Source organism: Hypomesus transpacificus, chromosome 17, assembly GCF_021917145.1.
Source record: "Hypomesus transpacificus isolate Combined female chromosome 17, fHypTra1, whole genome shotgun sequence".
NCBI classification, from domain to species: Eukaryota; Metazoa; Chordata; class Actinopteri; order Osmeriformes; family Osmeridae; genus Hypomesus; species Hypomesus transpacificus.
Window position 1 is genome coordinate 12,543,035 of NC_061076.1, and position 144,179 is coordinate 12,687,213.

The 144,179-nt window shown below is 42.7% G+C and overlaps 2 protein-coding genes across 4 annotated transcripts; both read left to right on the top strand.

The window, feature by feature from the left end:
* Positions 1 to 18,815: 18,815 nt before the first annotated feature.
* taok2a (TAO kinase 2a) lies at positions 18,816 to 103,255 on the top strand. 3 transcript variants are annotated; one of them, XM_047039029.1, is made up of 20 exons: positions 18,816 to 19,242; positions 39,154 to 39,291; positions 39,540 to 39,611; positions 40,071 to 40,172; positions 44,636 to 44,681; positions 44,771 to 44,867; positions 47,298 to 47,411; positions 47,767 to 47,858; positions 48,354 to 48,447; positions 58,774 to 58,855; positions 59,118 to 59,285; positions 61,792 to 61,998; positions 62,296 to 62,418; positions 77,053 to 77,289; positions 77,511 to 77,639; positions 85,370 to 85,573; positions 85,718 to 85,957; positions 86,203 to 86,424; positions 86,761 to 86,943; positions 99,772 to 103,254. In XM_047039029.1, the coding sequence occupies exons 2-20, from the start codon at positions 39,163 to 39,165 to the stop codon at positions 100,669 to 100,671; spliced, it is 3,441 nt and encodes a 1,146-aa protein (XP_046894985.1). In that variant the 5' UTR covers positions 18,816 to 19,242; positions 39,154 to 39,162; the 3' UTR covers positions 100,672 to 103,254. The 3 variants fall into 3 exon arrangements, with proteins under 3 accessions (XP_046894985.1, XP_046894986.1, XP_046894988.1); XM_047039030.1 differs by having other exon boundaries at positions 86,203 to 86,415; XM_047039032.1 differs by lacking the exon at positions 18,816 to 19,242 and having other exon boundaries at positions 39,155 to 39,291; positions 99,772 to 103,255.
* Positions 103,256 to 114,066: 10,811 nt separating this feature from the next.
* On the top strand, positions 114,067 to 116,692 carry LOC124479822 (zinc finger BED domain-containing protein 4-like). The gene is made up of 2 exons (XM_047038736.1): positions 114,067 to 115,648; positions 115,926 to 116,692. Exons 1-2 carry the CDS (start codon positions 115,545 to 115,547, stop codon positions 116,422 to 116,424), a joined length of 603 nt encoding a protein of 200 aa, XP_046894692.1. The 5' UTR covers positions 114,067 to 115,544; the 3' UTR covers positions 116,425 to 116,692.
* The last annotated feature ends 27,487 nt before the right edge of the window (positions 116,693 to 144,179 follow it).

The following is a 144,179-nucleotide window of genomic DNA, read 5'->3' on the forward strand; positions in this document are numbered from 1 at the left end:
TGTTCTTCGGACTGATAAGCAGCCACTGTTTAAGCATGGCAAATGTATCAATTCAATTGTGTAAATATTTTTCTTCCAGAAGACATACCCTTTGTGTTGTAGTGTAGCAACTGTAGCTATACAACCAGCTAACTTATGCAAAATGACGACAAGCCGTAGTGAGCGTTTACTTGCTGTTTACTGTGGCTTCCAACATCACCTTAAATGACAGAGTGAAAACTGTAACAAAGGAATCAAGTTTGACTGTTTAAGCATAAATCTCGTAATGGAATATACCTGTAAATATATCAGAATCAGAATCTGAAAGGGATTTATTCGCCATGAAAGTTTGCACAGACAAGGAATTTGCTTTGGCAGGAAGGTGCATACAATAAACATTTAGGAATCTTAAATTTTGAAATAAGGTCTAACTATACTAAGGATACATAAACTAGCAATGCTAAGTGGAATACAATTAAAATAAAATATACAATAAAATAAAATATAAGTTGCCATAAAATAAAATATATGTTGCCAATTTACAGTATAAAATACAATATAAAATACAAATATTACACGAATTGTGAAGTAGTGCAAATGCAATTGTTTTAAGACATTAAGTCATTAAAGTCAGTGTGAACTCTTGGCCTTGTTGAGGAGGCCAACAGCGGAAGGGAAGAAACTGTTTGTGTGGCGTGAGGTTTTGGTCCTGATGGACCGCAGCCTTCTGCCGGAGGGGAGTGACTGAAACAGGGAGTGTCCAGGGTGGGAGGAGTCGGCCACAATCTTCTTCGCTCGCCTCAGGTTCCTCGAGGTGTGCAGGTCCTCGAGGGGAGGGCAGATTGCAGCCAATCACCTTCTCCACAGAGCGGATGATACGCTGCAGCCTGCACTTGTCCTTGGCAGTGGCAGCAGCGTACCAGATGGTGATGGAGGAGGTGAGGATGGACTCAATGATGGCTGTGTAGAAGTACACCATCATCGACTTTGGCAGGTTGAATTTCTTCAGCTGCCGCAGGAAGTACATCCTCTGTTGTGCTTTCTTGGTGAGGGAGCTGATGTTCAGTTCCCACTTGAGGTCCTGGGAGGTCCTATATGTAAATAAAATGTTGTACCTATGTGTAGTCTTTCCTTTTTAAACACTATTTTAACATTAACTTATTAACATGAAATGACAAAAATAAGTAAAAACATAACTAGACAGCGAAGAATAGAATGGATCGACGCACTCCTAGCGCTAGCAGGTATTTTAAGCGAAAGCAAAAAAAGGAGAAAGAAGTGATAGGAGCAGCTCCTTTACAAAGTGTGCCTTCTATCAACAGCTTGTTTTTAAGGAGCTTCCTAGTTGCTTGCCGGAGGAGGCACCTGTTGCTAGTGCTAGCTTGTCTGCTAATGTTAGCAATGATGCTGATTGTGTGACCACCAGTCACTCGGATCTCCCATCCTCCGCTCGTACCCTGCTAAAAACACCAAGGCAGGTAAATACAACAAAGAAGTCTGGAATGGAATATCTGAATTATCCATTGGGTGATACATTGCTCGATACCCTGAATAAATATCAATTTGAATAGCTGTCCAACTGCTATACAGTTAATCTGTCCTTCAACACTGATGGATTGCCGCTGTTCAAGACCTCAGGGAAAGCTATGTGGCCTGTCCACCTCAAGCCCATCACAGTTTTCCCAACCACACTGACGTGCAGAAACAAGCGGCCAACTGACCTGCATTTTTTAGATGACATGGTGGCAGACCTCAATGATCTACTATCTAGTGGCCTGCAACACAGGGAGAAAACATTTAAATATCCTGTAAAGTGGAATTGAATTGAATTGAGTTTTAAGTTCATCACACCACAGAAGAATGTGTTGTTGACTACCCATCCAAATTCAAATGAAAAAAAAAACAGACAAGTATGTTAAAGGGGTGATTGACTGGGTTTTTTGGGTATTTCACACTGGCTGTTTATCAATCCGAAGAACGCTGAGAACGCAAGTACATTCTTTTGAAGAATGTTCTGGCAAGCCTCCTTGCGAGAATGGTCTTGCAAGGACGGAGAATGAATTGAGATGGTTAGGGTTTTCCTGGACTCGCAGCATTATGATAACACTGACTAACTACAAAAACTAGATAACAAAGCAAAAGAATTGTCCGTCTACCTGTAATTTTACATTTTCTGTAGCCCTTGCTAACTTACAGTACCTGTTAACTAGTGTCTGCACTGCACTGAGATACTACTAGCTAGGTTATCGAAAAGTCGGAGCAAATTTACAAATTAGCACTTTCATCAATAAAATAAGAAAACTTTCAGCGACAGAACTGCCTATATCTCGTCACATCTTAATTCAGATGCTGATTTACACGTACCGTTTAGCTGAAATATGAAAAGTAAAAAATTACGGTTGTGAGGTTTGTCCGCCTCGCTTGACATCTTGCAATGACTTCTGGGAAATCTGAAGCGTTCTCGCTGGTCAAGTCACCATCCGATGCATCCTCGATAAAAGGGGACAATTGCATCAGGAACATTTCTGGGTATTTTTGGCGCTCTTGGTGACTTGTGTTCTTTGGATTGGAACCGTACTTGGGCAATAAAAGATGACGTCAAACGAGTTCGCAAGAACACAAGAACGGAAAAAAACGTGGATTGATAAACAGCCACTGTTCCTTAAGGTCTCAGAATAGGTTATAACATTGGTTGGGTTGAAAATGGCCCGGGTGCTGTTTTATGCCCCCTGATAGATCCTCTGAAATTTTCCCGGGAAAAAACTGTGGCTTTTCTCCTTTTATGGTATGCTCATTAATATTTAGATGAGCTGCACGCTGATTGGTTGGTTTTCAACGAGTGAAGCTGGGGAGCAAAAACGCAACACGGCCAACAGCACTCACTGAAGCACCGAAGTTGAAGACTTAAAATAAAACATTAAACAACACTGTTTTCAACAGATTGAATAGATATCATTTGAAATTATAACGTTAGTTGTTTCCACTTCTGTTGTCGAAGCAAACTGGTTTGACTTAGGTGGGTAGAACATTACAGCTTAGCAACCAAACTATATTGTGATTCAACTCAGCTTCAGTTCCCTTACAAAAAATAAGTATATTAAAGTATACTATAAGTATACTAAAATATGGATAGTACACTTTTAGTTCACTTTTTACATACTTTTAAGAAGTATGCTTAGAAAATAGTTCACTTTTGATATACTTTTAAGTATGCTTTGAAAATAGTTCACTTGTGTAAGAAGTATACTTAGAAAATAGTTCACTTTTGATGTACTTTTAAGTATGCTATAAAAATAGTTAACTTCTGATATACTTTTAAGAAGTATGCTTAGAATCAGAAAAAGGTATACATTTCTTCTGGAGTAGGATGTACGTCTTCTATCATTATACAGCAAAAACAGTCAAAATAATTTTTAAGTACATTACAGGTTACATTTTTTAAATCCATCTTATTCTAATTATTAATGTATATGAAAATCTATTATGCATTGCACATTGAATCTTTTTTGGTATTGAAGCTGTAACCTTAATTACTGCGAAAACATTCTGAAGCCCTATAATCTTATACTAATAATTATCAATTGGAGTATTAATGGAAAAAAACGAAAAAGCTAATTGAGAAACAAGCAGACAGAAGGGTTGCATTATCCATTTGAAGGTTATATTGTCAAACTGACTGAAGAACGAAATAACTACGTGAATTAATGAAGATAGTGTGGCTCATTGGCTAGTCAATTCCCATGATGCAAGGCGGCAAATAGTGTTAAAATTTGATAAGTTTGCCGTTTGCTCGAAATACAAATGTAACTTCACGAATTTCGTTTTTTAAATGTGTCTGCTTAGAATGTAGTGTTTTGTTGCGAGGTAATTGTCATTGTTGTGCTGGTTTACCATTGTAACCATGAATTAAATGACTGTTACATTTGATAAGAACAGCTGGATTCTTTCGGCGTAATGGTGTGGGTAGCTTCTTTCAGCTAAGAAGCCGCAGTGAAATGATGCGAGGGCCCTGTTTTCGCCATGTGATTCAAGATCTGATTAAAGATCTGATGCGTTTGAGGGACCCCTAAACATTTCAATACATTAGTAAGTTATAGTCAAATTAAATTTAGAAGTTAAGTTCTTGAAGTACTTGCTTTAAATGAAAGTCCACTTGTAAGTATTGCGAAGTATACTTTGAAGCTCTTTAGGAAGTATACTTGATGAACTGAAAGTGCACTACACAGGCTACTTTACAGTATTCCAAAGTATACTTTGAAGTACTTGAGGAATTATACTTGATGAACTGAAAGTGCACTACACAGGCTACTTTGAAGTATTCAAAAGTAAACCTTGAAATACACTTAAGTGTACTTTAAAGTGTACTAAATGACCTAAAACGTGTACTTTAAAGTGTACTAAATGACCTAAAAAGTGGGCCAATTCAATTTACTTAGTACAAAAAAAGTATATAAATAAGTACACTGCTAGTATACTTTAAGTAACATGATAATAGTATACTTTTTATACAAAGTATACTTACAAAATAAACTTGAAGTATACTTCTTTTTTGTAAGGGTTACTGTAGCTAGCTCTAGATATCTTGCTGAAAAATAACTTGACAAAGATCTGGACAAACATGCATCGTGAATTGTAGATTTACATAACAACACAGGTTATTTATTTGAATGAAACACAGTCAGGAACATGAAACAACGTTAGCCCCATTGCAAATAAACTAAGCTAGATCATCACACATTATACCTATGCTTTTGTGTTAGCAAGCTAAACTAGTTTACATGCCTACAGTCTAGGTGTTTTCGCTATCTAGCTGTTCTTGCATTCCTTGCAAATCAGCGTTAATAAAAAGCAGATGAGCTAGAGTCTAGCTAACATTGACGGGCATGGCTGATATTTGTCTATACCGTAGCGTAGAAGATCCCTGTGCAGTTCGACCCTCGACACATTTGCGCGAACCATTTCACCAAGGACGGTTTTGAAAACCTGAGACAATGTAAAACAGGATTTGCTATGAAGCTATTGCTGAAAAGAGGTGCGTTTCTGACCTTACGTTCATCACAACCGCAAGCTGTAGTATGATTCGTCGATAACAGTTATTAGCAATGCTAATGTTTCCTGTATCTAGCACCTACCTTTCTCCAGTTCTTTCAAATACATAATCTAGACAGGCGTTAGCAATAGGCCAGACTGCTATTCGTTTTCTGGCTATTTTTTTGTAAGCTTCCCTTCTAATGCCGACTACAGCTAGTCTAGCTAAAGTCATTTGCTAAGTAGTATGTTGATGTGTTTAAAAACGTATTTAGCATTCTATCTATGCTAGATACGGACACGGATATGGACATTTTTACTGCACACTAGTCACTTATACACTGTCACTTTCAGCTACTGGTTGCTCTTTCAGTAACATTGCACTACTGTACCTCACTGTACCTCGCCACAAGGCTCCTGTTTGGTCATTGACATAGTCACTGATCTGCAAATTTGCACTATTGCACTGTACTCCACTTAGGTTAGAATAGGTTATAGGGTTGAAACAGGTTTTTTTGTGCATTAGGGTTAGTATAGCGTACTATTTATTGTTATCTGTAATTTAGGAAGTTTTAGTGTTAGGGTTAGTATAGTCGTTTATTTATTGCTATCTGTATATTTAGGAAGTTCACTTATCTAAGCTCAGCATAGATGTAAATTTGTTCCGTGTACTTATATGTTATGTTATGCCAGGTGCTTGCGTTGTCTTGTCTTCAGAATTTCAGTGCCCAGTCTAACCTTGTGTTGTTCTGTGCATCTGCCAAATAAAAGACTTGAACTTGATACAGGAGACGTAAGCATTGCTAATAACTGTTAGCAACAAAATCATACTGTACTTACAGCTTGCAATGAGCATACGGTCGGAACAGCACCTCTTTTCAGGTTAAGCTTCTTAGCAAATCTTGCTTGAAATTGTCGAAGGTTGTCAAAACTGTCTTGGGTGAAATGTTTAGAGCAAATGAATAATTTAGTGTCGAACTTCGCCGGGACAAACAGCAGCTATGCCTGTCGAATGTTTGGCTCCTTGGGAAGACTATGAGTTTTAGCCTTCCTTGTACAGCCTGGAACACAGCATTTACGACCGTGGTCCATTTTCAATATCCTTGTTATAATTCAAAACATTCTTCTTTGTAATTCTTTAGAAGTAGCCTACACAGACCAGCGCACAGCTAAACTAGTATCGGAGATCTACGCTACCTCGGACTGGGCAAGAACACCAGTGAGTGGGCTGGTCTGGATGTAAATTTGGGGGCATGACTAAGGTACAGACCAGAGCCAAAAAAGGCTCAGTTTTACAGCCACATTTTTTCATTTCGAGATTTGCATAGGAAGGAGGTGTCAATGGACTTTGAGGTTCACTGTATGTTCATTTTACCCAACAAACTGTCGTTATTCAAATATGACAAGGTAGAATTGGTTTTGTAATCAATGACTCCTTTAAATTAGGCTTTGAAATAGTTAGACAATTGGCAGTCTTCTCTGCTTGAGACTGGGGAGGCGTGTCGCCTGAAGGTGCTGAAGCTCCGTCCCCTCGAATTTATTGAATTTAGCAACAACAGCAACACTAGCTAAATCAATTTCAGATATCAGAACAGACCTACCTGCAGTCTCTGAGTGTTTTATGTATGAATGACTTTGTCTTTGCATTGTACCAGTGCACCTGTGTTTCTGCTGAGTGAACATTGTGATCTTCATCTTACTAGTGGGTTAATCGGACCTTGTTTCATTATTTGTGTTAGCTAGACTTATCTAACCAACTGTCAAACTTTCTCTCTCAGAACAACCTGCTTGACCCCAACCAATCGGGCTTCAAAACTGGCCACTCCACAGAAACCGCACTCCTGTCAGTCACCACTGCCCTCCAGTCTGCCAGAGTGGCTTCAAGGTCATTCATCTTCATTCTGCTGGACCTTTCTGCAGCAGTTTTCAGGGTTAACCATCAAATCCTGCTCGCCAGACTCTCTGAGATGGGTATCACTGGCAGTGCACTTCAGTGGATCTCATCCTACCTGTCGGGAAGATCCTACCAAGTCTCCTGGGGTGTCGGGCCCCCGCCAGCTCTCCACTGGTGTCCCACGGGGCTCCGTTCTTGGACCCCTCCTCTTCTCCCTGAACACCACCTCGCTTGGACAGATCATCACCTCCCATGGCTTCTCCTACCACTGCTATGCTGATGACACACAGCTGTACCTGTCGTTCCTCAGCTAGGATCGAGGCCTGCCTCACAGACATCTCTGCCTGGACGACCAAGCACCACCTCCAGCTGAACATAGCCAAAACAGAACTCCTCATTGTCAGAAATATTAATCTATCAAGCATTGCACAGTCAGTCGGTGAACAAGTTTAAGAAAGCCTTATTACTTGCGGCCGGCCCACAAGGAGACAAAAACATCACACGCCATTGTGCTTCAAAGTTTGTCTGCTAGCATGTTGTGCTAGCTAGCTATTTAAGCAGCCCCACTCTTTACAGTCATTGGTTAAGACAAAGGCATGCAAATGTTCCATGGCTCTTCTTCATTGGCTCCTTGCGTAGACCTGGTGTGTGTGCGTGTTTGAGTGTGTGCGTGTGTGTGCCTTTTGACCCCTGTAAGCTTGACCACATGATTCACCCAACACAGATAAGGCCAGACATCTTTTATGGCCTCTCCAGTATGAGAGAGAGTGGTCAGCCCAGGTCACCTTGTTTACATATGCCTCATGTTACCCAAAGTTCACATTTGGGGGTAGGCTTCTCTATACACACAAGGAATGCTGAACACAGACAGGATAAATGTGTTACATCTTCAATTTCTCCAACAATCATCATCCCGGCCAAACCCTCCATCTCCCACGATCTCTCAATCACCCTGGGATCTGCGACGGTGACCCCTTCATCCTCTGCCAGGAACCTTGGGGTTACCATGGATGATCAGCTCTCCCTCACGGCCCACATTAGTGCGGTCTCCCGGTCATATAGGTTCACCCTGTACAACATCCGAAAGATCAGGAGATACCTGTCTGAGCACTCCACCCAGCTGCTTGTCCAAGCACTTTTCCTCTCCAAGTTGGACTGCTGCAACTCGCTGCTCGTCGGTCTCCCAGCATGCGCAACCCGCCCTCTTCAGAGGATTCAGAACGCAGCGGCCTGTCTGGTCTACAATCTACCCAGACACTCCCTTGTTACCCCGCTCCTCATCTCCCTTCTCTGGCTACCCATCACGGCCCGCATCAGATTCAAGACCCTGGCACTGACCTTCCAAGCAGTGAACGGGACTGCACCCGACTACATCAAGTCTCTCCTGCAGCCTTACACCCCCACCCGCCACCTACGGTCTTCTTCAGACAACCGCCTGGTGGTCCCACCGCTCAAGACCGCCCGGTCCCAACACAAGCTCTTCTCCTGTCTGGCCCCCCAATGGTGGAATCAACTCCCCACCTCCATCAGAGACACGGACTGTCTCTGACCCAATGCTAGTTTCCTGAAGGATCACAATGACTGTTGGTTAGAGACCTGTTGGTTAGTGGTAACTGATTTAAACTGTTGTACTCGCTGCAAGTTTTATTTCAGTTAATCTTATTTTTTACTGTTGCTTGCTTTTCTACAGGCGCACTTATAGCGATTTATGTTGTTTAATTGTAACTTGCTTAACTACATGCTCTTATGGTTCTTCCCTTTGACACTTAATTTTGGTTGTTCACAATATGTGCTTCATGTTTTGGCTACCCGCAATGGGACTATCTTGTTGTCATTATCAGTGACCTATGCACTTTGTAAATCTCTCTCTTGGAAATTGCTTTGGATAAAAGCGTCTGCTAAATGAATAAATGTAAAACACTTGCATGGTCGTGACTTCACAATAGGGGATTTTCAAAACCGAGCGTTTGAGCTTTCATTTTCTCAAAGGCGGAGAAGAATACCCTTGGTTGGACTTGGTTTACACCTGTCCAAATTTCTAGCCACTGGGGGACCAAAGGTAGTGTAGGGGAACTCATATTAATGTTAAATAACCTCCTAAAGTGAAGTTTTCATGTCATGTGACCTTTAATGGTTGTTTCTTCATTCTCTGACTACATTTACATTTATTCATTTAGCAGACACTCTTATCCAGAGCGACTTACAGTGTGTACAGAGACATTCCCCCCAAGGCAAGTAGGGTGGGGTGCCTTGCCCAAGGGCACAACGTCATTTGGCACGACCGTGAGTCGAACCAACAACCTTCTGATCAATAGCCAGACTCCCTAACCGCTCAGCCATCTGACTAGGAGGCAATGGAATATTTTGTAAAATGTCAAGCCTTAATTCATAAGCATTGCATATTGAATACCACATTGAGAGGAAATATATATATATATTAGGGCTGTCAAGCAATTAAAATATTTAATTGCTATTTATCGCATTATTTCATATGATTAATTGCGATTGATGGCAATTATTCGCAAAATTATCTATCTAAAAAAATCTATTTGATCTGTTAAATGTACCCCCATAAATGATTTTTTTTGTTAAAATAACTTTAAAAGGGCGTACTTAACTTCAAATAGTCCTAACTGGATGATAATGTGTATATAACAAGTTCAGATGCAACACATTTTAAATTGTGAGGGAGTTTTATTCATTCATTCATTCATTTATACTGATGTATACATCCACAAAATCATCCACATACTTCAGATACCACAGATTGACCTAAATATTGAACAATACAGTTTGTATTTTGTTGAACCCAGTCAGCTGCTTGCTTCTTTTGCGAGTGTTGTCTGCCATATACAGGGCTCTCAAGTGTCACGCATTGAGAGTGACAGTCACTCATTTCAGTCTTTAGTCACGCCCTCCCGCCACACATTGTATTTCTCACGCCGAAAAAAAATATTTATAATATATTTAATATGCCGCAGCACCCAACCAAAATTCCTCTGGCCGCCCCACTCTCACTATGGAACCGGCATTCAAGCACTCCCCTGAAGTTCTTAGTCGAGCCTGCCACTTATCAGCCAATCAAAAAAAAGAAAGGGCCTACAACAGCCAATCGGAAAATAGCACCATTGTATCTGGGTAAGATTTAATGCAACAACCAATGAAAAAAAAGCATATCCTGTCATTTTTCGGGATTCTGCTACGTCTTCCGAAAGTTTTGTTCACCCACAAAGCAAACCGCTGGAGCTCGAGCATCACTTTGAGCACAGTAATGATCTCCTGTTTTAATGTTACAACAAATTCAAATTTTTGTTTGACACAAACAATGACAACTTGACTGCTGTTATAAAATGTTTCCCAGATAATTAGCATCAGTTTTTCACGAGTCTCTTAACCAACAGTTTTACAGCCTGTTCACTGACAACAACTGCTCAGAACAAGTAGTTCATAGATGTAGCCGGTGTGTATCGGTGAAACTCACTCGTCAGGTAAGTAACAGGCCACCCGCATCAATGGTTTTGTAGCTTTTTGTTGGCGTAGTTGGTAGTGGCGGCGCTTGGGATGTGAGAGGTGGCAGGATCGAACCCAGTGCGGGATGTAAATAGGCTCAATTCCTTTGACTTTTTTTTAAATTTAAAATAATGTCATGTTTTATTATTATATCCTGGCCATGGATGCATTAATCATTGCTGCCTTTCAAAGATGTCAGGTAAAAAGCAATTAATTAATTAATTTTGACCCCCTGACGGGGGGGGGGGGGGGGAGAATGTCAACTCTTGCCTGTCTTCAAAACTTGAGAGCCCTGCATATATTACCGGAGGAAACGGTGCTGCTGCTACTGCTAACGCTGCTAACACTGCTGCTAACTGTATGCTTTGCTTGCATGTGATAGTTTAGGCTGGAAGTAGGCTACTCCGGTAATAACTAAACTCAGCCTGACAATCAGTACACACAGCCTTAGTTGTCAACCGATCCGTTTTGCAACTTTTTGAAATTGAACTTCCCATCTAAAAAAGCTCTCTCCATCATTCAGCTACTGTCGGCAGTCGAAGTCATGTGACGACAGGTGATTCCCAGGCTCAAAAAGAAACCTGCGTTAACGGCACTTTTTTTTTTTTTTGTCACGTTAAAGTGACATTGCATTTACGCGCCATTAATGCGTTAACTTTGACAGCCCTAATATATATTGAAATGTAATTTCGGCATGATTCCAATCATTTCGAGCATTGTGTCTCACATGGGCGCATCTAGCATGCAAGAGCCCCCCCAAAAGTTTCATTAGCCCCCCCAAATAAAATAAATAAATAATTATTTATAATTTCCCTCCGTCTAAATGTAATTCGATAAATACACTGACACAAATAATAAAATAAAAAAATATCCATAGTCTGTTCTCTTCATTTCATATTATATCCTCTTGGTTGAGCTGCTGACAGTGTTGTATTTTATGGTAGAGTTTTTATCCAATCATATTTCAGCTAGCTTGTGTTGTCAGGTTGTATGAAATCTGCCTGATGCCTTCAGAATCAACAGAGCAGGCTCCCATGCGCTGTAAGTGAACGGAGACAGTCAGTTGCGATAGACAATCAGATCTCGAGTCTGCGACACCAAGGCCAGCTAGAAGGCCTTACGCTGAACTTGCCATGTACGTGTCCTGTAATTGTATAAACACTCATGAGAGCCTGAAAGAGGGCAATCCATTAGCAAGGCAATCCACCCAGACAGTAAATAAAATGCTTGAAGCCCTTGGAACGGGAATACAAAAAAATAAAAAAATATTTGGATCATCTGAAATTTATAATTTAGAGAGTCAGGTGGCTGAGCGGTTAGGGAATCGGGCTAGTAATCTGAAGGTTGTCAGTTTGATTCCCGGCTGTGCAAAATGACGTTGTGTCCTTGGGCAAGACACTTCACCCTACTTGCCTCGGGGGAATGTCCCGTACTTACTGTAAGTCGCTCTGGATAAGAGCGTCTGCTAAACGTTCGTTCGTTATCTGCCGCTTGTCCGGGGGTCGGGTCGCGGGGAAAGCAACCTAAGCAGGGAGGCTGTGAAGGAATGATAGCATACTGCTAATCAATGCTGCTACACCAATCACTACCTCGTATATGCATGTATACACATGTCACTTAATGCTTAATACTAAAACATGTATCCAATTGCAATCAATAGGGGTTATGCGGAGCGCTCAGCGTTCGAACCGGAAAACAGATGTAATCGTTTCCGCTTCTCACTTCTGTACACATCTGCAGCGCTAGGTGATCCAAATAACTTATATTGACAGGGAAGTTCAAGGATTTTATACGTTGTATTACTCTCTACATTAGGGTAAGTGTGACAGGAATAAAGTGATGAGTTCATATAACGTTATAATAGCCTAACGTTAGACCGTTTCCCAGGAGGTAGCACTAACACTAGCTCTACACATTAACTACAACGTTACAGTAGGCTACATAGCTACACAACTAGAGCTAAGTTATCAATGAAATATATGAATTCAGCAAATTAATTTAAGAAGCTCATTTTTATTTAGTGTCATATCCATATCATTATTCTGGTTTCTACAGCTAGGACCTATCGTTCCTAGAAGGAATTACGTTTACTAACCTACCACTAGGCCAAACAAAATGTTAAAGTTAGCAGGTGTATAAGATTACGCTACCGACAAAATTGACCTGTAAATAAATACTGTCACACTGGTAGTTGTTGCAGTTGATTGCCAAACACTGCATTCTTTGAGTCCACTTGGACTTCTACAGGTACAGTCTTCGTTTGACTGTTTTAATCGTCTGCGAGCAAAAAAAAAGGCTACTCCCCAGGGTACTCGGGGCTCTGGAAGTCCGTTTGGCAATCCTGTGTACATGGGAAATTGTAATTAAGGGTAGCTCCTTTAAACACCGGCTATAGTAGGTGGCCTTTACTACGCTGTGTTTACCTCAAAAGCGGCCGGCCGGAAGTAGTTACATCTGTTTTGTAGGACCAGGAAGAATGTTGCGCATAACCCCTATTGAATTAATAAAGAACATATGAAATCATGCAACAGGATGCCTTCTTTGCAAGTGATCGCTTGTATTCGCGATCTCGTTCTTTCGGTCACTACCCACAGTTTGTGACCATAGGTGAGGGTAGGAACGTAGATCGACTGGTAAATAGAGAGCTTCGCCTTTCAACTCAGCTCCTTCTTCACCACGACGGGCTGATGCAGAGCCCGCATCACTGCGGACGCCGCACCGATCCGCCTGTTGATCTCGCGCTCCATTCTTCCCTCACTCGTGAACAAGACCCCGAGAACAAGACCCCCTTGACCCCGAGAACAAGACCCCCTTGGGTCAAAATCTCCTCCCCAACCCGGAAATTGCACTCCACCCTTTTCCGGTTGATAAACATGGCCTCAGATTTGGAGGTGCTGATTCGCATCCCAGCTGCTTCACATTCGGTTGTGAACCGCTCCAGTGAAAGCTGAAGGTTGCGGCCCGATGAAGCCAACAGGACCACATCATCTGCAAAAAGCAGCAACCCGATCCTAAGGTCACCAAACTGGACCCCCTCGACGCCCTGGCTGCACCAGAAATTCTGTCCATATAAGTAATGAACAGAATCGGTGACAAAGGGCAGCCCTGGCGGAGTCCAACCCTGACTGGGAACAAGTTCGACTTACTACCAGCAGTGCGGACCAATTCTGGCACCGGTCGTACAGGGACCGGACAGCCCCGATCAGGGAATCCGGTACCCTGTACTCTCAGAGCACCCCCCACATGAGCCCCCGAGGGACACGGTCGAACACCTTTTCCAAATCCACAAAACATTTGTAGACTGGTTGGGCGAACTCCAATGTACCCTCCAGGACTCTGCCGAGGGTATAGAACTGGTTCACTGTTCCACGGCCAGGACGAAAAACACATTGCTCATCCTGAATCCGAGATTTGACAATCCGACAGACCCTCCTCTCCAGGACCCCTGAATAGACTTTCCCAGGGAGGCTGAGGAGTGATTCTAGTGATCCTGGAAGCTATGTTGTCGGGGGCTTTATGCCCCTGGTAGGGTCACCCAAGGCAAACAGGTTCCAGGTGAAAGACCAGACAAAGCGTGGCTCAAAAAACCTACCATGAAGAAAAACAACAATGGTTCTCAGTTGCCCCTGCCCGGAAGCGGGTCACCGGGGCCCCCCCCCTGGAGCCAGGCCCAGGGGTGGGGCTCGATGGCGAGCACCTGGTGGCTGGGCCTTTTCCCATGGGGCCCGGTCGGGCACAGCCCGAAGAGACAACGTGGGACCCTCTTCCAGTGGGCTCACCATCCGCAGGAGGGGTCATGGGGGTCGGGCCTTGGCGGTCCGATCCTCGGCTGCAGAAGCTAGCTTTAGGGACGTGGAACGTCACCTCGCTGGCGGGAAAGGAGCCTGAGCTGGTGCGCGAGGTAGAGAGTTTCCGGCTAGATATAGTCGGCTCGACACACAGCGTAGGCTCCGGAACCAGTCTCCTTGAGAGGGGCTGGACTCTCTTCCACTCTGGAGTTGCCCTTGGTGAGAGGCATCGAGCTGGGATGGGAATACTTGTTTCCCTTCGGTTCGGCGCCTGTACATTGGGGTTCACCCCGGTGGACGAGAGGGTAGCCTCCCAGGATAAGGGTGTCCTTATGTGCACCTGGCACCAGGACACCCGAGGTCTCAGTTCGATGATCGACTTTGTAGTCGTGTCGTCGGACTTGGGGCCGCATGTCTTGGACACTCGGGTGAGGAGAGGGGCGGAGCTGTCAACTGATCACCACCTGGTGGTGAGTTGGCTTCGATGGTGGGGGAGGACGCCGGTCAGGCCTGGCAGGCCCAAACGTAATGTGAGGGTCTGCTGGGAACGGCTGGCGGAACCCTCTGTCAGAAGGAGCTTCAATTTCCACCTCCGGGAGAGCTTCGATCATGTCTCGGGGGAGCCGGGGACATTGAGTCCGAATGGGCCATGTTCCGGGCCTCCATTGTTGAAACGGCTGACCGGAGCTGCGGCCGCAAGGCGGTCGGTGCATGTCGCGGCGGTAACCCTCGGACCCGGTGGTGGACTCCGGAGGTGAGGGATGCCGTCAAGCTGAAGAAGGAGGCCTATCGGACTTTATTGGCTGGTAGGACTCCAGAGGCAGCTGATGTGTACCGGCAGGCCAAGCGGAACGCGGCTTTGGCGGTCGCAGAGGCTAAAACCCGGGCATGGGAGGAGTTCGGCGAGGCCATGGAGAATGACTTCCGAACTGCTTCAAAAAGGTTCTGGACCACCATCCGGCGACTCAGGAGGGGGAAGCAGTGCTCTGTCAACACTGTATACGGTGGGGATGGTGCGCTGCTGACCTCGACGGGGGACGTCCTGGATCGGTGGAAGGAATACTTCTAAGACCTCCTTAATTCCACCAACACGCTTTCTGACGTGGAGGCAGAGTCTGGGGACATTGGGGCGGGCCCTTCTATCTCTGGGGCTGAGGTCGCCGAGGTGGTTGAAAAGCTCGGCGGTGGCAGGGCCCCTGGGGTGGATGAGGTCCGCCTGGAGTTCCTTAAGGCTCTGGATGTTGTAGGGCTGTCTTGGTTGACACGACTCTGCAACATCGCGTGGACATCGGGGACAGTGCCTCTGGACTGGCAGACCGGGGTGGTGGTCCCCCTTTTTAAAAAGGGGGACCAGAGGGTGTGCTCCAACTTTAGGGGGATCACACTCCTCAGCCCGTCCGTCCGTCATCTGCCGCTTGTCCGGGGATCGGGTCGCGGGGGCAGCGACCTAAGCAGGGAGGCCTAGACTTCCCTCTCCCCGGCCACTTCCACCAGCTCTTCCTGGGGGACCCCGAGGCGTTCCCAGGCCAGCCGAGAGACATAGTCCCTCCAGCGTGTCCTGGGTCTTCCCCGGGGCCTCTTCCCAGTGGGACGTGCCTGGAACACCTCACCAGGGAGGCGTCCAGGAGGCATCCTAATCAGATGCCCGAGCCACCTCAGCTGGCTCCTCTCGACGTGGAGGAGCAGCGGTTCTACTCTGACTCTGACTACTCTGGCAGGGCCCCTGGGGTGGATGAGGTCCGCCTGGAGTTCCTTAAGGCTCTGGATGTTGTAGGGCTGTCTTGGTTGACACGACTCTGCAACATCACGTCAACATCGGGGACAGTGCCTCTGGACTGGCAGACCGGGGTGGTGGTTCCCCTCTTTAAAAAGGGGGACCGGAGGGTGTGCTCCAACTTTAGGGGATCACACTCCTCAGCCCGTCCGTCCCTCATCTGCCGCTTGTCCGGGGATCGGGTCGCGGGGGCAGCGACCTAAGCAGGGAGGCCTAGACTTCCCTCTCCCCGGCCACTTCCACCAGCTCTTCCTGGGGGACCCCGAGGCGTTCCCAGGCCAGCCGAGAGACATAGTCCCTCCAGCGTGTCCTGGGTCTTCCCCGGGGCCTCTTCCCAGTGGGACGTGCCTGGAACACCTCACCAGGGAGGCGTCCAGGAGGCATCCTAATCAGATGCCCGAGCCACCTCAGCTGGCTCCTCTCGACGTGGAGGAGCAGCGGTTCTACTCTGACTCTGACTACTCTGGCAGGGCCCCTGGGGTGGATGAGGTCCGCCTGGAGTTCCTTAAGGCTCTTGATGTTGTAGGGCTGTCTTGGTTGACACGACTCTGCAACATCGCGTCAACATCGGGGACAGTGCCTCTGGACTGGCAGACCGGGGTGGTGGTTCCCCTCTTTAAAAAGGGGGACCGGAGGGTGTGCTCCAACTTTAGGGGGATCACACTCCGCAGCCTCCCTGGGAAAGTCTATTCAGGGGTCCTGGAGAGGAGGGTCCATCGGATTGTCGAACCTCGGATTCAGGAGGAGCAATGTGGTTTTCGTCCTGGCCGTGGAACAGTGGACCAGCTCTATACCCTCCGCGGAGTCCTGGAGGGTACATGGGAGTTCGCCCAACCAGTCTACACATGTTTTGAGGAAATGAAATTACTCAAATAAAACGTTTGATCTTATTGATGTAATCTAGACCAGACTGAAGCTTGGCTAAGAATCAGAGGTAGCCAGGACAAAGGGGTCATGGACCCGGTATTCCCCACTATGGGTTATTCAATTAAATAAATGAGGAAGGAGACGGCGTACGAAAATAATGCACTTTATTTTCTAATGTCTTGTTTAAAGGTAAAGATATAAATAGATGAACATCAATCATTACTTAATTTAGTGTGGCAACAATTCCCATATAGTGCTCACACAAGCCACTAAGCAGCACCAAACCTGCGTTTCGACTATGCCTGCTACAACCGTACCACCAATTAACACAAACAGCTTTGTCTCCTGTCAATCCTGAACAGGTACAGTAATCTGCAAAAAGTGTGTACTTTATGGACAAGTAACACTGCGCCGTGACAGTGACTGTCTACCAACTCAGATACTATTGTACAAAACAGTATTAGGCTATATCACAACACAGTATCACATCAAAATAAAAAGGCATCTTTACCTGTTGGAGTTTTAGCACTTTTTTTACATTATGAATTTCATTACGCTTCTTTGGTGAGACAGTGAGACAAACGTTAGTGTGAGGAAGATCTCGAAGTGTGTGGTCAACTTTTGTGTGTCCATATCTGCTGCGGTCGGTGAACAGCATTCTGATTGGCTACTCAACAAGTAACGTGCTTATAGGACACCTTTTTGACCCGATTTTGACACGGCAAAAGATTCACAGTCGCAGGAAACGATTGGCAGGAGCAAAACTATTTCTGCTCCTGCAAATCGTTTTCTGCTCCTGCAAATTATTTTATGCTCCTGCTAATCTTTTTCTGCGACTGTGAATCTTTTTCTGCGACTGCTAATTATTATTGACCCTAATTTGACTCCATATACTTTTGGTTGACTTTGGTGGACAAACTTTGTTGACTCATCTCTTAAAATCGCCTTTTATTTTTGAGTTTTGACAGTATCCGTGATCTTAGTTTCCTACTCTTAATTGTGAATGCAAACTTAGTGATTTTAAAGTTGCTCGTGTGACGGGTATGTAACAGCTGTAGCCACGCTCCGTAACGACAAGGCTCGCTCGCCGCTCACTAGGCTCGAACGCACGACCTCCGACTTTCCAAGCGTGACCACTTCCAGCTACGCCTAAGAAAAGCTAGCTCTTCGTTGACGCGGGTGGCCTGCTACATACCTGAGGAGCGAGTTTCACGGTTCTCACTCCGTTACACTGGACTAGCCTAAGGTGATGTAATGTGTAAGTATGATTCTGTATGGATTCTCGAACAGGAGTGTCATATTGATGGTATTATGAGGTGTATTAATTTAGGCAAGACTAAGTATAACGTCACTGAAGGCCAAGGTGTGAAATGCATGGCCCGCCTCTGCTACCCAATCACATAAGACTCGAAATTAAAGTATATGTTTCTAAAACAGAATGATGCATTTACATTTAGTAGACACTCTTATCAAGAGCGACTTACAGTAAGTACAGGGACATACGCCCCGAAGCAAGTATGGTGAAGTGCTTTGCCCAAGGACACAACGTCATTTGGCACGGTGGGGAATCGATCCGGCAACCTTCTGATTACTAGCCCGGCTCCCTCACCGCTCAGCCATCTGACTCCCAATACATTTCATTTTAACTGTTTAAATGTGAGCTATTTTATTTTTTTCCTCTCTCATTTTCAAACCTTAGGCTATAACACTTTTGATTGGGTGGGCCGGCTGTCAATCTGGGCGGCACTGGCCCACCCTGGCCTGTGGCCTCACCCGTTACATGTACAATTAATTAGGCAATTTGTATTCTTTTGAGGGATTTCATAATTCTTCAAACATGTTCATGTTTGATATAAGATATAGCCTACTAAACGATAATGAAAACCTCGAGAACCCGTTAAATCGGAACTTGTACGCCACTGAATTTATGCTCTTATTTTGAAGGTGAATTCTCCAAATCAAAAATTATATTGAGCATTTCTACTTCTGCCATCTTGTTTTCCGGACAGCAAAAAGGTGTGAGGCGGAATCACACGAGTTGAGGGAGAGAGATTTTTGGGTAGTGTGCTATAAGTTTGAGGAATAGACGGATGTTACAATATGAAAGGCAGGGAATCGGGCGCAGATGACCAGCCACAACACCACGGATCACATCAGAAAACAACTAGCAAGAGCTATCGAGCTATTCCAGTAACAATAGTATAATGTCATTGCGGGTATTCTGAGTTGGCTAGCTATTATTTGTAGGATATATTATTTTCGTCGCATCTAGTCTCGTGAACTAAAACTGACAATGGAATTTACTTTGATTTGAACGCAAGAACATAGTCTCATCTCCGTGTTAGCTACGAGACCACTGCAAGGTTTTTTCGTGGCTAGGCAAGGATCACAACGAAGCCGCGGTAAGTTACGCTAACTAGCACTAACGTCAGCTAACTACAAAGTTGATTTAACTATACGTAGCTACATGAACTACATCCCTACCGACCATGTATACAATGTGGCCACCGTGGCTATTCATGAGCTAGGCTACCTTTAGCGAGACAATGTTGGTCACAGAGACATGAAGCTAGCTAGTAGTGTGATGCGGGCGTGCTGTTTTGGCGGCCTTGGCTACTGACTAGCTAGCAAATTACTAACCTAGGCCTTTTCGTGTTGTAACCACTTATGATTTGATTTCATATTTTACAGCTCGCTAGCTCCAAATTAGGTTTAGCAAATAATCCTTTCTTACTCAGTGGTTGTCAGTATACCGTAGACTCTGGGATACTATATGTGCAAATTAGCTAGGCTACCACAACCAGATTAGGCATACTTTGGTTGTCAGCCGTAGGATGGACAGACTAAAAATGTCTTATTATTTTTTTCTTGTTTTCTTTCCAATCCGTATGTACAGTAACCTAACTTAATTTGAACTAATCCGAAGTCAACGGAGTTCCAAGCGTCAACAAATTCAAAACTGAATGTATCGCTCATTTAAAATTGTGATAAATAACACAATTGTGAGATTTAATGTACAATACGATGTACACTTATTATTAGTAAGCTACATTTACTTTCGAAAACAGTGGTCAATTTTCGCTTGTTGACTGAGGCGTTAGCATAATTAGCCTCTGTTGGGCGACATATACGATAGCAGTCAGTGATACATCCGTTTTCAATCGTTAAAATAATAAACATGCCTCACATATCAATGAACGTTTTTCTGATTTATTATGACATAATATTGCTAGTAAACAATTAATGGGTACAATTATCATATACCTGTAGTTTTAAGCCAGTGTAGCTCACTGTAATGATGTACGCGACGCAGTTTAGAAAAAAAAATTCTACTGCTGTTAAGGAAGCCAAACGGCGACAGTAAATTCTCGGCACTCCCCTTACAAAAATCTAAGTTCCCAGATGAGTTTTTCAATTGGTGAATCAACCTATCAATTAGAGCCAATCCTTGTGTGAATACCATACTATTCCGTATGTGGCTCAAAGGTTCTCCCATTTTAAGGGATCTGTAATTGGCCGAGAGTACTTTGAGCCATTGGCTACTAATCTGGGGTGCGTTTCCCGAAAACATCGCAAGCCTAAATTGATCGTAGAGTCCATCGTACTGTAACGATGGCGCTAGGGGTCTATATTGGAGTGGATGCGTAATAATCGGACGCAGAGAAGAAGACCTTTTTATCCTGTGTCCCATACACCGCTCGACTACAGGTTTTATTACTACACCACCAATCACATGTGAATGCCAACAACAAGTCATTAACTCACATACAATTCACAGTTATGGCAACAACGATAACTTATAGTTACTAATATCCATACATCATCCACTGACAAACCTAATTGACAGAACAACAACACTCAACTCAAACATGCATACAACATTAACCAAACATGAAACAAGTATGTGAATTGCGCCACCCACAATCCTTTGCGCCAACAGCGCGAGTTAACACGCGACCAATCCGTGGGTCGCTACATAGCCCCCACCTGAGGGGTCAGTCGTCCCCGACAACCCCATCACCCAACAGGTAGTCTCTTAAGTGTCCTGGCCGTAACCGCCGCCGAGTTGGCCTCCTGGGACTGGTAGAAGGTGCCATAGGGGGGGGGTTACATTGTCCAGTGGGAATGGTGCCGCTGGTGTCGTTCTCTGCTCCACCCGTCTCTGGAGCAAGCGGGCGATATGGTGATAGTCTGTCCTGGTGCAGCACCACCACACGCCCCCGACCAGGCATGCGCACCCGATACACCACCTCAGAAACCCGTTCCATAACCTCACTGGGCCCCTGCCAGTGACTGCATAGCTTGGGTGACACCCCCTTCTTACGAGTAGGGCAATACACCCAGACCTTGTCACTGGGCTTGAAGGTCAGCTTCCGACACCGGGTGTCGTAGGCTCTTTTCTGCCGCACCCCAGAGTTAGCCTGGGCCTGACGAGCGTACTCATGGACTACTTGGAGGCGATCTATCAACCTCCGGTAGTAATCCATCTCCTTTCCTCCAGCAATTTCCGGCTCGGGCGGGGTCCCGAAAACCAAGTCCACCGGTGTCCGTAATTCCCGCCCAAACATGAGGGCAGCTGGTGTGCACTGGCTGGACTCTTGGACGGCCGTCCGGTACGACCACAGGACCAGGGGCAGGTGGCGATCCCAGTCCCGCTGATGTTGGCTGGTCAGGATGGCGAGCTGGGTAGCCAGGGTGCGGTTGAACCGCTCCACCAGCCCATCGCTCTGAGGGTGGAGAGGTGTCGTCCTCGTCTTGGATACTCCCAGCCGTCGGCAGACCTCGCTAAAGACCTGGGACTCGAAGTTCCGCCCCTGGTCACTATGGAGTTCCGCAGGGACCCCGAAGCGGGCAAACATCTCCTCTACCAGCCTTTCCGCAGTTGTGGTGGCACTCTGATCCGGCACCGCGTATGCCTCCGGCCATTTGGTGAAATAATCCATGGCCACGAGGACGTAGCGGTTGCCGGAATCAGTCGCTGGAAAGGGCCCAAGTATGTCCACCGCTACTCGCTCCATCGGAGCCCCCACCAGGTACTGCTGCAATGGGGCATGGGAGCGCTGCGTTGGCCCTTTCTTAGCAGTGCAAAGGTCACAGCAGTGCACATACAGCTCCACGTCCCGTCGACAACCTGGCCAATAGAATCGGCCCCTGAGGCGGCGGAGGGTCTTGGCGATGCCGTAGTGCCCCGCCCCCACCGAGCCATGGACGGTCTGAAGGACCTGTTGGCGGAGTTCACGGGGTACCAGCAGCTGTAGGAGGTCGCTTCCCCGGCCAGGAGCTTTCCACCTCCGGTGCACCAGCCCGTCATGGAGCTCCAAGTTGCCCCACTGTGATTGGTAAGCCTTAACCTCCGGTCCGTGGGCAGACACTTCTGTCCATTCGGGACGCCGCCCCGTCGCCAGCCAGTTGATTACCACCGCCAAGGTTGCATCGGCCTCCTGGCATTGTTGCAGCTGAGCGGAGGTCCATGGAGAACTCCCCTCGCAGTCAGCTGTCTGAATGGCTGCCACCGTCAGTGGTTGGTCCCGCTCCTCTTGTCGTTGGCAATACCGACATTCCAAGACTGCACAGGGGCGGCGGGAGAGGGCATCAGCATTAGCATGCAACCGCCCTGGTCGATGCTGGATCTCGAAGTCATACTCCTGTAGGGCCTCCAGCCAGCGAGCCACCTGGCCCTCCGGGTTCTTAAAGTTCAACAGCCAGGTAAGGGAAGCATGATCGGTGCGCACAAGGAAATGGCTGCCATGCAGGTACGGCCGGAATTGTCGCAGTGCCAGGACCACTGCCAGCAGCTCACGCCGGGTCACACAGTAGTTCCTTTCAGCTCGGTTCAGAGTGCGGCTAAAGTAGGCTACTGCGCGCTCCACCCCTCCAACACTCTGGGACAGTACGGCGCCAACTCCCACGTTGCTGGCATCAGTGTCCACGATGAAGGGCTGTTCCGCATCTGGGTAGGCCAAAATGGGAGCCTCGGTAAGGTCAGTTTTTAGCTGGGTGAAGGCTCCGGCACACACGTCGTCCCAGTCAAAGGGCTGTCCCTTGTCAGTCAGTCGATGGAGGGGTTTGGCAATCGTGGCGAAGCCCCGGACGAAACGCCGGTAATAGGACGCCAGGCCCAAGAAGCTCCGCAGTTCGGTGACGTTGGCAGGGGGTGGCCAATTCTGGACTGCGGCCACCTTAGCGGGGTCGGTAGCTACCCCGTGCGCGCTGACCACATGGCCCAAGAACTGCGTTTCTCTTGTCAGCAGGCGACACTTGGCAGGGTTCAACCGCAACCCAGCCTGACGAATGGCTTCAAAGACCTCTTGCAGGTTACCCAGGGCTCGGTCAAAGTCGCTGGCATGCACCAGCAGGTCATCCAGGTATACCACACAACGACTCCGTGGTATTTCAGCCAGTACCCTCTCCATCAGCCGTTCGAACGTCGCTGGTGCATTAGAGTCCAAACGGCATAACACGAAACTGCCACAGTCCCTGTCCAATGGTAAAGGCAGTCTTTGGTCGTGCGTCAGGGGCCAACTCCACCTGCCAGTAGCCACTACGCAGATCAAGGGAACTGAACCAGCTGGAGCCTGTGATATGGTCGAGGGCGTCATCTATGCGAGGGAGGGGGTAAGAGTCCTTCTTGGTCACCGCGTTGAGACGTCGATAGTCCACGCAGAACCGCCAGCTGTCATTCTTTTTTCGAACCAGGACAGCTGGTGCGGCCCACGGACTGTCAGAGGGCTCAATTACCCCAGCAGCAGCCATCTCCCTAACTTTGTCTTCTGCCACCTGTCGCTTGCCGAGGGCCAGCCGGTGAGGCCGCAGGCGGATGGGTTGGGCGGTACCGGTGTCAATGGAATGCTGAACCAACCCCGTCCGCCTACAGTCCTCATCCTTTGCTGCAAAGATATCTGCATAGTCCTCTAGGAGGTGCCTCAACTGGCCGCACTGCTGTTGGTCAAGGCCATCACTGCTGCGGCGGCAGAGTTCCCTCACCGCCTCAGACGTCTCCGCCGATGTATGGTTGGTAGGCTGACCTGGCATGGAGTCGCTGGTGGCAGCTGTTTGGCAGCTGGCTTGCTGGTCTCTGACCTTTGTGTTCTTGTCCTGGCCGGCCTGGAGCGCCACAGTCTCCCCACCAAGGGTGATGGCTGCCCTCAGGACATCAACATAGGCACCCCAACGGGACAACAGGTCCAGGCCGATAATGCACGAGTCCTGAATATTGGCAAGCCAGAACTCGTGCTCCGCCTCCTGGTTCCCAGCCTGGATCCGCAGATGCTTCTTCCCCTTTGTAGCAGCCTTCTCCCCTGTCACCGTCACCAGGTTCGTGTCTGACTTTGCCCATGCGTCGGAGAGCGTCCCCATGGTTCCTGGAAGGACGCCAGGACGCACCAGTGAGACGGTAGACCCCGTGTCTACTAGAGCTTGGCAGGGTTGGCCATCAAGCCAGCAGTCCAAATACAGTCCCTTAGTGTTGCCTACACGACCAATCAACAGTTCTTGGCTTAAGGGAGGGGCCAACGATTGGGGTGGCGGGCCCCTCACTGCGCCACCCCCCCGTCGTTTCCCGTCTGCTGTGGTGCTCTGGAGACTGGTGCTGGTGCTGGGCAGTCACGGGCAATGTGACCAGGTTCGTCACAACGATAGCACCGAAGAGTGGATCGAGGTCGACGGTTCCCAGCTGGGGCTGGCCGCCGCTGAAACTGCACCTGACAAACTGGCTCGGCCTCCTCACCCTCACAGTCGATGGCCCGGACGTGTGGAAGGGACAGCCGTGGGGCAGCCTGAGTGCAGAGCACCGCCTCTGCCCGTACCGCTTCTTGAAGAGCCCCCTCCAGGGTTCTGGGCATGGTGAGACGCACATGCTGGCGTAGCTGCTCTGGCATAAGCCCCTTGAGGAATGCATGGAGAGCCAGCTCCCCTCTTGCAGCGGCGTCGAACATTGGATAGCCATGGCGGGCGTAGAGCTGGATATCTGCGGCGAAAGCGCCCAAACTCCCTCCCTCCTGGCGGCGACAGCTGGCTAGCCTGTCCCTACTCTGGTCAGGGAATGGTGGCTGCCCGAACCGCCTCTCCAAGGCCCCGGTCAAGGTCTCCAGGTTCCGCTGTTCTCCCGGGGTCAGATCCAGGAGCACCTGCAGCGCATTTCCCTCCAGCGCCAGGGCAAGATGAGTGGCGGCTTCCTCGCTGCTCCAACCACCATGCCACACTGCCAACTGGAACTGGGCAAGATATGGCTCCAGGAGCGTCTCTCCATTGATCTTGGGCACCTTCGCTGGTGTTCTTGGCATGGCAGTGGAACGGGGCAGGATGGCCCCAACATCCACCTGTGGGGACGCCCCAGGTAGGTCAGGTTGGATGTCCACAGCTATGGCTGTGTGTTCTGTGGTTCCACTCCCGGCCTCTAGGGGGCGACAAGGCCGTGGCACACTGGACCCATCAGCGTGGGACGACGTTCTTGCCCTGGAACGCTCCATCTTCAGCCTACGTTTCTCCAGGTGTAGCTGAGTCCTCTTAATGGTCTCTTCAAGATCTGCGATTTCTTCCTCCATCCTGCGTGGTTGCGCCATCCCACTTCTGACACCAATGTAACGATGGCGCTAGGGGTCTATATTGGAGTGGATGCGTAATAATCGGACGCAGAGAAGAAGACCTTTTTATCCTGTGTCCCATACACCGCTCGACTACAGGTTTTATTACTACACCACCAATCACATGTGAATGCCAACAAGTCATTAACTCACATACAATTCACAGTTATGGCAACAACGATAACTTATAGTTACTAATATCCATACATCATCCACTGACAAACCTAATTGACAGAACAACAACACTCAACTCAAACATGCATACAACATTAACCAAACATGAAACAAGTATGTGAATTGCGCCACCCACAATCCTTTGCGCCAACAGCGCGAGTTAACACGCGACCAATCCGTGGGTCGCTACAGTACGATAGATCTTAGTTGTACGGGCCGTTTCCCGAAGCCATCATAGCTAAAGTGGCACTTGAAAATGCTCGTAGATTAACGAGAGCTCCAGAGCAGTCATAGATCCATAAGTGCATCGTAAGCAAAGAGACTCAGTGGAGACACACGTAGGCCGCCCATGAAAACTACATTAGACTAATACTGAAAGTTACTTCAGATGGAAAATAAGATTCTTTTGTTTTTTTACACCAGTTACGCTGGAACTGTGATATTTGTTAGTGAACCATACAAATTTAAGTACATTTAGGTTTCACAAAATAATTTGATTTGGTGGGTTTGGCGCAATAAACAAAGGTAGATTTAACAAACGTCAGTCTCATTCAAAATACTATAAAATTGAAATATGGCTGTTGTAATGTGCAATAGTATAATAACACAACAACAATTGAACATTGAAGATGTTTATTAGAATTATAGGGCTGGTAGCACGCCAAGCCCGGTGGATGAAGAGGCTGGTGGCAGAGCCAAACCTGATGTTGGGAGATGGTAGCACCCAGGAAATGATAGGACTCCACAGTGTTGACTGGGAAGTCACACAGGGTGAAGGGGCTGGGAGGGCGTGAAAACTCATACAAAAATCATTAAGCCATTGAAGATGGCCAAAGTCCTGCACCGCAGACTTGTCCCCTCTGGTTGTGGGGAATTGGATGTGGTCTGGGATGTGGCAAAGTAATGCAGTTGTTACAGCCTGCACAGATCTTGACACTGACGCCTTGGCAGGGCTCTACGCTAATGTTTTCCCCAAGGAGTACATGCGCTCCTAAATGAAAAAATGTAGGAGCACACAAAGAAATTTAGGAGCACTGTTTTTTGATTGTATTTGTTTATTAAAATAGGGCCACAGCTCTTTGGACCATCCCGCTGTGCAACACTAAGGCTGCAACATGAACATGCAAGCATTTTTGCAGTTCTTGTCCCTGACAAATAAACAAATGTCATGCTGCACGTTGCCTAGATGCAAAGTATATCTGTTGTTCAGCTGCTTTTGTAGATTGGCCGTCTGGAACGCTTTGAGGTCAGCCAGCGGTTCACAGAAGGAGTTGGATCAAAGTCCTCAACAGAAGGCCCCTCCAGGTTGATCCTCATTAGGTCCTCAGTGGTGGAAACCCCAAGGCAGCTTCTTGTCGAAGACTTGATTCGATTCTGTGCAGAGAAGCCTCGCTCACACTGGGCAGCTGAAATTGGCAGCACCAGCATGATGTGCACCAACTCTAGTATATTCTAGAGAAAAAAATTATACTTTTCAATTTCATTTAAATGCTTATCATTAACTTATCAAAACTTAACTTCAAGGATACTATACGCAACCACTCAGTACTGTTGGCCTACCTTGTAATCAAGCCTGTAGGGGTCCTTTGTTAACATGGTCTCCCAAAGGCCACTACGACTTGTCCTTAAATTATGGCTGACCAGGATTTTCAGGCCCTGCCACTCGTCCTGAATTGCAGCTAAGTTGCACCCCGATCTGCAAGTTTGAACAGAACAAGTGAGTTTGCAAATATGTAAACAACATTGTCTCTATGGCAAATGCAGTGTCAAATACATTCTTACCTCTCTAGAGGCTCCTTGAAATGCCTCACCAGGTCTGCCACATCATCATCACCAAAGGTGAGAAGGCTAGCCTGGTCTTCTGGCCATGTGTCAGGATTTAGCACTTTGAAAGAGTCCACTGGGGTCTGGGCACTCTCATCCTTCAGCAGACCTCCAAACCTGGCTTTGAGGTCTCCCACGCCGATGTTGATGGCCGCCTCCATGTGCTGCTTCAGCTGGGGATTAGTGAGGTCCGTGAAGCCTTTTAGATTCCCCTTCAGTGTTATTCCCTAAAACAGAAATAACACACACGCACACACAGAGAAAAAGGCAGACGACAGACAGACACACACCAACACACAATGAAATGTCTGGCCATTTATCAGCCTCTTTCTTTAAAGACTTCTCCAATCTTCACTGCATTTCCCTCCTTGTCCTGTAATTGCTTGTATTGTGCAACAAAAACCATGATTCTCACACTGAGAATCTGTCTTAATCATTGATTTCTCTTACATCCTAACAAACGCTCATCCTAACACACCTGGAATCTCCTCTCATCACCCTGCTGCTGAGCAAGCATGGTCTGGATCTTCTCCAGCATGCATCCTGCCTTTGCCCTAAACTTTAGTGCTTCCAGTCTGGTCACTGTCTTCCTCAACACTGATGTAGCATGGGGGAGGATCAGGTCATTCCTTTGCAAGGTGAGGCTAAGTGAGGATAGCTCCTCAAACATGTCAGAGAGAAAATGTCAGAATACACAAGAGTGCATTCTCCATTTCCCGCTTTATCTGTTAAGTAGTGCGTAAACAAGTACAAAGGAAACGTGTTAGTTAATTTAAATTTAATTTTTATGTCTTTAGACATTCTGTCAATGGCTTGATTCTAAAAGGTCATTTGAGTTTTGAACCCTTTTTTGTAAATTAGTGGTATTAAATGTACTGAGTAAAACTGACCTTTTTTGCCCGCCCTTGAACTTTATCTGTTGTTGATGCTACGGCCAGATTCTGCAGAACAACTGAGTACTGACCTTGGTCAGTGGCAAGGTCCTCTTGTCCATGCCGCAAGAACACTTTGAGGGCTCAGTGGACATGAGGGATCCAGCGAATTCCCTTGACGCTAGCTGGTGTACAAATATCCACACCAAGCTCTTGTCCGAGAATATATAGCTCTCGTTTGGATTTGCAGCTGAAGTGATAAGTCTTCCATATTAGATGTAGAAGATCGTATATAACAGACACCTTTGGCTCTTTCTTTTGAACAGTCAGTATTGCCAGCTCTAGCCTCTGAAAGTAAGAACATCATCTTTCAAACAATTCACTGTCTTTCTCTTGTGCCAACAGAAAACAATAATTTTGTGGTATTTTCCGTAACACTTTCTAAGAAGATCATGCTTATAATGAATTAAAGCCCCAGTATAAATGGAGCTATAATACAGTATAAGCATTGTTTAACATTCTCTACAAGCAAATACAAATAAATCATAGAATAGATAATTATTTTTCATTATTTACAAACCTATGTGGCATACAGTGGATTGGTATTCTATGCCTCCCTGCCTCTCTCTGCAGGTGGGCAATCACTCCCCCACGGTGGCCCATGTTCACTGAGGCGCCATCTGCCCCAAAGGAGATGCACTTCTTCATCCATGACCCTCCATCCTCCTCTGGGCAAACAGCACAAAATGCGGCCTTGGTGGCATCCAAAACACCTTGAATTACAACACAAAAAACAATTACGTTATACAAAAGTCTTTCAGACAAACTCAATTATATATGAAGAGAATATATATATTATCATATACATATATATATAATATTACAAGGCTGTAATCATAATACATATTCTCAAAACGTCCCCCCCAATATATTGATATAAAAATATAAATGTGCTACGTTACAACAGGCAATCACGCACGCTGTCCGAAATTATCATTTAAAAAAAAAAATGAGTCCCCCCCAATGTTGACTCCATGGCTACGGCCTTGTAATATTATCAAGAGAAACAACTTACCTATGGCATGGGAGTGCTCAAGGGTCTGTTGTCCGACCAGGAGATTGACTGGCTTCCCATTCTCCAACAAGCGCACATAAACAATCTCGCATTCGGCGTTGGATATATCAGTGTCTCCGTCGATTAAAACGGCTAGATACTTCGCGGCTTTCAGCTTCGCTGACAGGCTCTCTCTCTTTATGTCAGCAATTTGACCGATCATCTCCGCACATCTTACATCATTGTCGTATGTGGGATTAATGTCAACTCCATTTTTGTGGTGGAGTCTGATAAGCGGCCCAAATTTAACGAACGGTTCTTCTTCTTTGACAATGAAGTATGCTATGTTGATCTTTATTTTCAGCTGCCTTCTCTTCTCCTCAGATAACAGCACTTGCCTATTCAAGGCTGCTGACACCGTGCTTGAGGGTTTTTCCTGTCTCAACAGGTACAGATCTCTACACTGGATATGCCGCCGCGAGATGTTATGTTTTGTGACACTATCCTTTTTTAGATGTGGATTTCCTGACACGAACGAGTTGCCAGCCTGCTTCTGCCCTCTACAGTATTGGCAGATCATGAGGTTGTCCTTGAAATCCAGCCATGGGAAAATCTTAAGCCAATTTACATTAAATGTAGGCCTGTATGTTCTCCCTCTGCCGGCTCCAGTGGATGTTGAGGTCTTGGCAGTCGCCGTAGCCAGTTCGCTAAGGTTGTTTTCAGCTTCTGGTAGCTCTAAATCTTGTGATGAAACCTCTTTTACGTTTGTTGAATCTTCCAAATCCCCTTCACCTGATTCATCCCTCTGTTCATCGATCTGTTCATCTTCTTTTCGTGTAAAACAGAATTTGATGTTCATGTTGAACGATGTCTGCAATGTTCAATTCATTTGATTCATTTAGAACCCAGCAGTTCCCGCTCATTCCCATTCAAACAAGTGATCACGTGTCGGCGAGATCAAAGTGTGTCGTAACTCTCTTTTTATATGGCTCTGGCCCATTGGTTGCGAATCGTCGCTCGCGCATCATCATGCTATGTTCACATTGTGCAGTCGCAACTCCGTCACTTGCTTTCCCTTTGAAATCAATTAATAATTTTATCATTTTATCGCGCTGTTATTCACTCGCGCACTGTGCTCGTAAATTACTTTTCAAGTTCGCACATGGCTATTTTTAGGCGCAAATGCGAGTGAAACACTCGCACTGTAGAGCCCTGCTTGGAGAGCCCATGTCCATCTCCAAGAACCTCCAGAAAGCTGCCAGTGGCATAGAACCTTAACACTGCCAATAGTTGGATTGCAGGGATCAGTGCAAAGGACCTCCTTGTTATTCTCCGCAGGTCTGCTTCTATGAGGTTCAGGAGCATCATGATGCACTCATAATGAGTATAATTGATCAACCATCAATTAAAGTAAAGTTGATTATTCATGTCAGAAACAATGATTCCAGGTTGAAGACATGGGGTATTCAATACTTATGTGTTTGTAATTTGTCACTATGTCATTTGTGGCCAATAATAGGATGGGCACCCGGAGGGCCTTGTGAACTTCATGTCTTCAAATAAGAGCTTCCTCTCCTCAATTTGGAGACGAGCCCACTTAATTTCCAAGGACTTCCTCTTGGTATTTAGCGTCCGATGTCGCTGATTGCAGTGTCTTGATACTGATGTAAAACTCAGATGCAGCACAATTTGGACGTTGACCTTATCGTCTTTGCCTTCATGTACGATCATACAATGTACATTGAAAAGTACTAAAATAAGTAGCCTATAGGGCTGGGCGATGAATCGATAAAAATAACAATCGAAGTAATGACTTCCCTCGATAAAGATATCGTAACATTAATTCATTTTCAATATCGATAATGTCTATAGAGAATAATTAGGAACAGCAGTCCATTTAATTTTATGTGATGCAGCAGGAAGTTGCGGAGAAATGGTAGTCTACACTAAAATATACTGAGCACCTCGAGTGGAGTAGCTAATGTTAACCACGGAAGATTAGTCTTATTGCCGAAAACAGTGGCAGCGATAGCCATGGCGAGGGAGCAACTTCCAATGAAGAAATTATTGATAAAAAGGGTTTGTCTTCTTCAGTTATTTGGAATTTGTTTGGCTTTTTGAAATCCAACAAAGACCAGAGCAATGTTCAGTGCAAATTGGTGTAAACAAACAGTTGGCTACCAAGTCTGGTAATACGACAAACTGCAAATGTGGACTTCTTGTTGACCTCGACCTACGGTCTCGGTTAACAAACGTTTAAAAAAATCCTGCTTACAAAGGTGTTGGTAGATCTGTCAAAGTCCATATTAGTATTTTTATATAATATAACAACATGTAGGAAAATCCCAAATCAAACACGACGAATCTGGAGCAGACGCCATGTTGTCAACATCTCCAAGGCAACCGCCTGCTAGGTCCGTAAATCGTTCGCCGATTTCTTAGAACGTCTCTGGACCAATAAGAACAGCGTATTGGTCCAATTATAATGATAATATATAAGAAACCTTTTTTTACCACCTGAAGCAAAATCACTCGTTGGAACATGTAGAAAGTGTGAGTTTGCGCCAAGGTATTGATAGGGTAGGCTATTGATAAAAAGCTTAAGTTACTTGACCCCAGGTACGTTCTCCCTGGCCGCAAACATTTCTCTTACACCGCTCTGCCTAAACTTTATGCCGTATGTAGGGAAAATGTGGAGGAGACTTATTTAGGTACTACTACAGATCTGTGGTTTATCGTTATCGAATGTAAATATAAATATCTATATCGATAAATTTTTACCCATATCGCCCAGCCCTAGTAGCCTAAAATAAATGTAAAACGTTTTCTGGAGCGTCAGAAAATATTTTTGCGTACCATAATTCGTCAATTATTTTGGTTAACGTTTTAATTTTAAGACTTAAAGTTTTGTCAGAAGAATCACATTTCAGTACAATGGACAGCGTCTTGTTAAGTGGAACTTAAGAGACACGTACGATGGTTCTCCTTACGAGCACGTTCGGGAAACACGTAAGAAATAACAATTGATCGTTATTTTGATCGTAGAGAACCCTCGTAACGACGAACCCTCTACGATCCATCGTTATCGGGAAACGCAGCCCTGATCTTCAATGCCACAGCCTAAACTTGATGTCATTCTATTCACGAAGGTTTCCTCTACAGGTCTGTGAAAACCGCCAACATTTCCCAGCTGGGGTTTTTTTTATAATCAAGCAAAAAAGGAGTGCCCCTGTTATAGAGCTAAATTGAGTGCTGACAAACTCCCCATCGCTCTATCCAGCTAGTTAGCTTGCCACAAGCATTCCTCTCCCGGCTTCACTAACAGAATATGGACAGATGTGCCTTTGTTTTCGCTGATTTAATCAATAAGAATCAGAAGGATTTTATTTGTCATGAATGTTTGAACAAACAAGGAATTTACTTTGGCAGGGAGGTGCATACATTAAACATACAGGAATATTGAAACTTAAATATGTGGATTAACTATACAAAAGGAGCAAAGTCTAGCTAATACTAAGGGGAATAAAAAATAAAATATAAGTAGCCCTAATTTACAATCTAACCTAAAAATACAGATGTGCAAACGATACAATAGTGCAAATTGAAATGTGCAGGGTGTCATTGTGCAGATTGTGATTTAAAGTCAGTGTGAGTCCTTGGCCTTGTTAAAGAGGCCAGCAGCGGATGGGAAGAAACTTCTTGTGGCGTGAGGTTTTGGTCTTGATGGACCGCAGCCTTCTGCCGGAGGGGAGTAGCTGGAACAGGGAGTGTCCAGGGTGGGAGGGGTCGGCCACAATCTTCCTCGCTCGCCTCAGGGACCTCGAGGTGTGCAGATCCTCGAGGGAAGGCAGATTGCACCCGATCACCTTCTCAGCAGTGCGGATGATACGCTGCAGTCTGCTCTTGTCCTTGGCAGTGGCAGCAGTGTACCAGATGGTGATAGAAGAAGTGAGGATGGACTCAATGATGGCTGTGTAGAAGTGCACCATCATTGTTTTTGGCAGGTTGAATTTCTTCAGCTGCCGTAAGAAGTACATCCTCTGTTGTGCTTTTTTGGTGAGGGAGCTGATGTTCAGTTCCCACTTGAGGTCCTGGGAGAGGATGGCGCCCAGGAAGCGGAAGGACTCCACAGTGCTGACTGGGGAGTCACTCAGGGTGATGGGGGTGAGTGGGGCTGTGTTCTTCCTGAAGTCCACAACCATCTCCACTGTCTTAAGAGCATTGAACTCTAGATTTTTCTGGCTGCACCAGGTCCCCAGGTTGTCCGCTTCCCACCTGTAGTCAGGATCGTCCCCGTCAGAGATGAGCCCAATAAGGGTGGTGTCGTCCGCAAACTTCAAGAGTTTGACTGACGGATGACTCGAGGTGCAGCTGTTGGTGTACAGGGAGAAGAGCAGAGGAGAAAGGACGCAGCCCTGAGGAGATCCGGTGCTGATGGAACGGAAGTCAGAGACTTGTGTTCCCAGCTTAAAGCACTGCTTCCTATCAGACAGGAAGTCTGTGATCCACCTGCAGATTGAGTCGGGCACGTTCAGCTGGGAGAGCTTGTCCTGGAGGAGGGCGGGGATGATGGTGTTGAAGGCAGAGCTGAAGTCCACAAACAGGATCCTGATAATGATTATGTATTTCCAAACTCCAAGTGTTGAAATTACAGACTAAACTACAGATTTGATGTCCCTAAAGAACAAGAGTATCCAACAGTAGTTCCGCATTACATTAATTAATTTGCACGCAAGTTTTATTTATTTTTATACCGTGTATTCTCCGTGTAATTTCATGCACCCGTACGGTACGAATACATGTACTGTTCCACCCCTAATTGGTAGGAACACATTTTGATAGCATATGGACACAGTTTGCGATTTGTCCGGGGGGTACTTTTATTCCGGGGGGTACTTTCATTTGGGTTCATGTTGTTTTAATTTGTAACTTGTATAACTGCATGCTCTTATGGGTCTTCCCTTTGGCACTTGTTCAGTTTTTCACAATGTATGCTTCATGTTTTGGCTGCTTGCAATGTTTGGGACTACCTCGTTGTTATGATCAGTGACCTATGCTCTTTTGTAAAGCTCTCTCTTGGAAGTTGCTTTGGATAAAAGCGTCTGCTAAATGCATAAATGTAAATAAACGTACTCCTTCTACATCAACCTCTCTCAATCCTAGTTTTCGGGCCGACAATGTAAAAAAAAGAGACTGTCTGGTTACAAATATAGTACTTGTACTTTTCCTCAAACTTGCAACATAACATGAAATCCACTAGCAAACAAAGCATTGCTAGGAAAATACTTCAATGCCTGCAGCTTGCAAATACATAGTTACAAAGCTGTCAAATAACAAACATGCCATGACTACTGGTATACCTCAACAAACTTATAGTAGACACGACTGCGGCGCAGCACAATTGCAGGTGCTGGGATATTTCTAATGACATCATCTCGCAGCACCTTATATTCCGCGTCTTGTGCGGCATACAATCCTGAACTTGCACTGAGAACCTTCAGTTGGTAGCTAACGTCGTTAGCTAATGTAAGCTACTTGCCAGTAGCTAGCTAGCCAAGGTAGCCAACGTTTTCACATCAGAGTTCAAATGTATCTTCCCTTCCGAAAAAAATCTTCTCGATTTCAAATAAATAAATAAACGTACCGTCCAAAATTAGAATGTACCGGGTGGATTTTAAGTGTAAAAACAAATAAATGTACCGGTATGTTTATTTGGGTGAAAAGAGTATTGACAGTGTGGGAAATCTACACAGTACCGTTTACATGTACACAGGGTGAAATGTATTGTGCTATAACATGTATAGTACATTGAGTAATTTTTTTACATTACAAATGTAAATGTATAGTAGGCCTACATAATTATGTAATTAGCATGTGGCTACAAGAAAGTATGTATGTGGTACCAGGGCTCGACAATAACGATGGCCCGGGGCCAGTAAAAAGTAACGTCGGGACAGTTAAACTAGCAACTCACTGGCCCGATCGGGCCACTGCAAATTATTGATTGAAAAAAAAATAAGCATAGTAAAAGTTAACATCCTTCATATGTTTTGCTATTGCTAGATGCATAAATAACTTTGCAGCTCGTGGGGTGCGAGACAATAAAGTGAAGATGGCAGCAAAGTAGAGCTACGAGCTCAAACGGAAGCAACTTTTTTTATGGAACGAATATGCACTGTGTCATCTGTCGTATGTTCCCGTCTAACAGTGCGTTCACACTGCAGCGACGCGATGCGAGCTACAACATGTTTTCCATTCATTTTCTATGGAGCAAGGCGAATCGCTTGCGTGGTGCATTGTGGGTAGCGACGCGACAGAGTTGAGATTTTCTCAACTTGATGCAAATGAGGAGCGATTTTCGCTAGCGATGGCCAAATGGGGTGTTCTCTTGTTTCTCGTAACGTAGCAACCATGGCAAACATTTCTAGCTTTCTAGGTTTCAAGGTGGAGGATAAACTAATCGTTTGTGTGGCTGCTTACCCGGTCCTGTAAGATACATAGCTGTATTTGTACAGAGATGTTAATTAAAAAAAAACAATGCATGGCGCAAGGTTTGCCGAAGTTGTGGGTACTTGTACTTTCAAATTCAGTTTAGTCACATTACGTAACTTCGTTCTGTGGTAACTAGCTAGCTAGCCTGGCTGGAACTCCCTATCGTATCGACAGATTAGCAGAGAATGAGGAATATAGTAAAATGTTTTTTACACATGTCAACGTGTATGTCTATTAAACAGTTTTGTATGTTGTATACAAGTTGTATTTTGATCGATGTTGCAACTACGTAAACCCAAGTCTGCACACTTGGCTATGACAACTACAATAGTGACTTTAGAGAACTACATTCTACATTTATCTGTTTGAAACGCCCCCGAGCGTGGTGAACTGTGGGAAGGCAAGCGATTCGCGTCGCTGCAGTGTGAACGCACTGTAAAGCAGACAAAAGTGGATCTTTTTACACAGGCACCGAAATGTTTTTGAAAAAAATCCCTGACCAGCTAGCAGACAGCACCTGGTTTGCTTGACAGCTAAACGGATGGATGACAATCCATCTTCCAGGCCGTTGACCACTCTGGTCAGGAATTTAAATGTAGATACCCATCGTGTTATTGCACGACTTATAACAACGGCATTTCACCTAATCAAGACGGGCCAGCCCTATAATGTACACCCCTGCAGCCAATCAGAATCGAGTATTCACCCAGACCATGGTATAAAATATTACGTGTGTGTGTGTTTTTTGTTTGTTTGTTAGCTTAGGCCTATTTGTTATTCTTAAGAACATATTTGAGTGTCTGTCTGTGTATTATGTCCCATAATACACTCTAGGAAAAACTAAAGGTGTAAGATGAAAATATCACTTGCTCGTCCTTTTTATTGTTGAGGCTGTTTATGGTCCAAAACTGTATAACGGATGTTGGTTACTTAACCGTTTACAGCAGCTGTATTCTCCTGTTGTGATGATTTCGACACATTCTTACACATTAAATTGAGTGTGAAGATAACTTTATGATCATATCATTTCAATGATCCTTTCAAGTATCACCAACTTACTCACCTGTTAGTTACAGTGGTATCCAGTGGTTAGCTGCTACTGCGCTGTAACGGTGCGTGTCCACTGCAGCGACGCGAATCGCTTTGCCATCGCTCGCCTTCCCACAGTTCACCACGCTCGGGGGCGTTTCAAACAGAATGTAGTTCTCTAAAGTCCTGGTTGTAGTTGTCTTAAATAAAGTTAAGAAAATCTCAACTTCGTCGCGTTGCGTCGCTACCCACAATGCACCACGCAAGCGATTCGCCTGGCTCCATAGAAAATGAATGGAAAACATGTTGTCGCCCGCATCGCTTCGCTGCAGTGGACACGCACTGTAAGACTGCAGGCACGTTGGTTTGTGTCTTGCGCTGTTGATGGGGGCTGCCGCGAGGCAACGGCCCCGGTGGATGTAGGTGGTATTGCATTCTCAAATCTGGCTCATACCACTAGCTTTTTCATTGAATAATTTTTCTAAAACGATTTTTGCTCAATTTGAAACCAATCCCAAATGGGTAAACTAGCACCCCAATTATGTGCTTAGTCAAGAAAAGTTGCCTGGAAACGTGCTCGCCAATACGAACAGGGGACGAGCACAAAAGGGAACATAAGCAAATCGCTGATTTAGCCTACCTGAGCTGAATGAGAACAAGGAGAAAGGGCTTAATAATCTACAGTTGCCTGCTTTATTGTAGCAAGTTTTACAAATCGTTGCACACACACGACGGTTGTTTGTACCGTTTATTTCCGTTATTTTAAACCAGATTTAACCATTTTGTAATGATCGTTATAATATGCTCATGGCATGACAAACGTAATTATAGCCTAATATAATTTGTTATAATATCTGGCGATATTAAAAAGACGAAGATGAGCTAGATGAGAAAGATGATGTGGTTATCATGTTTGATCACAATATTGTTATGGTCATTATATTGTTACAACTTTCGCTTGCCTTACTGCGCTGCCACTGAGCACTTTTCATAGAAATGAATGAGGACGCCATCTTGGAAGTGGCTGTGTCTACTAATATATGTAAGGGATAATGCCCGACGAGGTGTCCAATATCACCTGATAATGGACGATGCGGAGGCGTGAACCGTCCGACGTTAGAACTGTGAAAAGACAGTTTTTCTGCAATGACGCAGTAGGTGTCCGTTATCACCCTATAATGTACACCCCTGCAGCCAATCAGAATCGAGTATTCACCCAGACCATGGTATAAAAGTCTATGTTGTAGCGTGACAAATTACAATATAAGACGACTTGATAAAAAAATACAAATGCATTTATTTAAGTTTTATACCGTTTCTGTTCAGGAGTTTTTTTTCTTAATTTTTTCATTTTTTATATTTTTTTGCTGTGAGGTTGGGGGGCCGGCAGGGTGGACATTCTCTGGCCGCCCCCACGTGGCCACGCCCCTGCATATGTCCTTCAAATAAATTCAATTCAAATACTGGAGACATCATTTAAATAATGGTAGACCAACTTAAAATGAATTCTGCCACACTGAAGGCAACTGACTCAACGGTTGTCAACAGTTGCATGTCTTCGACCACATACCTGGCAATCATTCTCTTTAGTTCTTCCTGGCTTACAGACTGGGAAGACTTTTGTTTGAAATCAAGCCTTGGCTGTTTAGATGTTGTGGCTCCGACTGCTTGACCAGCGGAGCTAGCACTCGATTCTTTGGCAATAAGCTTTATAGATGCGTGCTGTTTTATCAAGTGTTTGTTAAGGTTAGAATTTGTATTCTTTGCAGTGGATAAGGTTCTCGTACCTGCATATAAGCTACACCTAACCACTATGTTTTTATCTTTTATCTCGACAATGGAAAAATAATGACCATATTTCCATGAGGAAAAGCTTGTACTCTAACTGTCGGCCATTGTCTGAGCTAGTCTGAAATTCGGAGTGATTCATTCATTCATTGCCGTAAAGTCGTTGAAGTTAAATCAAAACACAGGAAATTGCGGAAATAGGCTTCCAATTGTCATGCAAGACAAAAGTAACGAGTAACGAGCCCATTTAAATTTCAGTAATTGTAACTGCGTTATTTAATTGAAAAGGTAATTAGTTACGTTTCTTGTTACCGTCAAAAGTAGTGGAGTTACAGTAACGCGTAACGCGTTACTCCCAACACTGGCTCTTAGTAATGGTTACTATAGTATGATTGAACCATTTATATATTAGGGAGTGGCTTAGCAATAGGTCAATTAAATAATGATGGTATTTATTTTCTCCATTAAGTCCATGAAACCTTCTTCTCCTTCTGCCAGGCCCTGGCCATGCCAGCGAGTGCTCGGGGCAATGTCAAGGACCCGGAGGTGGCAGACCTGTTTTATCGAGATGACCCAGAAAAGCTGTTTGCAGACCTCCGTGAGATCGGCCATGGCAGTTTTGGGGCTGTCTACTTTGTAAGGACCGTTTCTGTGCATCTTTTTTCTGCCTGTTTAATATGGATGATGGGTGAGAAGTGAGGTACACTTGAAGTAGCTATGATTGGTTACTAATTGGGTGTATTTGACGGAGGGAAGTATGGAAAAGATAATTATCAACAGTAGAGGACCTTTCCGTTAGGAAAGGACTTCTGGGCTTGTGCGGTCAGACGTAGTCCTACTGTTCATGTAAATGTATCACTGAACCTCTACATGGTGTCAAACAGGCCAGAGATGTGCGTAACAATGAGGTGGTCGCCATCAAAAAGATGTCCTACAATGGCAAGCAATCCAATGAGGTACGTTAATACATCCATACATGCACAGAGCCAAGAGAGACTTACCAAAAATGTCTGTCTGCTTCGGGGGGCTTTCTAGTAATTTCAGGTGAACATTACATTATGCCACACTACAAATGATTGTTGTTAACAAGCAGTTTAAATATGTGTAACTTTAGCAAAACATATATGTATGGCCTATGCTATTGTAAAAGAAACATGTCAGTTTTAAATATCAGTTAAAAGACTGTTTTATTCTAATTTGTAGGACCAGGGAAAAACAAAAATAGTGAATGGTCATTTAGAACTCATCAAAGCCACTGATATTATTTTATATTGTCTGATAATAGTTAAGTGTAACGGAAAGCTAGCTGATGCCAGCTGATGCCATTGCTGCTTTGCCAGGCTGATCTGAAAGCAAATGGGTGCACAAATTAAAATGCTATCGTATTATGAAGTCCATGAGTTTGATCCCCACAGAAATGGCAGGACATCATCAAAGAAGTGAAGTTTCTCCAGAAGCTTCGCCACCCCAACACCATTGAGTACAGAGGATGCTACCTTAGAGAGCACACAGCATGGGTCAGTGTGATACATTACAAGTGTGATACACGTGTCTGCTGGAATGTGAATGCTTTATATTGGGGGCGAAGCTGCATAGGCAACCTACTGTTGTTCTCGTTTTTCTTATTAGGGGCCGAGCAGCCAAGCATTGAAGCCACCTATTGTGTTTCTCCCTTATATAATTATTTATAGTAATTATTTACTAGGCTACAGCTAATACCACTTGTAAGATCTATGTTGTACATCTGCAATATACAGCATTGGTAGCAGTCTTTTGAGAAGGATTTACTAAGTCAATGACATGATGAGTGACTAGGATAGATCAAGGGAGGAGGTTGATTGAGATTTTGGCTCAGTAAAGTCATTATTCGTCCAGACATACAGTAGTTGATAATTTAATCAGTGCAGTAAGGCAAATGCAAGCATCTTATTGACAGTAGGGCTGCCGCGATTTTTCGACGTAATCGACGACGTCGACGCTGAAAATGCGTCAACATCAATATATATTTATTTTTATTTATGATAATAAAAAACAAAAAAACGCTTCTATTAATTTTAACAAATGTTCTTCAATATCACATCGTAATTGGTGCTTGCATGACGTCAGTTGTTATTGGCTCTAGTCATTGGTCGGCTCCAGTCAATGCTCAAATATCATGGCAGCTGCAGTCCGACTTGGTTCCGAAACCCGAGTCCCCAAATACCCGAAGCTTCAAAAGTATGGGAATACTTCGACTTAACGCTATCACCAAACAATAAGGTGGTTTGTGCATTGTGCAAATTTGCAATGGAATACCACAGCAGCACTTGCGCTATGCACGAGCACCTGAAAAGAAAAGAGGCGCTGTACAGTATAGCTGCTATTTAGCTAACTTGTTAACCGTAACAATGACGCGTTGCTAGGACAACGGAGGCATATGAAGTGATTTAAAGACGTTAGCCCTACTGTACTCCGGCTGCAGTCTGTGGTAAATGTAGACTACCTGGTTCTTAGATAATTGACGAGTATCGCTAGAATCATTACCAAACTGGCATCAGAACCAGCACCTTTGAATTTTTGGTTTAAAAGGGGTGTGTGTTCGTGTATGTTGGGATATGTTATGTACCTTATCTGAATATTTTAATTGTTTTAATTAACTTTGGAGTTGATAGTTTAAACCTACAGTTTAGCACTTTAATTTGTAAGCCTTTGTTTGTTTGTCAATGACATATAAAGTTTGTTGTTTTCAAAATAAAATCAACTGAAATGGTCCAAAAAAATGGGGAGGAAAATTAATTGTTTAGATTAATCGACTAATCGATAAAATAGTCTACAGATTAATTGATAGAAAAATAGTCGTTAGTGGCAGCCCTAATTGACAGTGTTCATCCATTAGCCAAGTACAAAAGAACACTAGGCTACTTAATTGTGTTGTGCTTTCCTATCAGTGTCTAGTTCTGATGGACTGTACTTGCTTTAAAAGGATCAAACCCTCCAGTCTGCTTTTTTGTTTGCCATAATTCAGTAAAAGCTGTATTCTAATTAATACAAAATGTTTGTCACCAAGTTCTGATGTAGAAATCCAGCATCAAATCATTACACAACTCCACTGAGGTTGCCAGTAAGTATCTATAGTGACCTGGGTCCTGTTCCATAAAGGCCGCTCAAAAAAGATGGGATTAAAGTCCCAAACCTGACTTGAATTAACAAAACAAGTCAGTTGGGGGCTAAAGCGCTTCCATAAAGGCCAATTCTAGTTCACGCAATCCGACTCATTTGAGTCAAATTCAAGTACTCAAGATATTTACAGGTGCACCATATTCGTAAGCAGCCTGAGAGGTAGAACATGGATCATATCGATCCACCATGACAAAGCGCAATAATCACGTCCACGTACCTTCTCCCCAAAATAATGTTCTCTTTAAGGTACGTACTATGACAGTTCCCTCATCCACCACCTCATCTAAATAAAATGACACACCATTGACATGAACGATACGTAGGTTGATGTCCTTTTTTATAGATCTTTACTTCATTGATTAGAAAATCGTAGGCCCACTAAACACATCTACGTTGACATTTTTGACATTGTTTTAAACAAATAGCCTACAATTAACCATTAATAACTTTTTAACATGGTTTTTGTATTGGCGAAGTGGAGGATAGAGGCATGGATTTAGGTTTGTTTTTGCAGATGTACATGATTTATGTAATTATGATCATTCTGTTGTGGTAATGTAGATCAAGACATTTTATTTAGTATCAGCCTAAACGTTGATTTCACAAACTATCATATATTTAAAACGTAGGCTATAGTTTGTATCATTCTGAAATCATTGTTAATCAGTGTTTAATGCATTAGCCTACTGTATTTTTGGGACCATAAATCGCTCTGGATTATAAATCGCATCATCTTTGCCTATATGATAAGAGTTTCAGGGATTTCCCACCTACTTCATAATATCTTTGTTTTGAAAATAGCAGATGTTTTTGTATTTCTTGTGTACCTATGTCATTTATCTCATTTCTTATTTCTTTCATTTCTTGTTTTATCCTGGTATCTAAAGTGTCAGTGTGATCTCTTTGTAGATGCTTTAACCTAATTTCCAGGTCAACCTTTGCCTTCAAGTTTCTTTTAAGTTTCTTTATAGCAGAAGTAGTGGCGATGATTTTGCCCTTCACCGCTTTAAGCGTATCCCACAGCATAGATGGTGCCACCTCACCGTTATCATTTAGTTCCAGATATGTTCTAATTTCAGTTTTTAAACCCTCCGTAATCTCAGTATTATTCAGAATATTTGAATTCAGGCTCCACAGTGAAGACTTTGGCTTCCTATTAAGGCATACAGATATACAAATAGGACTATGATCTGAAAGAGCAATCGGTCCTATGTCACATTGCCCTATCCTATGCAGGTCTCTATTGTAAATAAAAAAATAGTCTATCCTGGAGTATACCGCATGGGGGGGGGAGGAGTAATGGGTGTAATCTCTCCTGGACGGATTAATTTCTCTCCAAACATCTATGATTCCCAATTCCTTCATTAATGCATTTATCTTCCTGTTTATTGGTTTAAACTCAGGATTTCCACTAGAAGCATCCAGTCTTGGATTTAAACGTACATTAAATTCCCCCCCACAAATTAGAATTCCCTTTGTTTTCGTTGCAATTAAATCAAATATTTGCCTATAAAACGTCCAGTCACACTACCTGGGGGAGCATTGACATTCAGAAGGCTCACTAGAGTTCCCTCTATTTCCTATTGTTATTAGAAATCTGCCTTCTTTGTCCTTAAACTCTGATTTTTGCTCATAATTCACTGCACTTGATATCAATATAACCACCCCCCTCCTACGCCCCAATTTGTAGGAAGATGAATATACGTATTTGAAGCCCATTTTATTCAGTTTGGAATGTTCTATATCATTAAGATGAGATTCTTGCAGGTGCGCTATTTGTACTTTCTTTTATTAGTTTTGATAGGATCTTCCCTCTCTTAATTGGGGTGAGTATCCTATTAACGTTAAAAGGGACTATTCTTATATCTTGCATTAGGTTATATCACATGATATTTCCAACATATATGTGAAAACATTTCACCCGGTCCCTAACGCGATGCTGCAAAGTAGCGTCTTCTGATTGTGAGACAAATGTAGAATATGAAACTAACAAATCTCAAAATGACAGCAGCGGTGTCTGCCTGTCACAGAGTTGAGGAATTTCCCAAGGCTCGATTTTATTCAAAAAGGGAGTTAATAGCAAGAGGGAGGTCTACACCAGACTTAGATTGACTACTGCAGCCTAAGGGACAACATGTTTTCGATTGTTTCAAAAAGACTGGTAAGAAGAAAAGATTGTCTATGTGGCTGTGCTAACATTCAGCGGCTGTAGACTGCTTGTACTGTTTACTTCGTTTACTGTTTTGACATATTAGCCTAACAATAAATGAGGTAATCTGGCTTTATAACTCAGTGCCTTGCCTCTTACTGACATCACCGCACGTCACTGCCGCCGTGTGTTTCAGAACAACGTTTCTCAACAACGTCTCTCCGATGGCCTTTCCTCTACCGCCGCTCCGCGCTCAACTAAACATTTTTTTTTTTATATACTCAAACATCTCCTCGACTTATTGAGTGGCGTAATAATCGCGCAACACAACTAATCGATAATGACATTTGTTGCCATCGCTTTTAATAATCGATTTTAATCGATATAATCGATTTGTTTTTGCAGCCCTAGTGCAAAACACGTTAGAGATATTTTATGTAATGAGAAGTGTACTTTATGAAACTATGGCTGGACAAATTAGACTATGGAGGGCTGCCACAGTCTAGCCAATGAATGGGAAACACTGATTATAATCATAATCTAGTTACCAGTTGAGACTCATTTTTATAATCTAAATGGTTTTACAATGTTTATCTGTGGCAAATTTAGAAAAGAAAGTTTGTGGTCCTCTGGTTGATTATAAACCACCACACCTATTTTTTTCTTTCTTAGCTGGTGATGGAGTACTGCCTAGGCTCAGCCTCCGATCTCCTAGAAGGTCTGGATAAGATTTTAAAACTATTTTGAAATGTTGTCTCACCCTCCCCTTATATATCTTAATTGTAAATCAAATTCTTTCCTTTGAAGTTCACAAGAAGCCACTCCAGGAAGTAGAAATAGCTGCTATAACCCATGGTGCATTGTTGGGTTTGGCATATCTTCATTCCCACAATATGATCCACAGGTAAGCAACAACATCTTGAGTAGACGCGTGTTTTGTTCTCACACGCACTTGACTTGAAGAGCAATTCTATCAAAACATCTCAATCAAATGGCAATATTTGTAGATTCATACGGAACTCCTCAAAAAAAGTGCGGAAACTTTATTTCGGTCGATTATTCCTCCCCTTTAATAACACCAATTGGAATTGTATTTTATATTGTTGGAAAGCCTGATTATTCACCTTTACAACTTGTAAGGATCGTGCATTCGTGGAATGAGCAACACAGCTAACCCTGTGGGTGGCGGCCCACTCAAAACAATCTTCTGTCGGTATTCACTCTCGTTTTGAGTTGCTTGGTGGATTGGATGATTGCACTTTCCTACAGTAATAAGGAGAAAACAACACATATGGACCATTTTTACACTTAGGCCTGTCGCGATAGTCAATATATTGACTTATCGCACGGTATATGGAAATGAGCGCAATCATTTTGTGCCGTGATATATTGCAACTGATAATTTAGATAATAAAAAATTATGATAACATAAATTTTTACATAACGAATGTCACCAACATTTTAGTCGATCCCGCTGCCTCAGTCATCTTGTCTGCTTTCTGTGTCGAAAGCGTAGGCGGGACTACCGTCTCCACACACACAGAGCGGACACCGACAGGTGAAAAGAAGCCGTGAACTCACTGTGTTATAAAGTGTTCTGTTTCGTGACATCTACAGTCAGCTAGTTAGGAAGAACAAGTAAAAATTGACTTGGTTTTAAAGCCGCAATCTTCAGCGCCGGTGTGGGAACATTTTGTCTTAAAGCCGAATGAGATGAGAGCCAATTAACGTGAACGAGCCGGTATGTCGACTTTGTTTAAAAACTGTGGAAATTAAAATAGGCAACTAACCTAACATCTCACCTAGCAATAACTATCCCACCCAGTCTTTCAACCTGTAAACAACAACTGCAGCTGGAGCTGGAAAGGGGTCTTCCATACAGTTCTGCGCGAAATGGCGCACTCTCACGGATAGCGTAACTCGCTATATAGCCAACGAGATGCAGCCATTAAACACGGTCAAAAAACCAGCATTTACAAATATGCTGCAAACTTTTGACAAACACAGGGCTGCCAACTCTCATGCATTGGCCGTGAGACACGCATTTCAACAATTTCGCTTGTATATCTCAAGCTGAAAAGACAACGCCAACCAAGTAGCCCTGTTAATATTGTAAACAATAAGGGATGCAGTGAAGCGACATAGACGCGCGAACAGCCGTGAGATCTGGCCGGGGGGGGGGGGGGGGGGGGGGGGGGGGGGGGGGGGGGGGGGGGCATTACGTAATCAGTGGCATATATGGACTGAAAATTACAATTGACGTGTGTACTATAATATCGTTTATCGCAATATATCGCATAAGAATAAGTACTTATCGTGACAGCCCTATTTACACTGTCAAGGACCTCAGTAGAGTGTGGAAGATCCATACGCAGCCATAACAGCTCGGCATCGCCTCCTAATGCTGGTCACCAGCCTGGTCACACACTGCTGTGGGATGGCATCCCATTCCTCAACCAGGATTTGTCACAAGTCAGCCAACATGTTTGCGTTGGTCACTCTGGCACGTACAGCACGCCCAAGCTGATCCCATGAGGTGGAGGTGCCAAGCTGTTGTGGCTGCGTATGGATCTTCCACATGCTACTGAGGTCCCTGACAGTGTAAAATTAATAAAGTGTAAAAATGGTGAATATGTATAGTTTTTTTCCTTATTACTGTGGGAGAGTGCAATCATCCAATCCACCAAGCAACTCAAAACGAGAGTGAATACCAACTGAAGAATATTGCAGGGGATTTTGACAATTTTGGGGGGGGCCGCTACCCACACGGTTAGCTGTGTTGCTCATTCCACGAATGCACAATCCTTACAAGTTGTACCTCATTGTAAAGGTGACTAATCAGGCTTTCCAACTATATAAAATACAATACCAATTGGTAATATTGAAGGAGAGGAATAATCGACCGAAGTAACGTTTCCGCACTTTTTTTGAGGAGTTTATGTACATTGAGGACTTTGTTACCACTCCTGCTGTGTGTACACTGTAAACAGTTACCTAGTTTTGTGCCATACTGAAGTCACCATTTTAACAAACCATGTGGACAGGTTTGTTTTGTATGTATCTCTGAAAAGTCTGTAATGTAGTTTATTTTTTATTTATGTATGAGTTAACTGCTTTTGTTTGGCCCTAGAAACATTCAGGAAGACATAGGGAGACTGTAGAGTAGCTGTATCAAATCAATTGGCACATCAAGCCAAGCTCTCAGCCCTCTTGGAATCATTTTTTTCTTCACTGTTACCCACCAGAACAGCTGTCTTTAAACAACCCTTTTTTGCCTTGCCTTGGTATTTTCTTCTGTTGAATTTTGAAATGGGTGTACCTTTCTCTCTGTCAGGGATGTAAAAGCAGGGAACATCCTCTTGACAGAACCTGGTCAGGTGAAGCTGGGTGACTTTGGCTCTGCATCCATTGTTGCACCTGCCAACTCGTTTGTGGGGACCCCTTACTGGTTAGACACAAGTATTTAATTGAAAAACCCTTGCAAATAACAATTTTTAGGTGTTAATGTCTAAATATCCTATGTATCTTTATTCTGCTAGTATCCTTACCTGTTGACTATTCGATGGCTGGGTAATCATTATTTGACAGCATACAGTATACCCTTCCCCTGGATTGACTAGGATAAGTAGGTCAAAATAAAATTCTGTTATTAAAACTAGCTGGGACCGTATACTTACATTTTGATACTTGGGTGAGAATAGTTTCATATTGTCATCTACAAGCTTAATATCCTAACATAACAGAACATATTTACTTTAATGGTGTTTAATTTTGATCAAATACATTCCAATCCCCTTTGACAGGATGGCCCCTGAAGTTATCCTGGCCATGGATGAAGGCCAGTATGACGGCAAGGTGGACGTCTGGTCTCTGGGCATTACATGCATAGAGCTGGGTAAGCCATTTCCAGCCATCTCAAAATCGGATGACCCTCTTCTGCCCAGACCAGAAAAAGTGAAGAATGTGTTTTGCCTCCAAGGGGTGATGGGCCTCCTAAAAGCGTTGGGCGACAGCATACTGTCTTGCTCCACTACTGCTCACACTGGAAACTGTTGATTTGATCAATATAAGGACTTTACATTCTGTTGTAAATGTGTGAGGATTGCTGACTTGGTTTGGGATTTTGTTGCGTGAGCAACTATACCAATTATTTGGCATGTGTTTTTTATGCCTTTTGGCTTTATGTACATTTACAAAAGCAAGTTGAACAGACTACAGCATTAGTTTTAACATTGTTAATTATGTAGTATTACTTCTACTTTAATACCCATCTTAATACCCTTTTACTTCCTCACTTTTTCCCATCTTTTTAATCCTTTCTTTATATTCTATTCCAAAATATATTTTTATTTTCTGTATTATCCACATCTTTCAACTTCTGTCTTTCTAGCTGAAAGAAAGCCTCCTCTTTTCAACATGAATGCTATGAGTGCCTTATATCACATCGCCCAGAACGAGAGTCCCATCCTACAGTCCAATCACTGGTGAGAATAATTTCTGATTTCCACCCAAGAAGTCTCACCCATTTACATTTATTCATTTAGCAGACGGCTTTTATCCAAAGCGACTTCCAAGAAAGCGCTTTACAAAGTGCATAGGTCACTGATAATAACAACAAGATAGCCCCAGCATTGCAGGTAGCCAAAACAAGACGCACACATTGTGAACAACCAAAAAGTAAGTGCCAAAGGCAAGAACCATAAGAGCCGTTGTACTCCCGGAACAAGTGCGTCTTGAGCCTTCTCTTGAAGGTGGAGAGACAGTCTGTGTCTCTGATGGAGGTGGGGAGTAGATTCCACCACCGGGGGGCCAGACAGGAGAAGAGCTTGTGTTGGGACCGGGCAGTCTTGAGCAGTGGGACCACCAGACGGTTGTCTGAAGAAGACTGTAGGTGGTGGGTGGGGGTGTAAAGCTGCAGGAGAGACTTGATGTAGTCGGGTGCAGTCCCGTTCACTGCTCGGAAGGTGAGTACCAGGGTCTTGAATCTGATGCAGGCCGTGATGGGTAGCCAGTGGAGGGAGATGAGTCGGGGTAACCTGGAAGCGTCTGGGTAGATTGTAGACCAAGCGGGCCGCTTCGTTCTGAATCCTCTGAAGAGGGCGGGTTGCGCATGCTGAGAGACCGGCGAGCAGCGAGTTGCAGTTGTCCAACTTGGAGAGGACAAGTGCTTGGACAAGCAGCTGGGTGGAGTGCTCAGACAGGTATCTCCTGATCTTCCGGATGTTGTAGAGGGTGAATCTACACGACCGGGAGACCGCAGCAATGTGGGCCGTGAGGGAAAGTACGTCATCCATGGTAACCCCAAGATTCCTGGCAGAGGATGAAGGAGTCACCGTCGCAGATCCCAGGGTGATTGAGAGGTCATGGGAGATGGAGGGTTTGGCCAGGATGATGAGAAGTTCTGTTTTGGCGAGGTTCAGCTGGAGGTGGTGCTTGGTCATCTAGGTGCTTGGTCATCTCGAGATGTCTGCGAGGCAGGCCTCAATCCTAGCTGAGATCCCAGGATCGGTTTGGGGCAACGACAGGTACAGCTGCGTGTCGTCAGCGTAGCAGTGGTAGGAGAAGCCATGGGAGGTGATTGGTCCAAGTGAGGTGGTGTACAGAGAAAAGAGGAAGGGTCCAAGGACGGAGCCCTGTGGGACACCAGTGGAGAGCTGGCGAGGGTCTGACACTTTGACTCCCCAGGACACCTGGTAGGATCTTCCTGATGGGTAGGATGAGATCCACTGGAGTGCAGTGCCAGTGATGCCCATCTCAGAAAGTCTGTAGAGCAGGATCTGGTGGTTAACCGTATCAAACGCTGTAGAAAGTTCCAGCAGAATGATGACGGATGACCTGGAAGCCGCTCTGCCAGACTGGAGGGCAGTGGTGACTGAAAGGAGGGCAGTCTCTGTGGAGTGGCCGGTCTTGAAGTCCAATTGGTTGGGGTCAAGCAGGTTGTTCTGAGAGACACAGTTAGACAGTTGGTTAGATACAGCACCTTAAATTGTTTTAGAAAAGAATGGTAACAGTGATACCGGTCTGTAGTTCTGGAGGACAGCAGGGTTAAGGGAGGTTTTTTTGAGTAGAGGGGTAACTTGGGCCTATTTGAAGGCAGAGGGGAAGGTCCCGGAGGGAAGAGAGGAGTTAAGGACATGGAGAAGAAAAGTTATGATGGAGGGTGAGATAGAAAGAGAGGGGAGGGGACAGGATCAAGGGGACAGGAGGGGGGGCGATGAGAGAGAATGAGGTCAGAGAGCTCGGCCTCGGACAGGGGAGAAAGAGTTTAGACCTTTAGTTGGGTCAGTCGTGAAGGGTGAGAGGGTAGGAAAGGTGGGTTTAGGGAACCGACTGCTTATGTCAGCGACTTTTTTCTCAAAGAAGGAGGAGAAGTCGTCTGCTGTCAGGGTGGAGGGGGGGGGGGGGGGTGGGGAGGTGGGTTAAGAAGGGTGGAGAAGGTAGAGAAACGTTTCTGGGGGTTTGAAGCAGAGTTAATTTTGTTTAGAAAGTAGAGGGTTTTAGCACCAGTTATGTGAGAAGAGAAGGATTTAGGGAGGGAGTGATACTTATCAAGGTCCAGACCTTCTTTGGACTTGTGCCATCTCCTCTCAGCTGCCCGAAGGGTGGACCGTTCTTCATGAATAACATCCGTAAGCCACGGGCAGGAGGGAGAAGATCGTGCCGGCCTGGTTGACGGGACAGAGAAAGTCAAGTGATGTGGTTAACAAGGAGTCTGTGGCAGTGTTAGTGGGGTGGGACGAGAACTTGTCAATGGGAGGGAGGGAGGATGTTACAATAGAGGAGAAATGGGAGGGGGATAAGGAGCAGAGCTTGCGCCCGAATGTTACGAGGGGAGGGGAGGTAGGAGGAGTTGGAGGGAGAGAGACAGAGAATTGAATAAAGTAGTGATCAGAAATGTGCAGTAGGGTTACAGAGTTTAAGTCAGTGACACATTTACGTGTCAGGATGAGGTCTAGCTGTTTGCCTACCTTGTGGGTTGCCGGTGTGCTCAGAAGCGTCAGGTCAAAGGAGGTCAGGAAAGACGAGAAGTCGACGGCCTGCATTCCTTGGAGGTGGATGTTGAAGTCCCCAAGAACTATCAGGGGGGTTCCATCATCCGGGAGGACGCTGAGGAGCATGTCCAGCTCCTCCACAAAGTCGGATAGCGGTCCTGGTGGGCGATAAAGAACAATTAAGCATGCTTTGATAGGATCAATTAGCATCACATAATGGTGTTCAAATGATTTAGCAGTAACAGAGAGTGGTGTGGATATGTATTTAACATGTGGGGAAAGAAGCAAACCTGTCCCACTACCCCGCCCGGTTGAGCGGGGTGAGTGAGTGAAAGAGTGGTTGACGGAGAGAGCATCTAGAATTGCAGTGTTCTCTGGGCGGATCCATGTCTCTGTCAGCGCAAGGGCATGAAGAGAAGGTCTGCCTTGTTCACAACAGATTGACAGTTCCAGAGCCCTACAGAAAGAGAAAGGACAGGTGGAGAAGATCAGGATAGGCAGTGAAGGTTAGAAATTGACTGTATATACTTTGTGACATATCTACGTCTACGGGTAGTGTAAAGAAAAGAAATTCTAAGGAAACACATGCTAGCTATGAATAAGTTCTAGGTAGAATAGAATAGAAATAGGGTGATGCTTATCAGAAGAGGTGATCCGGCTGAGCTGGATCCAGTCCTCGATGGACTCCTGCAAGTAGACTCCCTTGTCTTTGTTCGACCGAGACTTCGTGCGCCGAGGCTGCCAGACGAGGCGCACAAACTCGTTCAGCTAAAACGAGTTTTAGCTGAACGCAATATAAACAACAGCCTTGATTACTTGCAGTCAATGCGGCGGTCTCGAAGTTCACTTTAGCAGGACACTATATGCTGTCGTTCCAACCAATGGAACATCAATACTGGAACGCTGTTCAACCTCTTAACAATCCTGTCGAATTCGTTTCAAGTGCCTAAAGTAGGCATACCAAAAGTAATGTGAAAGCTGTTCTTGAACACTTTGAAGTACATGCATGGTCTCTCTTGAAAGGGGACACACTGAAGTTATTTCCCCTGTTGTCATAATCCCTGTAAGTACTACTGGTTTTGACTAAAAGAAGCTTGAACACAATGAAATTGAACGTTTTTATTTTTGCCTGAATTTTGGTTTGCATACAGATGCCTGCAGATGACTATAGCTGGGAGGTATTAGCTAGAAAACACAATGTGACCACAGCATGAAGTCTTACCTAGTGAATGGCCGAATCCCAATACTCCCCCTTCCCCTTCCCCTTAGTTTTGCGCATTCCCGTGAGAGCTAGTGGTGTCCCAATACTCTTTTTGAGCTAGGGGTAGGGCTAAGACGAAGGGGTATACACCCCTTAAAACCAAGTACGATCGGGGCCTTACTTGAAACGTAGGGCTATGTGAATACTGTGCGACCAGCAACAATGGCTGCATGATTATCCAGAGAGTCCGATAAATGTAATATTTCCGGCTTAATTAATTGATAAAAAATTGACAGTCTTGTTTGTGGTATACTCAGTCCTGTACATATATATTTGCAACCATTTTCCTAATTGAAACGTTTCTAAAAATCGCTAGTTTGGTACGCTAATGTTACAGTGCTGATTTGCACAACAGTACCGCATTTCTCTGACTAGCATTTCTACAGTTTTAAGTAAACTCAATTAGCTGCGAATTTTGTTTGATATCAGTGCATAACATTACTTGCTTTGGAGCTATCGATACGTGCTAGATGACGTACCCGTAACCAAGTGGCGTCCCTTTTCTTAGGGATATGTAGCCCTTACCCCTCAGTTTCGAGGGGCTAGGGGTAAATTAAGGGCTAGGGGTAAGGGGGATTATTGGGATTCGGCCTAAATCCAAAGTAGATTATTATACCACAAAAAAATGAATATTTTACACATGGTTTTCTAAGGGTACATCCAGGCGTTTTCTAAAGATGCCCTTTGGAGACTCCTTGGTTGACCCATGGTCAATTACGTTTCATAATTGTTGGCTCTAATGAAATCCTGTCGAAGGCTATGGACAGGACATGGAAGCTCGTAGTGGGTCAAGTGAGGTGTCAGTCTAAAGGTCAGAGTGTAGGTGCCATTTTGAGACTATAGGAATGTTTACATCTGAACTGAAGTTAGAATGGAGTTTATGTGAATGACTGGAGCGCAATTGGCAATCACTTAAGAATGATGCAATCAGAGTCCATGGGTATTCATTAGTGCTGTCAGTTAAACGCGTTATTAACGGCGTTTACGCAAACCCATTTTAACGGTGTAAAAAAAGAAATTGCACAAGATTAACATTCTTTTTGGCCTAGCAAACTTTTTAGTTTTTCTCACGTGCTGTTGCAACAACTACTGACATTAGAAAAACTATAACACCACACCGGATCTATAATAATAATGATCTAAAATAATCGGACAAAAAGAAATCAAGGGTGTTGGTTAAACACTACACTCCTCCTGTGTTAGATTAACACTTCACAATTAAATGTGCAAAATACAACAAAACATTCTGCTTCACAGATCGTGTTTGCATTTGTACAGTGGTTGCAGTAGAACATTTCTTCTTTTTTATTTTTTTAAGAGCAGTCCATAACTTTGTTACAGCCACCTGTAAATAAGACAAGTCATTACGACTCCAGTCTTTTAGGTGGTGCCCTGGTTCTTTCTGGGTAACGCCTTGGACCCTGTGGTGTCTTCTCTGGAGACTCACTGTCCTTTGCAGGTGTCATAGTCTTTGGTGTGTCCTGAACAGTAATGAGCTGTGTGTTTGGTGTTGGGTCTTGTTGGTCGGATGCAGGCAGCTCAGAGGTACCGTTTGGCTACACGTTCAGTAACTGATTGACATGACGTCTCCATGTCTGCTCTCCAACATCCACCTCGTATCAGTGGACCATTTCTTGTCACAATCCGTCCCGGAGTCCACTTGTTATCTCGATAGTCACATGCCAGAATTTGCTGTCCAACGTCAAAGCTCCTTTTTGCCTTGCTTGACAATGTGTAGAATTGTTTGTTCTGCACTTCCCTCCGCAAGTTGGGTTTTAGGAGGTCAATGCAAGATCTCAAAGGCCTGTTCAGAAACAACATTGCTGGAGTTTGATTTGTTGTTGAATGGACAGAGTTCAGATACACAAAAAGAAAGTGTTCCACTTTATGTTGAAGGGTGAAGTTTTCCTTTTCCATGGCTTTGATTGATTTCTTAAAGGTTTGAACAAACCGTTCTGCCAACGGCATTTGTTGCAAGGTGGTGTGGAGCTGACTTGACATGCTTGATGCCATTCATCTTCATGAAGAGTGTAAACTCGTCTGAAGTAAACTGTGGACCATTATCACTCACAATTTGCTCAGGTAGGCCATTTCTGGAAAAGATGGTCCTCAGTACCGAAATTGTCCTTTCTGAGCTTGTGGATTTCATTTGCACCACCTCTGGCCATTTTGAGTGGGCGTCCACAGCTATTATGAAACATGGAGTTCATGAATGGCCCCGCGAAATCAACATGCACTCTCTGCCAGGGTGCCGACGGCCACTCCCTCGGGTGTAAGGGTGCCGGTGAGGGCGCATTCTTAACAGTGTGGCATCTTGCACAGGCCTTGGTGATATCCTCAATCTGTTTATCAATTCCCAGCCACCATACGTAACTGCGAGCCAGGCTTTTCAATTTGACAGTGCCAAGGTGACCTTCATGTAGATTTTCCATCACTCTACTGCGAAGTTTGGAGGGTACTACTACACGTGAGCCACACATCAGAGTTCGCTGGCAAACAGAGAGCTGGTCACGTCTCACTGAAAATTCAGGAAACATGGCATTTCCATGTGCTGGCCAACCTTGTACTGTTATGTCATACACTTTTGATAGTGTAGGATCTTTTTGTGTTTCTCTCTGAATCTCAGAGTTTGTAACAGGTAGCTGTTCCACCAACGTCGTATGGAACACTTCTGCTGGATCTCCCGATGTAGGCTTTTCCTCCTCAGTTGTCAACAGCGGGAAGCGTGACAAGCCATCAGCATTACAGTGTTGCTTCGTACCCTTGAACTCAATATCATATGAATGAGCTCCCAGGAACACCGCCCATCGTTGCAGTCAGGTGGCTGACATCACTGGGATTCCTTTCCAAGGGTTGAAGATGGATACCAGAGGCTGGTGGTCTGTCACTAGCGTGAACCTTTGGCCGAAAAGGTAGTGGTGAAACTTTTTTATGCCCCACACCAAGCTCAGGGCCTCCCTGTCGATCTGCGCACAATTGCGCTCAGCACTCGTCAGAGACCTTGACGCGTATGCAATTGGACGCTCAGACCCATCAGCCATGGTGTGTGACAGGACGGCACCAATGCCATACGGGGACGCGTCGCAGGCCAGGCGTATGGGCCGTGATGGATCATAATGGGTAAGTAGCTTATCAGAGGTTATTCGTTTTTTCGTTTCCTTGAAAGCTTTTTCAAATTTTTCTGACCACTCCCATTTAGTTCCAAGCTGTAGTAGTGTGTTCAGTGGATGCACTACTGAAGCGAGGTTTGGCAGAAACTTGTGGTAATAGTTGACAAGGCCCCGATATGATCTTAGCTGTGACACATTTTCTGGTCTGGGGGCTTTTAGGACCGCTTCCACTTTGTCTTGTGATTTATGTAAGCCAAATCTGTCAATTATGTGACCACAATATGATATCTCACTCTTGAAAAACTTGCATTTTTCTCTCTTTGCCCTTAGGCCATAGTCACTTAGTCTTTTGAGCACTATGCTGAGGTTTTGGAGATGATCTTCATCATTCCTTCCTGTGATCAAGATGTCATCGAGATAACACTGTGTTCTTGATATATCCTGAAGGACTTACTCTTTGCCAGATGGCTGGAGCTGATGCAACGCCAAATACAAGCCATTATACTGGTACAGTCCCTTATGCGTGTTGATGGTTAGCATCTTCCTACTTGATTCCTCCACTTCCATCTGAAGGTAGGCCTGAGACGGGTACATTTTCGAAAACTTCTCCCCTCCAGCTAGTGATGAGAAGATGTCTTCGATTCGTGGTAGAGGATACTGTACAGTACGCAGCACTGGGACAATAGGTGTAGCCCAGTCGCTCCTGTCAACCTTGGAGAGAATGTTAGATTCCTCCAGGCTCAGAAGTTCTGCATCAACTTTCGGACGCAGTGCATATGGCACTGGACGTGCCTTATGAAATCTTGGTGTCGCATTGTCATCCAAGTCAATCTTTGCTCTAATGTGTTTTAGCTTGCCAATGCCTTTCTCACACACTTTTCCATGCTCTTCTAAGAGCTGAGACTTTGCTTTGAGCTACAGTTGTGGCTCTCGAGGCTTGGAGATACGTTGAGGGCTTTAATGGCATGCCAATCAAGCTGGACTTTTCTTAACCACTCTCGCCCAAAAAGAGCTGGTCCTCCATTTTTCAACACATAGAGCTCCAACGTGTGTTTTGTCACCATACGTCACATCAACTTTAAGTTTTCCTTTAGGAGACACTCTCTCACCAGTGTATATTTTTAACATCACTGGGGTCTTCTCTAGCTGTAGCTTGGAAAATATTCTTTTGTAGTCAGCTTCAAAGATTACAGACAAAGCTGAACCTGTGTCCAGCTCCATTTTCAACTTTACTCCGGACACTTCTGTTGTTAACCATATAATTTTCCTATCTGCTTCTGTGATGTTGTGCAGTTCCAAGCATGAAAGGTCATCTTCATCATTATCGGTATTATCAGATTTGTCATATTCTGTCACTTTATGCATGTGTTTAGCTGTTTGCCTGAAACCTTTGTTTTTGTCAGTTTTCTCTTTTTGGCTGTGCTTTTTGGCTGATTTACACACTCTATGTGACCTTGTTTGTGGCATTTTCTGCAGGTCTTGTCTTTGAACCAACAGTCATTTGCGTCATGAGAGGATTTTCCACATCTGTAACAATTCTGACATTTCATGCATTTCCTTTTCAACGCTTTTCCTTTTTAATTCTGATGCATCCTTAGCAGCTGTTTCCATTGCAATTGCAATAGCCAGTGCTTTTTCTAAGTCCAAGTCTTTATGACAGTAGCCTCTTTTGTGTGCTTGAGCAATGCATGCCACACACTAGTATGTTGCAATTTTTTGAAATCACAATTTTGTGAAAGTTTACGCAGTTCGGCCATGTAGTCAGAAATGCTTTCATCATTTGCTTGATCTTTTCTATGGAATCTAAATCTTTCAGCTATCACTAGAGGTTTAGGCTTTAAATGGTTTTGCAAAATCTTCTGAATATCATCGAATGTCATGCTGGACGGTTTGGCTGGGCTAACTAGGTTGCGTAGGAGATTGTACGTCTTAGGTCCAATTAGACTGAGGAGAACGGAAACTTTCTTCTCTTGTTCCATGTCATTGGGAGCATAATACAATTCCACTCTTTCCATATACGCTTCCCAGTCTTCATTAGCACTATCGAACTCATCTACCTTTCCAATGTAAGCCATCTTCAGACTGATATTTACCGTTTAAGTGAATTTATGCGTCGTTTACTGTGAGCTATTCACCTGTACTCACGCATCCACCATTAGCCTAGCTACTCCACCAGTGCCTTTGTTGGTGTTCAACCTCCTTCGACTTCTCAGTCCATATACTTATTATCTCCATGTTCTTGTCAGGTTCATAGCCTTCTCGTCGCGACTACTTATTAATAAAATAATCAGGCTCACTCGGAGGTCAAGTTCACACGTGAATACATCACTCGGTTTACTTTAGGTTCTGCACTCAATGTATCCATGCGCATGGCGAATAACTAATATGAAAACAATACACAGGGGTGTGCTTACACAAAGAAATAGATTCTTATTAAACACTACATCTCGCACTATGAAATGACCAAATATTCTTAACTCGCAACCTCTCCCATTGTGAATGAACTAGTGGTAGGCAGAGATTAATTAAAAAAAACAGATTAATCTCACTGTAATCTTGGCGTTAATTTAGATTAATCTACATGAAAATGGCTCATTTGAATTCCGCTGAAGGCATTCAGAATATGTGTGCTACCCAAATAATGACTAGAAGTAAGTCTTTGAGAACGGGTTTCTCAGGCCAGGTGGCTTATTAGATCATGGGTTCATCTCCTGTTTCCAAAATGCATCACAAACTGCTTGAGAAAGCTGTTCTACAATGATCATTGGTGATGAAAATAAATGATGTTCAATAAGATGTACTTTTGTTTATTAACTGTTTATTAGATTAGTTAGCTTGGCTTATAGAGCTGTGCTGACGGACTTGCCTCGGGTTGCACTCAAACATAGTAGTTTGACGACGACTCTTCCCCTTCGCTACATCAGTGCTTGGCCCGGCATCTTCTGCATTAGCTAAGGGATGCTTTGCGTTTACGTGGTATTTGAGACTGGACGAACTTCTACAGTAAACTAATTCCGCATAGCACAAGGTGCAAACAACCTTAGTTTTGTCGAGGTTTCCATTGGGAAGCTTCCTAAACACATTTTCCCTGAAGCAAACCAGGCGGCTTCATTGCAACATCCATGTAGCACGTCACGTTTGATGTGATAATTTCATACACAAGGCATACACACAGGTTCGAAGACTAGTTCTCGCCCCCTACAATGCAATTTGGCTAGGTATACATCCGCTCTAAAATATCAATGTGAAAGTCATCATAGCTTGCGTAGTGTAGACCCAGCTCCCAACCCTACTTTGAGAATAGATTAACGGCGATGTTTTTATTTATTGCCTGATAAGTCTCATGTTGTCGCATCACGTTAACGCCCATAACGGCCCACCACTAGAATGAACCCTTATTCTGATCTATCCTACTATGAATGACTACGTTCTCTCCGTTCATTGCAGGTCAGACTTCTTCCGCAACTTTGTGGACTCCTGTCTACAGAAGATTCCCCAGGACAGACCTACTTCTGATGTGTTGCTGAATGTGAGACTATACACACTTTATCTCACCTGCTTAGCTACTGTTTGCGGCCCTTCTCATGACAGAAATTTCACTTTGGGTTTAAATGAATAATTCGCTTAATTATACTTTTCCACAAAAATCAATTACTTTGTCTAGACACTTGAACTCACACATTATCCACATGGTTTCAGCAGAGTGAAGGTCAGGGCAAACAAGGGGAATGACTATTGTTAAACTTTACTGCCTCCTCATCTTTCTCTCACTCCATCCCCCCTCATCCCAGCATCGGTTTCTATGCCATGAGCGGCCGCTCACAGTGGTGATGGACCTGATTGCGAGGACCAAGGACGCGGTGCGGGAACTTGACAACCTACAGTATAGAAAGATGAAGAAGATCCTCTTCCAGGAGACTCAGCACAATGGGCCCACACCTGAGGGAGAGGAGGAGGAGGTAATGAATGACAACAAAGATGTGAGGAGGGAAAGAGTTTCTGACTTAAAATCAGGGGCCTCATGTATAAACGTTGCGTACGCACGAAAAGCTTGCGTTTTTTCACGCACACTGTGATGTATAAAAATGTACTTGACGTGAGAATGTGCGGGCCGTCACGGAAACTTTTGAGCAGACGTGAGAATGTGTGGATAGTCCGCAAAGTCTTGTCTGACTCTGTAACATGGCAAATTCTAACTGAAGTGCCAAAACTCACCAAACATTAATAAAGTTTCCACTACAGTTACTCTCATACGTCTATGACGTTGACTATTCAAAAAATATAAAAATACAAGTTTGATCATTAATATGCAGACATGAAAATCCCTCACCTTTCGGCGAAAATCGCCGTTTTGAAACTAAAATAGGTGACCTACGTGAATCGTGTAGATTCGATGAGAAATTGTTTTTTTTTGGGGGGGGGGGGGTATTCATATTCAGTGAACTGCGAACAGGTGCGCGTGTCAGAAGGGAGCGCGAGTGCATGGAAATATTAACGCAACCACCATCAGAAGCTGAAAGCACTCCTGGCCTCGGCGATTTACCTGACTGAATTTGGTGAATGATGGTTTCAATCATTTTTATATTTTCTGGTATATTTAAGTTTAGTTACCCAGGAGCTCTGTTGACATAGACTTAGCTAACGTTAGCTACAGCTTGATGAATTTAGTCATTGAACACAGTCAAGAGAACGCAACGTTAGCCAGCGAGCTAAAGCTCTGGTGGAAAATTCCAAATTAACGTATGCAGCCCTTAATGCCGCTTACACACAACAGTGACACTGACTGAAAAACTAATTTGAGACAATATAAAGATGGAAAACCAGGCTAAGAAACGTAAACGTAATTACCTTCACTAGACAACGTTTTATCAATTGGACAAACGGCTATGTTTGTTTCAAGCTCCAAAAACGATTTTTCGCTCAAATCAGGCAAAAAAATTTGCTCGCCCGCTATTCGCGCTCGCATTAACCATGGACATCCCTAACTAGCATCACATCAGACAGAATTTGCATGCATTAGCAAGGCGCTCGGTGTGGTGGCGTATACGGGACCGGTTCTGGTGGGCCGGTCTGGATCAAAGTCCAGCGCCTATTTTTACTTCCAGTCCTTCCCTGCCGTTCTATCAATAAGCAGACCTGCCAACCTGTACGCAATTTGTGTAGCGGATATGCATTTTGACTTCAAAATACGCTGGTACTTGTATTGGCTGTCAATCATGATGGAAGAGTAGACAAGTTAAGTTACAGCATGTCCATCATCTCTTGTGGGGGTTACGCATTAAGCCATTTGTGGTGCCCCTACCACATTGTGCCTCATATTCTGTAAATGTTAGACCCAGTGACAGGCTGGTATGAAATGGCTTGCATAATACTTAGTAAGGAGGCAATAATAATGTTTGACTCATGGCTTAAGTTACGTTTCTCCAGTTCTCCCCAGGTTGGCAACAAATTATCTCAAAATGCATCAGATAGATGTTTTAAAATTCCTTTTGGGGTAGCATGCACCCGGACCCCCTTAGAGGGGTAATATCCTTCTCACCTTTTTCAACCCTGACCCGTTTTCATGCCTGAATATGAATGATCACATCAAAATGCTAAAACCCAAACGGGAAATGCTACTGTTTAATTCGCCACACCACTGAATAACTGCTGTTAAACTTAAGGGTGTCAAACGAACAACAAAATCACTCAGGAAATGCATGTCATGCTAACCCTTATAGCTGCCATGCTGTTACGATGCACCACCACTCGTTTCTTAATTTCGAGTTTTACATCGGACCATGTCTTCTTAATTTCTGCCATGGTCCGGTTCTCCGAACCCACAGCCTTTATGGCCCTATATATCAATAATAATTGTATTTGTAATGCACTTTATATTTAGCTGAATCTCAGTGCTACAGGTTAAAAACAATAAAGGGCTTAAGTGACAGTTTTCCACCCGCCGACTTTCTTTTGTTGCTAATACAATGTTGACACATTTTCTCGCCTCCACCTTTATTAGAACCTTGATCTCACAGTCTGTGACCGACACTTTTTCGGTTGTTTAGCCATTTTAATTCAGACAAAGAAATTACCTCAGGAAGGCATATATAGACTATCTGCATTCATTTATGGGAGGAGGCAAGGCAGGGTCAGTGGCTCGTTCACGTGCGGTCAATCTCACGTTGATTGTGATTTATAAAGGAAAGATGCGCAGGACCTGGCGTACGACCAGTTGTATACATGTGAATATTTCTGTGCGTAGGTATTTTTCAAGTTTTGGCCGTACGCCATTTTCGGCATGAAAGCTGCGCAATCTTTTATGCATGAGGCCCCAGGAGATAGACTGTTACAAGTAAATCCACGAGTTGTGAATGAAACAAGGAAGATCTGTAACTGAAGGGCCTACACTGAGGTCATTATGGAGTGTTCATGAGTTGTGGGTGAAGAGGTAAAACATTTTGAAAATAAATATGTGCATAATAGGAGGTGGAGCAGGACCTTTTGCGGACAGGCACAGTAAACAGCATGGAAAGCTCCCAGTCTGTCCCGTCCATGTCCATCAGCGCTAGCTCCCAGAGCAGCTCTGTCAATAGCCTGGCTGACGGCTCAGATGACAGCAACGAGATTGCCATGATGCAGGAGGGAGAGCACACGGTCACCTCCAACTCCTCTATCTTGCATCGCCCATCTGTAAGTGTGTCTGTGCTTGTGTGAATTTATTTTCATTTTTTTAGGGCAGTAATTCTATATGCATTTTAAATTTAACTCATACATTTGAGTGATGTTTCATTTAACCCAAATAAATCTCATTAACGATTTGTCCGTTGTTATTAAGCTTACATGCTGACATGTTTGCTTTAAACAAATAAAATAAGAACACTTGACACACATCATAAACCACAAAACTCTAATAAGATGGTACTACACCATCCTACCATTACTATACCTTCTGATGATTGGAATGATAATATGCTGTTTGTTTGTCAGGACAACATCTATGATGACCCCTACCAGCCTGAGTTAGAACAGCAGCAGGCTCCATCTGCTGGCCGCCGCCGGGCCTGCTACCGAAATCGAGACCACTTTGCTACTATCCGCACCGCATCTCTGGTGAGCAAAACTCTAACCTCAAACCACCTCTATCCAAACATATACCTGGTTCTTAATGTCTATCAGAGCCCTGCGGTTTGGCTCTGAGCCTAAAGCAAAGGTTATTTCTATGAATTCATCCTCTTCTCAGCTCCTGCTTAAATGTTCTTATAGTCCAGTGTTTCAAAGCAAATCAAAATAATTCCTTTGTTAATAATTTGTTACACAGAACTTTATTATATTAAATATGAATCAAAAATGATTCACACCTTCACAAAATCCCCACACCCAACCCAAAATCCACACTTTTCACACCCCATCCAAGTCCTGAAATGAGTTCCTTGTCCTGAGACCTGCTTTCTTACCTGCCTGTTTCTACATGTGTTTGTCCATGCTGTCCTCCTCTCCTACTCTTTCTTCAATGCCTAGCAAATCTCTATTTCTCTCCCTGACCATGTCTTCTTGAGCAGCACTGGTTGAAGCCTGAACATATTGTAAACAATTGCTGCATATATGCAGGTAGCAACGCTAGTGCTAAATAACTATTTAGCTGGTCGACTCTATGATGCCGCGTAAGTAGGGTTTGTGACACTGCTCACCAAAAGAACAAAGGGGAACCCACTTGTCTAGCAGATTGAGACATGTTCGTAGGTACCTAGCGAAAAGTAGCCTCAACTTTCCTAGACTTTTAGCTACGGTACTAATGCTGAAAGCTCGCTGTTATCGCTGTCTGTCTTACTAGAATGGTGGATCTACGTTGTTGCTAACGTGTGCTGACGTTGTGACTGTGTGTGTGTGTGTATGTAAGAGAGAAGCGTGAGTGACAGAGAGACGGGGGCAAGCAGGGAAAGAAAATGCAGCTGAACGAAAATGCTGCCTGTTTTAAATAGCATAAAAAAAAAAAGAGAAACGCAATATGTGGTGGCCGCTGTTAATTCTGTGGCACACCGCCACAAATTAGTCTGTGTGGGAAACCCTGTCGTCAATATAAAATATATACCCAAATATAACTGCAAGCAGCTATAGCGGATTCCTCCTGAGGGTAAATCTATACCGAGTTTCAAGTCAATTGGAGCTATTGTTCGTTAGAAGATATTTGTACGTTTTCCCAAATTTTCACTTTACATGGCGGACTGTATAGTTCACCAATGGCTATTTGTTTCTCATGAAAAATAAGACATTTATACCAATTTTCGGACTCATCGGCCATATGGGGCGGAGAGAAAATCATGTAGACTTTGGGCTTGGCATAGTTCCACCTACTGGCCATTTGTGGTGTGTAAGTTACTCATGGCCTGTTGTATCAATGTGCCAAATTGTTTTACTTTTTATGGTTTAGGATCTTGAGCTACTGGGCAGTTTAGGAGATAAGGAGAATAAGAATAAGAACAAATATAGCTGCAAGCAGCAATGGAGGGGCCAAGCAGTCCAGAGCAGGACATGGCCTCCATATCACTTGCGCAACAATTAAGTCACAACAACCTGTTGCACTCATGCAACACGCCAAGTTTGGTTGAAATATCTGTTTGCGTTCTAAAGTAGTGAGTGTTCAAAGTGTTTTTTTTCTGGTATAACACCACAGGCCTCCTCTGCTCCTCGTGGGAACGATGGAACCCAAGTTTGGTGACAATCGCACAAATGGTTGCTGAGTTACGCTCTCACGTGTCTTTTGCGGCTTCGCCGCCGCCTTTGATCGTCTCTACCGAACAAACGGTTTTGAAAATGGAAAATCCATCTGACACCCTTGTCAAGCTTGGTCTGAAGATCATCTGTGCCAAATTTAGTAAACATTGGACAACATTTGGGGCGTGTAAAAGGTTTTTACACTTTTCCATAAAATCCAAAATGGCGGCCGCGTCAATTCGGTTGTTATGAAACATTATCGATGGTCAAGCTTGATATCTCACAGGACATCAACAGACAAAGACATTACTTTATTAAGGTAAACACTTCAACAGTTATTAGCCAAAACACGTTTATGCTTCCGGCCACGCCCCCTTTTACTCAAATGACACAATTTTTGAAAGACATACTCAAAATACGGTTCCGAGTAGGCATATCAAATTTGGTGTCACTGCCTCAAAGAACTGCTGAGATATGACTTCATTTCCTGTTTGGTGGCTATTCTGCTGATTTTGATTGGCTGTCACGGACAAACGGTTGTGGGGATCAAAATGCTCTACCATAACTTTTGTGTGGCTTGGTCTGAAGAGCATATCTGGTAATTTTGAAGAAGATTTGACAAAGATTGTAGGAGGAGTAGGCTTTCAAAGGTTTTTGATAAAACCGGAAATAGCGGAAAATCTATATAACCGGAAATTGACGCCATGGTGTGCATTGCACTCGGCTTGATCCAGGGAATCCAATGGTACCTCATTTTTGAAAATAGGACATACGGTTCAAAAGTTGCGTGTGTGAACACAACTCCAACTTTGACCCATTGGTGGCGCTAGAGTGCCAAAGTATGGGACATGAAACTTTGTGAATTGGACCAGGGGACTGTCCCCAATGAGTGTGCCAAATTTCACAACTTTCGACCAAGCGCTTATGGGGGCTGCCATAGACACCCAGTCTTAAGAATAATAATAATAATAAATATAGCTGCAAGCAGCAATAGAGGGGCCAAGCAGTCCAGAGCAGGACAAGGCCTCCATAGCACTTGCGCAACAATTAAGTCACAACAACCTGTTGCACTCATGCAACACGCCAAGTTTGGTTGAAATATCTGTTTGCGTTCCAAAGTAGTGATTGTTTACAGTGTTTTTTCCTGGTATAACACCGCAGGTCTCCTCTGCTCCTCGTGGGAACGATGGAACCCAAGTTTGGTGACAATCGCACAAATGGTTGCTGAGTTACGCTCTCACGTGTCTTTTCCGGCTTCGCCGCCGCCTTTGATCGTCTCTACCGAATAAACGGTTTTGAAAATGGAAAATCCATCCCGACACCTTTGTGAAACTTGGTCTGAAGATCATCTGTGCCAAATTTAGTAAACATTGGACACAATTTGGGGCGTGTAAAAGGTTTTTAGACTTTTCCATTAAATCCAAAATGGCGGCCGCGTCAATTCGGTTGTTATGAAATATTATCGATGGTCAAGTTTGATATCTCACAAGACATCAACCGACAAAGAAATCACTTTATTAAGGTAAACACTTCAACAGTTACTAGCCAAAACACGTTTATGCTTCCGGCCACGCCCCCTTTTAGTCACATGACACTATTTTTGGAGGACATACTCAGAATAAGGTTCCGAGTAGGCATATCAAATTTGGTGTCACTGCCTCAAAGAACTGCTGAGATAAGACTTCACTTCCTGTTTGGTGTCTATTCTGCTGATTTTGATTGGCTCTCACGGACAAACGGTTGTGGGGATCAAAATGCTCTACCATAACTTTTGTGCGGCTTGGTCTGAAGAAAATATCTGGTAATTTTGAAGAAGATTTGACAAATTGTAGGAGGAGTAGGCTTTCAGAGGTTTTTGATAAAACCGGAAATAGCAGAAAATCTATATAACCGGAAATTGACGCCATGGTGTGCATTGAACTCGGCTTGATCCAGGGAATCCAACGGTACTTCATTTTTGAAAATGGGTCATACGGTTCAAAAGTTGCGTGTGTAAACACAACTCCAACTTTGACCCGTTGGTGGCGCTAGAGTGCCCAAGTATGGGACATGAAACTTTGTGAATTGGACCAGGGGACTGTCCCCAATGAGTGTGCCAAATTTCACAACTTTCGACCAAGCGCTTATGGGGGCTGCCATAGACACCCAGTCCTAAGAAGAAGAATAATAATAATACTAACAATAACAATAGGTGCCTCGCAGCTTCGCTGCTTGGCCCCTAATAATAATAATACTAACAATAACAAAAGGTGCCTCGCAGCTTCGCTGCTTGGCCCCTAATAATAATAATAAAAATAATAAAACTAACAATAACAATAGGTGCCTCGCAGCTTCGCTGCTTGGCCCCTAATAATAATACTAACAATAACAATAGGTGCCTCGCAGCTTCGCTGCTTAGCCCCTAATAATACTAACAATAACAATAGGTGCCTCGCAGCTTCGCTGCTTGGCCCCTAAATATAGCTGCAAGCAGCAATGCGGGTTCCTCCTCAATATGGCTAAATATGATAAAAATGTACATTATAGAAGGTCAAGAGTTGGTCATGAGTTGGACAACAAGAGAGCAAAATTAATTCATGTTTGGCAAACATCAACAGGTTGACTGGAGATTCGAACTCAAGAGCATTTGGTTGCAAGTCAGCCTCTTAATCCTTTCTGCTACATACCAACTAGGGGTGGGCAATATAGCTAAAATCTCCTATCACGGTATGAGTAATTTTATATCACGGTTACGGTATATATCACGGTATAGTAATTGATATAGTAAATATAGTCAATTTAATTAAGAAATTGTACTATATAACCATACCGTATTTCATCATCACACTTGATTATTTATTACAAACAAAAACAATTGCCTCACATGAGACAACACTTGAGTTAAAATGAGTGGCAATGTGGACATTTACATAGATACACTTCTTTCAGCCATTTTGCATTGCATTTCTTATTCAATTTGACCCTATAGAAAGACATGTATTCTACAAATCAGTAACATATTTCAAGTCGATTGGATCTATGGTTCATGAGGAGAATAGTTTTGGAGGTTGTACCAAATTTGGACAACACAGCAAAATCCATCATGGCGGACCTGATGGGTACTTGAGACTTTTTAGTTCCCCATGAGAAATAAGGCATATATACCAATTTTTCAGGTATTTTGGAGTATTGGGGCGCTGGGGAAATCACGTAGACTTTGGGCATGGCTTATAGCGCCACCTATGGGCGCACATAGGCCACTAGCCATCTAGGGGTAGTGACCTGTTGTATCACTGGACCAAATTTAAAAAAAACAGGTCGAGGACTTTTTGAGCTATTGAGCCATTTCATGGAGAAGAGGAACAATTATTTAGTTATAGTTTCTTTCCTACCTGTCCTACCGGAGGAACCCTAAATATAGCTGCAGCCAGCAATGATGGGTTCCTCCTCAACAGTGCAAACTATTATAAAATGGACATGACACAGACATGTATGTACACAACATTTCAAGACAATTGGAGCAATGGCTGATTTTAAGTTATTTTTTGAAATTCTTCACAAATAGTCAATGTAGAGAAAAATCTATGCTGGCGAGACTTTTTTGTTCCCCATAAATAATAAGGCATGCATACGAACTTTAAGACATCTTGGCCTTATGGGGTCAAAATTAGGGGTCGACCGATATACGTTTTTCAGGACTGATGCTGATACCGATTATTACAGATCAAGTAGACCGATAACCCATATTTTGAACTGATATACAGTGGCGAGAACAAGTATTTGATATACTGACGATTTTGCAGGTTTTCCCCTTTACAAAGCATGTAGAAGTCTGTAATTTTTATTATAGGTACTCTTCAACTGTGAGTGATGGAATCTAAAACAAAAATCTAGAAAATCATGTTGTATGATTTTTAAGTAAATCATTTGTATTGTGTGTTTGGGTCCTTGTCATGCTGGAAGACCCAGCCACGACTCATCCTTCAAAGCTTTTACTGAGGGAAGGAGATTGTTGGCCAAGATCTCGCAATACATGGCTCCCTCCATCCTCCCCTCAATACGGTGCAGTCGTCCTGTCCCCTTTGCAGAAAAGCAACCGCAAAGAATGATGTTTCCACCTCCATGCTTCACGGTTGGGATGGTGTTCTTGGGGTTTGTACTCATCCTTCTTCTTCCTCCAAACACGGCGAGTGGAGTTTAGACCAGAAAGCTCTATTTTTGTCTCATCAGACCACATGACCATCTCCCATTCCTCCTCTGAATCATCCAGATGGTCATTGGCAAACTTCAGACGGGCCTGGCCATGTGCTGGCTTGAGCAAGGGGACCTTGCGTGTGCTGCTGGATTTTAATCCATGACGGCGTAGTGTTACTAATGGTTTTCTTTGAGACTGTGGTCCCAGCTCTCTTCAGGTCATTGACCAAGTCCTGCTGTGCAGTTCTGGGCTGATCCCTCATCTTCCTCATGGTCATTGATGCCCCACGAGGTGAGATCTTGCGTGGAGCCCTAGACCGAGGGAGATTGACCGTCATCTTGAACTTCTTCCATTTTCTAATTGTTGCGCCAACTGTTGTTGCCTTCTCACCAAGCTGCTTGCCTATTGTCCTGTAGCCCATCCCAGCCTTGTGCAGGTCTACAATTTTATCACTGATGTCCTTACACAGCTCTTTGGTCTTGGCCATTGTGGAGAGGTTGGAGTCTGTTTAATTGAGTGTGTGGACAGATGTCTTTTATACAGGTAAAACAGGACCCTGGTACGTTCAAACAGGTGCAGTTCATACAGGTAATGAGTGGAGAACAGGAGGGCTTCTTAAAGAGAAACTAATTCCGGAATTCTTACTGGTTGGTGATTAAATGCATGTCATGCAATAAAATGCAAATGAATAACTTTTATTACTAATACTGATTTTCTGGATTTTTGTTTTAGATTTCGTCACTCACAGTTGAAGTGTACCTATGATTAAAAAATTACAGACTTCTACATGCTTTGTAAGTGGGAAAATCGGCAGTGTATCAAATACTTGTTCTCCCCACTGTATATGTCTAGTGTAAAAATGAAAATTAATGTAAAGATTAAGAATAAAAAGGCCTCTGTGTGCTTGCTTGCGTAGGTTGCAGGTGGGTCAGTTTTCCCTTCTAGTGATATTTTCAAGCATTTAGCTTTATTGCATAATTCATTAAGAACCCCGTTTGAAACAAGCGAATCCCCTTTGAAACAAGCTACTGTAACAACATTGTCACTGGCAGTATTTCAGATGGAATTTCGATTCAAACAGTACCGTATGCTAACTGAAAATATGCCCCCCAAAACGTAAATAAGTTTGATATTAATTTAGGGGGACATGATTAATTCAAAAGCAGTTTGCTAGAGGCAAGCTAGCTGCTGTTGCTAGCCACACTTTACTGATTGTTTGAAAGCGCCGGAAATTAGAAAGTTTTCTTTTGACATAATAAAGTTTAGCCATAGCTGTGGCATTGAAGACAGTAGCCTTAGTACTACACACTGCCAGTGGGCGAGCAGAGTCTGAGGCTAACGTCAAAACAAGACGCGGTCTCACTCAAATTCCAAGCTTTACACAAATCACAAAAATATGCTGACCCGCTGGCTGTCTTTGGAATCGCCATATCTTTAAAACACTGCTCTCCCTTTTGATGTAGAATTGACCCTGGTACGAAATTAAGAAAATACTCATCAGACGCAGATCGACAATCGTCCATGGAGGCTGGCGGGACTTTCACGTAGCAAACAAATCAAAGTTTTTACAGCAACCTACATTAAAATCTCACCACCTGGTTGTCTTCACAATAGTCATATCGTCATAACATTTCCCTCTTTCAGTTTTTTTGTGTAAAATTGAACTGTAAAATTACGAAAATACTACTGTGACGCTTTCTAGCATGGCTGCCGCCTAAAAGACTAGGTGGTCTCACGGGCAACCAGCACTCGCTCAAATTACAAAGACTTAAACGCCCTAAATCAAAAATCCGAGATGGCAGTTCGACTCAAATGCTTTTTCAACAAAGTCCAATGGTTGGGAATTTTTGGGGGTGGTATTTTTTACTCATAATCCAATCTCCAACTTGCGTGCTAGAACGTCGTTATCACGTTGTATCCATGCGTCATTGCTAATGTGTGCTGACGTAGTGACGTAGGCTAGCACAGAGTACCCTTCATTGACAGAACACACTTTTTGCCACAAAAACGTTGTAACCTCCTAAACTGTGCAACGGAACGTAAACAAAAATACAAGCAACTCAATCGGGACCGAGACGAAACTTTTGACATCGACGTTGTCTATGTAGTCCAAATATTGACTGAGGCTTAGTGGTGGGAAAAGAAGAATATTTGTGAGAGAACAAAAGGTGAGCCCTTGCCGAAGGCAAGGCACACCCAATAACAACAGCATAAAAAGTGCAGGGAGCATCCAGCAGCATTCTGTTAACCTTTTTTAAAACTTGAAGTCAATTTAAACCACAACAAGCAACAAATAAACAAATAATGGAAAATAAATTTAACAGTTCCCTGAAGTTTTATAAGCTAATAAAATGGGTAACAATTAGTAGTCCTAATCCAGCAGCACCAGGTTGTGGTACAGGAAGCAGAGCTGCTCGGCATACTCTCCAATGACCTTGCTTCTTATCTTGTCAAAAATTGCAGACACTTCACCAAAGACACGCTCACTAGGGACTGATGAGGGTGGTGAAAAAAAAAATGTTCTTGCAGTGGGTGGATCCCCATCACACTGGCTCTTTGAGGTACTGGTAACTTGTCTTCAATGCTGTCCTTGGCTGACAGATCACCAGTATGGGGGCCAAGAAGAAAACTGAAGATCTTGTCTATTTGGCTGTGGCAGTGTCTCTTTTCTCCTTTGCCTTTTAGAGGCTTAGTCTTCCGCAGCAGGCTCCTCTCCATCAGCCTGCTGCTCTTGATTGACTCTCTTTGTTTCAGCCTGCTCTTGAAGAGCACCTTCTACATATTTTTGAAGGCCAATCTTTGCCAACCATAGAATGTTAATAATGTCAGGCTACGCATTTATAGACCAACTGTAGTCTAACATCTTGTGAAATCCTATAGGCTGTAATACATTACATTTTGCTGAATGATTGTACAGCTACACAACAAACATTCTAATGAAGTAATCACAGACTAATGCCACGGAAATTAATGACAAATTGACGAAGGCAAGCTTTCCGACCTTGCCTTGGCTCTGCAAAAACCACCAACAACGTCCGTCTGAACACTTGGGGTGTCATTTGACCCTTTGCGCTCTAAATAGGGAAAACTGGCTTTGTAGTGTTTTTTTATTTGTCGTTCAGCCATATAAAGTTAGTACAGTACACAGCAACAAGACAACATTCCTCCAGGACCATGGTGTTACTTAAATGCAATGTAGGAATAACACAGACCAACTAAGAACTACACATTCCTATATAAAATGCATACATTCCTATATAATGTACATTTCTACAGAAAACAGAACAATATTGAGGCAGGGTATAAAGTGACAAGGAATTGAGTGCAATTTAGTCCAACTCCCACAACTGGAGGATTAATAGGTGGGTTTTTTTATCCGGTGCAAAGACGTCTTAGCCCATGCACAGGAGTGGTGGTTTCAAATGCAGTTACAGATTTTTATTTTTTATACTGTAACTTTGTAAGTTGCGACAAATCTGCAAAACTATTAATGGCAACAGGCACAAATTTGGCACCTCTTGGTTGAGGAGACATACCTGTTCAGTTATCCAGGGTCAAAGTAAATTTTCATTCCACAATAAAGCGCTTTTTTCTTCTCCATATTAATCAAGAAACTACAAATACATTGGTTACACTTTGCTGTAAAGACATTTGGCCGTATGACTTTGTTTCTGGTAAAGGCTTTGTTGACATGATTCAACACTTTGTTAATGTAGCCGCTATATGTGGCGTATTTGATTATAAGAGATGTTAGTTGTGATGTTTTGTTTTCAAAGTTTTGTTTTATAAGGCTAAGAGAAACTTGGCTAATGCATTTGTCATGTGTGATGCTTTACTTAAGCATTACTTTATATCTTATGGTCAGTTAAATTCAACACAGTCCAGCGCAGCCCTAACGTTTGTGTGTACCAAATTGTATCACAGCCGATAAGCTGTACACTGATTTAAAAGGTAGTAAAGTTAAAAATTATTTGATACTCTAAAGCATCTTGGGCCAGTTCAATATATTAAAAAAATTCACATGCTACCCAATTTAGACTTTTGACTTTCAGCCAAGTACACAATGCATTAACCTCCTGTCATTTTTTCAACCAGTGGACATCTGTTTATGTATATCAGTTGTTTTAGATTAGTGAACAAGTAGTCAGAGTGATGTATTTTACATGGTTGATTCCCAAAGACTCGGTCGCGATCCTCAGGTGGGTCGCAAGAGATTTTTTTGGGGTCGCCTTGTCACGATCTGCATCTCTGCGACCACATTGCTCCTCCTGAATCCGAGGTTCGACAATCTGATGGACATTCCTCTCCAGGACCCCTGAATAGACTTTCCCAGAGAGGCTGAGGAGTATGATCCCCCTTAAGTTGGAGCACACCCTCTGGTCCCCCTTTTTAAAGAGGGGAACCACCACCCTGGTCTGCCAGTCCAGAGGCACTGTCCCCGATGTCTACGCGATGTTGCAGAGTCGTGTCAACCAAGACAACCCTACAACATCCAGAGCCTTAAGGAACTCCAGACGGACCTCATCCACCCCAGAAGCCCTGCCACCGCGGAGCTTTTCAACCACCTCGGCGACCTGAGCCCCAGAGATAAAAGGGCCCCCCCCAATGTCCCCAGACTCTGCCTCCACGTCGGAAAGCGTGTAGGTGGAATTAAGGAGGTCTTCGAAGTATTCCTTCCACCGATCCAGGACGTCCCCCGTCGAGGTCAGCAGCGCACCATCCCCACCCTATACAGTGTTGACAGTGCACTGCTTCCCCCTCCTGGGTCTCCGGCTAGTGGTCCAGAACCTTTTCAAAGTCGTTCGGAAGTTATTCTCCATGGCCTCGCTGAACTCCTCCCATGCCTGGGTTTTTGGCTCCGCGACCGCCAAAGCAGTGTACCGCTTGGCCTGCCAATACACATCAGCTGCCTCTGGAGTCCTACCAGCCAATAAAGTCCGATAGGCCTCTTTCTTCAGCTTGACGGCATCCCTCAACATGCACCGACTGACTTGCGGCCGCAGCTCCAGTTAGCCGCTTCAACAATGGAGGCCCGGAACATGGCCCATTCGGACTCATTGTCCCCGCCCCCTCCCCCCCCCGAGACACGATCGAAGCACTCCCGGAGGTGGGAGTTGAAGCTCCTTCTGACGGGGTTCTGCCAGCCATTCCCAGCAGAGCCTCACATTACCTCCCCCACCATCGAAGCCAACTCACCACCAGGTGGTGATCAGTTGACAGCTCCGCCCGCCCCTCTCCTCACCCGAGTGTCCAAGACATTCGGCCCCAAGTCCGACGACACGACTACAAAGTCTATCATCGAACTGAGACCTCGGGTGTCCTGGTGCCGGGTGCACATATGGACACCCTTATGTTTGAACATGGTGTTCGTTATGGACAAGCCGTGTCAAGCACAGAAGTCCAACAACAAAACACTGCTCGGGTTCAGATCGGGGGGGCCGTTCCTCCCAATCACGCCCTTCCAGGTCTCACTGTCATTGCCCACATGAGCATTCAAGTCCCCCAGGAGGAATCTCCTGGAATCTCCGGGAGGAGCGCTTTCCAGCACCCCCCCAGAGATTCAGAAAAAAAGGGTGGGTACTCTGAGCTGCCGTTTGGTGCGTAAGCACAAACAACAGTGAAGACCCGTCCCCCCACCCGAAGGCGGAGGGAGGCTACCCTCTCGTCCACCGGGGTGAACCCCAATGTACAGGCACCGAACCGAGGGGAAACAAGTATTGCCACCCCAGCTCGACGCCTCTCACCAAGGGCAACTCCAGAGTGGAAGAGAGTCCAGCCCCTCTCAAGGAGACTGGTTCCGGAGCCTATGCTGTGCGTCGAGGCGAGGCCGACTATATCTATCCGGAATCTCTCTACCTCGCGTACCAGCTCAGGCTCTTTCCCGCCAGCGAGGTGACGTTCCAAATCCCTAGAGCTAGCTTCTGCAGCCGAGGATTGGACCGCCAAGGCCCCCGCCTTCGGCCGCCGCCCGTCTCACACTGCACCCGACCCCCATGACCCCTCCTGCGGATGGTAAGCCCACTGGAAGAGGGTCCAACGTTGTCTCTTCGGGCTGTGCCCGACCGGGCCCCATGGGAAAAAGGCGCTCGTCATCGAGCCCCACCCCCGGGCCTGGCTCCAGGGGGGGTTCTCGGTGACCCGCTTCCGGGCAGGGGCAACTGAGAACCATTGTTTGTATTTTTGCTGTGGGGCTATCTTGTTGTTATTATCAGTGACCTATGCACTTTGTGAAGCTCTCTCTTGGAAGTCGCTTTGGATAAAAGCGTCTGCTAAATGAATAAATGTAAATGTGTAAATGTACATTTTTCATGGTAGGTTTTTGAGCCACGCTTTGTCTGGTCCTTCGCCTGGAACCTGTTTGCCTTGGGTGACCCTACCAGGAGCATAAAGCCCCCAACAACATAGCTTCCAGGATAACTAGGACACGCAAGCCCCTCCACCGCGGTAAGGTGGTGACTCAGGGAGGGGCCCAGTGATCACATGACACCAAATTGTTTGGACATCCTCATACGACGGTTCCTAGTCAACATACCAAGTTTGGTGTTGATTTCTCAGAGTTGCTGAGATATGACCCAACTTCCTGTTTGGTTGCATTGTTGCCAATTTTGATTGGCTGTACCGGACAAATAGTTTTGAAAATCTTTTTTTTAATATATATATTCCTTGAGGGTTGCTCTGATGATGATGTTTGCCAAATCTGGGGAAGACTTGACAAAAATTTAAGGAGGAGAAAAAAAAATTAAAATGGCGGAAAATCTATATATCCGGAAATTGACGTCATAGGGTGTGTTGAACTCGTCTCGATACAGGAAATCCAACAGTACTTCATTTGTAAAAAATCGGTCAAAGTTCAAAAGTTACCTGTGTAAACACAAGTCCATCTTTGATCAGTTGGTGGCGCTCGAGTGCTCCAATGGGTGACATGAAACTTGGTGAATATAAAGAGGGGTATGTGCTTAATGAGTGTGCCAAAAACGGTTTCTAAAATCAAAAAAACCATGTGATGGACTTTGTGAGGCTTGGTCTGAAGATAATCCCTGCCACATTTGTTTCAGATTTGACACACTTTGTAGGAGTAGGAGAGAAAGAAAGTTTCTTCATGAATTCAAAATGGCGGCCGCATCAATTCGGCTGTTATCACAAGTTATCATGTGTCACACACGATGTGCCAAGATATCATGAGACAAAGGAATCACCTAATAAAGGCAAATTAATCAACAGTTATTGGCCAAAACACATTTTTGCATCCTGCGGCCATGCCCAGTTTTCACATGACATAAGTTTTTTTGCACATCCTCAGATGAGGGTTCCGAGTCATCATACCAAGTTTGGTGTTGATTTCTCAAAGATTTGCTGAGATATGACCTCAGCTGGGGCTGCCATAGACTCCAATAGGAGAAGATGTGGCAAAGCCGCAGGTTTGCGGCTTAAGAAAGGGTAAAAACACTTAATGGCTTCGTTGCTTCGCGGCTTGGCCACCAAATATATATGATTTAGGCCGAAAATGAACTTCCCCCATTAGAAAGACCAGCAACCGTCTGCGCTTAATTAAGCTCATCTCGTTGCGATAATTGAGAACTTGATGATTTTTATTTTCCAACAGAGAGGTATGCCATTCTGAATGATAAAAGGTGGATGCAAAATTCCTTCGAATTTGAGAGTCCTTAGGCTTTGCTTGAGTTGACGCTTAGTCCTGCAGAAGAAAGTTGTTGCAGCTCAGCTGCGACTGACTGACGCTATATGGATGTGTGACCTTATCGTCATTCTGAATAAGCATTTCGTCAGAATATCCTGTCCTCAGTAGGGCCAGTATTTCAATGCTTATTCCTTTCACCACCACGTACATGTGCGAATTGTGATTTCCTGTGCTCACTAAAATGAAGACAAAGCACAGAAACAGACTGAATGTTGAGCCTGATCACAGAAACAGACTGAATGCTGCGCCTGATATGCGTGTTGCGCTCTCCTCCTGCACCACGGTAGCCTGACGTTGTCACACTCATAATTGTAGTCAGAATATGAGTCTGAAACCGCTCCGTTGGGCTGTGAGTATGGGGCGTGTTTCAACTGAACCCGGAAAAAAATGCCTCTTCGCTAAATTGGATAGACCTACAACCAATCAGAGCAACATAATATGTTGTTTGTTGAAAACCCCAAGCGCTCTTTGGTGACGTGGTTGATTAACATATTGTTGACCATCTGTCATCATCATATAAAGCCCGCCCTGACAATTTGATTGGTCCGAACAGCTCCTGTTGGGACATCTTTTTCCCCAACCGATCTACCCCAGACCTAGCCTGGCTCTGCCCTCCTATGTACTTCCGCTCAATTTGGATTTTGCTTCTGTACTAGGTCTGGCCATTTGGTACGTAAGTCACCGGCGAATCAGCAAACAGAGGGAGTGGCTGAGAACGATGACGTTGATGTTGTGTGCTAGTTTGTGTTGTAGTTCCGTAATGGCGGCGGAGAAGGATGCGAGCGAAGCCTACATTTAATATCCAAATAGCTTGGCACTTATTGGATACCTTCTTTAAATATTGCTGGTTCAATTGTTCAGAGAGAAGTGATCACTCAGTCTGAGATAGCTTATTATGAATGGCAGTAGGCCTACAAGTTCTAAAATAACAATAAAATATCCTTATTATTGTTCAATAATGGTCAAATCCACCTTTTTCTTTTGTGATTTACCAATAATATCTATTGGCTTGGGTTGCTTGTGAGGCTTGTGACTTTTAAAATATGGATCCTCAGAAAAAAAGTTTAGGAAACACTGGATTAAAGGACCAATAAGACTACTGTAATAGTGCTTCGACATGTTCTGACACAGTCTGTTCAAATACTATACATAATCTGTTCAGGTGACACGCCAGATCCAGGAGCATGAGCAGGGGTCAGCGCTACGTGAGCAGATGTCTGGCTATAAGCGCATGAGGAGGCAACACCAGAAGCAGCTGATGGGCCTTGAGAACAAGCTGAAGGCAGAAATGGACGAGCATCAGCTGAGACTGGACAAGGAGCTAGAGAACCAGAGGAACAGCTTCACTGGTGAAGGGGACAAACTGGGCAAGAAACACCAAGCCATCCTGGAGAAGGAGGTGAGGGACAAGCTGACAAACGGCGCACCAGGCCATCATAGGGAAAGAGCTAGGGATAGGGGTGGCACAGTAGCATGGGGAACTTTGGTAAGATGTGAAAATGGTTGGACAGTTTCATTCTAAAAGTAATATTCTACTTAGTGGTAATCTATTTAGGATGCCATATAAAAAAAGTTTTTTACATTATTTCACAAGTTGTCTTTATTCTTGCATCTGTCTAGACAAAAGCAGCATTAACAGAGGAGAAGAAATTCCAGCAGCACATCCTTGGTCAGCAGAAGAAAGAGCTCACCAGCCTGTTGGAGTCCCAGAAACGCCAATATCGGCAGCGTAAGGAGCAGCTCAAAGAGGTAGGATTCTTACTAGTTGTCCATTCATGTTGAGACATTTTTAACAGGCAAATAAAAGCCCCCAAAATAAATATACTACAATTGAAAGTAAAGGAAGTACCCTATGCTTCAAACTTTGCAATAATTTATTAATCTGAATGCATGTTGAGCTGATAGCATATAAGCAAAAAAAAATTAAACAGTTGGTGTATTTGAGAAAAAGAAATCTTATGATGCCATCTGACAAGCTTGTGGCACCCCATTTATGTGTCCAGATAGTAACGGTCATAATGTTGCACATTTTTGTGAAATATTTGCTTTTGCATTATTTAGTAGTACAATATAATGAATGCAATTGCATAGCAACATTTTAGGCGTGCTAACTAAGGCTGGGCGATTAATAGAATTTTATTCCAACTACAGTTTTGGCTTTCAATAATTATGAAAACGAGCGACTGTAACGCCGCATTCCGTTTCTCTATAATGTTCTTGTTTTGTCTTGTTATTCATCCAGAACACCCCTTTCCTTGACAGTGGTGTGCTTTTACCCCTCCCTAAAGGGGGGATCAGGTAGCTGAGCGGTTAGGGAATCGGGCTATTAATCAGAAGTTTGCTGGTTCGATTCCCGGCACTTCATGGGCAACGCACTTCACCCTACTTGCCTCGGGGGGTATGTCTCTGTACTTACTGTAAGTCGCTCTGGATAAGAGTGTCTGCTAAATGACTAAATGTAAAAGCCCAAACTTACTCTCAGCCAGACTGAGAGTAATGTGGCATGTTGCACGCTACACCCCCAGGTTGTTTGCACGTGTTGTTGGGACTACTACAGACCTCTGCATCAATTGCTAGTCTGAAGCATGGCAGTTACGTACCTGATTACTTTCTTGTCTTACAAGGTGAGGGTGTGTGGGACATTAACAAAATGAGATATCCCTTCTAAAAAAGGAACTGCGTGCTGTTGAATTTACTCCTTTACTTCATTAGAATTATAAGTTTCAAGAAAATTCACTGTTAAAAATGTATTTATAAAAAGAAAAAGCATGTTTACAAAGTTAATGACTAATCACGTCTAATAATCATTACCTCAATATTGACCAAAATAATTGACATGATTTTTGCCATAATAAACTTAGTGCTAACTGAGGGTCGCTGCTGCACCATGTTGACATGCAATCATTGTGTTCCATGCATAGGCTCATTCTCAAACTTCGACTGTTTCAGCATGGTCATTTTATAAGCCAATGGTATACCATCTACTCACAATGTGGTCATTTTACACTAAGTAGGCTTGAATGATTGTACTGAACTCTACTAATGTACAGTGAGGGAATTTAAAAAATAGTTTTTTTTGTTCAGAAGTGATCTGATTGGATTTAGACTTTTTGGGGATTGGATCAAATCTTGAAAATGGGTTGTTCAGAATAAATAAACTGGATTCTGAAGTTGGATAAGATCACATAATCCAGTCTTGGTTTTGATTTGGATGAAACCTTCAATATGTGTTGTTCAAAACTTTTTTATTAGGATTGGGATACCTTTTGATCCAAAAAATCAAGATCATTCTGATCCCATCAGAAGGGTGGATTCAAGGTGGATTTCAGGAACAAAATGTAATGATATTTGAAATTGGTCACATAAAACTGTATTAGTATCATGTAATTCACATTTATTTATATGTAAGAGCTGAAGAACTGATTCGTCTGGCAGAGGAACAAATAACTCTTTCTCAACTTCAGCAAACCAAAGCCAGACTTACATTTACATTTAGGGGTGCAAAACCAAACCGCAAAAAACTAATTGTTCAACACACAAACCACGGTTCGGTTTTTACATGTAAACTGCGTTTTTTCGGATCTACGAGAATACACAACCTAACACCCTTTGTCCTTCCCCTTTCCCGTAACCTTTCCCAGAGAGTACCTGTCCAATGAACTGTCAGTATATCAATGACTAGTCACGTACTGGAAGGAACTAGAGAGCTGTGTTGCTAACTTAGCAACTATCTGGCGACTTTCCAAACCCTCCTGGCAACTTTTATTGTCAAAAGCGACTACCGACAAATCTAGCAACTTTTTTCGGTGTTGTTGGAGACTTTTTAGAGACTCTGATGTGAAAGCACAGATCGTTTTGCAGTACTGTCCTCGAGCAGCGGATGCTGCCGTCCTATAGCACTCACAGGCGGTCAGTCTCACTATAGCCTCGCGCAGCACTGCTACTTTCTTTACTGAGGAGTTGGCAACACTGGAGAGGCAAATCATACGAAGCTAGGCACGTGTAAAGTATGCTAACGGTAATACATTTAACACAGTGGTTCTTTAACTTTTTACACCCCGTACTACCTCAGAAAATCTTTGACTCTCCAAGTACCACCATCAGTGTTTCCCACACATAGACTAATTTGTGGCGGTGCGCCACAGAATCAACACCGGCCGCCACACATTGCGTTTCGTAAAATATTTTTTTTATCGCTTTTTAGGTTAAAACACGCAGCGTATTCGTTCAGCTGCATTTCCTTTCCCCTGCTCTCCCTCCGTCTCTCTGTCACTCATGCGTCTTTCTCACATATGCACAGTCACAACGTCAGCACACGTTAGCAACAATGCATACATATGCCGTTCTAGTAAGACCGACAGCTATATCAGCGAGCCTTCAGCATTAGTGCCGTAGCTAAAAGTCGAGGAAAGTTGAGGCTACTTTTCGCTAGGTACCTTACTCACATTTACATTTAGTCATTTAGCAGACGCTCTTATCCAGAGCGACTTATAGTACTCGAAGTTTCCCCTTCGTTCTTTTGGTGAGAAGTCTCAAGAGCTAGCTTACCCGGCGTCATGGAGCCGACCAGTTAAATAGTTGTTTAGCACTAGCGTTGCTACATGCATAATGCAGAAATGATATGTTAGTTGTTGTTAATTTTGTGAAGGTGTGAATCATTTTGGATTAATATTTAATGTAACAAATTACTAACAAATTAACTGTAACTGGTCTGACAATCCCCACCCCTCCCTGCCACAATTAGATTTCTAATCTGTGGGAAACACTGACCACTATGACCGATGTTAAAAAACACTACCCTATTGAGCTACACACAGCTCACGCAGGATGTTTCCATGCGCCACTACCAGGTAACAGTAAGGTAACAAAACAAAAATATTATAGGAAAGGCAAAACTTTTTTTTTAATCATATTTCAATTATATCATGGTTAAGGTATTTAAATGTTTCTGAGATTCCTCTGCGTACCACTAGAAGGGTATAGCCATAGTTTGACAACCACGGATCTAACATGATGGGGCATCTACGCCGGATTTACAGAAAATACACCGAAAATACAGAGAGAGAACACTGAAATGGTAATGTTTTTCTCTTCCACCTAATGTGCTAAACAAACCAAACCGAAACCGCGACCCATAAAACTGAATCGTGGGCTTGTTGAATTGTTGCACCCCTACTGTCATTTAGCAGACGCTCTTATCCAGAGCAATTTGCAGTAAGTACAGGAACCTTCCCCCCTAGGAAAGTAGGGTGAAGGGCCTTGCCCAAGGACACAACGTTATCAAACCAGCAACCTTCTGATTAATAGCCTGATTCCTATTTTCCTATTCCACAACTGAAGTCCGACTTTGAAAGTTCTTTAATTTTGTTAACTATTGGACGTTTAGCCCTTTTCTGATTTTTAAACACATGTTCAAAATATTCACATTGTATTTGTGAAGAATGTATATTTGTTTGTTTGACTTTTTCTGTGTCTTCAAATCAAAACACCTAAACGTTACCCCATGCTGGCTATTGAAACTGTTCTTTACTTGGCTAGCCTACTACATTGGCCTTCATTGTTATACGTAGTCCCATTTACTTTTATTTATTTTATCCTAATTTGGTAATCTTGAAAAGTTTGTATCTGGAACTGAGTGATCCAATCCAATGTTGCTTCGAAAAATCAGTACAAATGTAAAATGGATTACCTGATCCTGGATAGCAAAACATGGGATTTCAAAATCCAAATAATTGTGCTCCAGATTTAACTTTTTGAACAACTGTCCCCTGCTGATTTTGTACGTTTACCCACTGACAAAGTAATGATAAGTCTATAATTTTTATGGTAGGTTTCAGGGATGGAAATAAAAAAGTGTCCACTGGCCACTCTGGCTTGTGGATTTCAAAATCACCAGCCACTCAATTTTTTTACCAACCACTTTCTTGTTTTTAACCGACAATGTGTAACTGCATGTGAAAATTATTACTACAAGATCTACAATACTTAAGCAGTTTATTTAATCTCAAGTCTAAATGAAACACTGACACTTTCTCTTTCTCTCTTATACATACACAAACCACAAACTTATATACATTTCATAAAATGAGTAGGGTAGATTAAACTACAAACTAACATTCCTCCACCCATCCTCCCCACTCCCAGTACAATTTACTTCTGCTCATCAGAATCAGATTCAGAAGTTTCAGAGGTGCTTTCCTGAGCGTTCTTCGTCCACGACAGGGCGAACAGCACCCCAACGCGAAGCAGAGGGGTGTAGCTTCGCTCTGAAGGGGCTTATTTTCCCGATAATGACAACGGCTTTCTATACATTATCCCACTTATTACACAGCTACTTGCCCAAAAAAGTGTATTTTTACAATTTATGTTACCATTCGTAGTGTTGATCAGCAGAGAAAAAGGTAACCAAAAATGTTGAACTTTATAGACGTTAAACATTGTTTAGGCTTAAAATCAGCTAACGTAGCTAGGCAACGGAGTACGCTGGGGTTGAAAAGTTACCGGACTACTTGCGGATTGTTACGAAAGACGTGAATCCGAGGCAAAAGGCCACTTCTCTTGACAGCGGTCAGTAATACATAGCAACTTCCCAACGCAGAACTTTGGGAAGCCCCATTCAAGTGAATGGGGCATTCTACAGCATTAAGAATCGCCACGGTGGCCAGTAGGTGAAGCGAATTTACCCGCCACAACACAAAATCACCCGCATTTGGCTGGTGGCGGGTGCTAATTTCCATCCCTGGTAGGTTTATTTGAACTGTGAGAGACAAAAATCCAGAAAAAGGATGTCAACATTTTTATAAATGGATTTGCATTTTAATGAGTGAAATAAGTATTTGCAGAACATGACTTAGTACTTGGTAGCAAAACCCTTGTTGGCAATCAGAGGTCAGACGTTTCTTGTAGTTGGCCAACAGGTTTGCACACATCTCATGAGGAATTTTTTCCTCACATGGGGTGTGAGTGAAAAACTCGACCGGGGTGCAAAATGTGCCAGGACCGCCACTGTTGACGGTACATGGCCCCGTCTCTTTGATGCGGTGAAGTTGTCCTGTCCCCTTAGCAAAAAAACACCTTCAAAGCATAATGTTTTCACCGTGTTTGACAGTGGGGATGGTGTTCTTAGGGTAATACATTTCATTTTACATTTAGTCATTTAGCAGACGCTGTTATCCAGAGCGACTAACAGTAAGTACAGGGACATTCCCCCCGAAGGAAGTAGGGTGAAGTGCCTTGCCCAACGACACAACGTCATTTTTGCGACCCGGGAATCGAACCGACAACCTTCTGATTAATAGCCCGATTTCCTAACCGCTCAGCCATCTGACCCCCAATAATAAGTATGGGTAAATATTTTCACTTTACAGAACTACATCATTGCAAACTTTACAGCGTTTTGAGATGTGAGTTCCTCAAGAGAAATTTGATGTGTGTAAGGTTTCTGCTGTAATTTGTTGTTTCATTGTCATTTGGTGTAAATGTTAACATTTTGAAATGAGAATTTGGGGGTATACATTATAGCAGTGTTTCCCCAACTTTTTTTCTGGGGACCCATATTTTAAAAGTCACAAGCTTTCGCGGCCCAAGCCAATAGACATTATTCGTAAATCACAAAATGAAGGTGGATTTGACCATTATTTAACAATAATGAGGATATTTTATTGTTATTTTATTGTTATTTCAGAACTTGTAGGCCTACTGTCATTGTTAATAAGCTATCTCAGACTGAGTGATCGCTTCTAGATGAACAATTGAACCAGCAATATTTAAAGAAGGTATCCAATAAGTGCCTAATTGGACATTAAATGTCGGCTAAAAAACATACAGCCCATTTCTTCTTATTTTTAACATTCAATTGAACCAGAAATATTGAAACAAAATATTTAATAATTAATTAATTAATATTAATAATTAAAAAGAATACAAATTATACTATACATGTTGCACCATTTCAACATTGCTAATGGGATAGGTAGGCCTGTCTGCGTTTTTGTAGTGCGTTTCAGTCTGTGGTGAGCAGAGCGCAACATGCATATAATGAAAAAAAAAATAGCGATCAAAGTTCTCAATAAGAGCAAGAGTTTGAATAAGCGCAGATGGCTGCTGGTCTTTCGAATAGGGGAAGCTCATTTTCGGCCTAAATCATATATATTTTACATTAATTTTCTAGTTCTCTGGCTAGTTCACCCCTACGACACTAGCCTAGCCTACTGTATATGAATGAATGAAGGAAGAAAATTAAATTGAAGAAAATGTGGGAATTAGGACTGAAACAAGGCATGTGGTGTAGCTATAAATGTATGAAATATATGATGAAAATTTGCTAGCAACTTCGCCAAGCAAATACCAAGAAATAGGTTGCTGCAGTTTGTTTTTCGACTACACTTACAGAATCCGCGATGGGACTGAGCTTGAATAGCTTCGGTGACTTTTTATAGTACAAAATTACTGTCAATCAAAAGGAGATGCAGTCTTTCAACAGACCCTCCAGTCATCACGTGGAAGCCCAGCGTCCTGGCCAGCCCACTCCTCCATTTACCCCCCAGAGACACTGAGCATGGGCGGGACATAATTGCAGCATTTATCCAATGACCGTATAGTTTCGAAGCACTGAAAAAAACTGTTCAAAGCTGCCCCATTGAAGTCCATGGAAGCTGAGCTTCAACAGGGAAATGCACTGTGGCGCTACCGCAATGTATGAGAAGGAAATCAGTCAGTCGATTTGCTAATATATGTAGCTGATACTGAACAAACTCGTCTTCGATATGAACGTTCTAACACATTTAAAATGTTTACACAACAGTAAATATTTGACCATCAATTTGTTTAAGAAATCGCCACTGGCAGAGGTTCAGATCGTGACAAGGCGACCCCAAAAAAATCTCTTGCGACCCACCTGAGGGTCGCGACCCAGTCTTTGGGAAACAATGCATTATAGCATCCTTTCATGGTCATTGATCACACTGTACCGGAGTACAAACTTTCAAGGCATTGACATGTTGGCTTAATGTCAAAAAACCTTTTTGAACATTTGAAAATGTTAAATTTTCATTAAAAAATTCAGTCATCCATGCTATCTAGCAGTATTAGCTAGCTTGGAAATACAAACTATTCCTTGACTCTGACCACCAAAAGTTGTTGGAATTGGGCACTTCCAATTCCTGATCTTCTACTTAACTTTGTATATGCACTATTTGTACTTTGATTTGGATGAAATAGTGCTAAATGATTGACTTCTGACCATTTACATTTAAATCTTGCTAGTTTGTAAAAATAACATTGAGGTTTTTTGTAAACTGCATGAACAGGCAGGCAGTTTTTTTATGCTGAAATCTTATTCCTAATGGCACTGTAAATGATTGTTTTACTGTACATTTTTTACATTATGGTACCACGTTTTTGTCAAGGCCTCAAGTTCGCAAAACTGGAGGCGTATATATTCAAAGACTACTTCAGCAGTTTACATGCTATTTTTTTAGGAGCTGAATGAGAACCAGTCCACCCCTAAAAGGGAGAAGCAGGAGTGGCTGGTCCGTCAGAAGGAATGCCTACAGCAGGTTCAGGCGGAGGAGGAGGCGGGGCTACTGCGGAGGCAAAGACAATACTACGAGCTGCAGTGTCGCCAGTACAAGAGAAAGATGCTGTTGGCTCGACACAACCTGGAGCAGGATCTTCTAAGAGAGGTAACTATAATTTCGATGTCACTGAAATTGTATTGCATGTAATGGTTTTTATGTTCCTTCAGCTTTTTATGTGGGTCTCCACTAGTTAAACATCAATTTCCCCTGCACATATTTCACATACGCATTCTTACTGGTTTCTAATAGGACCTGAACAAAAAGCAGACCCAGAAGGATCTGGAATGCGCCATGCTCCTCCGGCACCACGAGTCCACCCAGGAGGTGGAGTTCAGACAACTGGGCTCGGTGCAGCGCACAAGGGCCGATCTGATTCGCATGCAGCACCAGACGGAGCTCACCAACCAGATGGAGTACAACAAGCGCAGGGAGCAGGAGTTGCGTCAGAAGCATGCAGTGGAGGTCAGACAGCAACCCAAGAGTCTCAAGGTAAGGATAATGTGATGGTTAGGTAAGGATACTGAAAAGGGTCAGGTATGTATGTTGTGAGGGCTAGGTAAGGATGGGGGTTAAATTAGGATACTATGTAGGTTATGGAAGGAGACTGTGTAAGGAGTGCCAGAAAGGGACAATTTGAGGATGCAGATTGCAAACACTGAAATGGTCATCTAAAAGAGGTTAAATAGGATCTTCCCACTCCCTGTCCTGTCTTATCCTCCTCCCTCCATTTATAGGCCAAAGAACTTCAAATAAAGCGCCAATTCCAGGATACGTGTAAAATACAAACCCGGCAGTACAAGGCCCTAAGAAACCACTTACTGGAAAGCACTCCTAAATCTGACCACAAGGCTGTGCTGAAGAGGCTGAAAGAAGAGCAAACTCGTAAACTGGCTATTCTTGCCGAGCAATATGACCACTCCATCAACGACATGCTGTCCACACAGGCTGTGAGTAAGGCAAGGAACCTACCGTGCACCTGCTACATCCAACTACTAAGCCAACACTGTCATCTTCACTTATTCATGGCCTACTGCTCTGTATATTAAATGCTGTTAAGGCAGTTTGTCGAGATGTAAGGGATTAAAACTTATATACATACACATACACCTTTTTACATGTTAAGACTATAAAGCTATCAGATGAATCAAACCCCCCAAGACTGCACCCCAGAGCTGCCTATTCTCATAGCTCAGTGATGTGAATTATGTCTAATAATTATTGTTAGGATGAGATTTGGAAAGCTCAAGTCATAGTACGCTCTGTTAACTTCAAGCCTTTGGTTCTTCTTGCAGCTTCGACTGGATGAGACCCAGGAGGCAGAGTACCAAGTGTTGCGGATGCAACTACAGCAGGAGCTGGAGCTGCTAAACGCCTACCAGAGCAAGATCAAGATCCACACAGACTCCCAGCATGAGAGGGAGGCCAAGGACCTGGAGCAGAGGGTGTCCATCCGCCGAGCTCTTCTAGAGCAGAGGGTATGTTTGTGTGCAAGGCTCGAAATTGGCACCTGCCAAGCGCCAATGGCGTGTAGATTTTTGGGCTAGCGACTAAATTGTGTCTGATGCTCCGCCATTTGGCGAGTGAAATGGCGGAGTACAGCTCCCGAGTACCACGGCCGTCATGGTTGAAAAAAGTTTGCAACGCCAACACGAACAGTTGTGTGCGCATCTAGGTGGCAGAAAACCGGGAAGATAGCCTTTATAACAGCTAGAGAATGACACGGATAATACAAATAGCTAGATTTAAAAAGACAAAAAAGGTTGAGGATGACAGCATTTAAGAGAGAAAGCAATTCCCCATTGATCTGTCACATTAGAATTTTTATTTGGGTCACGAAAGTCTTGAAATTTGAGTGAATGCGTCGCAGATAGACCGCATAGTCTAACTAGGAGGCAGCCATGTCTCTTTCTTGGTCGCGTCATGTCACAAAGTTCATAATTCTAAAGTTCGGTCAATTTTACAACTCAAGTTTTACACCAAAAAAGTCAAGCAGGGCATTTCAAGAGATATGGGAATACCGCTTTTAGCCAGCTAGTCTGATGCGAAGACAAAACATCATGGACAAGGACAGCCCATCTAGCATTGAGCAAGAGGAGTAGTAGGCCCCTGGAACCCCCTGAATTAATACATTATTTCAAGTTAAATTGGTTGATTTTGTTTAATCCATTTTGAGAGTGATTTGCAATTGACCGTTCCCCAGGGCCACGCCCCCTTAGTTACTGTTGCTACGTCAGACACAATTCCCGGAACTGTCAACCCAAAAGCCATGGTGAGTACGGGGATAAGCTCTATAGCTGTCAGTGTGAGTGAGGATTTTTGGAGTGATACCTCTGCGATATCTTCCAGATCCAGGCAGAAGGGACTGCAATATGCAGTGGAAGGATATATTCAAAATATTAAAATTAGCAACGAAGGGGAAACAACAAAAATCAAAGCCAAAGCATACAGGTCTCAAGTAGCCTTGTCTGGCCAGGCACTTGAACAGCAAGCACAGAGTTGGGATACTTAGGAATAGGTCGCCCACATTCTAAGAAGATTAAAATAAAATACGTTTATAATGGCTTGTTGGAACGTTTTGTTCAACATTGATACAGTATTTTAAGCTCCTGGCAACTTGCTGGCGTTTGTTGGCTAGCTCAGCTTGCAATTTTACAGACGTTAACATTTTGATTTTAACATTAACACATTTGTTGGAGTGACTAGTTATGCACTAGTAGTGGTAATAATACTAGTTTACATTAACCATAACTGTTTGGGGATGTTCTCTACTAACATCTTAGATATCGTTCGCTAGCAGCTTAACGCTAGCTACCTTGGAGCAGACATATGCGATGTGTGTTTGGTGATGTTCTCTAAATTAAGTTGGGAGTGGGGTATCCCACACTCTTTTATCCACCGCCGGCACCTTTCCTCTTGAGTCTTCGGCTTTGCAAATGGAAAAAATACCACACCTCCCTCTAAACTTTTGAGATATCTAGTGTCAGATCGACACGTCCCATAGGCACACCGTTTAACCATGTTGCTTCTTAGTCAAAGCTTGACGGACCTTCTCTTAGTAGCGGTTGCTAAGGTACGATTGGACGAGGGCCGTTCTAGGGAGGAGTTTCTGGAACGGTCAATTATATTGAAATCATAGGTGAAAAGGAGGTTATTCTGAAGAAGGCACGACAAAGGAAAGGAGTTTGACTTTGTTTGATCCGGGCGCTCGACTAATAAACCTATCAGTTCAAGACAAACTGATGGCATGAGTGAAAATTATTTTTCTCAGCCATGCTTAAATACATGAGTTGGACAGTACAGATATAGAATGCACAGAATTACTTCCTTAACGGGTCTTCAGTGGTCAGTGCACTGATACACTAGAGCATTTCATTAATTACATTCAAGTCCCAGTTCGTACATGATTTGCCTCAGTCTCCCAACTGTCTGGGCTGTGCTATATATCCTGCTCAGTGAAGGCCTCGCTGCAGGACCTCTTGACCTTACAAATACTCAGGCTGTGTATGTACACAGAAAATCTGCCTTACAATTGGTAAAGGTTGTTTGTCAAACTATTTCAGAGTACGTCTGAAATGCCAGGTTTAATTTTGGCCGGTAATTCTTTTTATCTACCAGACCTAATTTCGAGCCGTGTTTGTGTGGTATAAAAGCACAAAGTCTGGCACAAAAAGTGGTAAAATAAGGCAAAAGTGTTAGTAGAAAATTTGGTGTGTGCAACTGCAAAGACAAGGCTCTATTTGGGGGCTCAATCCATAAACCTATCCCTACCCCCAAAATACCAGAGCGTTGCAGAATACCAGTAGCATCGTTTAATGGTAACTAGTAGTTAGTGTGTTGTTGTATTAAATCACTGAAGAAAGCAAATAAAGCCAAAAGAAAACCATTGAGTAGTTGTACAACAAAAGGAAGAGGCAAATGAAAGAATAATGTGGGGGCCACTCACTAGAATATCAACATTGTGATTAAGTATGGATATCCAGAGTGAGATTCTCCCTGTATTTCAAATTGATGTAGACTGATTTAGCACTGCTGTCCCAGTCTCTCTAACTGCAGGGACACACTGGGTGCAAGGCGCTGCAACGTGCAGCCCTTTTACTTTTGGGGCCCATGTTATCAAATTGGACCGGCCACACAGGCGCTCTACAGCGATTGTCAATTGTTCCGCAAGCCACTTGCGAATTCGGCTACAAGATTAAGAAATACACCATATTATTTTAGATATTAGGATTACCAAACATGTTATCAAAATGTTACTACATCAATTGTAGGCTATATAATTTAAGGTACAGATCTAACTTCACTATTCTATACAAAAACAAAATTGGAATGTGGTTGTGATGGATTTTAAACATGGCTTAGTTTACTTGCTGCTTTATGTACTGTCTGCTTTAAATGTGATGAAAAAGGTTCAGAGAAGCTGAAACGCTTGGTGACCAACGCAGAGAAATGTGCCTTATCTGAGAAGGACAAAATGTGCAATCTGTAGTGTTGGTTCAGCTGAAATTTCAAGAGGGGTACAGTGCCAAAAGTCTAATAGCAGTTTCAATTATACAAGAAATTATTTTTTTTATTTATATTTATGTCTTTTTGGCCAAGTGTGTCCTGAAATTTAAAATCAAGGAAAAGTATATATTTAGTATTGTTGCTGTCGGATGAAAATCTTGTATCTCCAAAAAGGTTTTAATTTAATTTTACAGGAAGAGGAAAATATTAATCCGATTTCATAATAGATTAACAAAACGCATCAAAAGTTACCAATCTGACTATATTTCCATCATTTTTACGAAAATGCATTAAACTCGTGCGTGGTTTTGTTTGGATGGATTACAATTAGCTGACCTGAACCTGAAATTATTATTTTACCATACTGCTTTGCTTCTGTGAATTACCAAGCATGGACATTTTTTGCTATTGACTATAATTTATTCATTCAATCTAGGTTCATGTTGTAATGACAATGCAATACAATATCCTCATCTTGCTCTGGCACAACACCCCTGAATTGGGTGCTACTGCAGGCTCAGTTATCAATGCGCTGCAACAGATTATACAACATTACATCTCATTGACAACTCATTACAGTAAACATAGCATTACACATTAATGCTATGTTAAGCATTAAGCTTTCGTCATCAGGGCTACATACTCAGCTAGAACATAAATGTCCTGTCCCCTCAGCCGCCTCTTAATGATGCTGTGGACAAAATCACACTCTGAATATCTCAGTCTGTCCCTGCTCCAGGAACTTCTGGAGGAACAATTTAAGGTTTTCCACTGCAAACTTGAGAGCATTGGAAAGCACAGTATTCCTGTTTTGATAAGCACAGCCATCACTCCACAGAATGTACTCCTGGTACTTTGTGCTTGGTGAAGTAGTCAGTGGGGCAGGATGCAAATCCACTGGCAGACAAACCTCCCTGTCCTTCATGCCACACATAACATGTAGCATCACGACTGGCCATGTTATAGATGGTATAGTTGTGGATTGCAAGTTTGGTTTTGTAGTACAGTGCTGAACCTTTTAGTTTTGGTCAAAGGTGAGTTGCTTGTAGACCCATGCATAATACCAAACGTTTGTTGTTCTGACTGGCAGTTACCTTGTCGTCTGCCTTTGCCTGTTGTGCCTCTACTTTTTTTTAGAGCGTGGTCTTGTAGATGGTATAGTCCCAGATTCTGGTGTTTGAATTCTATTGTAAACACCTGTCTGGATGAAAGCCGTCATATTATATACATAGCGACAAAAGTATTCTTTGTGTAGGTCACTCATGGACTGAAACACAGGCTCCAGGTACATCTTTGAGCTTCAGTAGTGGGAAGGTAGTTTAGGTAAATCAGAAAATTCCTTATAAATGCATGAGTTTCACTTCGAACAATGCTCTTCTTTCTTTAATCTTTATGCTAAGGCGCCACATTTCTGCCTTCTACCCAGTGCAGCACACACCACTCCCTGAACCCTAAGGTAGAGAGAAACATTTTCTTACACACTGGTTTTCTCTTCTTGTCCACTTTGAGGTAGTAAGAGAGTGTTGAAGATCTTCTGGAGCTTTTAGCACTACCCCTTTTCCTCTTCACTGGAGTGACATCCACTAAACCAGACACGTACATCTTCCTTTCCCCCCACCCCATATTTTCCCAAAGATGTTTAACCATCTTCTCCCTGTCTTCATGGACCTGGCTGCAAGGATGCTTGGTAGACTTCAGACATGCTGTGTTCAGGCTTGCTGGTCCCATAATCCTTGGTGCTTTTGTGATATCGTATGTATGTAGGTATGTATGTATGTATGTATGTCCCAACATTCTTCTCTTCTGTACATTATATATATTTTTCCAGTCTTCCTCTTTCTTAATGGCCCAGCCACTTCATTTGCAGTGCAGTTTAAATCGGCTTCAGTGAAAAGGAGAAAGATATGAGGATTTAAGTAAATAATAAATATTTGCCATTTAAAGTGTCATCATAGCATTGATATGTTTGTAAAATTATGCTCATCTGCCAATAAATTTAAAGACTGATATCAGTATTCTGTTTCTGATGCATTTTAAGAGTACAGTAGATCAGATAACATGAACTTATGTACAGTAGACTAGTGACGCAAGTTAAAATTACACACAAACAAATTACACCTAACCATCTCTCGACGAAGGCGGTCGCATTTTTCTCCTCCCCTCCCTGACCTTCCCTGCTTCGCTCTGTCTTGTCTGTCTCAAGATACTCTCTCACCATCACTCTCCGAAACTGGAAGCATGGAATTAATTAGCTGGTCTCTCAATGCAAATTGACACCATCTTCTCGAAGAGAAGCTCGGGTTCGGGGGAACCCAAATGTCTGGACGGGACGTTTGCAGCTGGCTACACGATGGACGCGTGGGACAATTGGCGTGTCGTGTGTCTAGCGGCGCTTTCCGTTGAGGATGTTGAAAACATCTTTATTTTCGGAACCATGACTACAGGCTTTCTGCTGTGTGGATTAGGCGGTTGGCTTGTATATCGGGAAGTCAAGGAAACGGCTGCAGCCATCAAAAGCCCCCTTAGGCTGCCCGACCCGATTGAGACGGTGGGCAGAGCCGTTGGAGCACTGACTGTGAACTTACAGCAGAATAGGGAGTAGAACAGGGATAAGTTCGCGGCTCAGCAAAGAAGGTTCAAGGATCTGGAGGCCTTCCTGAAGGGTGGACGTGAAAATTGAGTTGCGTCTACTCGTCTAAACATCTACACCAATCTTATCTACTTTTGGCCCCGTTACCAGCTCAGGCCTTGGCCAAGGCCGTTGCTGGAAAACAACTCCCCTGGAGAGCGCTGAAGCGAGACCATCTTGCTCTTCCCTTCCCACTCCCCCACTATCATCTGTGGCTTGGTCTCTACCCGGGTCATGACCAAGGACGTCTCCTTGCCAACACTATCTGCATAGAGAGACTCGGACTGATTGTGGCCTAGGTCGAGGGCGCCAACCCAGACCTACTCACTCACACACTACCTTTCACCTTCCTCTGATGGCTGCCTAGGTAGGCTCTCCTGCCAAAGTAAATTCTGTGTCTGTGCAAACTTTAATGGCCAATAAACATCAATTCAATTCATCAATTCAATTCAATGATATATTGAAGTAATTGGACATATAGATGGACAGTACTGTATATGTTATTGGTTTAGTATGCAAAGTATTACAACTTCAGTTTGAATGACTAGAGGAACAAAGAATAGTTTTAAAGAGCAGGAAGAGGGGAAAGAATTGCAACTTGTCTTGTACAACTAGGACGGGACTAGTTTACTTCAAGCTTACTTCTAGTTTACTGCAGTTTAATCAAACACTAACTATATAAACCCAACTTCATGCCATTGTCACGAGTAAGAAATATAGTGCTAGTCATATTTATGGTTGTCAGTGTGTTGGTCTGTTGCTCAAAACAGGCTCACTATGGAGTCTCGAGGTCCTAGGCTGCCGTTGGGAGTCCATGGAGCTCAGTCGAAAGGTTATTTGGTTAAAGTATTCCTCTCAATTTGGTGAGTTGTGTGTTACCTCAGTCAGGTTGAAATTAGAATTGCGTTTTGGGGCCACTTGCATAAAAATAGACCTAGTCTTAGACTTAAATTTAACTTTAAGTTTGACTTGCCATAGACACTTCAATTTACCTGTTGCATAAAGCTTCACTATGAGTGACTAACGTAAGACTGACTTTGATAGCCTGGTGCACTTTGCATTATGGGTAAAATAAGACACTTCGCAAGAACAGATGGCAAACAAAACAGTGACACTTAAAGGGGCAATTGACTGTTTTTTTGGGGTATTTCACATTGTTCCTTAAGGTCTCCGAATAGGGTATGTAACATTGGTTGGGTTGAAAATGGCCCGGGTGCTGTTCTATGCCCTCTGACAGATCCTCTGAAATGTTCCTGGGAAAAAACACTAGCTTTTCTCCTTTTATGGTATGCTCATTAATATTTAGATAAGCTGCGCGCTGATTGGTTGGTTATCAACGAGTGAAGCTGGGAGCAAAAACGCAACACGGCCAACAGCAGCACTCGCTGAAACACCGAAGTTGGAGACTTGAAATAAAAACGCCCAAATAAATCAATTGTGTCTACACAACACTGTTTTCAACAGATTGACTATATATCATTTGAAATGATAACATTACTTGTTTCCACTTCTGTTGTTGAAGCAAACTGGATTGACTTAGGTGGGTAGAACGTTAGGCTACAGCTTAGCAACCAAACCATATCGCTAGCTAAGCTAGCTCTAGATATCTTGCTGTAAAATAACATGACAAAGATCTGGACAAACAAGCATCGTGAATTGTAGATTTTCATTACACAGGTTATTTATTTGAATGAAACACAGTCAGGAACATGAATCAACGTTAGCCCCATTGCCAATAAACTAGGCTAAATTATCACACATTCTATGCTCTTGCGTTAACTAGCAAGCCAAACTTGTTTACATGCCTACAGTCTAGGTGTTACTAGTAACAGTTACTAGCAATGCTAACGTATCCTGTATCTAAAACCTGCCTTTCTCCAGTTCTTTCAAATAGATTATCTAGACAGGCGTTAGCAATAAGCCAGACTGCAGTTCGTTTTCTGGCTATTTTTCGGAAGCTTCCCTAATGCCGACTACAGCTAGTCTAGCTAGAGTCATTTGATGTGTGTAGAAACGTATTTAGCATTCTACCTGGTCTGCTATACAGGAAATGTTAGCATTGCTAATAACTGTTAGCACAACATCATACTGTCCTTATAGCTTGCGGTTGCAATGAGCATACGGTTGGAACAGCACCTCTTTCCAGGTTCAGCTTCCTAGCATATCCTGCTTGAAATTGTCCAAGGTTGTCAAAACTGTCTTGGGTGAAATGTTCAGAGCAAATGAATGATTGAGTGTCGAACTTCGCCGGGATCTTCTCATAGACAACAGCAGCCATGCCTGTTGAATGTTTGGCTCCTTGGGAAGACTGTGAGTGTTAGCCTTCCCTGTACAGCCTGGAACACAGCATTTACGACCGTGGTCCATTTTCAATATCCTTGTTATAATTCAAAACGTTCTTCTTTGTAATTCCTTATAAGTAGCCTACACAGAGCAGCGCGCAGCTAAACTAGTATCGGAGATAGACGCTACCTCGGGCTGGTCTGGATGTAAATTCTGGGGCGTGACAAAGATACAGACCAGAGCCAATAAGAGGGCGATCACCGGTCCTACGTAGGACCGGTGGCTTTGTTGAAAAGCTAGCGTTTTACAGCCAAATTTTTTCTTTTTGAGATTTGAATAGGAAAGAGGTGTCAATGGACTTTGATATTCACGGTATGTTCAGTTTACCCTCCGAACTGTCGTTTTTCAACAATGACAAGGTAAAATCGGTTTTGCAGTCAATTGCCCCTTTAACGGCCAAAGATTGATACGTTTAAACCTGATGAAAACCTATGTCTGTTGGAGGAATACAATATTGAAAAAGTTGTCTTATTATCAAATAGTATATGCGTTTTCAAGCTTTACACTTTTAAGCGTTTGGGTTAAGCTTTAACCCTAGTTCCATTTATTAACAACTCCAACGCAGATGGCTAGCGTCAATAAAGTGAGTTATGTTGTCATCTACTCACTCGTTTAATAAAATGACATTTTAGCGAAAAAGCAGATCCCAGGTAATATTTTCTGCAGTTGAAATTAACAAACTTAATTCCTTTTGTAATAAATTATGCTAAGATAATGACGTACTAACAGATCGTTGGCATAGCAACTAAGTCCAAGGCTTAGCCAGGGGGAGAAGTGGCTAACTCTTCTACCCCGAATTAAGTCAGTCTTACTATTTATGCAGCAAACTGGCTTAATTAGATTAGTTTTACCTGACAATTTAAGACAGACTAAGGTTAAGGCCAAATCCCAATACTCCCCCTTACCCCTTCCCCTTAGTTTTGCACGTTCCCGTTAGAGCTAGTGGTGTTCCAATACTCTTTTTGAGCTAGGGGTAGGGCTAAGACTAACGGTGAGTGTTCAACACATTTTCAATGAAACCGGGCGTTGACGCACCGTAAGGGGTTCATCCCTTAAAACCAAGTAAGATCGGGAGCTTACTTGAAACCTAGGGCTATGTGAATACTGGGCGACCGGCAACAATGGCGACCAGATGATCCAGAGAGTCCGATTAATGTAATATTTTCGGCTTAATTAATTGATAAAATTAAATTATGACAGTCTTGTTTTGTGGTATACACAGTCCTGTACATATATATTTGCAACCATTTTCCTAATTGAAATGTTTCTAAAAATGGCTAGTTTGGTACGCTAATGTTACAGTGCTGATTTGCACAACAGTACCGCATTTCTCTGACTAGCATGTCTACAGTTTTAAGTAAACTCCATTAGCAGCGAATTTCGTTTGATATCAGTGCATAACACTACTTGCTGTGGAGATATCCACACATGCTAGATGACGTACCCGTAACCAAGTGGCATCCCATTTCTTAGGGATATGTAGCCCTTAACCCTCAGTTTCAAGGGTCAAGGGCTAGGGGTAAATTAAGGGCTAGGGCCAGTGTTGGGAATAACGCGTTACAAAGTAACGCGTGACTGTAACTCCACTACTTTTGGCAGTAACTAGTAATGTAACTCATTACTTTTTTCAATTAAATAACACAGTTACATTACTGAAATTTAAATGGGCTCGTTACGCGTTACTTTTTTCTTGCATGAATTCGCCAATTTCCGTTTTTTTATGTAATTTAAACAAGTTTACGGCGACGCAGTGTATGAATGAATCAATCTGCATTTTAGACTAGCCCACACAATGGCCGACAGTTCGGACCGTGCAAGCTTTTTGTCATGGAAATATCTACATTATTTTTTCCTTATCCAGATCAAGGATAAACATATACTGGTTAGTTTTAGTTTGTGTGCAGGTGCGAGAACTTTATCCACTGCGAAGAATAGTAATTATAATCTTCACAAGCACCTAAAACAACACACTTCTACAAAGCTAATCGTGAAAGAACCCAGTGCTGGCTCCGCTGATCAAGCAGTCGGAGCCACTTCATCAAAACAACACTTAAACATTATAACTATCTGTGTGCGTTAATTTGATAATAGAAGCAGGGGATTAAAAGTAATGCAAACGTTACTTTCCCTTGTAACTAATTACTTTTCTATGCAGTAACTAGTAAAGTAATGCAGTTACTTCTGAAATAAGTAACTGTAACTAATTACTCATTTTCGGTAATGTTCCCAACACTGGCTAGGGGTAAAGGGGAGTATTGGAATTCGGCCCAAGACTAGTCTTAAACTAAGTTTATGCAATTGGCCCCTGGTACATCTTTGGCATATTTGGTCAGGCAATCACTAACCTAGTTAGGCCAAATCCCAATTCTCTTTAGTTTACCCATAGCCCTTGTCCCTCGAAACTGAGGGGTAAGGGCTACATAGCCCTATGAAATGAGACACCACTTGGATACGTATATCTAAAGTCTCCAAAGCTAGTAGTGTCATTCACTAATATCAAACGAAATTCGCTGCTAATGGAGTTTAGTTAAAACTGTAGACATGCATGGAGTCCAATAAAGGCAAATCAGAGAAATGCGGGACTGTTGTGCAAACCAGCAATGTAACATTAGCTTGGCAAACTAGCGATTTTTAAAAACGTTTCAATTAAGAACATGGTTGCAAATACATATGTACAGGACTGTGTAGAGGATAAAACAAGACTTGCAATTTTTTTTATCAATTATTTAAGACTAACATATTACATTTATGGGACTCTGGCTGATCTTGATGCCATTGTTGCAGGTTGCGCAGTATTCACATACGCCTCTGTTTCAAGTAAGCTCCCGAAAACACTTGGTTTTGAGGGGTGTATACCCCTTCGTCTTAGCCCTACCCCTCGATCAAAAAGAGTATTGGGACACCACTTACTCTCACACGAACGTGCAAAACTAAGGGGTAGGGATAAGGGGTAGGGGTACGACAGAGTATTGGGATTCGGCCTTAATCCTCAGGAGCGGCGTTTATGGGCTTTGTTGTTGATTTGAGTTAATTGGTCAATTATACAGGTTGGGCTTTGTCCAAATTGGACAAATAATCCATAATTTGGTGGAAATAATCCATAATTTATCATCTTTAATTTATCAACCACATTTTCTTATCGGACCAATAACAATAAAACTAAAAAATTACATTTATCGCCCGATACCGATATGGCCGCAGATATGTTGCATCCCTAATCCCATTGTCTTTGTTCCCCATCAATTAGAGGAGACAGAGGCTGATTGAGACTACTAAAAATATTCACTTGACAGATCATTAAGAATGTTTTGTTCCCTTTACATCTACAGACAAAATATTGGGTTTAGGTCTGGATACTGGCTAGGCCACGCCAGAACCTTGATATGCTTCTTACGGAGCCACTCCTTGGTTATCCTGGATGTGTGCTTCGGGTCATTGTCATGTTGGAAGACCCAGCCTCGACCCATCTTTAATGCTCTAACTGAGGGAAGGAGGTTGTTCCCCAAAATCTCGCAATACATGGCCCCGGTCATCCTCTCCTTAATACAGTGCAGTCGCCCTGTCCCATGTGCAGAAAAACACCCCCAAAGCATGATGCTACCACCACCATGCTTCACAGTAGGGATGGTGTTCTTGGGATGGTACCCATCATTCTTCTTCCTCCAAACACGTTTAGTGGAATTATGACCCCAAAGTTCTATTTTGGTCTCATCTGACCACATGACTTTCTCCCATGACTCCTCTGGATCATCCAAATGGTCATTGGCAAACTTAAGACGTGCCTGGACATGTGCTGGTTTAAGCAGGGGAACCTTCCGTGCCATGCATCATTTCAAACCATGACGTCTCAGTGTATTACCAACAGTAACCTTGGAAACAGTGGTCCCAGCTCTTTTCAGGTCATTGACCAGCTCCTCCCGTGTAGTTCTGGGCTGATTTCTCACCTTCCTTAGGATCATTGAGACCCCACGAGGTGAGATCTTGCATGGAGCCCCAGTCCGAGGGAGATTGACAGTCATGTTAAGCTTCTTCCATTTTCTAATGATTCCTCCAACAGTGGACCTTTTTTCACCAAGCTGCTTGGTAATTTCCCCGTAGCCCTTTCCAGCCTTGTGGAGGTGTACAATTTTGTCTCTAGTGTCGTTGGACAGCTCTTTGGTCTTGGCCAAGTTAGTAGTTGGATTTTTACTGATTGTGTGGGGTGGACAGGTTGCTTTATGCAGCTAAGTTAGGTGCATCTAAGTTAGGATAATAAATGTAGTGGAGGTGGACATTTTAAAGGCAGACTAACAGGTCTTTGAGGGTCAGAATTCTAGCTGATAGACAGGTTTTCAAATACTTATTTGCAGCTGTATCATACAAATAAATAGTTAAAAAATCATACATTGTGATTTCAGGATTTTTTTAAATGTATTATGTCTCTCACAGTGGGCATGCACCTACGATGACAATTTCAGACCCCTCCATGATTTCTAAGTGGGAGAACTTGCAAAATAGCAGGGTGTTCAAATACTTATTTTCCTCACTGTATGTGCAACGCTACTCCTTAACTAGTTAAATGCTGGTTTGGCGTAGCATCTCTGGTTTGTTGGAGCATCCCATGGAACATCTTTTGACATTTGTCTGGGCAAGAAGGGGCAGTATAGTGTAACCCCCCTTCCTTTCAGGGAAGACAAAAGGTTAATTACTGTCAATTAACATCTTGTGAGCCCATGGAGGTGTGAACAGGATGTCGGCTTTGTGTCTGGTGGCATGTTCTCTGCCACATAACCTTGACCAACTGTCAACCCTAACCTAACTAACTTAATATCTGCCTTCAATTCTACAGATAGAGGAAGAGATGCTGTCGATACAGAATGAGCGCTCAGACCGCATCCGTACTCTACTGGAGCGTCAGGCACACGAAATCGAAGCTTTTGACTCTGAAAGCATGCGTCTTGGCTTTAGCAATATGGCTCTGACTGGCATCCCTGCTGAGGCTTTCAACCAGGGCTATCCTAACCCTTCCTCAGGCCCTGGGGGTTGGCCATCAAGGCCCGTTCCCAGATCGGGCAGCCACTGGAGCCATGGTGTGCAGAACTCTGTGGCGCCATCCTGGCGTAGCCAGAACAGCTGCAGTGGGGGAAGCAGCAGTAGTGAATTCAGCAGGGCAGAGTCAATAACATCCTCCCACAGACTGGGAAGAGATAGCGAGATGAATATAAGTGGCAGGGGCCACACATCAGCCTCCTCTTCATCGGTCTCCTCTTCACATCCCTACCACCAGCAGCAGCAAAAGTATCTACCCCAGAACTATCACCACCAGAGCACACCCCACCTGTACCGTGAGAACCACGAGAGGGAGCGGGACAGGGGGAGAGAGTGGGGTGTAGGAGGGGGTGGGGGGCCCTATGCCCACCATTCCCAAGGCCACCACCTGTCCTCGCATGCCTCTGCACAGTCTCTGGCCCTCCTGCCTCCGCCTCCTCCACCTCCTGCCTCCTCCACCTCCATTGCCCTTTCCTCCTCATCTCCGCTTTCCTCCTCCTCTTCCTCCCAGGGGGGCTACGGAAGTGTGGGCCTGGTGGTAAGGGGCCCCAGCCTGATGGCCCTGAGAAACAGCCCCCAGCCGTTGAGGAGAACAGCCTCTGGGGGGCCAGGTGGCGCAGGAGGAAGCGATGGAGGCCTCAGTCGGAGCACCTCAGTCACCTCACACATCTCCAATGGCTCCCATCTCTCCTACTCTTAAAAGCTGTTCTCTTACCCCTCAAATTGATGGGGAAGGTGGAAAGCCATCTGTCCGTACTACTTCTCGAGTAGGAGCTTTAATGGATCCACCCATTGAAGAGAGGGGGTTGGTTTATAGGCCTCTGACAAGATAGAACCGTCTTTTCAATACTTGAGCTAAGGGGCTATCAATTAGCACACTTGACCCACCCTGCCAGACCTGCCAAGTAGACAGTTCTTCCAGGTAAACCTTTGGCCGTCGTAAGGTTTACACACTGCCTTAAAAAAAAGGCTGTTGAGTACATCAAACCATGTTCTCCTTTTTTTTGGAATGAGATGACCTCTTCCACTCATTGGGGCTAGGTATCAGATGAAGAACTACAATCTCTAAATATATGCCAGACATGGCAAGATTAGGACAAACTAGCTGCTTAGAAGAGAATAGAGACCACTGAGTATTTTGATTTTTCTAGTTGACACTCAAAACCTACCCTTTGTACAATTCAATTCTGCTTGGCTTGGTAGGAGTTACAGCCTTTTACAAGTACATAGGCCAAATGGGGTGGATGTGGAGGTGTTTTTTTACATGTATTTTATTTTATCTTCTTTTTTTTTTTTGTCCATATAATGTAAAAATGTGTTTACATTTTTAACACCTAAATGGCAAGGAGAATTGCTCACTCAAAGTGAATAAGACTTATGTTTAGCGACAGAGCTGACTAGAGTGTGCTTTAAGAAGCAATGTAATTATGTAAATGGCTCTTACACTATAAAATAATTGTTCAAATGAAATGGTCAATAGAGGTGTAAGAGTTACATTTTCTTTTATAGAATTCTGAAATACAACAAATGCAACACTGCCATTAAGTGTCCTGACTGACTTAACTTCACCACTGCCCTTTAAAAGGGATGCTGCCATGGGAATCGTTTTGAGTGAGGCAAGGATTAACTCCACACAAACAATCTGAAAGTGCACAATGCTGAATGCTTGCTTAGTTTTTTCACCTTTGACACATTCCTGGCCAGCTGTTTCTGAGTATAGACATGATGTACATATGCATACAGCAGATATTACAATTCAATGCATGGGAATAATGTACATTCAGCGTTTGTATATACATTATAAAACCTTTGTTTAACCCATTTGTATAAATTATACATATATAAAATACTTGTTTGATATTTGACCTGTGGAATATGTTCACTGTCCAATACTTGACCTACTTTGTACTTAATAAATGTGCATAGAAGCACTAGCTCTTAAACTGTAAAGTAATACAAATAAATTTGCCACCTGTTCTATAAATTGGAAATGGATGTGGAAAACTATGCTATTATTACTACTACTACTGCAATTGTAATATCCATGTTGCGCAACAACTTTGTCTCTGTAATTTAAGTTATTGCCAGTTTTGACAAGGTGGATTAAGAGCAAAGATATGTCAACAATAAACAACTCCAAATCATGTTATTATAGAACCTCTTACATTCATCAAACTTTTTTATTATTATGGTATTTAAATCCTGGATAATGTGCACACAAAATGTACAACCATTTTCCTCAAAGTCCAATGGATTTTTTAGAGGTACAATATTATTTCTGATTAGCTTACTCTCAGGTGACAGGTACATTTAAGATGGAGGATTAAGCTCTGGTCGTAAAACGTCTTCAGTGAAAAAATCTGGGTTAAAAGGATGAGGTGTATGCCATGATTGCTGTCATTAAAATTATGAAATAATCAAGAAAGTACTGCCTTTCCCAGTATTCCTTTTTGGGTCTCAGCCCTCCCTAATTTAGATGTTTAGATGTATTTGTAGACGACCAAACAATATCTCCAAACACACCGTCTGCAGTCCAGCTAATGTGTGAAGTCATTGTACCATTAGATTGTGTTTAGGAGTTGTCCTCTTTTCCTAGAAACCAGCATTACAACAACTTCGTAGTTTACCACCAGGGGTTTGTTTCGACCTGCACTCACCAAAACAAGTGGAGATATATGTATATATATATATATATATATGTCTGTATCAGGCATTTTCAGTCCAGTTATTTTACTTGCGTTTAAATAAGAATGAGGGCATCCAGACCATTTTGATGCTCCAACTATAGTGAGAGTGGAAGAGAGAGTATTATGTTGCTGTCCAGGCCAGCCTAAGCTTTGTTTTTGGCTGCTGAGTATTTATTTGCCCGTTTTATGCATTGGTTAGTACATGTATTATCTAAACGCAAATTTACTACAGAATATTCGGTATCAGTTTTCAGCTGTGATCCCTGAAGACGGGAGAGTGAGAAAGAGAATATCTGCCTACATGCCGCTTTAGGATTTAATCTCAGTGATGTCAATTCGATTAAATCCTGCTTTTTTCATCCCCTTACAATTGTGAACTCTTGAAAGGAAAAAGTGTTAGGGCAACAGTAAAGATGAATGGTCTAACAAATGGGTGTATATAAGTATGTTTGTTGATGGAACAGCAGAGGGATGGGTGTATGGTCTGGTACAGAGTTGTTGTTCAGGTTCAATGCAAACAGAGCATTTGTTGTACATTTTGAAAATAAAAATAAATAAACAAAACTTCATATTCCCCTTATTTGGTTGTCCTGTCAAATGTTTTCAAATTGTATAAGACCTTAAAGATTGCTTATCCCTAGCCAAAGCAAAGAGTATATAAGACGAGGTGAAGTTTTAGTGTGTTTTTGACAACCTCCACTAGATGGCACAAATACGGTAGCCCTGAAGTGCAAAACACACCCCTAATATGAGTACATCCCCCAAATGAACCCCCCCCCCCAATACGAGTCCACTCCCCCCAAATCGGATGACTTGTTCACCTCCCCCCAATACAAAAACACGCTCCCCCAAATGGAAAACGACATTACATTAACTCAAAAACACATTACATTAACTCTGAACGGAAAGGGTAGGTACTACACTTTAGCGCTGATTGGATGCAGTAGGCTAACTAACAAGAAATATGATATTGATCGACAAGTACAAAATGCAATAGCCTGGCAGAGTTACGTGCACCAGAACATTTGTTTGGTGTAGTTTCTGTAATAAAGCGCTATTTTTTTAAATTATTATTAAAGTCTGAAGAAATTACAAATAGCCAAAATAACCGTAGTTTCTCATTGATCGGTGGCTCTGTAGGTTAAGCCACTATCTTCCATTACACTATTGTCTTGTTCGACAGGGATCGAATCCAGGTCGTTGCGATCTTTCTATAAATATATTTTCTTAAATGTGTTTCTTTATACGTCGTTGGGATGTAGTGCTACAGTCATGATCGCCGCAATGGATATGAAATGTAGCTTGAAGAAATCCAGTAATATGTTTGTGAATGTGTGACGAATCTGGTGACCGAGACAGACAACCGCCGCAGATGTGCGCACGCGTAGGGAAACCAGTTGGCTTGAAAACCAGTTGGCTTGTAACACCGGCAACAGCAATGAGTGTGAAACTCAGCCACCAGGGTAGGCTAATAATTACATAACGCAGGGCTCTCGAGTGTCACGCATTGAGAGTGACAGTCACTCACTTCGGTCTTTAGTCACGCCCTCTCGCCACACATTGTATTTCTCACGCCGAAAAAAAATATTTATAATATATTTAATATGCCGTAGCACCCAACCAAAATTCCTCTGTCCGCCCCACTCTCACTATGGAACTGGCAGTCAAGCGTGTCTCCCCTCGAGTTCTTAGTCGAGCCTGCCACTTATCAGCCAATCAAAAAAAAGAAAGGGTCTATACAATAGCCAATCGGATAATAGCACCATTGTATCTGGGTAAGATTTAATGCAACAACCGATGGAAAAAAAGCCTATCCTTTCATTTTTGGGGATTCTGCTACGTCTTTCGACGGTTTTGTTCACCTACAAAGCAAACCGCTGGAGCTCGAGCATCACTTTGAGCACAGTCATGATCTCCTGTTTTAATGTTACAACAAATTCACAAAATGTTTCCCAGATAATTAGCATCAGTTTTTCACGAACCAACAGTTTTACAGCCTGTTCACTGACAACACCTGCTCAGAACAAGTAGTTCATAGATGTAGCCGGTGTGTATTGGTGAAACTCACTCGTCAGGTAAGTAACAGCCACCCGCATCAACGGTTATCTAGCTTTTCGTTGGCGTAGTTGGTAGTGGCGGCGCTTGGGATGTTGGAGGTGGCATGATCAAACCCAGTGCGGGATGTAAATAGGCCTGATTCCTTTGACTTTTAAAATACTGTCATGATTTATTATTATATCCTGGCCATGGATGCATTAATCATTGCTGCCTTTCAAAGATGTCAGGTAAAAAGCAATTAATTAATAAATGTTGAAGGGGGGGGGGGGAATGTCACTCTTGCCTGTCTTCAAAACTTGAGAGCCCTGATAATGTTTACTGTCTGGTGTATGCAGTTGACATGGCTATTAAACGTCATAAAAATGCACATATAGGCCTAGGCTATACCAGGGAGCAGCCAGGTTAGATATTGTAAACTATGTGCAGGATGTAATCGGAAAATAGCTAAACTAAAAGTAAACTAGCATATCTAACGAACATAAAATCAAATATTCACCATTGAAGTGACAGACAAGTACCGAGATAGCACACATGACAGATCGAAACGTCATTCATAACGTCGGATAAGCATCGGCAAATTATCAGATTTCTTATCTCTGTGCTGTATTTCAAACGTCGCAGATACATCGGCTCATCACAGACTGTTCCATTATGCTCATTCCGTGTTGTAGGCCTATTGCAAACATATCTAGAGCCAGAGACTCGCGAGTCAGAGGCGTTCACTTTTTAAACCGTAATTTATCTTCACATACAAGGAGCAGTCGTTGTTGGTAAGTAAATGAAAGTAGAAAAATATCAAAAGGTTTTGCAATAAGTAGCCCATGACTACAACAATGTGTAAAGTTATTGTAATGAGCTACCTTCATAGGTGTTTTCATTAAAACATATTAGCAACCCTTAATTGTACATCAGTAGCCTACATTTCCCTGCGCATCGCTAAGCTCAACACTCAATACCCAATAATTTCCAGGGTTCCCACGGTACCTGGAAACCATGGAAAACATGGAATTTATTTTTTCATTTTCCAGGTTTGGAAAAGTCATAGAAACTGAGCAAAAGTGAACACTTTCATGGAAATTGAAACAGTTGTCCTGGAAATGTATATTGGATGATGTGTAAAATAGTAATAAAATGCAACTATTGAGCACAGAATTAAGATGAGTTTATAAAACCCCTTTACATGTAAACAGCTTTTACTGTAGATATAAATGAATGATCCAATGTTGCAGAGCATGCTCTTGGCATCCTATCTGGTATATTGGATATTGGAATTTGATGCAGGCAACCTGGTGATATGGACTTTAAAAGTATAGTTTCGGATTGGTGGATGTAGGGAATAATAACCGAGAAACGTTACTCGCGATCTCAATAGAAGGGTCAAATACACGCATTTCCCAGCCAACACGGGAGCCTTGACACCTACATTGAAACTTCTTCTGCAAGTTTATCCTCAAATGTAAGTAGCTGTGTTTACCTGTGGTAAACCTGGGTTTATCAACGTTAGTTAGTAACCGGTGCAATCTTGCTAACTAGCTAGCTGTAACTTGCTAGCTAGCATTCAGCTGACATTCAGCTTGCTAACTAACTAGCTAGTGTTGGCTAGCTTGTAATGCTAGCTAACTACCAATACATTTTCACATTAGGCTGTGACATTACTCTATACTAGTTGACATGACCAGCCTAGTCTTGATACATTTTGTAACATTCATTGTTACATCTACTTTTAGCTATTTTGTGATTTTTCTTTTTTTTCTTAAAAAAAATGATATGCCCCTACTTCTGAATAGAAACATTTGTGAGAAATTGGGTGAGACATTTTTGAAAAATCATTGATCATGACCAAACTGATTCTATACATTAATACTGCGTCGTTGCTAACGTGTGCTGACGTTGTGACGTTGGCACTGAGTACCCTTTGTTGACACAAGGCACTTTTTGCCACAAAAACTTTTGTTCAGCCTAAACCGTGCAACGGAACGTAAATAAAAATACAAGCAACTCAATCTCTACCAAGACGAAACTTTTGACACCGACGATGTCTATGTAGTACAAATAATGACTGAACTTTAGGGGGGCAAAAAGAATATTAAGATATGTGAGAGAACAAAGGTTGTGCTCTCGCCGAAGGCTTGAGGCACATCTTTTAAATCAAGTAAGTAGTCAGGTGTCCTAGGGGGTTGTGTGTGTGAGGGGAGGGGGGCGCTAATGGGGGCTGAAAGCTTCAGGGGCCTATAGATCATCACTTAATATGGTACCTGGAAAATCAGAAAGTAGCATGGAATTATTTTTCAAGGCAAGCGTGGGAACCCTGATTTTGCCTGACGATAGGTCGGTAAGGGGCCCGTTGGTGAGATCTGCACTCGGGCCTGCCAAGTCATTGTTACGCCGCTGGCTGTGTGTACTGATTGTCAGGCTGAGTTTAGTTATCACCGAAGTACTTCCAGCCTAAACTATCACATCATGCAAGCAAAGCACACAGCTAGCAGCAGCGTTAGCAGCGTTAGCGTTTGCCTCAACAGCGTTCGCTCCGGTAATTTATGGCAGATAACACTCGCAAAAGAAGCGAGCAGCTGACTGGGTTCAACAAAATAGAAACTGTATTGTTCAATATTAAGGTCAATCAGTGGTTGCTTAAGTATCTGAAGTATCTTTGAGTGAGATTTGAATATTATGGAGCAGGCAGTGGCGATTTATTCAAGACTGCAAAAATCATGGTCAAATATTTACTATTGTGTCAACATTTTTATTGCGTTAGAACACGTTCATATCGAACGAAGACAAGTTTGTTCAGAATCAGCTACATATATTAGCAGGTCGACTGACTGATTTCCGTCTCATACATTCCCATAGCACCACAGTGCATTTCCCTGAGGAAGCTCAGCTTCGATGGACTTCAATGGGGCTGCTGTGAACAGTTGTTTTCAGTGCTTCAAAACTATACGGTCATTGGATAAATGCTGCAATTATGTCCCGCCCTGGACGCTCAGCGTCTTTGGGGGTGAATGGAGGAGTGGACTGGCCTGGGTTTCCGCATGATGATTGGAGGGTCTGTTGAAAGACTGCATCTCCTTTTGATTGACAGCGATTTTGTACTAAAAAAAGTCACGAAAGCTATTCAAGCTCAGTTTACCGTAACATTAAAAAATATTAGTGGTCAAATATTTACTATTGTGTTAACATTTTAACTGCGTTAGAACACGTTTATATCGAAGACGAGTTCGTTCAGAATCAGAGGGTCTGTCAAAAGACTGCATCTCCTTTTGATTGAAAGTGATTTTGTACTATAAAACTCAAGGAATTGATTCAGGCTCAGTCTCATCACGGATTTTGCAACTATAGGTGAAAGACAAACTGCGGCAACCTATTTCTTGGTATTTGCTTGGCGAAATTGCTTGCCAATTTTCATCATACATTTCATATAATTATACATCACATTCCTCGTTTTAGTTTAACCTAATTCCCACATTTCCTTCAGGTTTAATATTTTTTCTTTAGTTTGTTCATTCATTCATACAGTAGGCTAGGCTTGTGTCGTAGGGGTGAACTAGCCAGTGAACTGAAAATGTATATGATGTAAGCCAAAAATGAGCTGCCCCTATTTGAAAGACCAGAAGCCGCCACTGGGAGCAGGATATTGTAGTAGCCTATGAGACAATATGTCTTAAACGTATTTTATATTCCAGGTGGATGTTTATTATACAGCATTATAGTTTGTGAGTGAATAAAACATCCTCACAATTTAAATTGTGTTCCATCTGAACTTGTTATATGGACATTATCGTCCAGTTAGGCCTATTTGAAATTAAGTACACCCTTTTAATGTTATTTCAACAACAAAAAATCATTTATTAGGGTAAGATTTTAAGAGATTAAATAGATTGAATAATTTTGCGATTAATCGTGATTAATCATAAGAAATAATGCGATTAATCGAGATTAAATATTTTAATCGCTTGACAGCCCTACAAACAACCCATGAAACACAGACTGAAACAGGGATGGAACTCACAACATATGGTGGCTAGCTACACTTTCTATCCTTTCAGTAACACATCAACTGCTGAGGCAGTCATTCATGTTGCTCATTAAAAAGGGTTGTACCACTGGTGTATTTGCATGGGTCAGATTTGGACAAAGTCCACCTTTTATATCCAACAAATATTGGCCTACTACAATTGTAAATATCCTATGGCTTCTACTCCAATTGAGCCTTGATACAATGACATCTTTCTGCCCATTCTGCACAGTTTTTGGGGACTTTCCACACCAGCACCTTTTGCCCAGTTCCTCTATTCTGCCCTACTACATGTGTTTTCCAGCACCAGTTACAATCAGTTACAATCAACCCTGGGTTATAGCCCTTCACCATTGCATCGTGCCATTCATTCTTCACAGATCACACCCATCAAGTCAATTTGAATAGTAACTGGTCCAACTCCATGTCCAAGCCAATGGTATCTGGAGGAATACAGTCATCACACTTGTCAAACCCTCCCCACACAAGTAACTTTCATGTTGGCCCATACTATAGCAGTTTGCAGACATACAACGCAGATGACACTCAGGAGAGTGAATTCAAGATAATGGTAGTGGGAGGGTGTTGCACTTTCTACTTATGAGCAAAGCTAGTTCAAGCATGGCACTTGGGCAGCGCGCGTCATCCGCTCATTAACTACACCTGTGTTAGCCAGCTCAAGCCCATTGGGCCACGTCCGATAAGGTGGCAATAAAAGAATGTGTGGATATGCACACACTCACCCCTTGCTGTCTGATATGCAGATTTTCTATATGTAAGGCTGTCCCTAGCTGGGATCAAGAGGTCGCTCAGTGGGCCCCTGGAAGGACAGATTTGGGAATGTGCTCTGTGAAACTTTTGGAGAGAGAAGAGGCAGAGAATAGTCTCCAAACTGAGTTATGACTGTATCACTTGAGTGCTGTGTCCCATGTGTATCATTCGTGAAATTTTTACTGTTTAAGGGCATGTTTTGGTGATTACTATATCTGTACTGTCCAGCCATACATTAATGCCATTTGACAAACATGTTTTTCACTCATGCTAACCACTTTGCCGTGGACTGGTTACATGATCCGAGCTCCTGCTAATAAACAAAGTGAACCCTTTTCCATTGTTGTGCATCCTTGGCCTACCTTCTGACAGAAAACCATCTAACACTGTCTGTATGTTCTATCCATCAGGGGGATTATATCTCTATAGCTCTCTGCCTCATATTTCATGTATGTATGTGTCGCTTCGAGGAGGCAGGGAGTGCTTCCCTTAGATTCATCCACTCCGTCAAAGTCAAACCTATATCCATGTCTATGGTTATCAATAAATGTTCAAATCTCATACGTGAATGTCTTGACTGAACTCTTTCGCCACTCCTATGAAAGCACTCCACCCAGCTGCTTGCCCAAGCACTTGTTCTCTCAAAGTTGGACTACTGCAACTCGCTGCTCGCCGGTCTCCCAGCATGCGCAACCCACCCTCTTCAGAGGATTCAGAACGCAGCGGCCTGCCTGGTCTACAATCTACCCAGACGCTCCCACGTTACCACGCTCTTCATCTCCCTCCACTGGCTAACCATCACGGCCCGCATCAGATTCAAGACCCTGGTACTGACCTTCCGAGCAGTGAACGGGACTGCACCCGACTACATCAAGTTTCTCCTGCAGCCTTACACCCCCACCTGCCACCTACGGTCTTCTTCAGACAACCGCCTCGTGGTACCACCGCTCAAGACTGCCTGGTCCCAACTCAAGCTCTTCTCCTGCCTGGCCCCCCAATGGTGGAACCAGCTCCCCACCTCCATCAGGGACACTGACTGTCTCCCCACCTTCAAGAAAAGGCTCAAGACACACTTGTTCCGGGAGTACAACAGTACTTACGAATGGTTTGCTGGACCAAATGGTAGTTTCTTCAAGGATCACAATGACTCTTGCTTAAAAACTTGTTGCTCTTGTTGGTTAGTGGTAACTGATTTAAACTGTTGTACTCGCTGCTAAATATTTTTTTTGTTATTATAAGTGACCTAAGCACTTTGTAAAGCTTTCTCTTGGAAGTCGCTTTGGATAAAAGCGTCTTCTAAATGAATAAATGTAAATGAAACATTTCTGTGCGCCACTGCCTTTTCCTGTTGGTGTCTGCAATGCTGGGGAAAAAACTATATTACAACAATAATGTAACTGGCCTTTCTAACAGTACAACTCTCCCCAGCTTGGCCCCCCATGGTCTAGAACCTCCCCCAGCTGCATTGCAAATCAAGATAAGAGTTTTCTTTATAAAGCCCAGTGACCCAACTGTTCCTCATGCTGTCTGAGGCGGACAAATGTTAGCACTCGTGGATTGCCTCTTGTCCAATCAAAGTAGACCCACTTAGTTGGAACTAACTGTTGTGTATGGAAGGCCGAGTTAGTCAAAATTAAATAATTAAATAGATAAATACATACATAAATAAATATGGCTATGAAATAAATTCTTAAATTAAAAAAGATGCCAATAAATATATAAATATAGCATTATATAATTACATAGCTGAATCCATTTACCAACATCAATAAATAAATACATTTATTTATTTCAAAATTACGTTTTTGTAAAGACAATATTTATTTATTTCATGGGACTTTTATTTTCAAATCCCACATTTATTTATTTTTTGAGACTTTTACACGCCACATTTATTTCCACACCACATTTATTTCTGTGCTGTATTTATTTCCAATCTCACATGCAAACGAGAGGGGCGTGGTTATCTTCTCGAAGAGAAGCTCAGGTTCGGGGGAACCCAACTGTCCTGACGGGACGTTCGCAGCTGGCTACACAATGGACGCGTGGGCGAATTGGCGTGTCGTGTGTCTAGCGGCGCTTTCCGTGGAGGACGCTGAAGACGTCTTTTTATTCGGAACCGTGATTACAAGCTTTCTACTGTTTGGAATAGGCGGTTGGCTTGTATATCGGAAAGTCAAGGAAACGGCTGCGGCCATCAAAAGCCCCCTTAGGCTGCCCGACCTGATTGATACGGTGGGTAGAGCCGTTGGAGCTCTGACTGTGAACTTACAGCATAATATGGATTACAACAGGGATAAATTCGCGGCTCTGCAAAGGAAGATCGAGGAGCTCGAGACCTTCCTGAAGGGTGGACGTGAAAATTGAGTCGCGTCTACTCATCAAAACAACTACACCAATCTTATCAACTTTCGGCCCCGTAACCAGCACAGGCCTTGGCCAAGGCCGTTGCTGGAAAACAACTCCCCTGGAGAGCGCTGAAGCGAGACTATCTTGCTCTTCCCTTCCCCCTCCCCCACCTACATCTGTGGCTTGGTCTCTACCCGGGTCATGACCAAGGATGTCTCCTTGCCAACACAATCTGCATAGGGAGACTCGGACTGATTGTGGCCTAGGTCGAGGGCGCCAACCCAGACCTACTCACACATTGACTTTCACCTTCTATAGATACCACCACCCCCCCACCCCCATCCAACGCCTTCGACTGCTTGTTACCCTGGGTGGCTGGTGGGTCTGTGTCCAGCGCCTACCATGGCTGCAGGTCCAGATGCTGCTTGTCTACCCCCCCCCACTCCCCGTTGCAAGTGTCTTTGTAAATGTTGGGCTTATGTGCTGAGGTTTTTGCCTGTTCCCATACTGTACTCCTCTAGGAGCATTGTATGGGGGTTGCCTTTTTCTCTCCTCCTCTCTCCTCATGTTATGTTATGCTGTAACTTTTCTAGTTGGCGCCGTAAATGGCTGCCTGGGTAGGCTCTCCTGCCAAAGTAAATTCCTTGTCTGTGCATACTTTCATGGCGAATAAACACCAATTCTGACCAACGCAGCTGCTCAAAGCACGAAGGCAGATAGGGACACCTAGATTCGGTAGATGATGGAAGACATCAGTCGTGTCAGAGACCGCAAATCAAGATTAGAGTTTTTTCATAAAGCCCAGTGACAGACTCATGCTGTCTGAGGCAGACAAATGTTAGCACTCGTGGATTTCCTCTTGTCCAATCAAAGTAGACCTACTTGGTTGGAACTAACTGTTGTGTATGGAACGCCGAGTTGGTCAAAATTAAATAAATAAATAGGTAAATAAATACATAAATAAATAAATATGGCTATGAAATAAATTCTGAAATTTAAAAAAGATGCCAATAAATATATAAATATAGCATTATATAATTACATAGCTGAATCCATTTACCGACATCAATAAATAAATACATTTATTTATTTCAAAATGACGTTTTTGTAAAGGCAACATTTATTTATTTCATGGGACTTTTATTTCCTAATGCCACATTTATTTTCACATATATTTACACGCCACATTTACTTCCACACCACATTTATTTCTGTGCTGTATTTATTTCCGATCTCACATGCAAGCGAGAGAGGCATGGTTATCTTCAGACCAGCGCAGCTGCACACAAGATCGAAGGCAGATAGTAGGGACACCTAGATTCGGTAGATGATGTAAGACATTAGTCGTGTCAGAGAATGCTGGCCTTATAGATCAAATTGATCAGCATGGCTTGTCAGGATATATTATTTTGGCACACATTGTAGATTTTGTGGAGGTACTTGGGCAGATAAGTGCTCTACAGAACATTGAAGTCTTAAATAGTTTAAGACTTATCGAGCACTGTTCGTGTGCAAGATGTACAGGTAGTGGGGGCTGATTAGTGCCAGGTAATGTTAGCTAGCTAACACAGGTAGCAACCGTCGTTACGCCTAACAAAGAAGACTATCACTGCCAACGCTACATCGCTCTGCTATTATGTGGACAGAGCTAGCCAGTGGCGATTTTAGACCCTTTTTAGGGGTGCTCAAGCACCCCAAAATTTCATCTCAGCACCCCAAAATTTCATCTCAGCACCCCTAAAAATAAAAAATGTTTACAAATATATATATTGTTAAATATAATTTAATGCTTGTAGTTCATGAAGAAAGGGACATCCTTAGTTTTTTCATTCATTCAAAATGTTGCATAATAATACATTAATATATTATTTGTCATACAGTGAAATTAGGGATTTATATTAGCAAGGGGGTTTAGGACTTTTGCAAGGCACTGTATTCATGTCACATTCTCATTGGGGGCTGAGCACCCCTAAAGGTCTGATCCTAGAATCGCCCCTGGAGCTAGCTAAGTCGATAAGGCACCTAGCTATAACTTCAGTGCTACGTCGCAGCTATCAAAGACCAAGTCCCCACACGTAGGCTACTTGGTCACCGACATCACTCCCATTGGGAACCGATGATTAAAAGGCAGAGACGACACAGACATTGTGGGAAAAGCTGTCTACATTGTATGCTTTTCGGCAGTGCGATGCCACCGTCACCCCCCATAGTCTGGATGAGCTCACGGAGGCTTTGACATCATACATCAGCTTCTGTGAGGACTGCTGTAGACCAACTAGGGGTGCACCGATCCGATACCAAGATCGGATATCGGCCCCGATCTAGACAAAAAAGATGGATCGGGGATCGGAAAAATTAGCCAATCCATTGGCCGATCCAGCACATCCTACATCATTCGTCAGCAGCACGTGTGTCACATGCTGGAAGAGTTGAGCATTAGCAACATGGAGCGAGCCAAAGGGTCGGCTGTGTGGAAATATTTCACACTTGCTACGCCAACTACTTTTTTGGCTGTTTGCAATGTCTGCAAACAAAATGTCTCGAGGGGTGGTGGTAGTATTACAAAGTACAACACTACAAATTTAATCAAACACCTCAAAAAGCACCATGCTAAGGAGCACTCTGAATTCCTGCAGCTCAACAAAACCAAAGAAGCAGGAGACAATACAGCCCAGCAACTAACTTTGACAGATGCATTTCAACGATGCAACAAGTTTCCAACGGAAAGCTTGAAAGCATTGGCAATAATACAGAAAGTTTTAGAATTCATTGTTTTAGATGCTCAACCAATGTCAGTTGTTGAAGACGAGGGCTTCCGTCGCCTACTGGAACACTTAGAGCCAAGGTACTCTCTTCCATCGCGCAAGTATTTTTCTGAGACTGCATTGCCAGACCAGTACAAAAAGTATGCGAACACATCTCAAAAGAGATTAAAGACGTAAAGGCAATGAGTTTCCCTACAGATATATGGAGCTCTGCTGTGTGTCCAATGTCGCTTTTAAGTTTAAAAGTTTAAAACTGTCCACTGGTTGGACACGAGCTGTACACCACACAGTGCTATGCTTCAAGCGAAGAACTTCCACGGTTCACACACCAGAGATACCATTTTGGCTGCAATGAAGGAGATGCTTAACCAGTTTCACATTCCTTTGAATAAAGTGCAAGTCATACTCCGCGATAATGCAAGTAACATGAAAAAGGCCATGGATAAGATGGGGGTGCGGAGCTTAGGCTGCTTTGCTCACACATTGCAGCTTGTAGTCGATGAGGGACTACTGTCACAACGGAGTGTGAGCGATGCCATTGCAGTCGGTAGACACATTGTGGGACATTTTAAACATTCCCCACTTGCATATTCCCGGCTGCAAGATATCCAGCTCCAGATACAAATGCAACCTAAATGCCTGCAACAAGACGTCAAAACAAGGTGGAATAGTACCTACTTGATGATAGAGTCTTCTGGAACAGAAGCGAGTCCTCTGTGCTTACATTGCTGACCATGACCTGCCCAGTACACTGGCCGCTAACCAGTGGGCTTTGCTAGAAAAAACGAGCATTGTTCTAGCGCCATTTGAAGAGCTAACATGGAAAGTAAGCTCATCGACTGCCTCCACCGCCGACGTCATTCCAGCTGTCACCGTCCTCAAACGCATCCTGGCTAAAGAAGGCGATGCAGATACTGGAATCAAAACAATGAAAAATACCCTGCTACAATCTGTCACCAAACGCTTCGACACTGTGGAAGATGAACCCCTATATGCACTTGCCACCCTGCTGGACCCGAGATATAAAGACAGGTAAGATTTAAATGTAAATGTAAATGTAAATGTAAGATTTTAAACTAATTACATTAGGTATATAGGTTGTTTTACTCTCCACAGTAACACTACCACTGTAATTGATGAGATGCCATGCTGTACGTTTTTAAACATGTAGAACATAAATGATATAGGCCTACATTCTTTATATAGTTTATACAAATGGACATTTGTATATTACTTTAATCAGCCTCAAGTTTTAATGTCATCAAGTTTTTCATATTTAGCCTAACCCATGTTTTATTTTCTGTTTCAGATACTTTACAAGTGCACCATCTGCAAAGCGTGCAAAAGATGCACTGACAGGGGAACTAGAGGAAGACTTGAGGAGTAGCACAGATGGAGCATCAGAGGCTGCAGAGCCTCAAGAAAAGTCCCCTTGGGTGGAAGCAGCAGCAGCAGCACCAAGTAAGAGCAGCTTTATGCAAGAGTTTGACCAAATCGTGGAGGAGTGTGAAGATCCCAGTGCAGCAAGCAGCTCGAGCCCTGCAGTCCAACTGCATGGATATCTTGCAGAGAAAACCATCGCTGCCTCAGACAACCCATACCAGTATTGGGGACTGAACAAATACCGATTACCTTGTCTTGCTGCCACTACCACAAAATACCTCTGTGCCCCCTGCACCAGTGTAGAAAGCGAGAGAGTGTTCAGCACAGTTTCCAACATTGTGGATGAAAAAAGAAATAGACTTACAGCAGAGAGAGCAGAAATGCTTGTCTTCATGAGAAAAAAATTGCCATTGCTGATTAAGTGAGCAATCACAGGTCTGAGTGTGACACTGCACTACATATGTTTACAATGTTTGGTTATTATTATGTTTGTTTATTCTCAAGTTCAGCTGCTATGTTTTATTTTGAATTCCCGTTTGCAAGACTTTGCACTTAATATATTTGTTAAATGTTTTCAATGTTGGTTACTGATTACTATTGTATGTTCAACCATTACACTGTTTTGTTTCTGCGGCTACATGTTATTTATTTTAATTTAAGAAGTTTACAGATTACATTCTGTTTTAGATTTGAATGCACAATTGTTTTTTATAACAAATAAATAAGAATTCAATACATTACATCTGTTATTTTGTCTTAGTTAGGAAAGTAATGTTTAGTTAGGAAAGTCTGGTGCCTTTAGCCTCTTCCACATGGTGGAAGTAAGGTATAAGGTGGGAAGTATACAGTTTATTATTAATTCAACAACGGTATCGGATCGGTATCGGGTATCGACAGATACACAAAGCCCTGGCATCGGTATCGGTATCGGGACTGAAAAAGCCGGATCGGTGCATCCCTAATACCAACACGCACCAGGGTGAGCTACAACAATGACAAACCCTGGTTTACAGCTAAACTCAGAAGGCTGAGGCTGGACAAAGAGGCAGCATTTAGGAGTGGGGACAAGGACAGATTCAAGAAGTCGAAGAACAGGTTTAGCAAGGCGGTGAGAGAGGCTCAACGACTGTACTTTGAGAGGCTGAAGCGCCAGTTCTCTGCTAACGACTCTGCTTCTGTCTGGGAAGGGCTCAGGCAGATCACAAACTACAAGCCCAGAGCCCCCCACTCCACTAACGACTCTCGTCTGGCCAACAACCTGAACGAGTTCTACTGTCGTTTTGAGAGACAATTGGACTGCCCTGAACTATCCCTTCCCTCCCCCCCGCTCCACACCAACTCGGTGACGACACTCTCCATTCAGGAGAGTGAAGTTAACAGACTTTTCAAGAGGCAGAACCCACACAAAGCAGCTGGGCCAGACGCTGTCTCCCCTGCCACCCTCAAGAACTGTGCTGACCAACTGTCTCCTGTGTTCACCATCTTTAACACCTCCCTGGAGACATGCCATGTGCCAGCCTGTCTCAAGTCCTCCACCATCATCCCTGTGCCCAAAAAGCCCAGGCCAACTGGACATAATGACTACAGACCCGTCGCCCTGACCTCTGTGGTAATGAAGTCTTTCGAGCGCCTGGTGCTGGCACACCTTAAATCCATCACAGACCCTCTACTGGACCCCCTGCAGTTTTCCTACAGAGCCAACAGGTCTGTGGACGATGCAGTTAACATGGCCCTCCACTTCACTCTACAGCACCTGGACTCCCCAGCATCCTACGCCAGGATCCTGTTTGTGGACTTCAGCTCTGCCTTCAATACCATCATCCCAGCCCTGCTTCAGGACAAGCTCTCCCAGCTGAACGTGCCCGATTTCACTTGCAGGTGAATCACAGACTCCCTGTCTGACAGGAAGCAGTGCGTTAATCTGGGAACACAAGTCTCTGACTCCCGGTCCATCAGCACCGGATCACCTCAGGGCTGCGTTCTTTCTCCTCTGCTCTCTCCCTGTACACCAACAGCTGCACCTCCAGTCATCCGTCCGTCAAACTCCTGAAGTTTGCGGACGACACCACCCTTATTGGGCTCATCTCTGGTGGAGACAAGTCTGATTATAGGTGGGAGGCGGCCAACCTGGTGCAGCCAGAAAAATCTAGAGCTCAATGCTCTTAAGACAGTGGAGATGGTTGTGGACTTCAGAAAGAACACAGCCCCACTCACCCCCATCACCCTGAGTGACTCCCCAGTCAACACTGTGGAGTCCTTCCGCTTCCTGGGCACTATCCTCTCCCAGGACCTCAAGTGGGAACTGAACATCGGCTCCCTCACTAAGAAAGCACAACAGAAGATGTACTTCCTTTGGCAGCTGAAGAAATTCAACTCCTCCCACTCTGGACACTCCCTGTTTCAGTCACTCCACTCTGGCAGAAGGCTGCGGTCCATCAGGACTTAAGGCCGTTATATGGTACTCCGTACTTCACGATTACGGACACATGGGTGTCAGAAGTATTAATCTATCAAGCATTGCACAGTCAGTCGGTGAACAAGTTTAAGAAAGCTTTATTGCTTGCGACCAGCCCACAAGGAGACAAAAATATCACACGCCATTGTGCTACAAAGTTTGTCTGCGTAAGCCTAGTGTCATCTATAGGTCATGTGGGGAGAGGGTTCTCTGCTGGCAAGGAATGCTGAACACAGAATCATTCTTATTACAGGATAACACTTACATCTTCAATTTTTCCAACATATCCCTCCTGTTTATCCTGAATAAAAGGTGTAATTCCAAAACCACGCCTACACACAGCCAATAAAATAAAAAATACATAAAATCAAAACAATTCCTAAAAATCAAAACTATGTCATATTCAATAAGACTATACAGCATTATAGTCTAATGGTGTGAATGCTTGGACATGACGGAAGCCCATGGTATTTGGTAAAACCCGTCATCACGAAGCAGAATGGTCATTTGATGTCTGATACCTCATCTCAGATCTCCTTCACACAAAATCAAATAGAAACAAAGATTGTAACAAAGAAATCGATATAGAAATGATCAAGATAGAAAAACATGCCTACTTGTTGTCAACATGGTCATTTCTAAAACCATCAACCATTCAGTAAACTGTCAGTCTAAGACAGTTGAAACCAGGCCCTGATTGTGCTCTTCCTCTCCAGGTTAGGTGATAAGCATTTCTCTCCAAGTCAGGGAGTCATCATTTAACCAAACAAAAACCTGTTTAACCCTTAAGTCGCACCAGATTTTGTCTCCAGGTGTACTCCCCCGGTCAAACTTATCTCCATTTTATAGATGGCAAAAGAAGGTCACCATCCCCCGAATCTGATCTCCTACAGAGCGGTCAGGACTTTTGTTCAACAGACATTTCTCTCCAGCCTGCTGCAAAGTCTTTTACAACCTCTGCATGATAAGACACATCACTTTGGCACAAATCCTGAAATCTCATTACATGTTCTAAATTTCTATTTCTTTTCAAATTAATATCAACTTTCTGTAGTACAAATAGGTTTCTCAAAAACAAAACATTAAGCTTTAATGCAACTCCCAAATAATACTTCATTAAGTCACAAATGAAACAGTATTGTTATCTCCTCTTCCGACAGTCTATAACTGTTCTCAAAACATTCAAACTTCTGCCCTGGAACATAACAAAACAGCTGGAACATCTTTACGTAACTGGTAGAACGTATCATGATAGGAGTGTTTGTACCTAAATTTTATTCCACAGGAAACATTGTTTACTTATCTCAAAATTAAAACTTCACTTCTGAATCTCTTTACCATTTGCATTGTTATCAATGAAACAGTTAAATCATTGTATCCGTAGTCATAGCACCATTTAGAATTGTTCATACGTTTTTCAACATACAAAACGGAATGTCATCCCCAAGACAATTCCCCTTGTTTCTCCAATTTGTCCAATCTGCTGAAACGGATGCCATGATTGTGTGCATGGTGATTGTGTAATCTTCTCATAGAAAATGTTGTCTGTACTATAGGCAACCTCAACGCACTGTACTATAGGCAACCGTAACGCACTGTACTATAGGCAACCTCAACGCACTGTACTATAGGCACAGCACAGAGTTTTCCTTAATTTGACGTCAGACAAAATGCACGCTTGACTCACGTGTACCATGCCATTTCCTCTGACACTAGGCAGGAATGACCCCGTTCACCTCGGCTCATTTTCCAGGACTTAACGTGTGAAATCGGTCCCCCACAATCCAGTCTCCTTAGGTCAGGGACCTCTCACTGGATTGAGACAGCATCTCTCTCCTGTCTGCGAATTTCAGAAGTAGACTACACAGTAATTAAAATTACATTCTCACAGAGGTCAGTTGAAAGCAACTGACTCGTCGTTGGCCCATTCCTTAATAATTACATTTCTTTAGCTCAATAAAGTTCATGCATATCCTGTTCTCACTCAAATCGGGGTATGCTAAAAAAAGTTTTTTCTAAAGTTTTTCTTGAATAGTTTGTAAATCCATATGCTGTAGACACTCTTTCGTTATCACTCCCTCCTGTTGAGACATGATTCATCTCATGGCTCAATATTATAGCATAACGAAATAGATTCTTTAGTATCACAAGTTACTCCTGTGAATTTACATAACCCCTTATTTTGGTGACACTCCTTGCATATCTCTCAAGACAGTGTCATCCACATTTCCTAATGTTAAGACAGACCTGTATGGCTGCCTCTTTTGCTGCCACATCTGCTTTTGCATTCCCAGAAAAATAAAATCAATGTTATCAGTATGAACTTCTAGTTGAGCAAACAAATTCTTTATAATCGACATATTTCCTTTTAGATAGTCACTGATGTTAAAACATCGCATCTTTTAACCATAGGGAACAGCAATGAGATGCTTTTGTATTGTTCAGCAACGTAAAACTATTGTTACAACGTCGAAGCACACATTTTAAACCTGTGTAATCTGTTTAATCACTCAGGCGGAATAGCACTGTGCCTGGTTGAGGTCTAGCTTTGGCACATGCGAGGCAGTTGAACTCCCCCTTTTTTTTTATCCATTCCAATCACTAATTTGTCAGTAAATACAGTTCTTAATACTAGTTTGTTTTGCTCATCTCAGCGATGTTGTCTTTATCTGTTCTATTGTTTCCACTAGGAGCATCATACAGGAGCAATCACCTTTTCAAACCATAGTATAGGGAAGACTATTATGAATATTAGCAACAGTAAGCTAAATATGGCATCACGGATGTCCCAATACTACGGACGAGGAAATAGGTCACCCATCTTTTCTACCTTTCCCTGATTACTGTCTCCTATCTTTTTAGCCTATTTAGTCTACACCCTATGTCTCTGTTGGCCATTGATTTCTTCACTGAGTTTGAGACGTGCCGTTCTTTAAGAGAATGACTCCCCTTTGTAGTCAGACTTGTGCCTCAAGACTGTGGTGCGTAACTAATCTGTCCCTGGATCAATGTCCCTTACTTTCTTACAATGTAACAAATGTATCCAAGACGTCCTCTCTGCTATTTTGACTGCAGTGAGTGTGGTGAGTAGTACCTGATACGGTCCCTCCCACCTGGGCTGGACCAGTTATTTATTTTTGATAACTTTAATCAATACCCAACCTCCTGGTTTGACTCATCCGCTCTTTGGTTTACTGCTTCACCTGGAACAGAATTTAGCAGAAGATATCTATTTTCTAGTTAGCATTTTGTATAAAATCGGTTAACTTTTTGATCCACCTCTTCAGGAATTTGGACTACTTCTAGTAGAACCAACACAAGTTCTTCAGAATTCTTATCTTTCCAGGTGATCATTGCCCTATTTATCCATTGTTGAGCAAACATGTATAACAAGACAATACCTCATCATTTGATATTCAACTCTTATTACTTATATCTAGAAATCTCTTTCTTTGTTCCCTTTTAAACAAAATCAACTGTTAGTCTAATTTCTTTCACTCCAAAAACCTTTTCTTTCTTTAAAAATAGTTAAGTTTAAGACCTATATTGTTCTAGATTATCTATTTGACCAAATCCAACCTCTTTTTGTCAAAGATATGATAAAAACCATTGTCTTTATCCTAAACCAGAATTCAATTTGTATGTTTCTCAAATGAAAATATAGACTAAATAATGTTCCCAATGTAGCTATTCCTTATCACAGCCTAACTGTTTATCCAAAACATTGCTTCAGGCTCTTGATAAAACATGCAATCAAACTTAAAGCCAAATTACAATAAAACTCAAAATAAAAATACATTTTAGTTATTTTCTCTTTCTCATTTCATAACTAAATTGCATCCAATACCTTTATCAAAACTCTTAAAAACCCTACATTTTACTATTTTGATTTTAAATGTTTCTCCATATACCTAAAGTATATGCATAGTTCCCTTTTCAGAACATCAAAGTGTTTAAACCAATCATCTCTTCACAACCACAAAACGTTCTCTTGTTTCATTTCATAATCTTCCATGATCCTCTTAAACCAATCTTTTATGTAACTTTCCTCATAATGTTTTACATACATTTCTTCAAACCAAAATAAAACATTTGTGAAAACACAGCTTCAAAATAACCCAACTGGAAAAGTGCCACCAATTGATTCAATGTCAATGGATATTTGTTGTGCAAGTGGTTATTATAATCAGATGTAGCTACTAAAGTTACAATTTCAAATTCAATCAAATCCTTAAACAAAACACATTCCTTCGTCAAATAAAAACAACCTTCCTGTCTAAACGCAAACTTCCCATAAGTTCCCATAACACACAAGGTTGCAATTATTGACTGAATCTCGCCGTTTGATTTCAAAATTAGCCTTCTGTTAATTCTCTGACCCACATTTTAATTTGCTTTAAACTATCGTTATCATAATTTTGTTTCATGAAATCCATGTTCGGACAGTTAAAACTGCTTCTAGACTTAAGTCACTCATGCCAGTGTTACGCTCCGTAATCACGTCAACCATGTCTTAATGTCCTTAAGAAGAAGAAGAAAATATAAATTCTCCCTTTTTCTTTTCAAACCTTTAAATTCACAATTTAACAAGAGTATCATAAGCCCGTAAAACAAAAACTTATTCTTCAACTTCTCAAAAGTCTTATCTAAGCATACAGAGAATAAGCCTTTGAATATTCCTATATTCACCAGCCATTACGCTCTCAACATGCGTAATGCGCGGACAATTCTTCAAATCTCAATTTTGCGGACCAAAAACCCCAAACAAAAATATTTAATTTGAATATTTTGTAGTTTGTAGTCTATATGGTTTAATGTAACACTCTTCTTACTTTCTCAATTACTCTTAATCTTGAATAACTCAAATCTATCACATTGTTTCCATCAGCGCCCGCTTCAAACTCGAATCAAACAAACAGCGCTCTGGAACAAAGCAAAAACTCAACTTATTTTTTCTTTGAACAACACAGGTGGTTGGCGTTTACCTTCTATTCACTTAATTTTGCTCTATAACTCTTCTGATTGTATTGGAACCAATTCATAAACAAGGGGTTCAATTTCTGCATTCTTATTGAATACCTTCACACAGATATGCCGCTTATAAATACAAGTTCTGGTTGGAAAGGCTTCAAAAGCCTCCCTGTTTGGCTAGGAATTACAACAAATGTTGATCACGCATTTGTTAACCACCAAACTTCGAATTCATCCAAATGGACACATCTCTCAGCATTAATACTCACATAATTATGCAGAATTACCCTCTGGCATAAACTTTGTAAAACTTCAACGAAACAGGACTGTTTTAGCCCCCACCTTTCCTTGGAATTTCTGAAACTCATGTAAAATGTACTCAAACAACCAAAAACCTTGTTAGCAAATGTTTCAAAATACTCATCACTTAACATATTTCAAAAGTAACCCAAATTATCAAAATCGATGATTTCTCTAAATTTGCGTCTTTTCAATCTCTCAATTAGTCTGCGCATGTGTCATGTGGTTACTCATCTGGATCTCAAATGTCAAGCTGCAGTTCCTTTACTAGCCTGTACCCGCCGCCATCGCTGTTGAGTCTGTCTGTAAGTTTGTTAGCTACAAATGTTGTTACCATAATTGCTCATTTAACTTCCTGGACTCTCCTCGGTCTCAGAACAGAGCAAAATCTCTGGCAAAATGCACTTTCTCTACGTTTTCATCATTAGCCATTAACAAAGTCACAGCTTGGATCTTTTCCTGTCAGATCCCAAAGCTATCCCAGCAATCCAAGCAAGACTTTGTTCAACAGACAGCGGACTGGCAAATTCGCTAGAATCATGTCAGCCTTCTTTAAGACACATTTGAGACAAAATTGAACACATTCTCCTCACTATATTCTTTTATTCTTTTAACTTTAAAAATAGGAACTTAAACAAAACTTCAATTTCACCATTGAACCCGTATTTTGGTTTCCATATTTCTAAGCATTTCACACTTCCTCTGTACAACTTTTTAAACAATAAGCCATGGTTATATTTACAACAAAACCTCATGTACAATTACATCAACTATTAGAACTATTTTAATAACAACATAAAAATTAGGCCTTAACAACAATAGCGCTTCAGTCTCTTGAATTAATTCCCCTTGTATACACTTCAGTCCCTTGGACTGGCTCATCTTTTACGTGCGCACGGAGATATCTTTTACCTGTAGCCTTCTCAATAGGGCTGTGGACCGGTCCGTTCACTTCAATGGCTTTCTACAGAACTTAGCAAAATAGGATACTAACGCTGCTTCCCAGTACCCTGGCGCCATATCTTAGTAAACGTGACTCCTGTGATTAGCCTGCACCATCTCACAACTTGGACCTGAATTAAGTAAATGCAAGGAATTTAATTGCACGTAATTCATCTTTCACTCAAAAATCGAGTCCAAATTCTACATTGTACACCGAAAAGTCCTATCTTATGTTCACGCATCCGAATCCTGGTCGACCAGGCCTTGTCCTGTTCGTTTGGCTAGGATTTAATAACACATGTTTATGGCACGTGTCTACCACCAGACTCAGATACTCAACAAACACATCTCAGCAACAATAAACGCACTTATGTAGAACTCCACTCTCTAATGGCATGTCAAACGCCTTTACCATGTGTAAATTACAATTCCCAATTCATCAGCAATAACAATCAGTTATTATGTCAATTTCAACCAATATAGCCTACATTTACAGGTCAGGATCCATTGTGAGTTTAGTTCACGACATCACAGCGGAGTATTTCATCCAACTCAGTTTTACTGCAATGGCATTCCCACAGAAATCAGCAATAATCTTTCCATTTGCTTAGGTATTTAACTACCACCAAACTCAGATATATTTCAAATATCTCAGTTTTGGTCGGTCAGGCCGTAACTGATTCTGTTTCCCGGATCTCCCGGCGCCATTTCTTAGCAAAACCTACAGTCTAATTACTTCACCGATCTTTCTGCTCCCGATACGTCACAGATCACGGGTCTCAGTAAATATGACGCCCCACTCGCTGCACTGGGTTTCCGCCAGGTCTTAGCTGATAGGGACCAGAGTGCACCTTTAACGACTACACTATGGAGTTTTTTAAAAATCAATTTGGAACACAAAATGTGACTATATATATATATACAATTTCATTCTTACCTTGTCCATCGAAAGCTGTGCCTCTTAGCTAGTCCAGAATTCCGTCACCTTTCCACCATCCACCCCCCAAAAAATGTGCCTCTTTTTAAACAGCCATATTTGCTGCGAGGTTCTCCACCGTTATGCACGTATGCACAATTTCAATTCTTGGTTCTGGATGATGTAAAGGATTTTGGAATCCGGCTCGAAGGACCATTGTGTCAGAAGTATTAATCTATCAAGCATTGCACAGTCGGTGAACAAGTTTAAGAAAGCTTTATTGCTTGCGGCCGGCCCACAAGGAGACAAAAACATCACACGCCATTGTCCTACAAAGTTTGTCTGTGTAAGCCTAGTGTCATCTATAGGTCATGTGGGGAGAGGGTTCTCTGCTGCCAAGGAATGCTGAACACAGAATCATTCTTATTACAGGATAACAGTTACATCTTCAATTTTTCCAACAATGGGGAGGGCCTACACATAGATGGAACGCCCTGGAACGCCCTCTCCGTCGTCTCCGAGGCCCTCGGAGAGCTCTCCCGTGCACCGTTGAAATTCCTGTCGATCCGTCATGCCGTGCTGTACAGCGACGGATACCCCTTGGCCGTGATTGGTCTGCTACAACATCATTTCCAAACGGAAAGGAAAAGCGGAGAGGAAAGCCGGGAGGAGGTACATAAACACTCGAGGACGATGCTGACGACTTCGACAGAAAGGCGTTTTCTCTAAGGTCGTCTTCTTGAAAGACGTCTGTGATGAGAACTTCTTGGAGAGAAAGTTTATTGTGAGCTAGTTTAAGCTCTACTCTAGCGAATTCAGAAACGTGAGTTTGTTGTCTGTGCACTGACTGCCACAGTTTAGTGACCTAGAGTAGTACATTGTAGTTTTGACTGTACATACAGTTTGTATGGATCTTTTTGTTTCCACTTATATCAGTCTTTTTGTTTCCACTTATATCAGTCTTTTTGTTTATCATTTTTCACATTGGATTATACACTTGGTGGTGGAGAAATGAATTCACAAAACCAGAGCCTTGTCTATATCGTATCGTCTCGTCACATGATCAAATAGAGACTTGCCATTGCACAACAACATACATATTACCCAGCAATCATCATTGCTAATCACAAAAATACCAAAGAAAATAAGAACGTATTCATTTCATGGAATCGTTTTTTAATAGTTTCTATAGTGTAGCCTATATAAGATAAGCATATCATTTTGTTATAGAGTGCTACTATTTTCCCCGCAAATAATACCTACCATGATAGAGATAAGTTTGCTCTTTCAGGTGGTTATATAGCATTAGACACAATCTTCAATATAATATTATGTGACTGTACCTGCTGCACTCATCGTCTGACTAGTGACAGCTGGTAGGTGGGTCACACGTGTGATGAGAGGTGGGAGATAAACAACGACGATTTCTAACTTACAAAGACGCAACAAAGCAACGTGTTTTCGAAAAAAAAAAGCTTCTCCACCTACTGTTCTGGCGGTGAATTGTTTTCAGCACCCCCCGCTTTCGGAGAACCATAAAGGCAACATAAATGCTAATTAATCCGTCCTATCCGGCGGCCCGCCCATCCATCAAGGAGTCTGAGTATCATACTGGCACCTTAATACGTCACGCCACACAAACAGTTTCTTCCCTTCCGCTATTGGCCTCCTCAACAAGCCCAACAGTTTAAGCTGACTTAAATGACATTTTGCACTACATCACAATTCCTGAAATATTAGTATTTATATTGTATTTTATATTTGTAAATTGGCAACTTATATTTTATTTTTTATTGTAATTGTATTCCACTTAGTATTGCTAGTTTATGTTTCCTTAGTATAGTTAGACCATATATTTAATTTTTTTAATATTTTAAAATGACAATCATTCATTTGCTCTGAACATTTCACCCAAGACAGTTTTTGCTAAGAAGCTGAACCTGAATCAAGATGGCGCCGACGAAGGCAGCCGTGGTAGCTAGGTGCGCTCAGTTTTGTCTTGTTTTGTCTGTTAATTCAGTGTTCTGCCAAGATTTCCGGGGTTCTCTATCAAGAGAAGCACTTCTTAACATCAGGACTACAACTCCTGTGAATTTATTTCCCACTTTTCTGCTTCCAGCGGCAGATTTAGTTGGAATTATAGTCAAAGCCACCCTCGGCTTTGTCCTAGCAACGAAGCGTCGTAGGAGAGGTAAACAGGCCGGTGCTTTGGTGCAACTTCGTCGGCGCGGAGAGCGCACAGCGTTACCAGGGATGTTTCTCTCCAACGTGCGTTCGCTGAGCAACAAACTGGACGAACTTCAGCTACTGGTGTGGAAAAACAAGAGACTTTTGTTCATCTTCCATTTTGTGCTTTACGGAGACATGGCTGAGTGAACTGATCCCAGACTCTGCGCTACAGCTAGCAGGTTTCAAACTGCTGAGAGCGGATCGTGACTCCCTGCTTTCAGGCAAAACGAAAGGCGGTGGTATTTGACAGTGATTCTGCAGCACTGTTCTCCTGATCTGGAAACATTTTGTATTAACTGTAAACCTTTTTATTCGCCACGTGAGTTTGCTTCATTCATACCGGTTGGTGTCTACATGCCCCCTCAGGCTAGCGCCAACGAGGCTCAACGTGTGCTCGCCAACCATATATTGAGTGTGGAGCATGAAAATCCCGATTCCTTGGTTATTGTGCTAGGCGACTTTAACAAAGGCAATGTCACTCAAGAACTCCCGAAATACAGACAATTTATCAAATGCCCTACCAGAGAAGAGAACACTTTGGATCACTGCTACTCTACTCTATCAGTAAAGCATACCATGCGGTTCCCCGAGCAGCACTGGGTCACTCAGACCACGCCATGATCCACCTGATTCCTGCATACAGGCAGAAGCTTAAGCGCTGTAAGCCTGCTGTGAGGACATCGAAACAATGGACCAGTGAGGCTATGGAAGAACTGTGGGCGTGCTTGGTCTGTACTGTAAAAGATGTGCTGTTCCGACCGTATGCTCATCGCAACCGCAAGCTGTAAGTACAGTATGATTTTGTCGCTAACAGTTATTAGCAATGCTGACGTCTAAATACGTCAGCATTACTAATACGTGAATGCTAAATACGTTTCTAAACACATCAACATACATTACTTAGCAAGTAATGATTCTAGCTAGACTAGCTGTAGTCGGCATTAGAAGGGAAGCTTCCCAAAAAATAACCAGAAATCTAATAGCTGTCTAACGCCTGTCTAGATTAACTATTTGAAAGAACTAGAGAAAGGCAGGTGCTAAATACAGGATACGTTAGCATGGTTAATAACTGTTACTGACAAAATCAAACTACAGCTTGCGGTTGTGATGTTACTTTTTAGTAACAGCTTCATAGCAAATCCTGCTTTACATTGTCCCAGGTTTTCAAAACCGTCCTCGGTGAAATGGTTTGCGCAAATGTGTCGAGGGTCAAACTGCACAGGGATCTTCTACGCTACGGTATAGACAAACATAAGCCATGCCCGTCTAGTAAATGTTAGCTACCCTTACAAAAAATAAGTATATTAAAGTTTACTATAAGTATACTTAAATATAGATGTTGCGACCTAGATATATTCGTTAGTTTGCATAAGCTGGTATATATTTAAGGAAAGATAATGTGTTTCTATTGTGTTTTGGTTTTGTTAATATTCTGGGTACGGTTCTGATTTATGTGGGCGTCTAGAGGTTGCGGTTTTGAAATGATGATGTCATCAGCAAGCGTGTTGCACGTGTAAAAGGAGAAGATGCTTTGTAAAAACTCCAACGACCGCCTTTGAAAATAAAGTTGCCAAAAGAAAGCTGACTTGATGTCTGTTTAGGGGTGCAACATAAATTGGTGTTTCCGCCCGGTCTGGAGTGTTTTTACCACGAAGCAAGAGGAATGACAAGTGACCAACTCGGACATTGTAAGAGCTAACACTAGCTGATTAACACAGACATTGTAAGGGCTAATGCTAGCTGCTAGCTAAGTCTGCAGATAACGTTACGTAAATTCTGCATTGCTACAAACAAAACAGTGAGGTAAGAGTTTTCTATCATATCGAACTTGCAAGAGATGTCTTCTGACTGGGAAAGTTCGGTGGCAGAAATAGAAGAAAAGTTACTAACACTGAAAGCACCGTATTTGAATGATGTATGCGCAGGACTTGGCCTTACAGTGGATAGACGTGATAAAGATGTACCCCGCAAATTGAGAAGATAAACTCTGCAATATATAGAAGGGGAAGATGTTACTTCAAGAGAAGATGAAGGGATGTCTCTTTTAATGCAACTAAATGACAAAATTGACGAACTAATTGAGAAATCTGAGGATATTGATGAATCTTCGCCTCAAGAAGTACTGGAAGATTACAACCCTGTGAAAGATAATGAAACTACACTCAGTAATCACGAAGAACAAAGAGAGAACGTTTCAACATTGAATGCAACAGCTTATGTAGCTTGTCAAAATGTCTTGTTTGCTCATCCACTGTACAGGAGGGAATTACAAATAATTGGACAAATTAGAGAACCAAATCAAAAGGATAAATTAACCTACTCAAGTTTGGAAAGACAAATTCACAGGGCACTGAAAAAGGGACATGATGAGGGAGAAGTTGTCGAAGCTGTAATTCAAGCCATAGCTCCAGGAACTAAACTGAAGAGTTATTTGGAAAGTAAAATGGATTTGACATTGCAAGCTCTCAGGTAAATTCTACGAACTCATTGTATTGAAAGGGATGCTACAGAGCTGTACCACTCCCTCACCCGTGCAGTTCAGGAGCCTAAAGAAACTCCCATACAGTTTTTAATGCGAGCCATGGACCTAAGACAACAAATTGCCCTTGCCTCAGAAAGAGTTAAAGGGGTGATTGACTGTTTTTTGGGGGTATTTCACACTGTTCCTTAAGGTCTCCGAATAGGGTATGTAACATTGGTTGGGTTGAAAATGGCCCGGGTGCTGTTCTATGCTAGCCTGGCTCTGCCCTCCTACGTACTTCCGCTCAATTTGGATTTTGCTTCTGTACTGGGTCTGGGAGCTCGGCTCTGAAGTCGGTTTCCAAAAGAAAAAAATGTTGTAGGTCCAATCAGCTAACAGAGAGAGTGGCTGAGAACGATGACGTAAATGTTGTGCACTAGTTTGAATAGTTCAGTAATGGCGGCGGAGAAAGATGCGAGCGAAACTATTCTGCGGTTGAGGCAACGCTGCCGAATATCCATAGGTTAAAGCTGGAGTAAGAACATTTCTTGCTGAGTTTTGTTGGTGGCCATGATGTTGTGGCCCTCCTCCCCACGGGGTTCGGGAAAAGTTTGATTTTCCAGCTACGGCAGCTAGCTCCGTTACAGTAGTGGTGAAGGAGTTGGCTAAGGCAAACACTTGCGATTGGTTATGGCAAATCAGAGTGGCTCTGGGCGGATCCAATAGTTTTAAACTTCAACAGAGGACCCGCCTTCAAGGAAATTAACGTTTGTCAATGGAGAGATCCCAGACCCTCTGTACAAATGAAATGTACGAGGGTCTGGTTAGGACCAGGCTAGTTCTATGCCCCCTGATAGATCCTCTGAAATGTTCCCGGGAAAAAACACTAGCTTTTCTCCTTTTATGGTATGCTCATTAATATTTAGATAAGCTGCGCGCTGATTGGTTGGTTTTCAACAAGTGAAGCTAGGGAGCAAAAACGCAACACTGCCAACACACAGCAGCACTCGCTGAAACACCGAAGTTGGAGACTTGAAATAAAAACGAGCAAATAAATCCATTGTGTCTACACAACACTGTTTTCAACAGATTGACTACATATCATTTGAAATGATAACATTACTTGTTTCCACTTCTGTTGTTGAAGCAAACTGGATTGACTTAGGTGGGTAGAACGTTAGGCAACAGCTTAGCAACCAAACCATATCGTAATTCTACTCGGCTTCAGTTAGTTAGCTCTAGATATCTTGCTGAAAAATAACATGAAAAGATCTGGACAAACATGCATCGTGAATTGTAGATTTACATAACACAGGTTATTTAATTGAATGAAACACGGTCAGGAACATGAAACAACGTTAGCCCCATTGCCAATAAACTAGGCTAAATTATCACACATTCTAACTATGCTCTTGCGTTAGCAAGCTAAACTAGTTTATATGTCTACAGTCTAGGTGTTACTAGTAACAGTTACTAGCAATGCTAACGTATCCTGTATCTTGCACCTGCCTTTCTCCAGTTCTTTCAAATAGATTATCTAGACAGGCGTTAGCAATAAGCCAGACTGCTGTTTGTTTTCTGGCTGTTTTTTTGGAACCTTCCCTTCTAATGCCGACTACAGCTAGTCTAGCTAGAGTCATTTGATGTGTGTAGAAACGTATTTAGCATTCTACCTGGTATGCTATATACAGGACACGTTAGCATTGCTAATAACTGTTAGCACAACATCATACTGTCCTTATAGCTTGCGGTTGCAATGAGCATACGGTCGGAACAGCACCTCTTTCCAGGTTCAGCTTCTAGCAAATCCTGCTTGAAATTGTCCAAGGTTGTCAAAACTGTCTTGGGTGAAATGTTCAGAGCAAATGAATGATTGAGTGTCGAACTTCGCCGGGATCATAGACAACAGCAGCCATGCCTGTCGAATGTTTGGCTCCTTGGGAAGACTGTGAATGTTAGCCTTCCCTGTACAGCCTGGAACACAGCATTTACGACCGTGGTCCATTTTCAATATCCTTGTTATAATTCAAAACTTTCTTCTTTGTAATTCCTTATAAGTAGCCTACACAGAGCAGCGCGCAGCTAAACTAGTATCATAGATAAACGCTACCTCGGGCTGGTCTGGATGTAAATTTTGGGGCGTGACAAAGATACAGACCAGAGCCAAAAAGGGCGGTCCCCTGTCCTAAGTCACACCGGTGGCTTTGTTGAAAAGCTAGCGTTTTACAGCCACATTTTTTCTTTGTGAGATTTGCTTAGGAAAGAGGTGTCAATGGACTTTGATACTCACTGTATGTTCATTTTACCCACCGAGCTGTCGTTATTCAACTATGACAAGGTAAAATCGGTTCTGCAATCAATCGCCCCTTTAATCACCGTGAAGAAGAATATAGCCATGACAGAGGAAGAGCTGGTGACCCAGTTCCAAAATAGGCTCTTTAAATTCAGGAGACATCTGTTCAACATCAGGTGGCAGTACAGCATCTACCGGACCCTGAGGGAAAACCTGACCAATGATTGCCTGATCCATATAGATTTTAGTGAGAACTTCACTTGCAAGTGTGCTTCAGAGATCCAGTCAGTTCACTTTGGGGGGTCACACAAACAAGTGACGCTCCACACTGGTGTCCTCTATCTGGGGAAGGAGTCCCCCATCTCCTTCTGCACCATCTCACCCAGCAGAAGGCATGATCCAGCATCCATATGGGCTCACCTGGACCCCATCCTGGACATGTTAAAAAGACCAGTACCCTGCCGTGCAACACCTTCACTTCTTCAGTGATGGTCCAGCCAGACAATATAAACAGAAGGGCAACTTTCACATGGTTTGCACGGAACCTTACAAGAAGGGCTACCAGGGGACTACGTGGAACTTTGTCGAGGCCAGTCACGGAAAGGGTGCTCCGGATGGAGTGGGGGGTTAATTGAAGAGGTCAGTCGACCTCTTGGTCCGTCACGGGAGAGACATAACGGATGCAATGTCTTTCTATCAGGAATTGAGGAATGCTGGCAGTCAAAATCAGTTATATTATGTCAGCGAGGAAGAGGTGGAAAGAAAGGCACAGATGATGTCTGGGTTACCTTTGGTAACCATAAAAGGAACCATGCGAATGCACCAGGTTATAAATATCACACATGGCATCCTGAAATATAGAGACATAAGTTGTATCTGCCAAGCGGCGGAAGGCGTGTGGGATTGTCCATGTTATGTACTCCAAGAAGTCACCCTCCCGACAGTGTGGCTAATGGCCGTGATCTTTCACCTCCACATCAACCAGGTGTCGTCGACTCGGATACCTCAGCTCCACTTCGTCCAGATGCCATTGAGTCTCACCAAAGTGGACAGTGGTGCATCGTGAACTATGACGAACAACCATACCCTGGCGTTATACTGGAGGTCGAAGAACATAATGTACAAGTAAAGTGCATGTACAGGAATGGAGTCAACAAGTTATACTGGCCAAGCCCTAGAGATGATATCAACTGGTATCGAGATGACCAGATTGTTTGTCTGATGCCAGAGCCACTGCCAGTGAACAAAAGATCAGTTCAGATTGACCACAGTATCTGGAAGTACTTAGAGGAGCACCTGGATGTGTGAAAATGGCAGATGTGAACTGGCCACTAGTGAAGAAGCCATCTGTTGTTAGAAAGCAATGGCTTGATGATTATAACAGTGGCACGCGACACAATAACATGGCAAAGACAAACATATCTCACGTACAAGTGAAGAACAGATAGTACAGGAAAAATTCCATGAACATGTTTAGCTGCATACAAAATGTTCGTATCAGTGCTTTTGGGAAATCAGTTTTAGTTTACGTATAATGTTAGTGTTTCTAGTGGACATGTTGTATATGTTTATAAGGCAATGAAAGACACATTTAGTCAAAATCCTTAATCTTTTGGTCTTAATCTGACCAATAACCTTCATTTTATTGTTCATATTAAATTAACACATTTTATGAAATCTGGAATTATTTGTACTGTAAAATATTACTAATAAATTTATAACACTTGTTTGAAATAATATTATGTTATGCAATTAGTTTCACATTGCGTCACTGGTGTTACATTGCGTCACTGGTGTTACTGATTGGCATATTGCTGTTCTGGCATCAGAGTGCCCAGTTTCATAGAACATGTTTTTTTGTTTCTACGTAACTGTTGTTGCATTCATTAGGAAGCATTTTAAGGATATGATCATTCAATTTTGATCACTTAACTTCAATTATTTCTAATGTTACAACAAAAAACACAATGGTAGAAATAGAAAAATGTCACACAATAAAACTTTACACATCCCTGTTTAAAGTAAACGATTACTAATCAAGAACATTTCTTAATATTATCATCAACTTTGCCTGTCTTTGATTATATATGAAAATTAAGTAGTCAAATAACATTCTGGAAAGCCTCAATTGTCATCTAAAATATAGGTAACACCAGTGACAAAAAGGCAGCACAATAATTTTTTTATGTAATGTAGTAAAAATATAAAAATACATTAAGCTGTCATTTAAGTTGATTTATAATGTTAAGAGGTTAACTATTATCTGACTAAGATTTGGTATTTAAAAAAAGAATTACTTTTTTTTAAATTGTCTGTTCAAAAAGCCACCATTTTCGTAGAATGACCCTTACACGTAACCATACGCGATTCACATTAGCACTAGCTACTTACACTCTGATTCTAGTTCATCTTGTTCTGAGCCGTAATCGTACAATATTCATCACTGCAGGAAAATATCTAACTAACGAGATTTTAAGTAACATGGAGACAAAACCTTTTTTGGTACTCCACGTAGATCATAAACCCTTGAATATATAAACAACTCAACGGAATCGGTTAAGAAATGTAAACGCTAAAGTGCTTTTTAACCAGAAAAGCCGCGGCTCCACCGTTCACTTGCGTTTGTTTACAGGCGAATCATTACCTCCCCAAGATGGAGGCGAGTTGGCATGTAGCAGCAACGTTCTGACGCAGACAATGGGGCGTCTATGTATATATGTCAATAGAGGGTTTTCACCGACGTCACGTTCTGCGCGGTAGCCCGGATGCGCGGCCATTGTGGAGGCACTCGGTGTAAACAAACTGAACGGAGTGCAATGGAGTATTGTGCGCTTTGGATACTTTACGTGAATGTAACCATGTCTAAACAACCAAAAAGCTCATCAAATCACGTCTAAAATGCAAAGGCATAGAGGAAAGGACTTGGACCACAAGAAAAGGCACAATATTTCGAGAAATTACGATTTATTGGCGGTGCAGATCCCTACGAGTTAGCTCCCTCTTCTTGGATCCGTGACGACCCGGTGATTCTTCCTTCAGTTGCATATCCCGATATAGTCAACAACGTGGTTTTCTCGCCTAGCCTATACACAGCGGAAGACCTTAAATCTTACAAAGGTTTGGAGGCCTATAGCCAGATGGTGTGTGGATGGGTGAGGGAGACGCAGTACCAAGTTATCAACGACCGTTGTGTTGTGAAGGCCAAAGTAAGTAATGCAATAACGTCTTTAGCCGACCTAACCTTAACTGTATGACATCATTGCGATATTCAAGGTGTAGCCAAGTGACTCTCAAATGTGTTTTTTTCCTCGTAGATCTTGGTTGAACATTGCCAACCACAAGTACCTCCTTTCCTTTGATAATCTCTGGCATTCTTCTCTCTGGTTTTTTAATAACTTTTGGAAGTCGATAATATTCCAAATGTTTTTCTCGATCTGTCCTATTGGTACAACCTGAAACACGGCAATAATTAACAATTTTCCTTGACGACGTTCGGTATAAACTTCAGTGCCTGTGCTTTGTTGTGATGCGGAGTGCCTCCAAAATGGCGACTTCCGGTCTGATGACGCGTTGTGAAAACCCTCTATGGACTGAAGATCGCTTTTTATTGAGCTGCGCACCAAACTTAACAAAGACAGTGAAAAAGAAAACTTAAGTGACAGCCTTTACTTATTCATTGTGAAATACATTTATATTGGTTGTTACTGGATTTATAAAGGGCCAATTTTGCTGTAATGATCGAGCCAAGTAATGACAGAAAAAGAAAGGAAAAGGCTAACCGCGTTCTTGCTAACAAAGATCAGAACGTGCTCATCGATAACTGCCACAACTACGCTATACCGTTGGATAATCCACGAGAGGAGGGCAAGGCCGCCTACTTTGTCGGCGGTAGAGGCTTTATCAATGGCTCAGAAATAAACATTTCTTAGAAATCCTATCCCATCAAAAAATCCCATCATGTATGATCAGGTAACTCACACTGTTAAGTAACGGATCTTTGTGCTATTATAAATGTTTTAATGATCAGATATTTTGTTTACAGTCCCAAGAGGAACACTTAAACTTCTCTGATACGAACTCAGGCCTTTAATTTCCAAGATGCCTATTTAAAGAGGCATAATATGTCTGTGCTGCTTTATATAGAGCCACTTTGGTTTGGTTCATAAAAGTCATTTATGTTGACTTGTTTTTTCAAGTCTAGTTTACGAAACCCAGTTATCGTATATGCTTTTTTTTTCACAAAAACAGGTGTTGATGGTGCAGAGCTCAGTTCCCTATAGCTCACGTTCACAGTTCCCACGAGTGTCTCAACGCTTCTAGCTGTTGAGCTTTTTTGTTTTTATTGTAATGTTTTTGTCTATTGTTTCTCTTAATGCTAGGGGGTTACGAAACAATCTGAAACGCAAGGCCTTGTTTTTATTTGCCAAACAACAACAAACTAACTTTTTTTTTTTTCAAGAGTCACACTCAATTCCCTCCGATGTAAATTTTTGGAAATCACAATGGGGCAAGACACTTGGTTTTCCCATGGCTCAGAGCGTTCCGCTGGGGTCACAGTACTGAAGAACTCCTTTGGGGGTAAAACTCTACATGCAGACTATGATCCCTCTGGGCACTTTATTTTACTTATGATAAGTTGACAATGACACCACATTTATTACAGTAAACTTTTATGGGTACAACACCAAACATGAGAATGATGAATTGTTTGAGTCCATAGAGAGGTCCTTGCTTCATTGGTTATCAACATTTCCTAATGCCTTATTGCTAATTGGTGGCGATTTTAACATCGCAATGGATAATTCATCTGATAGATGGCCACCAAGTCGGACAACCAATCAAAATATTGGACTCATTCAATTTATTGATAAATTTGACCTTGTTGACATATGGAGGGAGAAATTTCCTGTTGACCGTTCATTCACATAATGAACGGTCATTATGTGACAGTAATAAAACTGTCTCCAGGCAGTCCAGGATAGATTTTTGGCTGATCTAAAAGTGTATTGACTTTGATTGTGTTTCTACAAACATACTTACCACTCCCCTCACAGACCACAGAGCCATATACCTAGATTTAAAGCTAGATTCCTTTGATACTAACATACGTAGCGCCTCCTACTGGAAGCTGAATAGCTCTTTGCTGAACAGTAGCATTGTGAAGTTTGAGGTGAACAAACTGCTTTCACATTTCTGGACACAGGCCTGTGTAGAAAAGTCTTACTGCAAAAACTGGGAGCTCTTTAAATTTGAGATTTCTAAATATTTCAGAAGGTACAGCAGTGTCATTGCCAAGTCAAGAAGGGCTGAGGAGGATCAGGTTGTGGTTAAGATTGCTTCCCTCTCTCAGAGGTCACCTGATAGCCTGTCAGAAGAAGAAAGGATGGAACTGGTGGAGTTACAAAGCAAACTTGATGACATATATAGTTTAAAAGCAAAAGGTGCATTTAATAGATCTAGGAATAAATGGCTTGAGGAGGGAGAACAAAATTCTTATAACTTCTTTAAACTTGAGAAATCACAATCTATAAATAACACTATTCATAAACTAAATATTGATGGTATTATTACAGACGATCAAAAAATTATAGCCAACTATTGAAGTAAATTTTACAGGAATCTTTATAGCTCTAAGTATTCCCCAGAATCTAAAGATGTATTTTTTGACTCTTTGTGCAATGTTAGCTCCCTTAAACTGTGTGAGGAACCCTTTACCGTTGTGGAAATAGTTGAATCGATTAAACATTTAAAGACCAATAAATCCCCAGGTACCGACGGTCTCACATCAGAATTGTATACATTATTTCATGGCCCCCTTTCTACTTGAGGTTTTCTCCGAGAGTATCAAAAACAGTGTTCTACCACCTACTATGACACAAGGGTTAATTGCCTTGATCCCCAAACCTAAAAAGGATGTACTTCTTATTGACAACTGGCGTCCTATATGTCTTCTTAATAATGATTATAAGATTTTAGCCCTATTACTTGCAAAGAGAATTAGGGAAGTCTTAGACTCAATTATTGACGAGGCACAATCTGGATTTATGAGAAACAGGCAAATTCAAATATTATATATGGAATAATTGAGACATATTGTACAAAAACAAATCTTTATTTTTAGAATATTGGGTTCAAAATAACATACTATTGGTGAGTCAACTTGTTAATGAGGAGGGCTGTCTTCTGAGTTATGAGGAGTTCTTATTACTTTACAAGATCCCTGTCACTCCTAAGGATTTTGCAATTGTCATGGATGCCATCCCCTCAGGTGTTGCACTATTATTTAGGAATGTGTTAAAGGGGCAATTGACTGTTTTTTTTGGGTATTTCACACTGTTCCTTAAGGTCTCCGAATAGGGTGTGTAACATTGGTTGGGTTGAAAATGGCCCGGGTGCTGTTCTATGCCCTCTGACAGATCCTCTGAAATGAAAATGGGATGGGAAAAATGGGAAAAAACACTAGCTTTTCTCCTTTTATGGTATGCTCATTAATATTTAGATAAGCTGCGCGCTGATGGTTGGTTATCAACGAGTGAAGCTGGGAGCAAAAACGCAACACGGCCAACAGCAGCACTCGCTGAAACACCGAAGTTGGAGACTTGAAATAAAAACGCGCAAATAAATCCATTGTGTCTACACAACACTGTTTTCAACAGATTGACTATATATCATTTGAAATGATAACATTACTTGTTTCCACTTCTGTTGTTGAAGCAAACTGGATTGACTTAGGTGGGTAGAACGTTAGGCTACAGCTTAGCAACCAAACCATATCGTGATTCTACTCGGCTTCAGTTAGCTAGCTAAGCTAGCTCTAGATATCTTGCTGTAAAATAACATGACAAAGATCTGGACAAACATGCATCGTGAATTGTAGATTTTCATTACACAGGTTATTTATTTGAATGAAACACAGTCAGGAACATGAATCAACGTTAGCCCCATTGCCAATAAACTAGGCTAAATTATCACACATTCTATGCTCTTGCGTTAACAAGCAAGCTAAACTTGTTTACATGCCTACAGTCTAGGTGTTACTAGTAACAGTTACTAGCAATGCTAACGTATCCTGTATCTAAAACCTGCCTTTCTCCAGTTCTTTCAAATAGATTATCTAGACAGGCGTTAGCAATAAGCCAGACTGCAGTTCGTTTTCTGGCTATTTTTCGGAAGCTTCCCTTCTAATGCCGACTACAGCTAGTCTAGCTAGAGTCATTTGATGTGTGTAGAAACGTATTTAGCATTCTACCTGGTATGCTATATCCAGGAAACGTTAGCATTGCTAATAACTGTTAGCACAACATCATACTGTCCTTATAGCTTGCGGTTGCAATGAGCATACGGTTGGAACAGCACCTCTTTCCAGGTTCAGCTTCCTAGCATATCCTGCTTGAAATTGTCCAAGGTTGTCAAAACTGTCTTGGGTGAAATGTTCAGAGCAAATGAATGAGTGTCGAACTTCGCCGGGATCTTCTCATAGACAACAGCAGCCATGCCTGTTGAATGTTTGGCTCCTTGGGAAGACTGTGAGTGTTAGCCTTCCCTATACAGCCTGGAACACAGCATTTTACGAGATTCTTTTTGAGATTTGAATAGGAAAGAGGTGTCAATGGACTTTGATATTCACGGTATGTTCAGTTTACCCTCCGAACTGTCGTTTTTCAACAATGACAAGGTAAAATCGGTTTTGCAGTCAATTGCCCCTTTAAGGCCTGACCCTCAGAACCCACCCCCTGCCAGTACACCTGTTGACTCACAAGGTGGGAAAATCTGTTTTTACTCTGGTCCTTACAATAACAATAGAGCTATACGTGCCTTGTTTCAACATGATGTTGTATCTACTTCCAGTGTAATTTCCTATTGGAACCGCTTTGTTGACAATATTTGTTGGGAAAAAGTCATTTTTTCTTACTTAATATTTAACAAAATCAAAGAAGTTTCCTTTAAGATTGTCCATAGATATTATCCTGCAAGTGACTACATGAGAAAGTATAAAAAGGTATGCTTTTTAATTGTACCTTTTGTGACAAGCACCCAGAGACAGTGGTTTATCTATTCTGGCATTGTACTCACACTAAAAAACTTTGGCAAAATCTTTCTAAATTTATTATAGAAAATATTTACACAGACTTTGTACTTCTGCAGAAAGATGTATTATTTGGTTTATTTTCCTTTGATGCAAGTAAAAAAGATGCATTTTATGTAATTAGGATTCCTCCGTAAGGAGGAAACCTATTGTTATTGGTGGTTTTAGGATTCCTCCGTAAGGAGGAAACCTATTGTTATTGGTGGTTTTATTATTTGTAATTCTTGTACCATGGGAGTCTATGGCAGCCCCTAGACCCCATCGACAATTTTTTGAGAAATTTGGCACACTCATTAAGGACAGTTACTTCTATAACTACACAAAGTTTCATGTCTCCCATTAGACCACTCTAGCGCCACCAATGAGTCAAAGTTGGGCTTGTGTTTACACACGCAACTTTTGAACCGTATGACCGATTTTCAAAAATGATCCAATGGTACCATTGGATTCCCTGGATCAAGACGAGTTTAACACACCCTATGGCGTAAATTTCCGGTTATATAGATTTTCTGCCATTTCCGGTTTTATCAAAAACCTTTGAAAGCCTACTTCTCCTACAATGTTTGTCAAATCTTTTTCAAAATTACCAGAGATGATCTTCAGACCAAGCCTCATAAAAGTTATTGAAAATAATTTTGATCGTCACAACCGTTTGTCCGGTACAGCCAATCAAAATTGGCAAAAAAGCAAAAAAGCAACCAAACAGGAAATTGGATCAAATCTCATCAAATTTTTGAGATATCAACACCAAAGTTGGTATATCGGTGGAAGACATTACATGATGTTACAATGTGCAAAGGCAACTTCATATCTCCAATGATGATTGATATACAGCAAATCAAATGTATCGCTAATGCTAAAATGATGCTGTACACATCCACCGGTCAAAAAGTGATACATTGATTCAATCACAAGTTCATATGAAGACTATTGAGCATGTTTAGTACTCAATCTGAAAAAAGTTGAATGTAAGATGAAAAGTAGATTTTTAATGAATATTTTAAATATACATGCTTGGCTAATTTCAGAGCTTTTCGGCTAAATCCTCTCTCCCCTCCTCCTGCCCGCGCGTGCTCCAAATCCTCACACACTCAGCCTTCCCTTACACACGCGCGGGCTTGGCAAGACGCACACGCAACATTTCAGGAGAGTGTGGGCTGACCAAGCCCCCACTCATTCCTTAGTCTCTAGCAAAGGCCTTGTGGATCTTGATGGGATTGCATTTCAGATTTTGTATGCAATGGTAAAAAGTTCTCCAAATCCTGAAACATTGATAGTAAAGGCCAAGAGTTACAACCACACTTAAACAAAAGCCCATGTGGATCTTGTTGGTATTGCATTTCCGATTTTGTATATAATGGTAAAAAGTTTTTAAAATCCTGACAAATTAATAGTATAGGCCAAGAGGAATGACCACACCACAAATGGCCCACCATTACCCATAGGTGGCGCTAAGGCTATGCCCACATAGTCAATTTTCAGTTTAGTACTCAAACCTGAAAAAAGTTGAATGTAAGATGAAAAGTAGATTTTTAGTGAATATTTTAAATATACATGCTTGGCTAATTTCTATATCTTATTTGCCAAATCCTCTCTCCCTCACCTCCTCAGCGCGCGCGCGCTCCACATTCACACACACTCAGCCTTCCCTTCACACACGCGCGGGCTTGGCAAGACGCACACGCAACATTTCAGGAGAGTGTGGGCTGACCAAGCCCCCACTAATTCCTTGGTCTTTAGCAAAGGCCCATGTGGATCTTGTTGGTATTGCATTTCCGATTTTGTATGCAATGGTAGAAAGTTCTAAAAATCCTGAAACATTGATAGTATAGGCCAAGAGTAATTACCACACCACAACTGGCCAACCATTACCCATAGGTGGCGCTACAGGCCACGCCCTAAAGCACAAAGATACAAGGCTTTCGGGAATGGATAGGCCCACCAAGCTTGCTCCCTTCACTTCTTGGCTTGAAATAAAGAGCCTTGTTGATCTTGATGGTATTGCATTTCAGATTTGGTATCCTATTGGTAATTCTGCCGCATTGATTTTTCTAAACAGTTGCAATTTGTCAAGAATATACATTTTTCAATGGTTCGCAATGCTTTACACATCAGCCAGTCAAACAAGTTCATATGAAGACTCTTGAGAATGTTTGGTAAACAAATCTGAAAAAAAAGTTGACAGTAAGATGAAAGGTCGATTTTTGGTGAATATTTGAAACATGCATGCTTAGCTAATTTCTAGGCAAATTTCCAATGAAATGTGTCCCCTGCTCCTCCCCGTGCGTGCTCCAAATTCTCACACACTCATTCTTCCCTTGACACACGCGCGGATTTGGCAAGACGCACACTCAACATTTCAGGAGAGTGTGGGCTGACCAAGCCCCCACTCATTCCTTGAATGTCTGCATAGGCCCTTGAGGACCTTGGTGTCATTGCATTTCCAATTTGGTATGCAATGGTAAAAAGGTCTCCAAATCCTGAAACATTGACAGTAAAGGCCAAGAGTAACAACCACACTTTAACCAAAGCCCATGTGGATCTTGTTGGTATTGCATTTCCGATTTTGTATGCAATAGTAAAAAGTTTTAAAAATTCTGAAACATTGATAGTATAGGCCAAGAGTAATTACCACACCACAAATGGCCCACCATTACCCATAGGTGGCGCTACAGGCCACGCCCTAAAGCACAAAGATACAAGGCTTTCTGGAATGGATAGGCTAAACAAGCCCGCTCCCTTCACTTCTTGGCCTGAAATAAAGGCCCTTGTGGATCTTGATGGTATTGCATTTCAGATTTGGTATCCCATTGGTAATTCTGCAGCATTGATTTTTCTATACAATTTGTCAAGAATAATGTTCAATGGTTCGCAATGTTTGGAGGAATCCGCCATTACTGCTTGCAGTTATATTTATTAGGGTTCCTCCGTCAGGAGAACCCTATTGTGTTTGTTGGTATTATTATTATTATTATTATTCTAGTAATTTATCTCATGAACACATTGGTAAAAAGTTTTGAAATTTGGCATATTGATACAACATGCCACAACTACGGCCAAAACACAGACTGGCCCACATCAGACAATAGGGGGCGCCACAGGCCACGCCCAAATGTCCACTTTTCAGAGTGATTGCATTTCCACCCCATTGCTCCAATTCTTCTGAAACTTGGTGTGCATGCCTCATTTTTCATGAGGAACAAAAAAGCCTCAAAGACCCATAAGGTCCGCCATGATGGATTTTCCTGTACAGTGATAATTTGGGAAAATCTTCAAAATAGATCTCCTCCTACAAAAAAGGTCTAATTGACTTGAACTTTTGTACAGATACGTATCATTGACATATTAGAAAATGTTACTTAAGACAGTTGAGTAAAATACAAAATGTCTGAAAGGGGTGTATTTATGTAAATGACCACATTGCCTCAATAAGTTTGTGTCACTAAATCGAATGTAATTTTGAATTATGGTTTTTCAAACCCAATAGGCTTTAAGATGACACCATCCTGAAGTACCCTGCATAGTTT

Coding starts and splice junctions, on each gene's coding strand:
- taok2a (XM_047039029.1), top strand. CDS start 39,163: ATGCCAGCGAGTGCTCGGGGCAATGTCAAGGACCCGGAGGTGGCAGAC. Junction 48,448..58,773: donor ATCCTACAGTCCAATCACTG/GTGAGAATAATT, acceptor CGTTCATTGCAG/GTCAGACTTCTTCCGCAACT. Junction 77,290..77,510: donor AAGCCATCCTGGAGAAGGAG/GTGAGGGACAAG, acceptor GCATCTGTCTAG/ACAAAAGCAGCATTAACAGA.
- LOC124479822 (XM_047038736.1), top strand. CDS start 115,545: ATGAAAAATACCCTGCTACAATCTGTCACCAAACGCTTCGACACTGTG. Junction 115,649..115,925: donor GACCCGAGATATAAAGACAG/GTAAGATTTAAA, acceptor TTTCTGTTTCAG/ATACTTTACAAGTGCACCAT.